The sequence below is a fragment of the Pithys albifrons genome, chromosome 21 (genome assembly GCF_047495875.1).
Source record: "Pithys albifrons albifrons isolate INPA30051 chromosome 21, PitAlb_v1, whole genome shotgun sequence".
Taxonomy (NCBI): domain Eukaryota; kingdom Metazoa; phylum Chordata; class Aves; order Passeriformes; family Thamnophilidae; genus Pithys; species Pithys albifrons.
In genome coordinates this window covers 7,151,938-7,283,290 of record NC_092478.1, presented here as the reverse complement: position 1 = coordinate 7,283,290, position 131,353 = coordinate 7,151,938, and the positions used below count along the sequence as shown (strand labels likewise).

General features: G+C 47.9%; 8 protein-coding genes across 14 annotated transcripts; 6 read left to right on the top strand and 2 right to left on the bottom strand.

Moving 5' to 3' along the window:
- Positions 1–10,928: 10,928 nt before the first annotated feature.
- CA4 (carbonic anhydrase 4) lies at positions 10,929–27,478 on the bottom strand. The gene is made up of 8 exons (XM_071575018.1): positions 27,319–27,478; positions 17,463–17,516; positions 16,909–17,079; positions 14,729–14,907; positions 13,692–13,784; positions 13,385–13,448; positions 13,099–13,262; positions 10,929–11,957 (listed from the first exon to the last, which is right to left on the bottom strand). Exons 1-8 carry the CDS (start codon positions 27,374–27,376, stop codon positions 11,769–11,771), a joined length of 972 nt encoding a protein of 323 aa, XP_071431119.1. The 5' UTR covers positions 27,377–27,478; the 3' UTR covers positions 10,929–11,768.
- Positions 27,479–34,220: 6,742 nt separating this feature from the next.
- LOC139681616 (lysophosphatidic acid receptor 1-B-like) lies at positions 34,221–35,719 on the top strand. The gene has a single exon (XM_071575120.1). The coding sequence runs from the start codon at positions 34,301–34,303 to the stop codon at positions 35,267–35,269; it is 969 nt and encodes a 322-aa protein (XP_071431221.1). The 5' UTR covers positions 34,221–34,300; the 3' UTR covers positions 35,270–35,719.
- Positions 35,720–37,635: 1,916 nt separating this feature from the next.
- ZNHIT3 (zinc finger HIT-type containing 3) lies at positions 37,636–39,273 on the top strand. The gene is made up of 4 exons (XM_071574782.1): positions 37,636–37,726; positions 38,188–38,219; positions 38,390–38,551; positions 38,787–39,273. Exons 1-4 carry the CDS (start codon positions 37,647–37,649, stop codon positions 38,975–38,977), a joined length of 465 nt encoding a protein of 154 aa, XP_071430883.1. The 5' UTR covers positions 37,636–37,646; the 3' UTR covers positions 38,978–39,273.
- Positions 39,274–39,312: 39 nt separating this feature from the next.
- On the bottom strand, positions 39,313–58,012 carry MYO19 (myosin XIX). Of its 2 annotated transcripts, XM_071574777.1 has the most exons (25): positions 57,942–58,012; positions 56,755–56,844; positions 55,218–55,362; positions 54,390–54,538; positions 54,045–54,158; positions 53,158–53,290; positions 52,880–52,949; positions 52,422–52,524; positions 52,110–52,206; positions 51,599–51,675; positions 51,189–51,279; positions 50,049–50,220; positions 49,692–49,765; positions 49,483–49,604; positions 47,709–47,822; positions 47,213–47,389; positions 46,220–46,366; positions 45,643–45,750; positions 44,908–44,978; positions 44,166–44,275; positions 42,224–42,387; positions 41,446–41,575; positions 41,205–41,290; positions 40,550–40,855; positions 39,313–40,100 (listed from the first exon to the last, which is right to left on the bottom strand). In XM_071574777.1, exons 2-25 carry the CDS (start codon positions 56,764–56,766, stop codon positions 39,972–39,974), a joined length of 2,901 nt encoding a protein of 966 aa, XP_071430878.1. In that variant the 5' UTR covers positions 56,767–56,844; positions 57,942–58,012; the 3' UTR covers positions 39,313–39,971. The 2 variants fall into 2 exon arrangements, with proteins under 2 accessions (XP_071430878.1, XP_071430879.1); XM_071574778.1 differs by lacking the exons at positions 39,313–40,100; positions 40,550–40,855; positions 41,205–41,290; ... (6 more) ...; positions 47,213–47,389; positions 47,709–47,822 and adding an exon at positions 47,830–48,734.
- PIGW (phosphatidylinositol glycan anchor biosynthesis class W) lies at positions 51,413–60,407 on the top strand. 2 transcript variants are annotated; one of them, XM_071574781.1, is made up of 2 exons: positions 51,413–52,224; positions 58,868–60,407. In XM_071574781.1, the coding sequence occupies exon 2, from the start codon at positions 58,882–58,884 to the stop codon at positions 60,394–60,396; it is 1,515 nt and encodes a 504-aa protein (XP_071430882.1). In that variant the 5' UTR covers positions 51,413–52,224; positions 58,868–58,881; the 3' UTR covers positions 60,397–60,407. The 2 variants fall into 2 exon arrangements, with proteins under 2 accessions (XP_071430882.1, XP_071430880.1); XM_071574779.1 differs by lacking the exon at positions 51,413–52,224 and adding an exon at positions 58,043–58,246.
- A 4,744-nt stretch (positions 60,408–65,151) lies between these two features.
- On the top strand, positions 65,152–83,863 carry GGNBP2 (gametogenetin binding protein 2). Of its 3 annotated transcripts, none has more exons than XM_071575009.1 (14): positions 65,152–65,245; positions 66,149–66,279; positions 70,012–70,092; positions 71,830–72,083; positions 72,737–72,835; positions 75,386–75,499; positions 77,452–77,661; positions 78,688–78,862; positions 80,338–80,532; positions 81,064–81,214; positions 81,494–81,619; positions 81,700–81,851; positions 82,236–82,484; positions 83,210–83,863. In XM_071575009.1, the coding sequence occupies exons 2-14, from the start codon at positions 66,187–66,189 to the stop codon at positions 83,411–83,413; spliced, it is 2,103 nt and encodes a 700-aa protein (XP_071431110.1). In that variant the 5' UTR covers positions 65,152–65,245; positions 66,149–66,186; the 3' UTR covers positions 83,414–83,863. The 3 variants fall into 3 exon arrangements, with proteins under 3 accessions (XP_071431110.1, XP_071431109.1, XP_071431108.1); XM_071575008.1 differs by having other exon boundaries at positions 65,163–65,245; positions 77,452–77,655; XM_071575007.1 differs by having other exon boundaries at positions 65,187–65,245; positions 66,155–66,279.
- Positions 83,864–84,972: 1,109 nt separating this feature from the next.
- Positions 84,973–109,015, top strand: DHRS11 (dehydrogenase/reductase 11). 2 transcript variants are annotated; one of them, XM_071574886.1, is made up of 7 exons: positions 84,973–85,172; positions 96,568–96,777; positions 102,628–102,722; positions 103,153–103,282; positions 103,876–103,968; positions 104,608–104,673; positions 106,327–109,015. In XM_071574886.1, exons 1-7 carry the CDS (start codon positions 85,041–85,043, stop codon positions 106,366–106,368), a joined length of 768 nt encoding a protein of 255 aa, XP_071430987.1. In that variant the 5' UTR covers positions 84,973–85,040; the 3' UTR covers positions 106,369–109,015. The 2 variants fall into 2 exon arrangements, with proteins under 2 accessions (XP_071430987.1, XP_071430989.1); XM_071574888.1 differs by lacking the exon at positions 84,973–85,172 and adding an exon at positions 91,121–91,557.
- Positions 109,016–110,139: 1,124 nt separating this feature from the next.
- MRM1 (mitochondrial rRNA methyltransferase 1) lies at positions 110,140–118,264 on the top strand. 2 transcript variants are annotated; one of them, XM_071574864.1, is made up of 6 exons: positions 110,144–110,169; positions 110,348–111,216; positions 111,627–111,720; positions 113,421–113,541; positions 117,354–117,473; positions 117,613–118,264. In XM_071574864.1, the coding sequence occupies exons 2-6, from the start codon at positions 110,510–110,512 to the stop codon at positions 117,660–117,662; spliced, it is 1,092 nt and encodes a 363-aa protein (XP_071430965.1). In that variant the 5' UTR covers positions 110,144–110,169; positions 110,348–110,509; the 3' UTR covers positions 117,663–118,264. The 2 variants fall into 2 exon arrangements, with proteins under 2 accessions (XP_071430964.1, XP_071430965.1); XM_071574863.1 differs by having other exon boundaries at positions 110,140–111,216.
- Positions 118,265–131,353: the final 13,089 nt, after the last annotated feature.

The window sequence follows — 131,353 nt, the reverse complement described above, 5'->3', positions numbered from 1 at the left end:
TCTTAGACTTTCTGTCTGGGATAAAAAGCCTGGCAGGGTCTGAGGAGGGAGGACTGAGCAGGACATGGGGGGTCCTGCAGTTGTGGGAAATCAAGTCCAATCCTTTATTTAGATTGCATGGAAAGTGACCTGAAGACTGAAAATGACGAATATTTCTGTTAATCTGTTAAATTTCAGTTGTTCAGCCAGTGGTGGTTGGAAGCTTTGGGATGTGATGTGGTGGTGATGCTCCTGGGAAAGGCATGGGAATATGAGCCCAGGCTGCATTCCTGTGTTATTTCAGCTTGGGACAAGTGCAGAGGCACCAAAGCAGGTATGGATGCTCATTTTAACACTAAACCAAGATAAATAACCCCGTAGGAATAGAACATGCATTTGTACAAAAGCCCATCCAGCAGCCTCTCCCTGCTAATCATGAGAATAGAAAAGAATTGAAGAAAAATAGTGGCAAAATGCAGCTTTTATTTTGATTTAGGATCATTCCAGACAGATCTTGAAGAGTTACCTGATGGCTGAACCTCCCCTTTTAACTCTGAACTGCATTTTAAAATCCTGCTGAGAGCACAGATGTGCCCAGGTGGGTCACGAGCTGCTTGGGGGGATCAGAGTTCGTGCACTTCCATCCCCTGCAAGGAAAATAAACAGAGCAGCAGATGCTGGGGAGCCTTTGTTCCAGTGTTTGTGTGATGGGACAGTACAGGACTCCCTGTGCCTGTGTGTTATTCATCCCAGTGCTGCTGGAAGGGGTTTTTCAGCAGCAGATTTTTATTGAGTGCAAAGTCCAAATGAATTGGGTGAGAGAGCTCTGGTGTGCAACGACTGGCTTGTGGGTTTGGGAAATGTTGTCTCCAAACTGCTCTCAGCCTTTCTCAGTCTGTTGTTTCTCAGGTCTGTGTAAAATCCCAGGGTTTTCCCTGATCCAGGACATGGGAAGCACAGGGAGCTCGAGGGTTCTTACCAAGGCAGATTCCACTTTGCACTCGTGATGGAACAGCCACATTTCCCTTTCACTCACCCCGAGGGGATTGGGGTGGGTTTATACCTTCTATGACACAGATTTTAAAGAAATGAAACCACAGCACAGTGTATTATTTTGCATAGAACTATTGAATCATAAAATAATTTGTGTTGGAAGGAACTTCAAGAGGTGATCCAGTCCAGCCTGTGCTCAGAGCAGTGTCCTCACTGAATGAGGACATGTCCTAATGCTGTGGGTACAGGGGATTAAAAAAGCCCATAAATTTTGTAAATTAGAAAAAAAAGATGTTTTCTGATATACTTTTTACTTTGGTTTGTCAGTATTCTGTCACAGTCAGGCCATCTCAGACTTTCAGGTCTTGCCTGCAAATGCACAACTGTGATTTCCAACTTCTTGCTGACTCTTCTCTCATTTCTTACTCCCTCAAAGTATCTTCCAACTTACATTGTCTTTATACCATTAATTTAAGGTGTTTTGGTCAAACTGAGGTAGTAGAAAGGATCTAAATTGACAAGTAAAATAGAAAAGTTGTGGATTGTGTGCTGGCTGTGTTTGGAGTCAATGAAATAGTTTGAGGCAACAGGTTTAGCTCAGTCTTAAAACCAGAGGGAAGTTTGGGCAGATATTGCTGCTCCTCTGGGCAATATGGGTTAAAATTGGCTGAGATAGGGTATAGAAATCACAGTATTAACCTAAATCTTTGCAGCTTAAAAATTGTGCCTTCACCTAATGCAGCATTTTGGTGGAGAAAATATTTATGTCTCTTAGGAATAACCCTTGGGCTCCCAGTGAGAGGCTGTGGGAAGGCTGGAGGGTGCCCGTGGGTTGGGAGCTGGACAACACCACTGGGAAGCTGCTGCTGCAGAGCCAGGAACGGGATCCAGCACCACCAGTGGCAAATTAAAAAGCCTTCCAAGTGGTGTTTGTGGGATGGTGGTTGGAGGAGGGAGACAATGCAAGGAACAGGGTGATTACAGGTCCCTCCTTGAGGCAGTCCAGTGACAGCAGGACAATTGTCCCTGTGGTCACTCAAGACCAGAGGGGGCCCTGTGGAGAGCAGAGGACATGGGGTTTGACTGTGCAAGGCTTGTCCAGGTGGCTGCCCCATCCCTGGAAATTTCCAAGGCCAGGTTGGACTAGGCTTGGAGCAACCTGGGCAATGGAAGGTGTCCCTGCCTGTGAGCTGTGAGGTCCCTTCCAACCCAAACTGATCTGTGATTCAAAGGGAGGGAGGATGAATAGGGAGGAAGGACTCATTTCCAAACTGAAGGATTGAACTCTGCATGTTTGAGTCTGCAGTTCAGATGTTCTCTCGGCAGTTCCAATTCCAGCTCAACGTTGGGGCGCTGGAGGTTTGTGCTGTGAGCCCCCAGAGGCAGAGCAGAAAGCTGGATGAATTCTTGTTCCGTGATATTTTCCTTTTGATATGGCATAAAACCCCTTTGGAGCCCTTTCAATCCAACCCCTTCTCTTTGTAGCAGAGCCCCTGTTGAAGGGGCAGGAAAGGATTCCACTCAGGAAGGCGCGGACTCGTCAGCGCGTGCTCCTGTTTATGCCCTCGCTCGATGCCGGGCGTTTGTTTGCCGTGTGGTCCTGCCTTTTCATCTGCACTTTTGATTACAGAAATGTTCCTGTTTAAAAGACACACGCCAGGGAATAAATCTCTGGGCCCACAGCCCCTTTGAGCACAGGCAGCCCCAGCATTTAAGTTGTAACAAAGAGAGTTTCAGTGGAAGCTTTTTGATAAAAAGTTGGCAGCATATCAGAGGAGCAGTTTGGCCATGAGATGTGAACAAGGATGTCACACTGGGTGTTTAAACTTCTTGCCTTTCCTTGCAACGATTTTTTTAAATGAGTATGAATGAATTTTAAGTTGGAAGATGATTGCTTTCAGTGTGGATGCCTCAATTAAAGAAGACATTATGTTTTGCTTTTAACATAATGCGGAGATTTGGCTGCTCGATGAGACACGAGGCAAAGCAGCAGCAGTTTAAAGGAGGAAGAATTCAGAATGACCTGAAGAATAATTAGCTTTTAGCACAAAATCTGTCAGGATAAGGAGTTTGGACTGTTGTTTGACTTATTTCATGTAAGTGGGACCAAAGCACTGGCTGTTTTTGATGTTGCTTTCTCAGTGAGTGGTGGGTGGTGCAACACAAAAGACCAGTCGAGTGTGAAGAAGGGTAGAGTTCAAACAAATAAATAAAACATATTAAGAGCCGATTAAAGGAAGATGAGGGATAGGACACAGATGTGAATATCCCCTCTGAACAGACACCACTCTAAGCTGGGTTTGCTGCTGCTCCTTCAGCTTTTTCAGGGCTCAGAGCAGACACTCCTGCCCCCCAGCACCAACCCTGGGAGCTCAGGTGGGTTCGAAACCTGTCACGTTGCGCTTCCCCCTTTGCCTCTTGTTTGATGACCTTTTAAAACTAAAAGCAGGGTGGTCAAAGGGAGCCGCGGAAAGGCTGACAGGGCTGCAACCTGAGCTCTGATCGCTGCGATTGCTCCGGGCTGGGAAACAAACCCGCTGCTGCTTTGTGGTTAAAATCGAGAGGGACCAGGGGGGCAGGAAAGGGGGTTCTTACCTGGGCTCTCTGTCCTCAATGCAGCTGGAAAAGGCAGTTCCCTGCCTGCAGGATGAGGCAGCTCTCACCCAGTGTGAAAACAGACTTGTTACCTGCTATTAAATTCTCAGAAGCCTGTGGAAAGCTGCTCTCTTAAGGGCCTCTTGCAGGACCTTTGGAAGTGTCATCCTTCATTTCTTTTATATAAAAATGATAATTTCAAGTTCTTATCAGGCTCTTTTTCTGCTTCCCACACTGCTAAATTTAATACACACAGGCTTGATATAAAAATATATGATAACTTTTATGTGAGTCCATTAAAATGTGTATTATCCCCAAGGAATGTTTCACTATAAAATGCTCTCCACTTGAGTGAAAGAAAAACTGAAGTTTCCCACCATTTCAAACCGGGACAATGATTTATTTTGGTGATGATTATAATGGGTATTTTGGATACATGTGCACAATGCTAAAACTGACACTATTTTCTTTGGTTTATTTCTTTTGCTTAAAATAAAAGATGACTCCAAAGGAAGGTATTTGAGGGGGAATGGCTGCAGGGAGGCCCCGTTTATTTTGGCTGGCTGTGCTGTCCTGCCAGCTGGACACCAACCTGCACAGCTCAGGGATCCTGAGCCTCTGCCACAGGAACTTCTGCTGCAGAATCCCTCCCCTCGCCCAGCTGGCCTGTGCTCACAGTCCCTTGCAGGCTCCACCAAATGCTTTCCAGTAATTTCACTGCTTAACATTCCCCAAATAATCAGAATACCAAAGACTGAGCGTGTTGTGGGCAGGTCACTTGTTGTGTTTGTAGTTTCTGCATGGCCACAGTTGTGCCTTGCCCTGTCTGTGACTGTTTCCTTTGGTAGGGCCCGAATTCAATCTTTATTTCAGAATATTGCTGGTTTCACCTGGTCTTTGCAGTGACCTTCAGGGCAGCTCCTCATGGGGCAGGTGATTCCCTGGCTGTGCATTCCAGTCTCTCAGCTTTGGATCTCTGGCCTTACAGAGCTGACCCTGCCTGAGTCACAGACTGAGACCACGAATCACTTGGGTTTAGTTTGTGAAAAACATCCAGTTTAACCAACAGTGTTTCAGGTGGGTTTGATTAAAGTGGTGCTGATGCCTTGAGGCAACAGAGCTTTGTTGGGACCTGCAGTTTGGATTCCTTGGGCAGAGGCATTAGGAGCCCACCCTGGGCAGTCCAGCATATGGTGCTCCATCCTGGGAAAACAGTCCAAATCCATCCCAGCCACGAGTCTCACTGGCTGGGTTTGCATTCCCTGCCCTCTGCCCTGGAGGAGATTGACACTGAAATATGAACTGAAATAATTTCTGATAGAAATTGTCACAGATCAGATAAAAAAGAAATCCAGTTATTCTAATGGTTTGTGTAAAGGACAAGTAATTCTGTCAGGAGTGTCAGGATTCTCAGAGCCAAAGGCTGTGTTGTATCACTGGTTTGCTCACATGGACAACTGGGAAAGCTGCATTTGCTCCATGTCATTGGTGTTTGGTTTTAATGAAAGGGGGGAAAAGGAGCAAGGAGTGGGAGATTGGAAATAACCACCCTTTTGGCATTAGAAATACTGTTTCTCATGGCAGAGGACTCAGAGAAGTCTTTAGTGATGATCAAATTCCTCTTGGTAAGAACAAACAGTGCTGTCAATGGAGAAGATGCTGCAAGGAGCTCCTTGTGACAATTCCACATCCAGAGTGTCCCCCCGGAGTGCAAGGAGCCCTGGCACAGCAGCACTGCCCGGCTGGGGTCCCTGCCGGGCAGTGTAAGAACCAGCCGAGCAGGGAGCGGGATGGGGAGCAGCCCCGCAGCCTCGGGCTGTGCCCGAACACTCTGTTTGCCGCGGCGTGTCCTGGGGTAATTGGCTGCTCGCTAATGAGGGCGCGGGATGTGTTAATCACGGCACCTCGGCGTTCCTGGCAGGAGGTTGGCAGGAGGTTCCAGCTACCCGGGCAGCGGGGCCGGAGCTTTCCTTGCAGCAGATGGGATTGCTGGGCTGTGCCTCCTCCTGCCCTCCAGGAGCAGCTCACGCTGTCCCTGCGGGGGCTCTGCTGGGGCAGCTGCTTTGCAATGCACTCTTGGATTTTCTCATGTGGTGAGGGTGTTTTTACCCTTATCTCAGTCTTTATTCTTATTTTTAAAGCCTCTATTTAGCGTCTTGAGGCAGCAAGTTGAAAACTTCAGGCAGCTCTGTGTTTTGCACAAGACTTGCTTAGCCATTCCTGTCCTAGTCCAAGGAGGGCACTGAGCTCTTGGAAGAGTTAATTCCATCTTGTACAGCCTACTGGGTGTGCTCTTGTCCTTTAGTCCATTGATTGAACTGTCCAAGGTGGTTCTGCACATCCCTGTGTCCCACAGCCCTTCTGTGGGCACATGTTGCCAAACCCAGCTGCTGGTTCCACCAAAGTGGTGCCTCTTCCTTGAGGCTGAATCTTTCCTGGGGTCATTTGGTACTCACTGAGGAATTGGCAGGCAGGATTTGGCTCTTTAATAGGCTTTACAAGAGGCATTTATAAATCATGAACTGGGGTTCCCACCAGGTCTTCCCTGGCACAGCCTCAGAACTGCCCTAGGGCTGCAGTAGAAATTGCATGGGCTTTTTAAATGGATGTTTGTGTTTTATGAGCTTTAATGGTTGTTTCTGCCATGAATCATTCTGGTTCCATCACGTGCCTGTTCCTATCTGTGGGATCATAAAGCCCAACTTCCCGTTTATGCCCTGGCACTGCAGCAACAACAAAGGGACAATAGAAACCCATGGCAGGGCTTTTCTGTGAGTGACACCAGAGTCCTTTTGGCAGTGCTTGATAAGACACCGTGTTCCTGCCCATCAAACTGTTGGAAAGCCATTGGAGTAAATGGAGTTTTGGCAATTTTGGGGCTCCCAGTGGGGACACTCCTGAGACTGTGAGTGTCCCAACACCCAGTTCCTACAATATTTGAGCTGTGCCCACAATTTGGGTCACTGGGATTCTCTGAGGAGGTGGAAATGAGTGGTGAACCCTCTCTTTTCTTAGGTGGGCTTGGCAGGAGGGGCTGCACAGAGAGAGGGGTCATCAGTCGTGGTTGGTCTCAGCTGATGGGGCTGGAGCTCCTCCAGCCCCTCCGTGGTTGGATCTGTGACTTTGTCCTGCTGTTCCAAGATTTAAATTCCTGTTTTTGTTCACCTCAGGGAGGTCACTGCTGTCCTCCCAGGAGTGCTCCCAGGTCCAGCACATAAACCATTTTGTTTCACTGCTTATGAGAAAGCACTTTGTGTAACGCTGAGAGCTTTATGTGTGACAAACTCAGATGACTGTAGGTTCAACAAAGATACTGCGTTCTTGATAGGAAATGTCTATGATTTATTCAGAGTTTAATCTCAACATCAGCACAATCAGCAAAATGTAAAACTTCTGCCTTTCTTTCTCTCTCATAAATTCTTCATAACTTCCCATATCTGCAGACTAATCCATCAAGATCTTTCTCTTACGTGCTGGGAACAACGAGCAGTCTCGGTAATGTGGGAAGGGAATGGGTGTTGACATTATGAAGGTAATTTCAGTCAATGAAAAACAATATATTTTTGAGAGGTAATAAAAAGGAAGGGCATGCAAAAGTTTAGCCAGATAGCTGGGAGATGGATTATGGGAAAACAAACCCATGGTTGTTAAAACAGTATCAGCTGTCTGGAGATTTTTTTTTTTACATCCAAACAGTGTCTGACTCCTGGATGTCTAAATCACTTCAGGAGATATTAACAGGTAAAAGATAAAATAATAACCCACATTGATTATGATCTTATACCGTTTATGATGTAACTTTAAATGCAAATTGCGTTCAACTGCGAGAAGGGAAATAATGTCCCAAAGGCATTTCAATTAATTGCTGTAGTTAATTACACTCATAATTTTACTTGTGTGACTAATTATAATCAGGTTTTATCGGTGTATACAGATTTATTTCTGTCACTAAAAGCCCCAAACAGCAGGTTATTTGGGGGGACTGCATTTAAACTTCCCAATGAAAACTGCATGTTCCCATTCCCAGCAGTTACCTGGGATGAGCTGTGTCCAGGAGGAGCTTGGAGAGTGGGAAGTGCTGGGAGGGCTCTGAGGAGGTCCCTGGCCCTGCTGATGATGCTGATGCTGTTCCTTTGCTCACTCTCCTAATTTCTTTGATTGCTTTTTATCCTGTGTTGGGCACCAGAGCCCTTGATGGTGACCCCAAGCACCCAGCCAGTCCCAGAGGGTGGGAATGCACTGGAATTGTCACCACTATGCCAGGGGGACTCCTTGAGCAGCCCCACCAGTGCTGCTTTTGCAAGGGGTTGGTGACTTTTTGAGGTGCAAAATTGCCACTGTGTCTGTGCCACCTGAACCCAGGGCAGTGCCCCCATCTCTGACTCAGAGGTGGTTGATGTTATTCTTGGTGTTAACACACCAGTTAAACTCTAAAACCAGCCTGGGAAGTTCATTGGGCTTCTCCACTTTTTTTTTTTCTGACTACAGATGGATGGATGGAGATGTAACACAGATTTGCTGGATGACACCTTCTTAACTGGAGGGCTGCTGGCTGTGCTGGCAAGTGCTGTTTTCCCTGTGGAATCTCCTTCTGGATGGGCCATGAAGGAAAGGACAAAGCCAAAAGCTTTATCCTCTTCTCCCAGCAGCCAAGGAGAGTTAATTTTGTCTAGAGCAGTGCATTCTGAGCCCGTGTTTGTCACAGGAGGAGCTGACTGCACAATGGAGCCGCCAAGTTTGGCAGAATTCTTTGTGGATAATGTAAATAGATTTCTTGTGAGTAATGGTTTGGTTTCCTTGTCTCTTTCTGCTTCCTGAGAAAATGTTTTGCTGAAAACATTGTGTATTAACAACTTTTTTTGTGCCTGCCCCTCCTGTCACCCCCTGCCCCTGATGGCCATGAAGGAGCAACTGTGGGACCTGTTCATGTGGCAGATCTGCTGCTCCACCTCTCTCACCTCCAGAGGGTCACCTCAACTCAAGGTGTGATCTGGGAAGCAGCTTTCTGGAAGTGTCCTACAAGCCCAGGTAGTCTCAGCTCAGTGTGTTTTCAGGCACAGAGGGAGGATCTACTGGTCTGGTGAGTCCCCAGTGCTGTTCACACATCAAGGGGCTCTCCCATGGCACAAGTGACAACCCTAAACCAAAGTCCAAGCTGCTTCCAAAGGGCAGAGCTCTCGTAATCAAAGCTGCATCTACACTTTGATAACCTCCCAAAGGTGTTGGTCTTTGCACCATCACTTGGTACCTCTGGTTCTCTGCCACCCAAATGCTGCTCCACCTCCCACTTGGTTCAGACCCGCAAAGCCCCTGCTTGTCTCTTTTGTTTTAAATCCCAAACTTGCATCTCCAGTGAATTTTCCTTCCCAGTATAGTTTCAGTTTCTCTTGTTCTCCAGTTTTCAGCCTCAGAAGACAACAGTCATCAGCTCTGGCTCAGCATATGTGAAAGGTATTAGTGAAGTTCTGTGCTAACCTTTTTCTACACAGGAAAATAACGTTCTTTCTGGATCCTTCTAAATAGTTTTGTTGCCTCCCCCAGCCTTTCCTGTATTGTCATGGCTTGGCTACTTGTCCTTCAGGAGTTACTGTCATTTCCCAGTGTCCTCACAATATGAGGAGTTTCATGCCAAACACAGCATGGACAGAATTCCTGACAATCAGCACCTGAAGTTACCTGTGGAACAGCAAATTGCTTTTCCACAACCAGCCTCTCAAAATCCAATCCAATGTCCCACTCGAAGCCTTCCTGTCTTTCACTGCCTTTTTGAATGCAGTGGCTTTTGCTGGAGATTTGTCCTTATGAAGTGCAGTAACGGTGGTGCTGTCACTGCCCTGCCCTGCCCCAGAACAGGAGGTGTCACCTGAGTGTCACCCTGGCAGGGGCAGGCTGAGCTCTGTCACTGCCTTTCCCTTTTCTTCATTGCCACCACACTGAGTTACTGAGGAAAACACAGACCTGTCTGATCAGGTGTGATTCATGATGAAGCTGGGGCAGGAGAGGACTTAGAGAGGACTAACCCTCTTCTCAGCAGGTTTTTTCTTTCCCTTAATTTTGTTTTAATATAGTTCATAGTAAATTAATGGCTGTAAATGCTCCTCTCCATCTACATGATAAAATGAGGCACAGCCTGATGAAAACTCCCCCCTGCTTTATAATTTATCACCAACAATAAATGACAGCTGCCCCACATCCTCCATGGCTTATTCCAGTCATCCCTGAGAGCTGCCTGTGAGAGGGGAATTGCTTGGAGAATTCAGTAAATAGAGAGGGATGGTGGGCTCTTACACATGTTTATTAATACAAAAGGCAGTTCTCAGTGAGGAATGTCCCACTGCTGCCCTTTGGAACAGGAGCTCCTTGTCCTCCAGCACGTGTGTGTGTCACTGGGCCTTGTACCACGTTGCTTGTAAGTCTTGAAACAGCAACAAGACCTGAGCTTTTCAGAATTCCCCATTTATTGTGGCTTGTACAACAGCAGGAAAACAAAGCTGCAATTTGCTGTGTGCAGAGAACACCCAGATGATGTGACAGAAATCTCCAGAAAGCTGCTGATTTCAGAAACATCCCCAGGCACTGCAAGTCCCTGCCCCAGAAATGCAAACCCAACCTTAAACTTAACCCTAAACCCAACCCCAAATATTGTGAAGAAAACAGGGTGAAACAAAAGCCACATTCCTGTTCTGAAAGGGTGTTTGTAGATTCCCCTTCAGCAAGGACAAGAGAAATAAAAACTCCAGACAATTAAAATACAGGTCTCTTTCAACTTTAATATTTTGTCTATGTTTGCTCCTCAAAAGTTCTTCAGTTACATAAAAATACAGTTAAAGTATTAATCATTCCTTTAAACTTAAATAAGTGGATTTGCTTTCCCATGTGTGTTTTTACAGCTTATATTATTGATTGATAAATATGAAAATAGTTCCCCCCCTGTTTTTATTCCTTTGGTGAGCTGTGGTTACTCTCCCTGCCAGGGTGACCCTGAAAATGGCCCAATAACTGCAGTATAAAGTCATCTCTGCAAACATTGCCCTAAAGGAAGAAACAATACAAGTCTGCTAATATGAAATCCTATTTTGGTGTGGCCAGAATCTAAAATTCTAAAAGCTGTAATATATTATAATACAAGGAAACCCTATTCACCAGTGCATTTTCTGTAACTAATTGGGTCAGATCTGAAAGTATCAGTTCAAATCACAATTTTCTTGGAAACACTTTAGTGAGTCTTTGCCATGTGTGAATATTTCAGGTATGTTATTTATATATATATATATATATATATATATATATATATATATATATATATATATTTATATTTATATATATATATATATATATCTGACAGAAATATATATGTATAAGAGCCATTTCTTGAGCTGTTCCATTTTATCAGGAAAAAAACCTGTATAAAGGATCCTCAGAGTGTCATGTTTCAAATGCAGCCTCCAAAGAGAGGAATTCCCACAGATGTGCCACTGCTCCCTGTTCTCTCTGGCACATCACAGTGGCCTTGGCATCCCAGAGAAGGATGAATAAATAACAGAGAAACCTGATAGCCAGAGTGAGGGGAGCAGGGGAAAGGATTCCAATATCCTTCTCTGGAATTAATTTGGACACTCTGAAGGAGCAGGGGGATTTTTGTGTTAACTGGGGTCTGTCACAGACCCCTCCTTGCAGAGGATCACCCAGATGGTGCTCCATTGCATGGGGGTGTTTTCCCTTTGCTCTGTGTTGTACCTTCAGGTGGGACAATGTGGGATTACAGGAATTACTGCAGTGTTACTGCCAAAATTGCAGTGTGGAGTGTAAACATACCCCAAACAAACCCCTTCATAGGCACTTAGGAACAGATTCCTGTGGAGAGCCCTCTGTGCTGCTGGGTGAGTGTCCTCCCAGGGGCTGTTAAACCACAGCCTGGCAGATAAGCCATCCTAACGTTTTCTTTGGTTTATTTTCAAATTGAGTCTCCATAGCTTGATGTTACAGTTCCTTTGAACTCTGGGGCTTTAGTGCAGTGGGTTTCATGTCCTACAGGAGCAGCACAGTCCTTGGTCAAAGCTGAGGAGGACGAGGGTACACTCAGTGCTGAGCCACCATCCTTGAGCTGGGAGTTAGAGAGGCTGCTTGATACAAAGACCCACCAACAGCAACGATAACAACAACAAAAAAAAGCCCCAGAGGTTGGATGAGGTGAGGAATGTTCATTGGGAAGCAGAGCTCAGGATGTAGGTGAGCGCCAGGAATGCCAGGAGGAGCTTGGCCGTGGGCAGGAGGGCGCTGGCACCGGACCAGGACACCCTGCGCCCGTTCAGGGGCTGAGCAGGGCGGAAATTCTCCGTCATGGGAGTGGAGTTCTTGCCATCAAAGTGCAGCGCTGCAAACTGGGCAAGCTGAGGGCAGGGAAGGAAAGAACAGGTCGTTAAATCCTTGTCCCGTAAGAGCCGGGAACTGGGGAGGGACAAACGCGTGGGTTTGAACCACGTGGAGGCAGCAAACCTTGCAGGAAACACTTTGCCAGAGGTCACCAGCAGATGACTTCTGTCAGCCCTGGGAATCAGGGGGACTTCCCTTCTGGGTGAGCCAAAGGCTCTGCTCACCTCAGGAACCTGGTGACCCCCGTCCTGGTGACGCACACGGTCCTGTCCTTGCCCACCAGGGCGCAGGGAGACGAGGTGGGAGCACAAGGGTGTCTGTCTGCTCCAAAGCTGTGACTGCACTGGGGGATGCTGAGCTGGGCCTGAGTGAGCCCTGTCTGTGACTTAGGGGGCTGGAGGGACACTGGGGGCACACTGGGGGGACACTGGGGGCACACTGGGGGCACACTGGGGGGACACTGGGAGCACAAAGGGAGCACACTGGGGGCACACTGGGGGCACACTGGGGGCACGCTCGGGGGACACTGGGAGTACACTGTGAGTACACTGGGGCCACACTAGGGGCACACTGGGGGCACACTGTGGGCACACTTGGGGGACACTGGGAGCACACTGTGAGTACACTGGGGGCACACTGGGAGCACACTGGGAGCACACTGGGAGCAAGGAGCTGACACACAGGCTGGCTCTCAGCCGGGCTGGGCAGTCTTGGGACAATCTGTGTTTTCGAGGCACTCATGATTCAACCTCCTGTTCCTCTCCACAGGTCAAAAAGGGGCTGCTTAAAGCTGGTGCTGACAGGCTCAACGCTTGGATTTGGAATTCTGCTCTGGTCTGCTGCCAATGGGAGGAGAGCCCTGCAGTTTGGGAGTGAGCAGGTGACAGCAGTGGAAGTGGCGCTGACGAAGTGCTGAGCTGGGCCATTACCTGTGGGGTTTTCTTGGCTTTCTTTTCCCATCGTCATTTCCCCTTCCTTCCCCCTTTCCTGCCATTTTCTGAGGGCTGATTTAACAGGGTCAATCAGCTGGCACTGGGGACTGTGTTCAGGCTGATGCCAAGTGGGTGTGTGTTCAGGGTAAGGCAGTGGAGCAGCTGGTTGGGGGTGTCACACCAAGTGGGCACAGCAGACCCTCCAGGCCACCCCTCTGTGGCTCACCTGGGGAAGGCTGAGCTCCACTGGCTTCTCAAAGATTGTCCAGATGACCCCCTCGTGGCAGTCAGGGGTGGTGAGGGAGCCCTCATAGCGATAGAACCTCCCAAGGTCCTCCTCAGGTGGGAGAAGGGAGCTCAGCGGCAGAGGCTCAATCTGTGCTGTTTGCCCTAAACAAGTCACAGGGAAATGCTGTTTGTAACACTTGTGGCTGCAGGTTTTGTTCACGCTGATCCCCACACGTGCCTTCCACCCCACACAGCTTATGAGCCCCCTGGCACAAGTGTCTTACCTTTGTATTGAATGTTCTCTAACTCATTTAGTAGAGGTGCATAATTTTTGTTTTCTTCGTCGACCTGAAACGGAAATACTTTGATTCCAAATCACGTCTTTCTCAACAACTGGGTGCTTTAAATTAATTGTGAATTAAACAGAGAAGAACCACAAGGGCAAAAATCACCAGCCAGCAGGATGTAGGAAAGGCTAGAGGAATTAGGTGCTGGCACAATGCCTGCAGAAGACATAATATTGACATAAACAGTCACTCAGCCAAAATTCTGGTGGATTTGAGAGGGACAATTAAAAATGTGACTGCCTACCTTTATAAAGAAGGCTAACACAGCCAAACCATCCTTGTATTTCTTGGCTTCTGTTACATCTGAGACATCTTCTCTTATGTGGACAAGGTGCAGCTGTAACACAAAGTCAAGGCCAATTACTGGCTTATTTTCCTCCTTGTGGAGATGTTTTCTCTGCCCCTGCACTGCCAGGGGGGCAGAGCTGCTGGTGGGGACAGGCAGCTCCTGAGCCCTGACCTGGGGCAGGAACTGTGCAATTAGTTAATTTGGAGCTTCCCCAGCAGCAATGGAATCATGGCAGGCCCCTCCCCAAGAGCTGAAGTGCTCTGTGTTCCCCTGCCCTCTGTTCCCTGTGTGTGGAACTGGCAGATCATTCCATGGTGAGAAGGGAGGGTGGTTTCCTCCCACCACTCCTGGTGGCTCTGCACTGGTGCCTTGTCTTGCTTTAAAGAGAATCTGGGGGTTGGTTGCACAGGTTGCAATCCCAGAAATGAAGCTGAACAAGCAGTGGGAAAACAATTCACCACTGAGCTTCCAAACAGATAAATTATGTTTAACATGTCTCTTCTCCCAGGCACTCAGCAATAGGACAAGGGGGCACGATGGGCTCAAGCTCTGCCAGGGGAAATTGAAGTTGGAGAGCAGAAAAAAATTCTTTGGAGAGAGAGTGCTCAGGCACTGGAATGGGCTGCCCAGAGAGGGGGTGGATTCCCCATCCCTGGAGGTTTTTAACCTGAGCTTGGCCGTGGCACTGAGTGCCATGATCTGGTAAAGGGACTGGAGTTGGACCAAGGGTTGGACTTTATGATCTCAGAGGTCTTTTCCAACCCAATCCATTCTAAGAGGGCAATTAGACAATCCCAAATGCAGCTTTGGAGGTTGCTCTGTGCCTTTGCCCTGCACAACCAGCGTGTTTCCCTGTGTGTTCTGCTCACTTGGCCTCACTCCTACATTCCCACAGACTTCCCTGGGAGATCTGGCCAATGGCTTTTGGGAAGAGTGTCTTTAAAAGGCAGAGTTGTGGGGTGCAGTCCATGTTCCCGAGCAGCACCACCCACCTCCATGGCATATTTCTCCCCATCTATGCTGTGCTCGGAGCCAGGGATGAATTGCTGCCCCCCTGGGGGGCTTGGCTGCACACTTGGCACTCCCCAGTGCAAATGGAATTCCACTGCCTTGTATCTTCTTGCCAGGCCTCCTCCTCCAACTTTAGGGGATGAGTCCAGCGTTACTTTAACTGGGGAAAACACAACAGTTGTTTTAAGGAAAAAAATCAGATCATACATTGATAGTATGTGAGAGCAGAGATTCAAATTTGTTCAAAGTTCTGGCTTGGTTTTTCATACCAAATGTCGCAGAAATTCAGCTCTGCAGAAACTGAACTCTTGAAAATTATAGCTGAGTTTAATTGGAAAGAATTATAACTATTGTGCCCTCAGGAGTCAGAGCTTCTTAGACCTTTCAGAATACCCTCTATTCCCTCATTTTTTGTCTAGGAAAACACCCTCTATCAAAGTATTTTTGGAAGTGTATTTGATCACAGTTTATCTGGGTTTTAGCCATTGTTTTAATCTCTTGTTATCTGAACTGTAAGATTTCTTTTAGGCAGGATCTGAAGATATTCTGTTATAATTTAGAGTAGTTCTGCAATTTAAGCCTGAGCATCTGAGCCATTATATCTGTTTAATGTGATGTTTGTTCTGCTGTTGGCAGCAAAACAAAACGTTCTCAGGAGATGCTCTCCCAGGCAGACACCATCACTCCCTCGCTGTCTTTGAGGTGTATTTTTAAATGTTACTTATTGAGATCTCCACATTAAACACAGCACTTCTCTTTGCACAGGAGAACTCCGGATTGCAGCCCCGGAGAGTTCGTTTCTGCCCTGAATTCCAAATGAACTTGGAGCTTGGGTGAGTCACCGAGTTCCGCTGCTTCTTTATCTGTAAATGGGTGAGTCACAAATCTCTGAGCTTTGTTTGTTTGGCTTGTGAGGCCTTTGAGACGCTGCCCTTTGCTATCTGCCCATCACCGAGCACAAGGACAGCCTAATCTCACCTGGAGCTCCTAATTGCAGCTGTAATTTAGGCAATCACTGTCCGGGTGCCGTCCCCATTTAGCTCAGCAATTGGTTGCCCTCAGAAGGAAGAACTTAAAACCCTAATCCTGCAGGGCTGGGGAGGAGGAGAGTTCTGAGCAATCCTTATAAATACAAATTTTGGTGTAAAAGGGGCTGTAATGTGGACATTGTGGAATATCACTCTGCAATGGGAGAGTCATCAATCCAAATTTCAGTGAAAAGTCGAAACATGCCTTTTCCTTCTGCTCTGTCACTACCAATGTTTCAAACCAGAACCTCTGGCTGTTAAAATCTCCCCAGCAGCCTCCCTGCCTTTCTGCTTGAAGTCAAGGAATATTTGCCACTTGTTGCTTTCTGCTTCAAGAATTTGGCTGTCAAAATAACCCAGGGTAGGATTTTAAGAACGCCTCGAGACGATTTAAAAATAGACAGACCACAGATTTATTTTTCAAGCTGAAGTAATTGAAGATAATTTTGTTGAAGCATCATCATTATCTTCGTGAAGCATCTTAGGAGGAAGTGCAACAGTTCTAAATGACTTTGCACTGATTCACTGTTTACTGAATCAATAAGTAGCTGATCAACACACTCAGATTACTTCTGTGTGCAGAGGAAACAGGTTTAAAGCAGAGAAGATTTGAGCTCATTATTTAAAGGGCTGGTAAGACACACGCACTGGGAGCCACCGCTGGAATGACCATCCTAGATTATGTTTTCCTTCAGCACAATTCTTTGTGCAGAAGCAGAGTTGGAAAGGGCAAAGCCAGAAATGAAGGATTTCAGAGCATTCAGGAGGGAATGATATAACTCTGCCCAAAGGGTTGTCCTGAACCCCTCAATCCACTCACAGCCCAGTCCTGGAGGTTGTTTGGGTTGGAAGTTCCCTGGACATCTTTGTTTCTACACATGTATGGAAACAACTTCTGCTGAGACACTCTAGAGTACAGAATCTTGTAATTCCCACAAATCCCCCAGGGGGTCTTAGCTCGGGCAGTGTCCTGAAAGTTTCCCTTCTGAGATCCAGGGGTGGTATCTGATTTGTGCCTCTGTGCTGCTGCCCAGCAGCAGGGACACCCCACCCCCTGCCCAGGACACGCCAAAGTGAGGGGCTGCCTCCAAGGGAAGGCACAAATAAATCCCAGAATATTGGGCAGTACTTGCCTGTGTGTCCATTGTTTTCCACCTGCCACTTTGAAGACCCTTTCCTATCATATCCCTCAAAGGTCAGAGGCTTCAGGCTCTTGTCATAGACGACATTTCTGGTGAGGATGTTGATGGGGGACTGTCTGTCCCCCTTGCAGGTGACATCTGTCAGGTGCCATTGAGGAGGGTCTGGCTCAGAATGAAGAAAACAATTTTTCCTGTAGACAGCAAGTCCTTCATAAAGCCAACGCCCCCCAGCCAATGTATTCTTGCTTGGGAAATTGGAGACATCACCCCAAAGCACAGGGGTGACTTTTCCCTGGAGCACACTTGGAGTTATTTTTGTATTTGTAGCATTTCCCTTGGTTGAAACAAACCCCTCACCACAACCCCTGGTGTCTTCAAAATACCCTCCCTCAGGCATCCTGTTTAGCATTTATGTGGACATAAAACATGGCCATGCAGCACTAAATGCTGAGTTGTGTGAAGTTTTGCATTATTTCTCTCAAGAGCCCCTTTGCAAAGCAGGAGACTCGTTAAGGGCATTGGAGGAACAGCTTGGTTGGCAATACCTTCACACTCTGGGTGCTCACACTTCTGGGACCGGTAACACCAGTGGCTTCCCACTGAAAAAAACCAAAGAAATAAAATGTTCAGAATTAGGTAAATGACAAGCTGTGCAAAATGTGCCCCCAAAAGCAGCAGGGACGTGGGTTGGCAGCTTGGGAGACTTGGAGAGTGATGGCTGGGTACAGGTTTTTGAGAACTTTTTGGATTTTCCTGCCCAGTTTTCTTAGGGTGGGATATTTCATTTCTTAAATAATAAACAGTGAAGGCTGGCAGAGGGGAGGGCTTGAGCTGTAAGGAACTCTTTAGTTGCTGAGGCTCCTCAGCAGCGAGTCCAGTTGTGTTCTGATGTCCAGTAACTCAGAGATCCTGAAACCCTGCAGGGAACAGCTCTGCCCTCTGAAGGTTTTCTGGGCTTCATTGAACCAGTTCACATCTGTTGATATTCCCCCCAAACCAGCACTAGCAGGAGTCATTGGGACTCTGGGTGGGTTCTGAATTATTGGGTTTTCAAACTTTGGCTTCCACACCTTCTTGAGGCAAAAGTTCTGCATTGAATACACATAATGTTAAACTGAATTTCCTTTATCAGTTCTGCACTTGCCAACCTTCCTTAGACTTGTAAATTCATTTATGCAAGAGGGCTGATTTCATTTTCTTCCAGGAACTATTTTAAAGGTTACTTGGTGCAATAAGGAATTTTAAGAAATTAAGGATCTTCCTGTAAAACCTGAAGGGTCTTTAGTCTGACTCAGGTGGGATCCATCCCATGTAGGTGGCTGCAGAAATTTTCAACAGGACACCTGAATTTTGCTGTTCCATTGTCAGAAGAAATGCAAAATTCAGAGGGGAAGAGCTGATTTCACTGAAGTAAGTGTTGATCCAGCCAGGAAAGGAGGGAATGTTTTGATTGTCACACGTTGCTTTGGTGGCTCTTTGTGACAGTTCTAGACTTGAAAAGGACTTGGACGGGAATAGTTCTCTTACATTACTGAATTTTAACCCATAACAATTCAAAGCCTCTTGTAATCATGATTAATACCACAGCTCCTCTTTTCTTATGATTAGTAAATTACAGACATTTCAGGCAAATCGATTTTAAGGATTGTTGTGGAGGAGTCCTGTCATTAGATTGTTAATTAACATAATTTGTAATTCATGATGCACTTGCTGGAAGGCTCCTGGTGGCTTTTAACACCTTTATCTTGGTATCAGTAGCAAAGAAATCCATCCATTAAGGATGGAAAAGTTATAACCAAAGCCTGGATATAAAACGTGGGTCACCACAGCCCAGAGGGGACAAGGTGTGACAGTCAATGGAGCCTTGAAAACATGGAGAGTTTCAGTTTTTCTTTCACAGAAACTAAATTTATGCTGAAAACTACAAATAATGTTGACTCACTTTGTAGTTTAGTAATACTGAGAGGGAAAGTAAACAACATTGTCAGTTTGTGTTGGAAGAACCGCAGGGATTTCTCTGTTGTTGTTCCACTAACATTTTTTAATTATCCAAAAGTCGGTCTTGAAAAGGTTTTGGTTTTTTTGACAGACTTTTAAACACACTCAAAACTTCACTTTTTGGAACTGATTGTTGCATTTCTCCAGCAGGGCTGAGCTTTCCCATCCCCCTGGGACACAGCAGAGCACAGAACGTCACCAAGGGCCTTAATTGATATTTTAATCAATAAATGCCTAAAGAATACCAGGTAAGGAGATCTTCACATGCCTGGTTATGTTCCCTGTCAGTGTTTGCACAGATAAATAACTTCAGGCATATTTTTGGCTACTCAGTGGTCAGCTTGTGCTGTAACAATTCCACACCAGCACTCTGGGATTGGGAATTTCATGGTAATTTATCCATGAAACAAACCTTTAGGATAAAAACAAACTGCACAGCAGGAATAACCTGGACAGGAGAGGACAGTCCCCCTGCAAAGATTTGCACCACTGTTGTGCCAATCCAATTTTCCAGTCAACAGGATTTACAATTAGGAGTAAGTGAGGCAAGTTCGTTGAGGACGAGGTTGTGGAGCTTTGAAACTGTGACTGTGGAGCCACAAAACCCAAAGACAGGCACAGGAGACACTGAGGGAACGTAAAGATGAGCAGATCATGTTGTCAGGGGTCCCGAGTTGGTGTTTATAGCAGGGGAGTGAATGGAAATGGGTTGTGGAGCCTTTTCCTGCCGAGTCCACATCCCACCCTTCTCAAACAAAGCAGGCACTGACTTTTCACCACCCCAACAAGTATTTGGCAGGTTCTCCCAAAGAAACTGGGGGTTTCAACCCCTTCTTAGCAGTCTGACACTATGAGCACACTGAAAATCTTTCAGCCATGGCATCGAGATGAAGGGGAGAAAAAGATCTTAAAAATAAAATTTTCAAAATCCAGCCCTCAGTGGCTGCAGCTGCCCCACATCCAGCACTCAGCAATATTCACCCTTCTGTTGAATCCTGACTAATGGGTAGTGTCTGATTTTTGCAAGGTTTCCACCGAATTCCTGACGTCTGTGAGCAAACAATGTGTGATTTCCATCACGTCCTTATCTCATGGAGGTGGATGGTATCAGTGAAGAACAGGATATAAACTCAGCATTTCATTAAAAGGGGACCCTAAGGCTGTTAAACCTCAAACAATGAGCTAATTAAACATTACAGAATACCTGAGCAAACACTGGATTAATGTTTCTTGTGAATTAGATATTTTTTTTGGTTGCCAGTAATGGAACATTGGAGAACAAGATCTTTTGTGTAGTTACTTCTCAGAAGGAACTTCACTGCCTTCCCCTGAGTCACTTTTACAAGGAAAATTTGCCTTTGGATTTTGTCTGAGTCAGGTGTGATTCCTCCTTCCCTTGCACCACAATGGTTCTTTTTTCCCCTGAGCTTTATGGCTTTATTTCTGCAGTCAGGAGGAAAGGTCCTTGTCCCAGGCAGTCAGTTGTCTGTGTCTCAGGCATGATTAGCTCCCAGGGTGCGTTGGCTGCTCTGGTTTAATTGCCGGAGCGGCTCCTGCCGCTTCCCTGGGGACGCTGCTCTGCACTCTATGAGCCTTCACTGTCAGGAAATGTTTCCTGTGGAATAGCTTACATTTTCCACTTGCTTATCTGCATCCCATCACTCCTAGAAATATCACTGGACCACCCTAAACAATTCTTTTCCCTCCCTGCTGTTTACAGCATTCAAATAGTTCTCCTACAATCTGTAATTCCTGTTCTTGCTTCACCCATCCTTTGTCCCATCTCTTGACAACTTCGCCTTCCCCTTCCCACCGTTTCCACTTCCAAGTCTGTCATCCCTCTTTCTCTGACCTCCCTTTCTGTCCCAACCCACCCTGCTCTGCCCTCCCCTGATGCTCCTTCAGCCAAACCTCAGCTCCCCCATTCTCGTTCCTGTTATTTGTTTCATTGCAGCAAAAAGCAGGTTTTTCAATGTTTTAGGGTGAGGCTTTTGTTTGGTTTTTGTAGCTGAGGTGCTGAAATCATTGCAGTGAGAGATAGATAGATAGATAGATAGATAGATAGATAGATAGATAGATAGATAGATAGATAGATACAGATGGATGGATGGATGGATGAATGGATAGACAGATAGAGAGAGATGATAGACAGAGGCAGACAGACAGATGATAGATAGATAGATAGATAGATAGATAGATAGATAGATAGATAGATAGATAGATAGGCTTGCTATAACACCAACTGTATCTCACTCTTACATTGGATTAAGGATCCCTGATTTAAGCAGAGCTGTACTACACCACAGGTGTCAGATTGACTTTACTGACTTTAATTTAGGACTGAGCTGGGCTGGAGGCTCCTCTCCCTCCCCAAAGTTCAGGACAGTCAGATTTAGGGAGTCTCTCTTGGCAAGTGAGCAATCCTACTTATCTCTGTTTCTTCCTTGTCAAACTTACAACTGGTTTCCTGACCAAAGCTGTTTCTTGGCACCGGCACCAGCTGGAAAACAATACAATTACGTATTGTTTTCATTTCATTGTAAACGTTTCCAATTGTTTTAGCTATCAAGGCAGGTCTGGAAGCTTGAGGGAGACAATTCCTGCAGTTGAGAACTCCCTCTCCTGCTCACCAGCAGCGGATGGACAGCGCTGGGGCAGGGCAGGGAGCCAGCCCGGAGCAGCTGCCAGGGCGCTATTGTGCGATCGAGGAAAAGACCCTTCAGCTCTTTGGACCATGCTCAGACTGCCTGAATTCCATAAAAGTTCTGAAATGTGCCTTGTCCTACTTGTTGCCTGTTTGCTGCCCTACTTGGACCTGCAGAGGCTCCTCTGAGCCAGTGCCTGGGACAGCAGTGCTCAGGATGGCTGAAAACACTTGTTCTTATTTACAAAAAAGTCACCAAAACAGGTTTTATCCTTCTGCCAGAGTGGCTGAAAATCACTAATTTTACGTTTGACATTAACTGTATTTAATATCTTGAAGTGTGAATGACCTTTATGCCACGAGCAGCCTGAAGTGCTGGGTCAGTAAAAATATCCTGGGCTGCTCTTTAGTTCAAATCCCATCTCCCTTTCACTGACTGACTCCTTTGTTTGCCCCTTCAGCCTCTTGTCCTGGCTGGCCATTCCGTGTTCCCTGGGACACAGGGATTGGTGCTCCTGCTGCCCTCAGTGCCAGAGCTCTCCTTCCTGCTCCATCATCCTCAGTTTGCACATCCATCCCCCAAATCCACCTTCAGCCTTGCAGCGTTTCCCGTGAAAATGGCAAAAGTGGCTCTGCACGTGATGTGGTTTTATCTTTGCCTTGTGTTGGGCTCACCCTATTTTTAGCTGGCTTTGTGAAACTTACTATTTTTAGCACAAAAGACCAAACAACTTAAGAGCAATTGTTATCTATGTTTCTAATTAATGAGATTGCTGAGCACAAACTGAGCATCTATACATAAGTCTATTTATACATTCTTAAGTATTGCACATCCTCAGGAAGCCCCAGTCAGGCCCTTTGACAGACAAAATCAGTTCCAAATGTTCACTCCTCGGTTTTTGTATCCCAACCATGTTAAAACAAGTGTTTGTGATCATCCACTGCTCTCCCCCTCACTTTCACCTCTAATTTTGTTTTTCAGAGTGATATACCTCTCTTTGCATGTACATTCCGAGCTATTTCAAGGGGAGTTACCCTTGAAAATGAGCTTTGTTGTAGTAGCATTACAAGTCACCACATCTGATCTGAGCACAGTGTTTATAACATGCACACATAAATCAGTGGCTCAGAGAAATCCTTGTCTGTACCACATCTAAACCAAAGGAAAACCCAGAGACTGAAGGACTTTAGCTCTGCCTTTTTAACATCTGCAAACTGCTTCCCTTGTGCCTGAGCCAGGAGAGTGTTTTTAGTGTGACCTGTGATCCTGGTGCAGCCTCTGCCAGAGATCTGTGTCCTCAGAAATGCTCTGCACAAAGACAGAAGTTGGGCTTTAACAAAAAAAAAAAAGAGTATCCAGGGCCAAGGTGATTTGGTTCTGTGAGGGATGTTGCCTTGCTTTGTTTAATAAAGATACAATTCAGAATATTTTAAAAGTATTTTTAAGGTTTTATTCACACAAATCACGTTGAGGCTTTACTGCCCTTTTGCAGACTTTTATGCTGAGTTTATAATGACTGATCTAATGGCTAAAAACGTGACTAAAAATCTAATAAGAGGCCACTAAATATATTCTGCAGCATAACAAGGCACCTCCTGCAGAGTCACAGACAGGGAAAGGAGTTTGTTCCTGTGGGGACAGACACTGAACTTTGCAACATGTCTTGAGCACCCAAGAGAGCTCAAGAGACAGCTGAGAGAAAGGTGTCTCACAGCAGCACCTGACCCTGAAAATGCCTTTCTGCTTCCAGCCTTGACCATCTCAGTGTAAGAGCCAGGAGGGCCCACAGGGCCAGTTTTCTTCAGGCTCGCAGGGCACGTGGGGCACCATGGAAGGGATATCCCAATTCTCACACTGACCCTTTTGCTCCAGGAGAAAGGAGAGTGTTTCTTAAGCTGAGCTGATGTCACTTGTCACCTGCATAAGGCTGCTGTGTGTGGCTTCTGCCACACTCCTGTCCTTCCCCCAGAGCTGAAGGGCAGCAGGAGGCAGCCCTGGAATCTTGGATGCAGCTGAAAGATGAGGTGATGCAGCACATTGCAGTTCTGCCCCGGGTCAGCTCCAGCGTGTTCAATCAAATTGATGACTCTGGAGTGTTCTGCTGGCCAGGCTGATCCCTAAATGCAGCATCAGGAATGTGATTGGGGCCACTGTGTCCCTGGAGAGCTGCCCACTCCTTGTGTGTCCCCAGCACCGAGGCAGGGAACAGGGAGGGCTGGACAGGAGCTGGGATGCCCTTGGGTGCATCAGCTGAGTAAAAATCCTGCCTGCTGAAGGACATTGATGGCATCTCACAGGCATGGGCTGCCTTAGGCACAGTATGGATAAAACAGAGCAGGATTCAACCCCATCCATAAGGGAGGGGGCAGCTGTGGGATTCATGTGTGATGGAGACAGCAGAGGTGGCCTTAGAACAGAACCCTTCCATGGGGAATTCTTTGAGGGGAAGTCAGGATGTGTGATGAATGTGGATGACAGCAAGACGTGCCTGCACAGCACACACCCTTTCTAAGCTCCTGCAGACTGCTGGGAAGAGGTTCAAGGCAATCCTGGCCTGACACAAAGTCATCCAGTTGTGCAACATGGATATGTCTTTGTGTCACACCTGGCAGGCTGCAGGAATGTGAGAAATCCCACACAGGACCCTCACACTGCCTTGTAACTGCTGCCTGTGATACACAGTGTTATCCTCTGCCTGCTGGGCTTGGTTCTCTGTGCCCCAGAAGGAAACAGTGGGAATCTCTTGCTCTCAGTGCACACTCAGCATCCTGACAAATGTGAGCACTCATCTCTTGTGCTCAGTGGATCTGTGGGGATGGCAGTCCTGGGTCTGTGTGGGTCATGGTAGGCAGACTCAGGTCAACCTTTCCACCTCTTTTGGCAGCTTGAACAGTTGCAAGGGAGGAAGAGGAGGAAGCCCTAAGCAACAAATCTTCATAAAGATTTGGGAAAAAAAATCTGTTTGCACTGAGAGAGTCGAGGAACCCCTTTGGGATAACTTCAGTGGTAACTTGTCAGCTGTATTTACCCATGTGTTGGGTTAGAGGGGTGGAGAGTGGGAGATTCAGGCACTTCAGACCTCCTAAAGCACCTGTGGATCACTGCCTAAAGCAGCTGTGACTTCATGCCTTTTCTCTCTGTTCTAGGTCTTGCACTGCTGTTATTATTCTTCTCTCTGAATGACCTGAAACCACAACTTCTCATCCCACAGTGTGTCTGAGGGCACCAACATCCCAACTTTGCCAAGCCTCACATGGACTTGGAACACAACCACAAACGTGTGTGTGCAATCCACACTATTGGAAGTGGAAATGGCAGAAGTTGCAGCACTTCTTTTCATGCTGCTTACAGAGGTATCTTTTGTAGGAGAATGGCCCTGAGGAAGGCCCAGAGTGAGAACTGGCTGACGTCAATGTCCGCATGGTTATGTAAATTTTATGTTCCTCAAAGTATGTGAGCAGAAATATAGAAAATTAGAAGAATCATGTTCTATCATGCATCAATCTTGTGGAGCACCAGAGCATGGAGTGTGGGAGATTGTCTCCTCATGGCTGAGTCCTGGTCTGTGATAAAGTAAAAGGTTAAAACGTGCTGGGGTTCATTCCATTCCTCTTGAAGAAAATTAGATCTCAGTAACACATGGAGCTTGCTCTAACCCCACCCCAAAGCTGCTGGATGGATGTGTATTCCTGTTTTTGTGAATGGCCCTGGGCTGAATCTACCATTAACAAAACCTCTCTCAAAAGATTTGGGATATTTCTGCAGGAATTTGCAGACCTTTTGCCTCTTCTGCCCAACACCAGCCCCAGAGGATCACTGGGCTCTCAAAGGACCCAAACAAGCCCTCTGAGGTGCATCAGTGCAGCTGTAAAAGGCATGGGAATACCCTTAGACCTGTGTGAGTCAGTGGATGAGGGGCTGGACAGGGGTTTGAGGCAGGTGGTCTCTCTGTCTGGTGCAGGTGGGTGCACCAAAGCACCCCCTCTCCCCTCTGGGAGAACAGGGAGAATGAACCCTCCTTTCCTACACAGCACTGCAAGGACTATTAGTAAATTCAAAACACAGGTGCTTTGATATTAGGGCAGGTCAAAGCTGAAAGCAATGGGCAAGATTAGCAATCAGTCATTTGCCTACTTAAGTGTGGGGAGTTCTGAGCTGCCCAGATTGGAACAGCCCAGGTGGAGGTGGGTTAAATGAGCTGAGCAGTGACTCTCACTCGAGCTGGTTCTGAAAAGGGGCATGACAGAAAAGAAATGCTTATTTTTTAAAAAAGATCCCTTCTGAATATAACAAGAAATAATTTCAGCTGATTCTCAAAAGTGGAGGTTTCTTGAGATGTGCAGCCTTTAACTTAGTATAATGTATCCTGTGAAGGTTCTGCCTCAGGAAAGGTTTGGAGAAGAAGGTGGAGAGAGCAGGTTTCTTTTGTGTTAGTAACTGTAGTTTGGCTCTGCATTCAGGGGGAAAAGTGGAAATAATCAGGACAGGGGGACAAAACCCACCAACAAAATGTTACGTGCATCCCTGATACTGCTTTCATCAGCTAATTATTACCACTAATCTAATAAAGTCCTAGAGGTTTTCTAGATAGCCATTCAAGTTTCCATAATACATTCCTTAATAGAACAGCAAATTTAGCAAAGTGTTAACCAGTCAGTAATCAATACTAAGCAAATACTCATTGCAGACTTTGGAACAGCAAAGACTCTTTGTGTTTCTGTTTACCTGACCCACGTGTGGGAAGCCTCTGGGCACAGAAGACCTATGAAATGGGGACTAAAGGAGAGGGGAGGCATCAGGACTGTCAGGTGAGAATCTGGAAAAGCCAAGCTACTGAGTCACTGAGAGTTAATTAAGAACAGAGAAATAAAACAGGGGAACCCCGTCAGTTACCCCAGTGCTCAGCCTGGGCTCCTTAAGGCGCTCTGTGAGCACCTCTGTTGTCTGAGATCTGGCAGCTGAACCTTGGTCTGCTTTAAAACCATCTCCCTTTAAGGGACTTTGGTGCAGAGCTTCCCTCTGATACCTCTGATAATATTGTATCTCCCTTTTCCTTATTGCACTCTGGTCTAGTTTAGTGCAAACAATAGACCCTTCATCCCTTTGAAGAACTGCAGTGTTTGATTGTGAGGCTGTGTGCCTGGCTTTGCATGGGAAAGGGGATTTGTTCAGTGTTGCTGCATTGCTGATTCAATAGAAGCATAAAAAACCTTCTGCATTTTTCAATACTAATTATAGGTGGCTGTTTAATCGAGCCATGGAGTAAGTGCACACTGTACTTATAGTGCCCAGGGAGCAAAAATAGATGGGGCTGCTGGGCTGATGCAGCAAAGACATATTGCTCATTCTCTCTCAGCAGGATTTCACCTTATACCATAAACAGCAAAGCAATAGGAGAGGAAAACTCAAGCAAGCTATTTGGTGTAAGTTTTAACAAGTTTTACAGGCAAAGAAATTATGTTTCGAGATAAATGCACATGTATAATTAGCTGTAGATATCAAGTCAAACCTCATTGATTTTTCTTGGAGGAGGGATGCAGATAGAATCTCTAAAGGTGAAAAAAAACACCCAAAAGCACTCATTCATTCATAAAAAAGTCTATACTTGACATTTTACCACAAATAATAAAAGAGAGAGAAATAAATAAATCCTTATTCATTTACCATATGGAAGAATCAGAGCCTGTACTGTATGTTCTGATAGTCAGAAATAAGAGTAACCTTAACAGGGGGTTATAAAGAGCAGGCAAGGACTTACCTACTGCCTCTGTCTTGAGAATGTGCAGAGAGAACAGAGCAAGGAACAGCAATTCCATTCTCTATTTTAAACGGGCTCGGTGTTGAAACCAGAATTGATTAGACTGCTCAGGATGTGATCATATTTCTGCTCTCAGTTTTATACTGGAGTAAGTACTCCAGGACAGACCTGAAAGCCATAGCAGGAAGGTGAACTCCTCCCCTTTGTAATTTCTCCAGATTGACCCTGCTCCTGATTTGCCTAAATTTATTCATTCTCTAAAATGAATGGCACAGGGAATGAGGCTCTCTGGCACTAAGCCTTGAGTGAATAACTGAGACTTTGCAACCTGTGCAAGTTTAGGAACCTACTACTAAAATGTTAGAGTTTTATTTAGTGGGAGCTTTTTCCTGACAGCCCACAGGACATTTGAATAATACATGTGTTAGGGTTGCTGTTTTCTTACCCAAGTGCCCCCCATCCCTACCCCACAACCCTCCAAACAAGTCCTCAGGATTGCAATAGATTTGTGGGACTGGAAAATGGATATTCTGTGTGATTCTCTGAAATGTTTAGTAGGTGACAAAACACCTTAATTACATAATTAAGTAATGATGTTATTTTTTAAGAAACCTTTTCCTTAACTTTCTGCTTCTGCTACTATGGTATAGCACATGCAGATTAGTTTTTGTGTCCCCTTTCCTATGTAAATGTTTTAATTCCATGTGCCCGATTCAGCGGCAGCTCCGACTCTTTGCTCAGCAAACAGAGAAGCGACACAACTGCTTTCTGCTCTCTTGTAGACACTGAATCACTTTTAATTTGGGGATGGATTTTGATACAGCTGAAGAAAACAAATGAGGGAGTAAAACAACTTCTTCTCCTTCCCCAAATGCTTCTCTGTCCGCGCCAGGTTGGGTGGAAGAAGAGCAGGATGCCCGACCCGGCGCTCCTCCGTGGAGGGGCGGGTGGAGTGAAGCGATGCTGTTCCAGCTGATCTGAGCATGCAGAGTCATCCAGCAAGGGCTGAATTAGAAAATAAGGAGCCAAGAAAGCTCTTTCTGCCTTCCCCAAGAGCTGCAGCTCCCGGGGCAAGGCCGTGGTGCCAGCAGCGGGGTGGAACGGCTCAGGACCTGCGGCGACACCGGGACCGCTGACTCACGAGCAGCTCTTTTATTCATAAAAACGAGGGCTATAAATAACCCCCAACAATGAAGATCTGCTGGGTAGTGTTTTTCCATCCTGCACTAGGCAGTTAAAGCCTGCACAGAGGATGATTTGCCTAGCACATGGTGATAAGATAAATAGTTGCTGCAGTGACGGGAACAATAAGGGAATTAGTGGCATTTTTTAACTTCCTAGCGCGGTCCCGGCGGAGCTCCCGGGGCAAGGTGCGCTCCGAGCACGTAGAGCCGCAGGGAGGGGTCAGGAGCTGTCAAACCTTCCAGGCTGTCCTTGAGACACTTCACTCTTGGCTTTTCTCTTTCCTGGGGATGGTCCTCACTGGGGATCCGAACCAATATTGATGGACTTTTCCCACTCTATTTCCGTTTAATTCTCTGAAAGCTAAAAACCTGCTCAGGACTGAGGGTTAGAAATCTTGATCTTGAAGATCAAGATTCTTGGTTTGTTCTTTTTTCTTCTTCTTTCTTTTTTCTCCCTCTCCTCTCCCTCTCCTCTCCCTCTCCTCTCCCTCTCCTCTCCCTCTCCTCTCCCTCTCCTCTCCCTCTCCTCTCCCTCTCCTCTCCCTCTCCTCTCCCTCTCCTCTCCCTCTCCTCTCCCTCTCCTCTCCCTCTCCTCTCCCTCTCCTCTCCCTCTCCTCTCCCTCTCCTCTCCCTCTCCTCTCCCTCTCCTCTCCCTCTCCTCTCCCTCTCCTCTCCCTCTCCTCTCCCTCTCCTCTCCCTCTCCTCTCCCTCTCCTCTCCCTCTCCTCTCCCTCTCCTCTCCCTCTCCTCTCCCTCTCCTCTCCCTCTCCTCTCCCTCTCCTCTCCCTCTCCTCTCCCTCTCCTCTCCCTCTCCTCTCCCTCTCCTCTCCCTCTCCTCTCCCTCTCCTCTCCCTCTCCTCTCCCTCTCCTCTCCCTCTCCTCTCCCTCTCCTCTCCCTCTCCTCTCCCTCTCCTTCCTTAATTTTGTCCTTTCTAAACCTTCCAGCCTGTCACTATTAAAGTTATAATAAATTGCACTGCAGCCTTGCTAACTAAGCTTTTAATTGTGCTAGAAAGTGAAGGCACACTCAGGGAAAGATGTCCCCTTTCCTTATAAAGCCTGTAATCTAAATCAGCAGGGCAGACAACATTTGATCCCCTTATCTTTTTCCTAAAGAAACTCACCTGGCAGGTGCTTGGTTGTCACTTCTCCATGGCATTGTTTCACCTTGGGATGGGTTCAAAAGGAGTTGCACTGTGGGTGGGTTTTACATAAATGCCTTTGGACATTGAACCCAAAGACATGTGAGGATCTTGGTCAGGGGAGGTGAGAGACAAAGTTAAGCAGGGAGGGGACAGCACATCACTGAACTCCAGGCTGGGTTTTCCTGCTGGAATAACTGCACTGTGTCCACAGCTACAGGGTAGGTAAGGACAGGTGGGAACATCAAAACCAGTGAAAACTCCACGTATTTTGTGGCTTGAGAGCCAAAGCAACAAAGATTGTGGAAATGTCTGACATTATCCTGCTGCCATCAAGGACTTCATGGGAAGTTCAGGGGTGATGTGATGGCTAATGAGGCTTTCATGTGTCTGAGCCAAGTGATCCTGTCTGTGCTGGGGGAAGGGAGGTCAGAGCTGTCCCAAACCTTTAGATGTGGGTCCTGATGTGGCTGCATCCCCTGTGTCCCAGCAGAAGGGGTGAGGGCTGGATCCCTGGCACAAAGGCATCAGAGTCCAAAAGTCCAGCTCTTTTGGGCTGGAGGCTGAGCTGTTGCTCTTAGAAGGAAGATCTAAGGGTTGTGAGGGTCAGACTGGCTTGGGTCCAAACCCTGGTCATAACTGACCCAGGAGGAATTGCCTCTGCAATGGGAGAGGGAAATACTTCCAAGAGAGTTAAAACACAGATGAGATTCATGGATAGCAATGGTGGTTGGGAACCACACCCTCCAGCATGAGAAAACACACGGAGTGCTCTTCATTTACTTGTGTGTTGTCATTTTTTTCATTAGAGTTCCCACATCACTGAACAGGAAATCTGGAATTTCAGAGCTCTTGGTGAGTAAGAAACATCAAAGTCTTCATCTACCACGTGAAAGGTGGGCTGGCTCCGATTCCCCCTGAGCCTGCTCTGTTGGGAACAAGCACAAGGTCGTTTCCATGGAATGCTCAGGAGCAGGGATAAGAGGTTTTCTGGCTTCTTCACGTCTCAGTTATCAGTGGAAGGTTTTGTTTGCCATACACCTGGTTTTAGGTATTTATTGCTGGGTTTTTTTCCTTTTAGACAGCACAATTCAAGTTCCCCAAAGGTGAAAACACCAGTTCTGTGATCTCAGAGGGTTATTCTGGCTCTGCATAACCAAGGAAAGGGTCTGGTTTGGGGGGGTTGTCCTTGCAACAACCCATCCTTGCCAATATTTTGTGGCTTGTGGGTAACATGATGCTGAACAGCACTGGGGGACTTCAAGTCTGATGATCATCTTCACTTTCTGTGCTGGGATCTTGGATAACTTCAAATCTGTGAGGCAAAAATTCCTCAAAGAGAGTGGGTGGGGGAGGACTAGAGCTCTCTTTTCAAAACATCCCAGCAGAATCTTGGATGGAGATCATACATCCCATTTGTGTCTTCCTCTCCAAAAAGGAAGACTTTAATCTGCATTAATTGAAACATAAATTGGATAAATAGGCTCCTTACTTGTACTACTCCCTTTCGTGACTGTTTCTTCTTTGCAGGCATCATGATGTCCTTTGAGAGAGAGCGCAGGTGGATGTTCTGGCATCCCTGAAGGTCATGGCAGCGAGCCCTGGGTTCATGGAATGACTGCCCTGGTGCCCAGCTGGGCTGTGTGGCACTGGCTGGTTTGTGGCTGAGGTGGGGCAAGCACAGAGCTGGAGTGCAGGGACAACTGGGAGAAAGCTGAACCACTGCATTTCCCACCCAGCAAGGTCTGGTGTGTCAGGAGTGTGAGTAGGACTGTGAGTTCAGGGAGAATGTGCCAGGAAAGAAAGCAGGACAGTAAAATCCCTCATCCCTTCAGTGCCTGGTTTTTCCCGTGGGTATAATGTGGGAAGGGGACTGTGCAGGTGACACCAAACCACCTGCAGCTTGTGCTCCAACTCTCCTACTCCCTGTGCTGTGGGATTCTTATCTCCATCACGTGGACGCAGCTTCTTCTCCTGTAGGTTCAGGCATATCTCCAGTTCCTCAGTGTATTGTCAGCACAAAGGCACCAGAGCTGCTCTCCCCACCCTAAGGCAGAATGTGGGATGTCCAAGGGTTACTGAGCAGAGCTGGGACTCGGCTCCTGGGCTGAATTCCCTGGTTTGGAATCAAATTGGGAATATCCCAGCTGGGGGCTGCTGCCCTGAGCCCTTGTGAATCCCACTGAGGGCTGAGAGCTCCAGCTGGGGCTCAGGTGGGTAAAGATGGATTTGCCACAACAGCCACTTGAATCACCATTAAACATTCAGCCTGAAGCTTCTCCTGCCTCTCCCTCAGTCTCTTCGTGTTCAGTGATTATTTTCTTCTCCACAGGCACAATCATCAGGTAATTGTTATTGAACTTTGAGATTCTCTACAAAATAAGGCCATTTCTCACACATGACATATATCAGAACAATACCGATTTGGATATTTGGATAAATAAACATAAAACCAATCATAGAACTAAAATAAAAACAATTCTAGAACTAAAATGTTGTAGAAGGTGAACTCCAGATAAATATAAATCAAAGGCTGCCAACAGCAAGGTACAACCAGTGTTTGAGGTGCCAGCCTGAGACACTGGAGATTAGATTAAGTTCCCTGGACTTCTGCATGATCTTAAACAAATAATATGATTGTTCTTTTCCCATTTATAGGGGGTAGATAACACTGTTTCCTCACAGCTGTATAGTGAGGGTGAGTCCAAAGCAAAATCACACAGTTCCTGGAATGTTGGAGTAGAAAAATACCCTTGAGTTGGGGTTGTGACACGCAGAGGTTTGGCTGTGGAGCAGCTCTGGCTCTGTGTTTTCCATTCAAAGTAGTTTTCATCTGGATTTGAGAGCTCCAACTACATCACAGAGGGTTGGAGCACCCAAATCTGAGGGTTTCTATGTATTAAAGCCCACTAAAGAAGCAGCTTCCACACTAATATTGTCTCCTTTAATCTAGCAACATTATGCTAATTTTTATGTAATTCCATTAGGGAAACAAGATTACAAAGGTTTTGAGAAGAGCTGTTTATACTACTTGATATTATTTCAATTACACTCCCATCTCATTTTGTTGAGCGCTCGGTGCTTGAACACCAAATTTCCAAATTAGCCCAATTTCAAGTAGCATTTTCAGGAATATCTCGAGCGTTTCAGATCATTAAAAGGATTTGCTGACTCGAGGTGTTGGCACTGAGGAGGTGACAGAAATAGTGGAGCCCTTGTTCGGCAGCAACCTCACACCAGAGGTGTGGCTGTCAGGGCTGCTGAGTGGGCACAAAGGGGGGTTTATCTGGGACAGCAGGAGAAGAATATTTTGCAGCATGTGAAGACACCCTGAAGAATCAATTCTCAGCCCTTGTGTCTTTATTCTTTGCATTTCTATGGGACCCCCCCTGAAATACCCATTACTGCATAAAGTATTTCTAGCACATAATAATTGTGTACCACTAATTGCACACTAAACTGGCCACACTTTCATGCACTTCCACAGGAAAGAAAGAAAGAAGCTCCAGGATTTTCCTTTTTAAGCTCAACATTTTAGCTGGAATTTCTCATGTTGTGGATTTGGCAGAGCTTTCCGAGCTCACAGATTCCCAGCTCTGGAGCTGGAGTTGCTGCTGCCATGATCAGATGTCAGTGCTGAATGTGGAAAGCCCATAAATTCAGCTCAGCAACTTGGTAATACCATGGTATAAAATGGTTGCTAATGGAAATGAATCCTTTGTTATGATAACAGAGAAAAGTGAATTAAATCAGAATAAATTCGGACATAGCATGGCTTTCCCGGGTCTGTTGTCCTGCCCACCTGATTTGCTCTGCTGTTTGAAATCTCCCTGTTCCCACTGAACTCTGTATTTTGTTCCAGCACTGCCCTCTGCTGAGAGCATGGCGTGTGTGTCCCGAGAGTTTTATCCCCAAACCTAATTCTCAAAAATAATTTGCCTTTAAAAACATAGAGAAAGAAAAGATATAATGATACTGATGTTGGTTTATTAATGTGAGAGTCACACATTAAATAAATACAAAATATCCTCTAACATAGGCATGATTACTGATGTCTGTTGTTTAGCTACATTCTCATCAAAAAATTCAGGTGGAAAAATGGCATTTTCCAAACTGCTTGGGCAAGAGTTGGGGTCCAGGTTGGTGACACAACACTGATGTTCTTATTTCAGCTCCATCAGTCACACACCTGACCCTCCAAGCCCACAGAATTCTGTTTCCTGATTCTCTAACCCTTTTTGTTCTAATTTATTTGTGAGTTAAAGCAGAATTCACATTCATTCCATTTTAGAATACCCTTAAAACATTTAAAGCTACTGACATGATCATTCATCTTCTCAAGCTCTGGCCAGGTCCTGACAAAGGTTGTTCTCAGCACCTCATCTGTGTGGTAGCAAATGTGTTTTCCAGGTTTGGCTGTCCTGGCAACTCCACGGTAATTGGTGATGCCAATTGAGTAACCCAAATATTTAAAAACACACGTGGTTAAAGTTTAATCCACTGTCACGATGATGACGTGGCAACAGAAGCTGCGAGTCGGGATTCATTCTGCACCTGGAGAACGAGGTGGCAGCAGCTCCTGTGTGGTGTGGTCTCTGAAGGAGCATGGGATGAGTAAAGTCCACCTCCTTAAAGGCTGAAAGAAGGATTTTCCACAATGAGTGGATTCCCAAACTGCTCAGCTAATCACACAAACATCTGGAGTCGTTATTTGGTCCTTGCCCTGGGCATCCCTCAGCTGACCATCAACGTGGCATCCGTGATCTTCAACTGCACCGTCATCTTCACCCGCCTGGCCACGAAGGACCTGCACAAGCCCATCTCCATTCTCTTCTGCAATTTGGCTGTTTCTGATCTCTTCACCAGCTTCTCTGGCTTTTGGATTTCCATGCTGTTCATCACCAACCCTGACATCACGATCTTTGGATCCAAGGACATGCTGGCACCGTACGCCTTGTACACAACGTCCATTCTATCCACCATCTACAACCTGGTGAGCATCGGCGTCGAACGGTACCTGGCTGTGGCCGAGAGCATGAGGACAAGGTTCAGGGTGGCCAGAAACCATTCCATAGCTGTGGTTTTCATCAACTGGGTCCTTGCTTTCTTTCTGGGCTGCTTGCCATTGATGGGGTGGAACTGCTTGCACACAGAGAAGAGTGTCTCAGTCCTCTACAGCCCGTTCTGTGTCCACTACCTCATCTTCATCGCCATCCCCAACTTCGTGGTGGCCTTCATCATACCTCTGTTCACTTACCTTAGAATCATCATCATCCTGAGGAAGAGGAAGCTGAGGATGAAGGCGTGTGGACAAGCCACCGGCACCTACAAATCAGCTGAAATCCAAGTGGCCAGAACCAGCATCTTCATTTGGCTGCTGGCACTGATCTCCTACGCCCCTTTCTTTGCCGGGGTCATATTCGATGCCACCAACCAGCGGTGCCACATCGACCTCTACCCGGGCGTCTACATTTTCCGGAACTGCACGGCCATGCTGATCACCATCAACTGCCTGGGAAACCCCATCATCTACACCCTCAAACTCAAAACTCTGGGGGCCAAGCTCAAGGCTCTGAAATGCCTCTCCATCAACCGTGTCCGAGCCTGCACCATCGAGAACATCTAGGTGGGACTGGCCTTGTTGGGGTGCCTGACATGGCCAGTGGGGCCAAGGAGGGCTCTGGAATTGCACCAGATTCGGAGGGAGTCAAAAAAACGTGTGGATGTGGCACTTTGGGGATGTGGCTTAGTGGTGGTGCTGTGTTGATGGTTGGACATGAATGATCTTAGAGGTCTACCTGGGGATGTGGCTTAGTGGTGGTGCTGTGTTGATGGTTGGACAGGATAATCTTAGAGGTCTTTTCCAACCTTAGTGATCCTGTGGTTCCATTCCTGCCTGTGCTTGGGTGCTCCAGCACCCAGTGAGGGAGGTGCTGGGGTGCAGAAACCAGCCTGGGCAGCTGGGAATGTAGAACTGGAGCTTTGTGGCCCTCAGAGCCTTCAGCAGTAACTGCTGCTCTGCAGCTCTCCTGGGGAAGCAGTGCCGTGTGTGCCCCTGGCTTGGCTTGCCCTCACATGGGAACAGGGGAGCTGTTTTCCTTGGAGATAAAAATAGCTCCATTAGCCCTGTTTACTTTGTGCTTGGGAATTGGCTGCTGCTGCCCTGGCTTTGCTGCTGAGACTCACAGCCCTGTCGTGTGGTTTGTAGGGCTTTGGAGGCAGGGAAATGGCTGGAAAATTCTCAGTAGTTTGGGGGAAATTGGCATTTTACTTTGTCATTTACAGTCAGTCAAATTGGCTCTTTGATTATTGGATGGATCTGTATTAACGTGGCACTCAGCCCTGTTTTCCTGCTGTGATTTTAACAGTGGATTCCACGTTTTTGTGAGACATTTGTGGCTACACCTCTCATATTTCTGCTTATAGAGGCACAGTCCATGGCTTGTGAAATTTGTGCAGTTCTGGGGGAAAACCTCAGCTGGATTCTTCAGGATCAGAACTGTACAAAACAAAATAAAAATGTCAAGACTGAGTATTTTGTAAAAGAAAAAGGTCTTAACCCCTCTCTCTCTCAAAAAAAGTTGGCTACTGAATATTTATTTAGTACATATAGTTTTATCAGGACCCATTGGACAGGGATGTTTATTTGTAGTTACACAGGGATATTTTCTAGAAGAATCTTAGTGTTTAAATTTCTGATCTCTTGCCTGAACTAAGCCAGTTTTTTTTAATCTTGCCTGAACCACAAGCCTGGTTTTAACAGATGTGGTGACAACAGCTCATCTTGCTGCTTGCAAAGTGTGCTCAGCTGCTGCCCTTTGGCATTTCATCAATGTACATCAATAAATTGTACCAAGAATCCACAGGGTGATGATGTTCTCACATTCATCACAGGCACAACCGACCCAAGTCAGCCTTTCCTGCACTGGTTGGACTTTTGGGGGATTTATTTCCAGTTTCTTGACTTTGTTGTTGTTCTTTCCCCACTTCAAAAGGTTTAACTGAACTAAGGGAAAATCTCTGACGCTGAGCAGGTGTGAGAAAAGCCACACTTTGGGTAAGAAAGGGGTTCACCCACTAATGTGAGAGACAGGACGTGCCATCCCATTAACAAACCTGGTGCTCAGTGGTTTCCTTTGCTGCTGTCAAGCCCCTCTCCTGTGCTGCTTCACTTTGAAGAACTCTGGGGGAATTTCTTTTGTCTGAACTAAAATCAGACATTTAAGGAAATGGATGGCACTAAGTGACACAGAATTAAAATGAATTATTTAAAGGGATAATGTAACTCAGGCAAGGTAAGTTTTTGTCTCCATTTTTTCCGTTCAGGCTACATCTCTCTATATATTTGTAGATACATTTCTCTGTATATCCATAAATATATCTCTAAATATATCTATGACCTCTCTAATATAGATCTATAGGTATCTCTCTCTAGATCTCTATGTCTCTATATACCTGTATCATCTATTTCTATGTATTGATATCTCTATATATCTATATAATATATATATTTATATAATTTATATATCTATATATCATATATCTACGTATTTATATAATCTATATATCTATCGATGATGATTACAATCTATATCTATAATATCATCTATATACTCTATATATCTATAATATATATTCCTATAATATATATTTATATATATAATCTATATATATACCTATATAATCTATGTATCATCTGTATCTATGTATTTATATCATCTATATGTCTATATAATCTATATCTATATATAATGTATATATATCTATATATTTATACCATCTATGCCTCTCTCTCTCTGTCTCATCTATATCTATATATCTATACCTCTATAATCTATATCTATATATCTATGTAACCTATACCTATATAATCTATACCTATATAATCTATATCTGTATATCAATAGCTCTCTCTCCGGTGCCCGCTCGGCCCCGCGCGCCGCTCGGCGCTGGATTAGCGATCCTGGTTGGAGGCGCTCGGCGGCGCGTGCGCGTGCGCGGCCATGCGGGCACCGGCGGCGTGTGGGGAGTGCGGGGAGCAGGAGCGGGCCCGGTACCGCTGTCCGGGCTGTTCTGCCGCATAGTGAGCCTTGGAGCGGGGCTGCGGGAGTGCGGGGAGCGGGGGACAGGGCTGTGGGAGTGCGGGGAGCGGGGCAGGGCTGTGGGAGTGCGGGGAGCGGGGCCAGGGCTGTGGGAGAGCGGGGAGCGGGGCAGGGCTGTGGGAGTGCGGGGAGCGGGGCCAGGGCTGTGGGAGAGCGGGGAGTGCGGGAGCGTGGCAGGGTCCGGTTCCGCTCTCCGGGCTGTTCTGCCGCATAGTGAGCCTTGGGACCGGCTGTGGGAGTGCGAGGAGCGTGGCAGGGTCCGGTACCGCTGTCCGGGCTGTCCTGCCGCACAGTGACCCCAGGACAGGGATGGGGACCGGGACCGGGCCCGCTGTCCGGGCTGTCCTGCCCCATAGTGAGCCCCGGGCCCGGTTTGGGGCTGCGGTCGGTGGAGGCCTCGGTGCGGGGCCGCCCCGCCCGTGTGACTCGTATCTCTCCGCAGCTGCTCCGTGCGGTGCTGCCGGACCCACCGCGGTGAGTACGGGGCCGGGGGGCCCGGGGGGAGGTGGGCCGGGGCCGGGGGGAGGTGGGTCGGGGCCGGGCCGGAGGGGCCGGGGGAGGCGGGTCGGGGCCCGGCGCTGACGCGGGTGGGTCTGACGCGGGTGGGTCTGACGCGGGTGGGTCTGACGCGGGTGTGCCCGCAGAGCGCTGCGCGCCGCGATCCAGCCGGGAGCGGGCCCAGGAGCGGGAGCAGGGCCCGCCCGCAGCCCCGCCGGGTCCCGCACATGGCCCCTGGTCCGTGGACGACATCCTGGGAGAGGAGGACGAGCAGGACCGCGTCCCGCTGCAGAAACTCAAGCTTTTAGGTGAGTTTTGGAACACGGGTTTAAGGGTGGAGGGGCTGCAACACGGCGGGCGGAGACACGGCCAGTTCCCAGAGTTCTGTGTGGAGCTGCTCAGTGCAGGGCCTCAAAGGGTTAAATACCAGATACTTGGTCTTTGGCCAGTCTCTTTGAAAGTGTATTTGCAAAATAATGGAGGTCTTCAGTTCATTTGTAACTGCATGAGATCAGAACTGCATATCTTTTTTTCTTCATAAAGGAGAGTCAGAAGAACTGAGGGATTTGCTGCTGAACCCACACCTCCGGCAGCTGCTCCTCACCATCGACCAGGCCGAAGACAAAAGCTCCCTCATGAGAAAGTTCATGCAGGAGCCCTTGTTTGTGGAGTTTGCAGATTGCTGCCTGAGGATTGTTGAGCCTCCCGAGAAGGAGAACATTCTCCCCGAATGAGCTGCTTCGGGAAGGTTTTTATTTCATTGGGACTGGGGAGCAGCCTGTGCTGCAGAGCTGCTCCATTCTGTGTCTCCCCTCGGGGTCTGGTCACTTTGCCCATGGAGGTCAGTGCTCTAATTTCAGTTTGGAGTTGACAGACTGACCCATTTCCAGACACTGGGGGTTGAAGTTGGCACCCTGTGGACTTGCTTTGTGTTGGTACAGAAGTACTGCCAACCATGGGAAATGTTTCACAATGACAATATTAAATATAGTTGCATTTATTTTAATCCACAAACATTCTGAAATGTTTTTGTTCACTAAATGTTGTTGGGGATGGCCAGACACCTTAACAAGGCATTGAGCAGTTTATTTAAAATGACATACACAGAGGAGCTGAACATTTTTAAGACCCATGAGCAACAAAAGGACAGCACAGAGCACCTCTGATGAGACCCTTGGCAGGTTAGTGCCATTTGGGGAGCTCAGAGAGCTGGGCAGCTGTGAGAGTTCATTTATTTTGGTCATATCGATAAAAAAGCGAGAGCCAAGTCTTGCTTTTCCCTGAGACATCTGCCCTTAGTGTTACAGTGGCTGCTCCTCACTCCCTGGGGCAGTCAGAAGTGTTCCAGTGTTAGGGAACACTGGTCGTCAGTCAGGAGGGCTGTCCCTCTGAGAATCCAGCAGGAATCAGGAATATTTGCATTATTTGCTCTCTCACGACCAGCCTCTTGCTTCTCCAGGTAGTGCCAGCAGTGTTCAGTTCAAGTATTGCTTAAAGCACCTGATCTGGTTTGATTGATTGTTCTCTTAGTGCTGATCTCTCCTGTAACACGTGCAGGTGTGGAGGAACAGCCTCCACACCTAAATCTGGTGTATATTACATTGCATTGTATTATCTGTGCAAGGCATCGAGGTGAAAGCTCTGAGGTAGCAGCAGATCCAGACACTGAGTGATTGGAAAGCAGCAGGTTGCAGAGAGCCCTTCCCTGAGGTGTGCAGGGCCCAGGGCCTATGTTGGCAGGAGTTCCTTTCTGTCCAGCAAAATCTGGTTAAATCCTGTGATGGAACAGGCATCCCTGTGGGGGCTGATGTTGGCATAATGCAGGGGGGACTTCCTGCAGTGGAACTTCACAGAGCCCTGCAAGGAGAAGAGGTGGAGAGGTCAGCTGGGGGTTTGCCAGGTCTTGAGCTGATTTTGTTATTTGTGCTTAGTGCTTATGAGCAACCAGTGACTGTGAGGGAAGAGGAGAACCTTCAGAGGAGTCCTGGGACATGTGGCTTTAAGAGAAGTGAGTGCCACTACTGGAACTTGAACTGAAATTAGCTTAAACTCTGGAGATTGGAGTATTTAGCACTGAACTTGCCACTGCTCCTACCTGCCTGCAGCAACTGTGACCAGTTCTTGCACACATTTTATGCAGCCTCAGAAAAGTTCCCAACAAAAGCCCCAAAGTGATTTGTGACAATGTGCAGTCTCTGAGGGCAGCCAGAGACTGTGGCTCCTTGGTAGGAAATGGTATCCAAGACTATTCCTGAACTCATGGCACCCTCCCCGTGCTGCTGAGTGGGGCCTGTGGGGTTGGTTACCTGTGGGAGAGCTCTGACAGAGGTGATGCCACAGCCCAGGGAATTGCTGTCCAGCCTGGAGCAGCCGCTCTCCTGGAGCCCCCTGAGGCAGCCCAGCAGGGCCAGGTCCCTGCGGGGCCCCGTGACAGTGACAGGGGCAGCAGCCAGGACAAGGCCCAGGGGCCAGAACTGGACAACTGCCTGCAGAGGCCACGTTGTGTCCAAAGAATAAGGCAGTTTGGCCGGGATCACCGTAGCTCCAGGAGCTGAGAATTCCTTTCCTTCCCCCTCATCCAGTTCGGCTGCTGCCAATGCGGCCATTTTTGCCTGGTGAAGAGACGCAGAACAACAGTCAGCAAGAGCAAGGTTCTCAGACAGCCTGAACAGAATTGAAAACTGCAGAACTAAGAGTCCTTAGGAGGCAATCTGAAAGGATAGCAGACCCTTTGGGGCATTCCCATGAAGGTAAGGGATGGGTTTGTTCTGCAGAATAAACTAGAAGCAGAGGGCCAGGACTGGTATCCATCCTGTGGTTTTCAGCTGGAGAATTGTTTAATGGAGCACTGACACTGATGGTTTTGTAGTTACTTGAGGCAGAGTAGCAACTGCTGAGAGGGAGATTTTCTCAAAAGAAAAGCCTCAGTGACTCAGTGCTTTCCTGTCCCAACACACTCACCTTCCATTCCCTCCAGCTGTGCTTGATGACATTGGCAGCCCTGCGCATCCTTCGGAAGCGATTCTTGGCCAACCAGGAACGAACAGCTGAGGATGCAATGGAAAGAAAGCTGAGTACAATCTCAGGAGCTCTTGCACACAGTGTAAGAGGTGGCACTTAACCACTCCTGCCACTTTGATCACCCAGTGTAACTGGAAGTGTTACTTGTTCTGTTATTTTAGCCACACCCTTATCGCGTTACCTGCTTGGATGACAGTTGCAGACCGTTTCTCCTTTGCTGATTTCTTCTGTTTAAATCTTCTCCAGCAACACTGAATGCAGAATGCTTTCTCATTTAACACCTCTGCTCTCCTGGCTTCCAGTAGCTCCAGCTGCATTGGGGACAGGAGGTTGGAGTTAGTACTTGGGGACCAAGTTGTGCTCACAGCTCTTCCCTTTTCTACAGCTTCTTGGTGTTTGTCAGAGACCCACATCCTCATTTCAGTGTCCTACAACTGCTGGATTAGGTTTTTGAAGTGACAGCACTTCATTAGTGCTTATTAGATAACATGTAAACAAAAATGTAAGTAGCTGGGGGTTGGAAACTGGAGCCTCCCAAAGTCACAGTAGCACATGGCTTAAAACCAGCCCCTCTGAAGGGGGTTCTTCTATGGCTGCATCCTGCAAGTTTGGAAAAAGTGCCTTTGTCTCCTTTATCTTTCCCCGGGGAAGCTGTGTAGGGCAGTTGGAGTAGCCAAATCTGTCAGCTGAAGGTAAGGAAAGCTGTAATCTTTCCTGGAACAGGGAGCATACTGACAGTTCCAGACAAGTGCAGCTCTTTGTTGGCAATAAAGAGGCCATTAAACAAAGTGCTTCTGAGAGCTGGGTTCTGATGGATGCTTGATATGGCTGAGTGATTTGAAGGAAAAGACCCAATTCTGGTCACACCGGCTTGGCAGGAGCATTTCCCCCACCATGGTGATCATCTGTGCCAGAATCCCCATTGGGCAGGTGAGCTCCAGAACTGTCAGCCAACTTACCACAGAACTGGCCAGGAATACTTTGGTTTTGCCACAGTACACTGAGGGGCTTTCTGCTCCATTCCCTGTTTGCTCAGCAGTGGTTTGTCCCTTAACAACGTTCTGAAGGATCTCAAGAACAGCAGAACGTGACGCTTTGTCTTCATCCGTCACCAGAGTCTCGCCTGGAAATGAAGCATTGAGGAGGAGGTGACACTAAACTTGGAAATCAGAACCAAAGAACTGTCTTTACACTGAGATTTCTTGGCCATTTAGCAGGGAAAACCTCCAGCAGAAGGGAGGGGGTGATGGCTGAGAGCACTCAGTCTCACTGTGTTTAAGGATAGAAGGTGCCAGCAACCAGCAAACCAGCCTGGGGTGCTTTAACTGGGGGGTAGTTGGGTGCTGTCTCATCACCTCTGTTATAACCTCCACTATCCATAGGTACCAAATGTCATTTTGGGTAGATCAAGGCTGAAACAGATGTAGGGAGGGCTCAGATGCTCTCCCACTGTTATAAGTATTCTGTGTGGCCAACAGCAGTGCAATTAAGAACAGATTGAGCAGCTCAGTCCCAAGAAACTGATGAAATAATGCTGTGGAAACAACAAAAAGCAAAGAACTGAACTCATAGCCTTAATGTACTGAAAGATGCAGGAGGGAAAATCAACTCCTACACAATCCTACAGCTTTTCCAGGGCATCAGAAGCAGCTCTGGGGTCATGTAATAAACAGGGATTTATTGCAGCAATTAGAGGTTATTAAAACCATTTCTGGGACACAGTGCACAACTTTTCACATTATGAGACAAACAGGTAAGCCAGATGAATCTAACTGGAAATAGACTTAAATCAGGCTTGTCCTTGGAAGAGATTGTGTTGTTCAAGGCAGTGCTGCAGGAGTTCCTGCAATGGGCTTTGTGTGGTTCCATCCTGGATACTGTTTGCTTTTCTGCTATAAATATTTCTAAGGAGATGAGAGCATTTTAAGGTACTGAAAACAAATAGGAGCAATTCTTTCTCACAGGAAGACATCTGGTGACTATGATGCTGTTCATGGGGCTGGGCTGATAAGGGAACCAAAAGCTTATCCCTGTGTTTGGGAAATTGTTTTGCTTTGTTTGCAGCTTATTACCCCCTAAAGATAAAAAGGACTAAAAACCTATCACAAAGAGGCTTTGCAGCTAATGGGTTTGTAATTGAGGGGGAAAGATACAGCATGTAAGTAATTTTCCAGCCTGTGCTTCCTTCCTTCACTCCATTTCCACCTGGTGAATGGATTTCCAGCCATTCTACTTATCTGAATGGGCTGGTACTTACTGGTCCTGCTTTCCACAACTACTGGTTATTGAGCAGACACACTGGGTGAAGATGGGATTAATTTGGGAGAGAGAAGGGGGTTGCAGGAACCTTCAATTTGAAATGTAACCACCAGGTGAGCTCCTCCTTCCAGGGGTTCATAGCAAAGGCATTACCTTGTAGACAGGATTGTGTTTTTTAAAGTCCATCCTCACTCTTGCTTAGAAAAAGAAGTTTACAAAGGTGGAAGAAGCAGCAGAATCCAGGAAAGCTGGAAGGTCAGTAATTCAACAGGAAAACAAGGTGGGGGAAAAAAGAAAGGAAGGAGAAGGAATATAAGCCAAAAGGTTAATTTTTCAAGTCTGCTAAAGAACCAACTCTAAATCAAATGATACTGGGTGGGGGGAACCCCAGACACCATCATAGCTGTAATTGTTCCACTCAAGAGGAACACAGAAAACCAGCAGTAAGAGGAAAGAGTTTAAAAAGAGCCTGCTGTAAGCATTAGGCAAATTAGAAACTCCAGCTGGTGACAGATTAGAGAAGTATTTTGAGAACAGTGGTGTCCCTCATGCTGAATACAGTAATCATCTGATCTGTGCAACACCAGATTGGTGCAGGGATAATTCTAGTTGCTGGCAGAGGGATTACCTGCAGAAACATACCTTTTTTCTCAGCAGTGTGAGAGTTGCTTTCATCACACACTCTCTTTTTACTGGACCCACAGGACTTCCTGAGTATTTCATAGCGCTCAGTGAAACTTTGGAAAGGAATCCTGACAGACAAACATACAGTTAATGCCAGGTAAGTGTCACTGCTTGGCAAATACCTTATCCTTTGGGGGTAAAAACTGCAGAATGGCTTCACAGATCCAGTGGAATGCAAACAGACTGATGCCTCAACAGTCACCAACAGGCAAGAAAGACTTGAGTAACAGACAGTGACTTTTGCCTGTAGCAAAGACTGGGCAGGAGTTGTGCTGGGATGTGACAATGATGAACTTCCCCCGCCAATGCTGAGCTGTCAGAAACGTGACTATCTCAGGCATCCTCTAAAGGTGGTCAGGAAAAGTCAGCAAGGTGAGTGGCTGTGTAGAGATGCTCAACCCTGAGATGACTACACTTAGATAAATGCCATTTATAATCTAATGCTATTTGCTAAAGATGTTACTGTGAAGCCACATTCAGTTAGAAAAGTTTTAGTCCATAATGGTCCACATCAAAACATCTCCTCCCCAGCTTCTCAGACTGGCAATGCAGAGTGACCTCTCAGACAGCTTTGAAAGGGTCAGTAGTTTTAAGGTCTAAAACAAACTGCAAAATACTTGGGTTTCTTGCTTATAAGCTCTTCTGAATAACTAATATGCCACTAATTGCTATGGATTATGCTCCAGAGGTTTGGACTCACCTGACAGGGAATCCTGCTGCACTGATGGTGATGGCTTCAACTATTCCACATGCCTGAAGCTGGCTGAGAACCTGAGGCATAATTGAGATGGTTTAGGTGACCCTGTTTGTGGGAGCTGCTCCTTTCTTGTGGCATCCACACCCTGAATCCACTGACTGAATGCAGGAGCATGTGAAAGGCCAAGGTGGTATTTTAATACTATTTGCTCATTATTATTTTAATACTACTGTGCACTCAGCAAATATTGTGAGTGTTTAAAGTTAAGGCAGCAACCGTCCAGCTGCTTGTTTTCCCATCACATGAGGATCTCTGGTTGCAGCTGGAGCATCTGCTGCTCTGCTCCCAGAGCTCCTCAGCTGATCTCATCTGACTTGTCCTGCCTTCCAGGAGCAAGCACAGTTTTGTTGGGAAGATTCCTGTGTGCTTGGGGCTGCTCTTACAGGAGCACTCAGGGAGGGCAGCACCACAAATAGCCCAGGAGTGCTCTGGTAAGAGAACTTCTCATCCAGCAACACACCTGGAAGAGCTGCTGTGCTTACAAACTTGGTTTTGGGCAAGCACCATCAGTGATTCTGAAGGGATGTTTATCTCTGAAGCCTCAAAGGAGAAGCAGCTATTTCAAAATGTGCTGTGAAAGGAGCTTTGCAAGTGACTCAAGATCATGAGAGACCCAGTGCAAAGCCCCACAATGCCTCTAGGAAGCTTCTCAGTGAGGACAGACTTTAGAAAAGTTACCTCTTCTCTTTTAAAAGTCATTGCCTTGCAGTCAGCATTGGGCTTGATGCAGCGGATGTAATGTGGTGTGGTTCTGTTCAGAATCTGCATGAGATGTTCAAGGGAGCTCTGCACAAAACAAGCACAGGGTTCATCAGGGGCTGCCCCTCCACAGGGAGTTCAGCTGGTCAGGGCTCTTCCAGCAAACCCAGAAAGCTGGTTTTTGCAAGGGTGGCCTTGCTGACTCAGTGTTAGAGCATTTCTGTAAGGACAACTTGAGCAAAACCACCCACTCTATGGATGCTTTTATCAAATTGTTGATGGTAAATTCAGAAAGTTTCCAAAATTTGTAGCAGAGCCATCTGTGGACGTGAACCCCTCAAGGGGAACAGGTAAGAAGAAGCCTCAAAAAGGCAGAGGCCCAGCTGTTAAAGGTACAATCAGAGTGAGTTAAGGCCCAGAAAATTATCAGGAGTCTGAAGCTGTTTCTGTTTTAGTTGTTTCATTTTTACATAATTTACTGATCCTCATCCAACTCCTGTTTTCTCATCTAGTCACAAAGGCAGCAGTAGAAAGCAGAAACCTGGATAGGATGTACCTTGAATTTGGACACCACTGTAACAACAGGTGCTCTGTTCTGGCTTTTGATGTTATTTTGGTTCTTTTCTGTCACAGGAAATAATTTTTGAAGCAAAGGGTCCTTAGAGTTCTGCAAAACGTGGACCAGCTCTGGTGGAACAGCGTCCTGCAAACACAGACATGGCATTAGTGTCTGGATTTAGGCAGAAATCTGTCACCCTGAAAAGGACTAAAAATCCCACATAAATAGATGGAACAGTATTTCTGATGCCAACTTGGATTTAACCACAGCTGCAGTTTCAGGTCTGACTATGTACATTCATTCATAGTTGAATTGGGAACAGAAAACAATGGCTGAATATTTAGCAAATCTAGTTAAATGCACAGCTGCTCCCAACACTGTTCTTGTTAGACAGCTTGAGTGAGCCAGAAGCCTCAGGACTGGTTTAATCCCTGAAGGACAGTCATTAGAATATGTCAGAAATATTCCTTTTCATTAAGAGATGGTGTTTTACTGCATCACCTAATAGCACTTGCCATAATTGTGGGGATGTCAGAGCTAAGGAGGGACCCTCCTATCTTCAGATTATTGCACTTACTCCCTGATGGCACAATGAGGCCAAAAATTGAGTACTTCCAGAATTTTCAGTAGTGAAGTCCATGTTCTTGTTTCTCATAAACTTACCTGAATTTCTGGGGGTAAATGAAGCACTATATGGTTATAGAAATGCCCTGATGCCATTAACAGTTCTGCATCTCCCAGGAATGAAAGAAGCCCCGATTTGGTGATGGTCCATTTAATCCTCAGCTGAAAGGTCTAACAAAGCAATTGCTTGTGCCAGTGAGGGTTCATTGAAAACCAGACCATTGGCCAGTTTTCGTGGCCTGAAGGATTTGTCTTGTGCAAGGTATGTACATTCAGTGCACATCCCTGAATAGACTCGTTAGTGGTGCTTTGATTTAAATCACTTTTGGTCTGGGAGACTTAACGGCTCTTTCTCAAAACACCTACCTTATTTTTCTCCACCATTGCTGCCAGCTGGTAGCAGACTTTGCCAGCATAATGTGAAATAATGAAGTTGGGCTTCTTACTAAACTTGTCTCGACTTAAACACTGATTAGTAGATAAGGCTTTCTCCACCCGGGTTTGGAACAGGTCAGTGTTGGAGGGTCTGTTCAGGCGACACTCCTGCAAAAGAGACAGAATTGCAGCACCTCTTATTTTAAAAGCTTCAACACTTTAAAATCATAGCCATTTTGCTTTTAAAGTATTCAAGCCCTAAAATATGGAGGGAGGAGGGGAATGTGACTGAGGCTTCACATCTGAATCACAACATCCAGGATCAGAGGAAAGGAGATATTCAGAGAGGAAGAAGCAGTGTCATGATTATTTTGGAAAAGAAGCTCTGCAGAAACTTTATAGCTGACAAGTTTTCTGCTAATGCATGTTCACATTTTCTTTGGCAGGAAACTAGGCAAAAAAAATAAAAGGTTTAGCTCACACTTACCTCATTCAGCAAGGAAAAAATGCTGATAGGATTTCCCTCTATCAGATCAAGGCAGTTCTGGTTATCCTGGTAGTTTATGAATGACCACTGCAGGCCCTCAGCTGCATATTCTTCCTGAAGGAAGAGGGAAAGGATTATCCTGCAGCAGAGGGCACCAGAGCCTGGAACTGTGTCTTGTGCAGTTGATGCACTTAGTATTTAATAAGTTAATCCCAGCTCAGCTGCTCATCCAAGGCTCAGCTTAAATTCAACAGCAAGTTGAAAAAAAAAAAAACACAAACGAGGATATTCTTGTCCCGGTAGCTTTTGAGTGGGGATCAGATCCTGCTGGAACAATTGGTCTGAGTATTTGGGAACCTCACTGATTTATCAGAGGGAGCTGCAAGGCTGATTTAGAGAGTAAACAGAGGCTACAGTCACATAAAGCCTGTCCTGGCTGCACTGAGATTTGCCCTGAAGGGCAAGGAACATGCAGAACTCCTTCCTCAGACTGGGACACAGCCCTAAACCAACCACTGTGTGCCAGGCTTTACTGTCTGGGTTCCATTTAAAGCCTGATCTAAGAGGAAGTACAGAAAGATACTGGTTGAAATAATCTGTACAACATTTATGCTGCATTACGGGACAAACTGTCAGGAGTGTTTAACAAGCACAAGCTCTGGGCAGTTATTTTAGAAGTCTCCTGCCAAAAGCTTGCTCAGCACAGCCACTAATGGCATTTAAGTGGTTTGGGACACAGCCAGATGCAGGGAGGTGAGAGGGCAGGCAGTGATGGGAGGGGAGCTGCAAACACAGGTCACGGATCAGTTTCAAGGCAAGTAATTGTGTGCTTGAACTTGGTTTCTGTCTTCACTGACCATTAACCCCTGGCACCCTGACGAGGGCAGGCATTAAAAAAAAGCCTGGGAATGTGAAAGTACAAACTGTAGTCAAAGAAATACTTATCTCCTGGACAAACTGACAAAGCCACGCCGTGAGACAGGAGGTGCCAGCACGCTGGTGCCATAAAGCAGATAATGTCCCAGCCTGCAGTTAATGGCAGAGAGCACTGTGGTAATGTGGCTGCACTGTGGAGGAATTGGAGCAGCCCTGGCAGGGACTCTGTGCCTACCAGAGCACTCCTGAGGACCGGAATTAGGCTGGAGTTAGGCAAGGAACTGCAGTGTCTTCAGCATGGTGCAAACACCTCCTCTGCTGTGGAGCAGCTCCATTTGTGCACCCCTTTAGTAAAACCCCAAAGCTGCTCCTACTGAGGTTTTGTTGTACAGGTACCAACACCACAGCTGGTTCCTGGAGCTGCTCCCCTGCAGCAGGAACCTCCCAGACACCACTGCTGTGGGGGTTAGAGGGTTCTGTTGGGCTCAGCCCAGAAGCTCCCCACCCATTTAGGGGCTTAATGCTTGATTAAGAGAATTGATATGGTAATAAAGCAGCAGCTTCCAAGAGAATCTTAATTTAGGCTGCACTTACCTGAAGAATTTAGTTTGAAGTGTTCAGCTCTTTGAGGAAAAGCAAACAGTTTAAGAGGCACAGAGCCAGTGGAGCTGGATAACAGGGAACAGATTTGCAGTCCCCAAGACAGAAAGCTGGGCCATTTCACCCACTGCCCCACACTCTCCTCTTTAAAAAGCCAGTTACATCCCACTGGTTTCTATGGCATTCCTTACTGACTGAGGGTTGCAGTCTGACCAGAGGCACAGAAATACAATTAAAGAGACAAAAGATGCTGTTTTAAACTTAGATTTTTAAGATTTCTCTCTTAGTGGGGCCTTACCTGTTGTGCCTTCAGGTAGTGTGCTACAAAGTGCTGCTGCAGTTTCTCGTTGGCATAGTTAATACAAAGCTGTTCCAAGTTGTTTTCAGGGAAGGCTTCAAAACCATAAACATCCAACAGACCTAGAAGGAACACGGGAAGACAGTTTAGTTTAGGAGCAGCTTGAAGGACTTTCAGTTAAACCAGGGTGGAATATGGGACATTCATACCTATGAAGCTGGTCCACACTGATGGATCTGCATAGATGCTCTCGTTGATGACCAAAACAAGCCATTCAAACAACCTGCAATGACAATGGGATGAGTTGGAAGCTGCTTGCTTACAACAACCAGAGCTGTGTTCTGCTGCTGCTGTTTCTGTCAGTGTCCCTTGGAAGGAACAGAAATTTCTCTTCTGACATGAAACAGCAGCACTCTGAAGGATCTCTCTGTTAGATACAACAGAATCAAGGGCTGTGGAGAGGGGAAGGGAGGGCTACAGTTACTGAACCCAAGCAGAAAGCCAAGGGAAGTAAATCCCTCTGTCCTTTTCCCTCACAGGAGTGCCATGGATTTGCAGATCCATACCTGGCATAGATGACCTTGGCCAGGCAGTCCCTCCTGGTCTCACACTCAGCTCTGGAGCAAGGCTTCTTGAACACTTGCTGCTGTTTCCCAGCAGTTATTGTCCGGATCCTTAATGACTCCAGTAGTTCCTCGACAGGAATGTCCAGCAGATCTCCAGTGGTCTTCACAAAACCTTGGTCAGGAGAACAAACACTGCAAGGTCACTTGGCATGGCAAAGGAATGCAGCCCCTTTAAATGAGGGAAGGTCTAGAGATAGTGCAGGAAAGTGACACTTCCATGAGCTCACCAATGTGGATTTTGGATCTTTTTACTCAAACCTGGGAGCAAGTTTTGCAAGATCAGACTCTTTAATTTGGATGTAGAGTACCCCTAGAATTTCAGGTACTCCATTTAAAATGAAACAATACAAAAAAGTTCTGAAATTTGCCACACTGAGTTTGGCATTTTATAGTCTTTAGTCTTTGTTACTTGTTCAGCTTTTTTGAGCAGAGACCTTGAAATCTAGATAGACAAATCAGTCATGGCCATTAAAAAACAGGGATTTGGGGGACAGTAAGGAAATGCAGAAGAATGAATATTTGCTAACAAAGCACTTAAGATCTTGCTAAGCTTAACTGTATGAAAAACTAATTGAATATTAAGTGGTGTGAATTCAGAGCATGTGAAATCATAGGAGGAAACTTCATTATTGAAGACAGTTTTTGGTTCTGAAGGAAAACTAGACCTACAAGCCTCCTGAAATACAACCTATATTTATGCTGCAATTTAACAGATTTGCTGTTACTAAGGTTAAGTCTTTATCATGAAAACTTCAAAGCTTTTATGTTAAAAGCCCTGCTCTCCACTCTGGGTCAGATTTCTGCAAGTCTTGTGATGTCAGAGTCCCAGTTCTGCCAATAATCCTGCTGGAATGACTGTCTAATGGTGCAGTTGCCTTGACCTGTCGTGGGAGGGAGGATATTATCTCTCAGAGCAGGGGAGCATTAGAGTTTTGTTTGGTCACAAAAACAAGCTTAAATTCTGATTTGCTCATGACCTGGACAGTCTCCTCTCAGCAGAAGAGCACAGTAATCCTTTCCATCAGGCATCTGCTCTGAGATAACAGGACTCTCTGGAGCATGGCATGGTTGTTGCCTCACCTTTGGTTTTGTCTTCTAGTTCACAAGGCTGAGATTCATCCACTGGATTAGAGAATTGGACGTTCCCAAGGTGGAGAAGGCCTGATAATACCTGAAATACAATCAGGAATTGAGGTTTTTAAAACAGCTCCCCTCCAGAGCAGTGTCCTCTGAGCCAACATTTTTCTGCACAAAAAGAAGCAAACAGATTCCAAGCTCCTGTGTGAATCCCTAATGCTGCAATTCCTGAAGGAAACTGCAGTTCACAGCTGGAGGCTCTTAGTGAAGATCTAATATTTGGCTGTGCCATCTAAAGGAGCACCAACCAGCACATGCTGTACACTGAGACAGATTTACTTCTGCAGCAATCCCACACTAAGACATTCCAAACACCCTCAGGAGCCTCGAGGTGTCCCTGCTTTGTACCTGACCTTGAAAATATTGCTCTGCGTGGAGCGGTCGATGCCCAAGTGGAACATGGCAGCTCTGGTCACCTCGAAGCAGTCCTCTGAAAAGACAAACAAGTGCTCTTTAAAAGAAAGCCATGCAAGCAGGACACTGCAGCAAGGCCAGGTCAGCTGGAACTCTGCCAGGAGACCAAGCAAGCCAGATGCTGTTTGGGTAAATCCCACAGCACAAGCTGGAGAACTGAGTCATTGGCTTAGTGCTGCCTCTGTGGCTCTCAGGGGAGGCAGCTGAAGCACATCCAAAGACAAGAGTGTTTCCAAACACAGTCCTAGAGATGCAAATTCACCAGCCAGAAGCAGCTGTTTTAAGCCAGGTGACTGATTGAGTTTTAAGACTTAATAGTGCAAACTGAAACTTCAAAAGAATCCCATTAGTGCAGGTGGCCCTGGGTCATGGCAGGGAATAGCACATATTTCTGCCTGCCTTCCTTTAAAGTCCCAGTTGTTATTAATGGACAGTGAAACTACTCTTTACCATCTAAGTTTCTTTCAGAATTGGGCAGCCAGCGGTACTCAGCCCCTTCTGGAAGGTTCCACTCTAGCCTCTCCTCTGCAGTAGCACCTTTTGTGATCTGGAGACAGAAAATAAGGTAAAGAATAAATTGTGCCTTTAGTATTTGCAGCTCACAGACAATGAAGAATAATTCTATAAAGGGAAGGTGGTTTAATTTGAAAGCCTGGCAGACAGAGAAGCTGTTAATTATGAGAAGTTGCAACTGTGCTAAATCTGGTGATTTCATGCCCACTGTTTGTCAGAAATATCCAGCAAAATCAACTGAAGGCAAACCTGATAAAAAATATGGAAGTTTCTTTCATTGGGGGCTTGATAGGCAACTCTGGTCTTCTCCAAAAGGAAGGTCTGAATGGAAGCACTACTCAGATGGTGGAATCTGGAGGGGGAAAAAGAGCAAAGATTTCAACAAAACCTCTTCACAGAATCCCATAGGTGCTGGTGTTTTATACCAGCTGACTGTGAATGCTTTGCAGTTCACTTTCACTTTTGAGCAAGCCTAATTTCATATTTTATTCAGAGTTCTTAACTGCATCTCTGTTCTCCCACTGCTGTTTTAGAGATCAGGGTGAGAGTTTGCAGAAAGAAAAGGGGAAATAATAACAGTGTGAGCTGCCAGCAAACCAAAATACACTCGAGACAGATAAAATATTCTGTGGCAGACTTCAACAACAGGCTTGTACAGATTTAAAGGAACAAGACAGTGGCCAGGGGGGTTACAGAGTCATTGTTACCTGTCTAGCTGGAGCTGGATGTACTTCCCAAAGCGGCTGCTGTTGTTATTCCGCAGGGTACACGCGTTGCCTGTGAAATTGCCAGTGGCAGGTACACAATAAGCAAGTGGTTCCACTCTCCCATGTGGGACATACAGATACTAAGGGTGAACTGATCCTGTATTTTGAGAGTTTGTTTTTAAGGAAAGGACCAAGAGATAGCTCAGATTTGTGTACTAACAAAGAAAATTTCCACAGTGGCCATTACTTCTTTTTACTGTTAAAAACACCTCATTTACCAAATGCTTCCATGACAGGGTTGGAATCCAACACTCTCTTCTCTATCCTTTCCACAGTTTCACTGCCTTTTGGGGAGATAACTGAAGCAGCAACAGAGGCATAGAATTTCATAAGGCAGCGAGAGGTCCAGGTCTGCAAGAGAGAGGCTTGACAATAGGTCCTTGTTTTTACCACGTTATTAGTTATGTCAGTCAGTGAACAGTGCTGGAAACACAGTGTGCAGCTGCTGCTGAGACTGCAGAGAGGAGCTGTGTCAGGCTTATAGCCCTGGTTCAGTGGAAACTCTGTGCCACAGACACACATTTCAATGCTGTTGCAGTGGGAGTGCTGTGCTGAATGGCAGTTTCATTGAGATGTCACCATCTGGAAGCTCAGCCAGAATTAACAGCCAGTGTCTTAAGATGAAGAGAATATAAATGGATTTTGAGTCATTAATACCCAGCAAATCATTTTGTTCTCAGGTTTAAAAATACCCTCAGTATTGTCCTGAGCAGGGAAGGGCCATCACAGGAGGGCCCAGGACAGGATCTGAACTCTGCTCCATCCAAGTCTCTGCACAGAGTTTGGTGAGACCCACACGAGCCCCTGACAGACCAGGCTGAGGCATCACCTCAGGTGCTGCTGCTGTTGAATGATTCAAACCCAGCCCTCCCAGCAATGACAGATGTCACCTGAAGAGCAGCTATATTAAGCAGAGTGTGTTTAACTGCAGCAATCACTTAATGCTTCACACATATTTCAAGAGAGTCACACTGGAGCAGACTGGCTACGTGCCCCATCAGAGGGGTTGTAATTCATCTGTGCTCCTTCACTGCAAGACTCTGCACTACAAAGCACTGGCAAATCTCAAAACTTAGAGCAATGTCATAAAAAGAAATTTTCTTACCTTCCCAGCACCACTTTCTCCACTCACAATGATAGACTGGTTCACAGGGTCCATCTGGTTTTGGACATTTCTGTAGGTTTGCTCAGCCACTGCAAAGATGTGAGGTTTTAAATCCTGGCAGTGAAAGAGAATATTCATAATTAAGAGAACAGTAATTACACAGTCCAACAGCAATGTATAGCAAAGGTTATCTCACATTTACCTGAAAACTGTACTGCTCTTTTAACAGAACTAATACTTCACTAGAAATGGGTTTTAGCCTTTAGGAGTATTTTGTTTATAGATTTGGAAGAACTTGACATCTGGGTTCTGCAGAAGGACAGTTATTTCAAATACAAGCATTACCTGAGGATGAAGTGCAACATGGTACTCTCTCATAAGCTCAGGTGAGTAGAGGCAGGAGAAAGGCTGGAATGGATTTAAAGCCACCAGGCTGCAGCCAGCATTTGTATAAAACAAGTTGACTCTGTATCTTGCTTGAAGACATTTCAGAACTGAAAAACACACCTTCTGTTAGCAGCTTTTGCAAAGTGTATTTGATTCATGCTGTGCCTGTTTAGAACACAAACCTTAAGGTGTGTTACCTGTTAGGTTTAGTAGAGAATGAGATGATCAAGAGAGAGAGATGGGTCCAATATACATGACAATGTCTTTAAGAGATGCCCTTATTTTTTAAAATCTTAAGGGATTTGCTATTCCATTCAATAAATCCTGGGGTTTTTTAACCCACACAGTCCTAGAAGGCAAATCTGTTCCCTTGCAGAGCAAACAGGCAAGAACTCCCCATCTCTGCAAAGAACAGGCACTAACTTCCCTTAACAGCATCATCTTTAAAAGTTGAGGAATTTAGTTTTGAAGCCCAATTTCATGGATAAACTTGGAATCTAAGTTAGAGCTCATTTTCTGGTATGTTCAGATAAAACCAAACTGCAATGCCAAGGTCCTGCAGGAGTCCTGCAATAGCTTCACTCCCAGCCCCTCTTGAACCAACACCACCCATGGGAGCTCTGCATGCAGAGCTTGGCAAGTGACTTTCAGAGGCTCAGAACAGGCTTTAATAGGCTTTGCATCTTTAACTCCTGGCAGTGTTAATGCAATGAGAGCAGAAGCAACCACAGATCAGCAGCAGGGAAAGTGATTCCTCAGGAGAGCCTCCCCTGGGCTGGCTCTTACCTGTCGTAGTTGTCACTGGATTTACTTTTGTGAGGTCATCAAAAAGATGCAGTTTCTCTTCATCACTGAGGAAGGCTCTGACTTCTTCTTCAAATGATTCACTGAGGTCATTCTGGATGAGAGAGTCTCGGTTTTGGCCATTTTCCTGGAGGGAATGTCAGATCAGCACCAGTCAAAGGCTGAATACAGCTGGACCTTCACCTCATCCACTATTCCAGCTCTTCCACTGCTCCCATGCCCAACTGTGGACCAACCCAACCACAGTTTTCCAGCAGAGACTTTCATTTTCAGAGCAGAGACTGAGGGCCCCAAGAGTGAAGCTGCAGAGTGCACACACCACAGCCAGGGGAGAGGAATGGTGGTGGTGGAAGAGCTGGCCTGCATCAGCTGAAGGTTTGTCCCCTTTGAATCACTGGAAGTATTTAAATCTTTGCCTCTGGGCTCCTGTGTCCTTGACAGTATTGGTTGGAAGGACCCATTTGTTGTACAAACATAATGGAAGTCTAAAAGAGAGATTCCAGGTCTCCTTTGTCATTTCTGGGGAAAAGAGAGGTTAGAAAATGAAGACGGGAAAAGATGCCAATCCTGATTTTTGCATTCTAGATATTCCTTTTCTATTCTTCTCCTTGATAGAAAGTCCTCCAAGCTAACCCTGCTCATCTATATTACAAGTTAACCAAGTCAATGAACAGTATCATGTTGTTTGTACAGAAAATGCTAAATTTAGTTAGCAGCATTCCCACTACATGAGCTGAGCTTATTAATAAAGGGGAAAATATACTGCAAACCCCCATTAACACATTTCTATTTTAAAAAAGCTACAATAATGTACTCATTTGGGAGCATTATTACCTTTTGCAGACAGCATAAGTAGTTCATTTCCAGTAACACAGAATTTTACACAGTGAGAGGAAAAAACCCCATAACAACACAGTTAAGCATTGCCATCCGAGTGATTTCTGTTATTCTCCTCTGAATGAACATTAAGCAGTTTGCTGCTTTCAGAGCAGACATACAAAGTTAGGAAACACTCCCTGGACCTGAGGAGTTGCTGCCAGTTTCCCACTGTGCCCGTGCCCCTCACGTGTTCCTGTGTTACATTGGCACCAGCCACGTTCAGTCCACTGAGAGCTGATACTGCAAGACTTGAGGAAGGGCTTATTTTTGGTCCCCTGCTCAGCATCACTTCAGCTGAGGAGAGATGGTGATTGCTTAGCCAAAAGTAAAACAATATTCGAAAATATAATCACTTCAGATACCTGCTCTGCACAGCTCTTGTGTCCATTCATTTCCTGAATAAATACCCTTGGCACAAGCATTAGCACCTGCCCTCTTCAAGGCCAAGGGCACAGCAAAGATCCCTGCCTGGTGTTGGTTACACAGCTCCAAACCACAGTAAATAGGTCCAGTCAATTCATGAAGTCAGGGTGAATATTTATTAGTAGTTACCTAATCTTGACTGCATGGAAATAAGCCAAGAATTCTTTCCTGGCAGTAAAATTTAATTAGCACACACAATTCCTGGTTTTCTCTTTACCTGCGTTGGCATCTTGTCCAGGCCTGTGGATGGGAACACTGGAGAGGACCTTTACTTTAGTGTCCTTCATTCAAATCAGACTGAAGAATTCTTAAATAAAAGAAAATAAAAAGGCATTTAAAACCAAATGTCATTCTCCAGTGGATTCCACAAGCAAAGCCCAAAGGCTTCAGACAGAATTACTGATCCCAGGGGGGCCCAAGCAACACTGGAAGCTTATCCAGACTGTTGGAGTGATAGTTGTGTGTTCTGCTGCCCCTGCAAATAAAGCTTATTTGGAGGGAACAATGTATCTTTCCTACATCAGCAATAAAATGCTTTCTTTCTCTTGAATTAATAAGGCAAGGTTTCTGGGCAAGAAATTACACCTTTTTCTTAAATTTCTCCTGTTTGGACAAATAGGAAAGATTTGTGTGTCTGAATAGCCAGTGCTTTTGGAAAGGCAGTGACTCAGAGAAGTTTGTATTGTAGCAGAAACCAGATAGGCTGCTGTCCCCTTCCTGCTTCCTCTGAAAAACTGTGGGAGCCAACCCAAGGTGACTCAAGCCCTTTGGATTTCTGTGGTCACAAAGCCAGGACGAATTATGTCCTTCCAGCAGCTGAAACTGCCATTGCTTCCACTCTATTTCTATTTCCAATCACACTGTGATTTCTATTCTATTCTATTCTATTCTATTCTATTCTATTCTATTCTATTCTATTCTATTCTATTCTATTCTAGTGTTCTATTGTGTTCAGTTTTCTGTTCTCTGTTCTGTTCCGTTCCACTCTGTTGCATTCCGTTCCAATCCAATTCCTTTTCAATTCTTTATTTCGTTCTTCCCTGGCATGAGAACACCACTCGGAGTCAGGTTGGATCCCCGGGCTGATGCTCGCAGAGCTCGCGGCACCCTCCGCCCTGCCTCCCAAGCCCCCCCGGTCCATCCATCCCTCCTTCCCGCGGGCAGCGGCGGCCTTTGTGCCGCGGGATGCCGAGGGACGGGGGCCGCGGCCGCTCCCCGCGGGTGTCGGGAGCCCAAGGTCGCTCCAGGGCCGCGTGTTGCCGGGACAGCCCCGCGGTGAGAGCGGAGGGGTTGTGGGCAGCGCCCAGCGGGATGGGATGGGACGGGCGGGAGGGGATAGAATGGAATGGAATGGGATGGGATGGGACGGGCGGGATGGGACGGGCGGCCCGGTGCGGGACTTACCGCGGGCGGCGGCGGGGCCGGGGCGCGGAGCGCGGAGCGGGGCAGCGGCGGGCGGAGGAGGCGGAGAATCGGGCGGGGAGGCGGGCGGGGAACCGCGAGCTGCGGAAGCGGCTCCGTTGGCGAAAGTGCGGGCGGCGAGCGCGGCCGGGCTTTACCTGCGTGCCGGGGCGGACCGGGGCGATGCTGCCCGCAGAGCCGGCCCCGGCTCCGGCCCCGCCGCGCACTGTCCCCCGCGACATCCGGCGCCCCCCGCGACATCCAGTGCCCCCCGACACCCGGCGCCCCCCGGGCTGGCCCCGCTCCCGGTAAGCTCCCGCTCCGCCCGCGGGCGGAACGAAACCCGCCGGGGCTGACCTGCTCATTGATGCTTTGGAGGTTCCCCGGGGGTTCTCCCCGAGCAGGGCCCGCGGGCGGAGGAGCCGGGCTTGGGCTGGGGCTGCCTCAAGGAGGCACTGGAGGTGCCGTGGGGATCTCACCTGCCGGGTTTAGTGCGCTGACCTGGCAACGCAAAGTTCCTTAAGAGCCCCTTTTGACATACCTCCTTCAGTTACACTATGTAGAGAATATGACAAAGTATGTTCTATGGAGCGGGACGTGCAGTGAGATTATTCACAATGTGGGTTTTCAGTGGAGTATTTGATATTTAGGGATCTTAAGAACAAATATGTGAAAATCTTGTTGGAACTCAGCAGGACGGATAATGCTGGAGCTTGCTCAACTCTTCCATGTGCCGGTGCCTCTGCTTGGCTTCCCAGGCCAGTGTTGGTGTGTCCTGCTCCGGGGCTGCTGTTCTGTGTTCTTCAAATTGAAAAGTAACTCAATAAATCCATGTCATTTTAATGAACTGGTTCCTAAGATTCCTTTTTAAGAAGTTCTGAACTGCCTGTTCTACAAAACTAACTCAAAGTTCACGTTTGTGTTTTCAGAGGAAGAAAGGAGGATGTCCCAAAAACAGCTGAAAGAAGCCTTTGTCAGCAACCTGAACGGAACTAGTTTGCTGGAAATTTCTGTGGGCTTGTCCCTGGCTCCACTGTGCCTGCTCTGCAGAGGGCTCCTCCTCATTCTGTACTACCTGCACTATGGAAAACCTGTGAGTTCCAGGAAATACAGCCTGCTGCTAGACTTCCTGGTGCTGGTATCTCCTCTCGTGTTCTCCTGCACACTCTTGTCTCCAATCATCTTTTTCGTACCAGTTATTCTTGCTGCCTTCTGTGCTGGAATATTTTCCAAAATATACAGCCAAAGAAAACAGGAGACCAGAGTGCCCTTTGGGCAAATTGTAAAAGAGTTCCAGCAGACATACTTGGACCCTGAATACATTCCAGCAATAACCGTGTTCCGTGTCTATGTCAATGTGCTGACATCCATCAGCATTTTAGCCGTGGATTTCCCGCAGTATCCCAGGCGCTACGCCAAGGCTGAGACCTACGGCACAGGAGTTATGGATTTGGGGGTTGGAGCTTTTATCTTTGGCAATGCTCTGGTTTGTCCTGAGGTTCGGCAGAAGTCTTCTGTGGCACAACCAAAGTTTTCCAGCCTGGCCAGGCAGTTGTTTTCCGTGTGGCCGTTGATCTCCCTGGGCATTGGACGGCTGATGAGCATTAAATCCATAGAGTACCATGAACACACGTCGGAATATGGAGTGCACTGGAATTTCTTCTTTACCTTGGCATTTGTGAGACTTGCAGCATCTCTGCTTTTAGCCATGTTTCCAAGAAATAAATCTTGGATCTTGGCCCTAACTGTAGCTGTACTTTATCAGCTCATTCTTAACACTACTTCCCTGAAGACGTTTCTTCTGCACGGGAGCAGCGGCAGAGGCAGCAGGGCTGGATTCCTGGATGCCAACAGAGAAGGGCTGTTCTCTCTTTGGGGCTATCTGGCCATTTACCTGGCGAGTGTGCAGGTGGGGCTGTGGCTGCAGAGGTGCAGGAGTTCAGTGCAGGACTGGCTCGGGGCACTGTGGGGTTTGACCTGGGCAGTTGTGGTGCTGTTGCTGTCCCTTCACGTGTCACAGGCACACACGGACCGCGTGTCCCGCCGCATGGCCAACCTCTCCTACTGCCTGTGGGTCATTGCCCACTGCCTGCTGCTCTTGGGCCTTTTTGTGGGCACTGATCTCATGCTGGTGTTCACAAAGCTGCTGGTGCAGGGGTCCAGTGTGCCCTGTTGCTGGAATGTTGTGCAGCCCCCTGATTCCAATAAAAAGCACGGAATGGAGGCCATGGGAAGGGAAGACAAGGTGCCACACCTTTGCCTGGTCAGTGCTATTAACAAAAATCAACTGCTGTTTTTCCTGCTAGCAAATATTATGACTGGTGCTGTGAATATCCTGGTAGATACAATCCACAGCAAGGCTGCCTTTGCACTATGCATATTGCACTTGTATATGTTTTTGAACTGTTTAATGATGTATATATTGCATGCCAAAAATATAGTATTAAAGTTTTGGTGATTCCACTCTGAGTGGACTAGTTGGACTTTGTGTGCTGTAGTTGAATGATGGTATTTAATAGAAAAATTAGTATTTTTCCTGTATGTGTTGCAATAATTTATAATTTAGTGTAGCTTTTTATTATTTAGTATTGATTATTTTTAATGGTCCATTTTACCAGATTATACAGTCAGTGCTGTTACCTGTTGGGAATTGTTACACATTTTCCTGAAAACTTAGAGATTGGTGAATTTGCCTGCTGGTCCTAAGAATACATTGTATTTACAGTTCTGTGCTCATACCCAAGGGCTGGTGGAATTAGAAAACGATGTATGGAGGAAAAGCCAGATGTGAAGTAAGAAAATGAATAATTATATATAGAGAGGCTTAACCGTGTCAAGATTTCCCTAGTTAAGGCCCTTGAATAAATAATAGGTAAGAATAATTCTTTATACAAAATGTATTGAATAAGTGGATACTTAAAAATGTTTTTGGCCCCAGTCCTGCAAAGATTTATGCATATGCTTGACTTTGATGGTAGTAATTGTATGTGGAATGTTAATCACATACTGAAATCTAAATTAGCCTTTGAATTAAAGCTAAATTTTATTTCCATCCTCACTGATGAATACAAATGAAGACCCTGGATAAAGTGTGATGCTCTGAAGGATAAACTCTACTGCAGATGAATTCCTAAAGCAGTTGCTGGAAGTTGTGGTGCAGATAAAAAGAGCAGAACAGCCTTTTCTAAGAAAATACAAAGATCCCAAACTAATTCACCCCCAACCTGCAGGACCAGCACGTTGTGCAACTCATCTTTAGAAATGCTGTAAAAGGGATTTCAGCTCTACTTTGAAAGTACTCAAGGTCCATCTACTTGTCTGTAAAATTATTGTAAACAGCAGCTCATTGAACACTGTATTTTGACAGCTGAGGTGTCTCCAAGGGAATATTTGGTATTAATTTTTATTAGCAAACAAACAGGGTGCAGATGGAAAGAAGCAGAATTTTGACAAGGGATGTGCTCAGCTTCTTTCTCACAGTTTTGCTGCAAGGTCAGAGCAGAACACCCTCTTTGTTCCCTTTCCTACCTGTGACAGTTCTTTGTGAACCTCATAAAGTTGTTGAGAAGAGAAATACATTTAAAGACTGTGAGGAATTCAATAATGGGATATAAATACTTTAGAATACAAATGGTAGTTGATGATAGATGGCTAATGACAGTCCTGTTACAGCAGTGCACAAGGGCCATATTTCATATTTCTACTGTCTATCAAATGTGATGAATCATAAAACCTTTGGAGATTAAGCCTCTAAATCAGACTCTTTAAGGCAGCCATGCTGTGGAAGATTCTGGAATTTATGAGGTTCTCTTAGCCCCTGGGCAATGGAAAGGTGAGGTCTGAGGATTACAGGCTGTGGCCATGCTGAGCTCATGCTTGTTTGCTTCCAAATTAAAGCCATGTAGTCTTCAGAATTAAAGAAATGCAGGCTGTATTATCCTGGGGACAAACACAATCATTGGCAACAGTGTCTTAGAAACAATTGTCACAGTTTATAGCAGACTCTTCTGGTAATTGGTGGATGTATTTATTTTAAAACACTTCCTAGCCTTGCCTAGGGAGGAAAAGCCTCTCTTGTGAACCAAATGGCACTACCCATTTATGCAAAATTAAACATGGATATTAATTTCTGAAATATTTAAAGCCTGAGCTCTGCAATGAGTTCTGCCTGTGAGCACAAGCCTATCGGTGTGATTCAGAACCCAGGCATTAACTGGGTGTGACAAGCAGAGTTGTGTCTGGACAAGCACAAACTCTCCAGGTGCCAACTCCACTTGGTGAAGCAGAAATGATGTGGGAGGTCTGGAGTGGCTGTGCAGAGCCCTGTGAGCCCTGTGAGTGCCACTGCCAGGGCTGGAGCCAGCAAACCAAGGGGATCTGTTTACACCAGGGAAGGGTCAGGTTGGACATCAGGAGGAATTTCTTCATGGAAGGGGCTGCCCAGGGAGGTGATGAAGTCCCCACCCCTGGAGGTGTCCAGGAAAGGGCTGGACATGGCACTCAGTGCTCTGGGCTGGGGGACAAGGTGGGGGTGGAGCAGAGGTTGGACTCGATGATCTTGGAGGTCTTTTACAGCTTAAATGATTCTGTGATTCTGCAAGTTGTTTGCCACTGAATTAATGAGGGACAATTAATTCTCATTGCTCATTGTGGATAACAAATGCAGCAAGCTCTGCCCTGAAGCAGCCGGCGTGGCTGTTAATGCTGAATGTTCAGCCCCTGAATACAGATAATTACCCAGGCCCCTGAAAGAGCCCAGAAATGCAAGGGAGCATTCTTTGATCACAGCCTGTACAAGCAAACAGCACTGGAGTGGGGCTGAAAAGATGGGGGCAATGAACAGTCTGACCCTGCTTTCTCCACACACCTCCAGAGCTGGGTGCTTGGAAGGAACTGGAACACTACATTTCACTAACTCTGGGCTGTGTATAGACAAGTAACCTTGTACAGACCAAAGAAATATTTAAAAAAATATGAAACTTTTATTTAGTTGTTACATAATTAACAAAATCTAAGGTATTTCAACTATAAACATTAGAATGGTTCAACCATAGTGTGCTGCTGACTTCAATAAGGGTAAATCAGAGGACTGGGAAAAAGAATTGTTTTGCCTTTGCTGCCATAATTCCACCAAATAACCTTTTGGTAGGGCTGTAAGATAGAAAAAGTGTGATGAGGGGGCAGAGCTGGTTACATATATCCTTAATCTTTTGTTAAACATTAGTAGCTTCTTAACAAACCTCATTATTTTTAAGGATCAGCTCCTTAGCATGCCTTCCCCTTCAACCCAGGACTGTCTCTTTTGAAGTCAAACGTTACAATAAAGATTGCAGGCAGTATCCTATTTCAAAGCCATCATGTCCTAGAGAACAGGTATTTCTTCCAGGCATGCAAATGAAAGCAGGAAGGGGCAGGCTGCCTTGCACTGTGTTGTAGATAACAAACAAGTGTTCCAGCAACTTAAAAAAAATAATAAATCCATGGGTAAAAATGGTATGAAATGTAATGGTGCTTTTCATACACAGTCCATCAATGGGCACTCCAAGAATACAAGATGTGGACACTGCTCTTTGTTGGTGTGATCTAACCACAAAGTGACACAGGAACTCCCATCCTTGCAAACACAGCATAAGTTCACCTCAGTTCAGACTCGCTTACAGGGCTCTGGAGTGAGGAAATATCCCTCATCACAAAACTCCAGCTGTCCTGCTGTAGAGAAAGATGCAAACACACCGCCTGCAAACTGTGCAGTGCCACATTCCTGCTAGAGATGCCACACGAATCAATTCACTCCTCCACTGTAGATGGGTTTTATGCAGACACAAGGGGGAAAAAAAAGAAAATCCCACTCCTTAATTACCTCCCTTGTGTTTTCCTGGGAGGACTTCAGTGTCTATATACACACACCCAACAAGAACGAACACATCAGCTGGGTTATTTAATGGTTCAAGAAAGGCTCTGGGTTTGCTTTTTGGTTTTGGGGGGTGGGTTTTTTGCTGTTTAATTGAGGCAGCCACAGGATTTCTCACTGGCTGCACTGGGGTGCTGCAGGCAGAACATCTCTCTGCCAGGACATCTCATGAGCAGAGCACCCCCCAGACAGAGCATCCCCACGGGCAGAGTATCCCCGGACAGAGCATCCCCCCAGGCAGAGCATCCCCCGGGCAGAGCATCCCCCCGGACAGAGCATCCCCCGGGCAGAGCATCCTCCGGGCAGAGCATCCCCCCGGGCAGAGCATCCCCCCAGGCAGAGCATCCCCCGGGCAGAGCATCCCCCCGGGCAGAGCATCCCCCCGGGCAGAGCATCCCCTGGGCAGAGCATCCCCCGGGCAGAGCATCCCCTGGGCAGAGCATCCCCCCGGGCAGAGCATCCCCCGGGCAGAATATCCCTCGGACAGAGCATCCCCCCGGGCAGAGCATCCCCCGGGCAGAGCATCCTCCGGGCAGAATATCCCTCGGACAGAGCATCCCCATCCCACCCTGCCTGGCCTGGCCCCAGCACAGGGAGCACCAAGGCAAGTTTGGGGTGAATTCACAGAACATCCCAGCTTGGAAGGAGCCCACAGGGACGGAGAATTCAGCACACCCCAAAGCCCTGCCGTGTGCCCGACAAAGCTGAATTGAGCGCTTTATTTTTTTAGGAAGAAGTTCTTTACAGAGAGAACGATCAGACATCAGAATGGGCTGCGCAGGGAGGAGGTGGATTCTCCATCCGTGGGGGTTTTTTAGACTGGATGTGGCACTCAGAGCCATCATTTGATAATCACAGTGCTGTTGGATCAAGGGTTGGCCTTGATGATCCCAGAGGACTTTTCCAACCCGGCTGATTCTGTAATTCTATGACTCTGATTTTTACCGCTGCGCGCTCTCAGCGGGGCCGCGCCGGGGCAGGGCAGGGCCGGGCAGGGCAGGGCCGGGCCCTCCCGGGGCTGTTCGCGCCCGCGGTAACGCTCCGGCGCTCGAGACGGCGGGTTTTAAACCGGCGGATTTTACCCAGCGTTGGGTCGTACCCTGCGTTGGGTTTAACCCCCGGGCCCCCCCCGCACCCTTCGCGGCCCAACCGCCCGCCCCGCCCGGGCGCGGCCCCGAGCGCAGCCCCGAGCGCCGCCCGCGCCGCCGGCCGAGCCCAGCCCAGCCCAGCCCGGCCCGGCCGAGCCGCTGCCCGGGGCGGTACCGGGCGGTGCCCGCGGCTCTCGCGAGAGCGGGGCGGGGCGGCCCGGGGCGGGCGGGGAGGAGGAGGAGGCTCCGGAGCCCGCGGTGCCGCCCGCCTGTCACAGCAACCGGGCCCCGAGCGCCGCCAGCACCCGGTGAGCGCCCGCGGGCCGCGGGGCAGTGCCACGGGGCGGGCCGGGGCACGGGGAAGGGCGAGGGCGGCACGGGAAGGCTCCCGCTGCGCGGGGCCGCTCCGTTCCGCCGGGGCAGCCGGGCGAGGCCAGGCAGCGGCGGGAGGAAGGGGTGGGTCTGCGGGGGCACCGCGGGCTGCGGGAAGCGGCGGGGAGGGGCAGCGCAGGGCGGGCGGCGGCTGCCCCGGAGGAGCCGCAGAGCCGCGCCGGGCTGGGCTGGGCCGGGTCGGGCTGGGCTGGGCTGGGCGGGTCCCGCCGGCCGCGCTGGGCCGGTGGCGGGCGGGGGGCGGCGGCTGTTCCATCCCCTTCCTCCCTCCCCCGCGTGGCTCCGTGTCCCCCGAAGGCTCCATCACCACGCCCCGGGGCTCCCTCTCCCAGTCTCCATCTGCCCCCACCGGGCTCCATCTCCCCACCACTGGTCTCCATCCCCCCGCCTGGGCTCCATCTCCCTCACTGGGTTTCCATCTCCTCTAACCGGGCTCTATGCACCCCCCAAGCCGGTTTCCATGCCCCCCTCGGGCTCCCATCCCCCCGTCTGGGCTCCATCCTCCCCAGGCCGGGTTTCCGTGCCCCCCAAGCCGGATTTTCATGCCCCCTAAGCCGGGTATCCATGCCCCTTCGGGCTGCATCCCCCCCAGGTTGCCATCCCCGCCCATCCCCTCCATGCCCTGCCCGTGTCCGTGTCCCTCCGGCTCCATCCCCATCCCGCCGCTGCCGGAGCCGCCCGGCGGGCCGAGCCGAGCCCGAGCCGAGCCGAGCCCGGCGTGGTGAATCAGGCGATGCGGATCGCGGGCTGTGTTGTGTGCGTGGTGAAAGTGTGTTGGCGAAGCGGGGCGGGTGTTTACTCCGGGGCTGGGCCGCTCGCAGGAGCAGCAGGAGCGGCAGCGGCAGCAGCGATAGCAGCGATGGCGCGGCTGGTGGCGGTGTGCCGGGACGGCGAGGAGGAGTTCCCGTTCGAGAAGAGGCAGATCCCGCTGTACATCGATGACACGCTCACGGTGGGTGCCCCGCGGCCGCCCCGGCCCTCCCGAGCCCGCGGCGTGTTGCAATGGCCGGGCCGGGCCTGCCCTCGGGCCGGGCCGCGCCGCGCTGGCTCCTCCTCGGCCCCGCCGCTGGTCGCGGGGACTCGGCCGGGGTTAAACTGCGCAGCGCGGGGCAACTTTTTTTATCTGATCTGCGGCTCCTGCAGCGAACAGGCCGCGAGAGGGGCGAGGGATCGCCGCGCTGGGCCCGGCACAACTCGTGCTCCAGGCCCCGGCGTGCAGCACCAGAGGTGGAGCAAAGCCATTTTCCAGCGCAGAAGGAAGGGAGCCATGTTAACACTAAAGCCCGGCTTAAAACCGGGTGATTATTCGGCAAGAAAAGGCTAAAGGTGTTTTTGAAAGCTTTGGTTTAAAGTCGGGGTTACTGAGGCTGCCATAGCGTGCAGTGGCTGAGTTTCCATTTCAGTGTTTTTCTGAATTGAAAAACGTGGTGTTTTTTGCCATTTCCAGAATATTCAGTGGAAAAACCCAACTAAATACAGATTGGAGGTTTTTTGATCCTCCTTCTGTGTTTAGAGGAAGGCTCAGAAATTGCATCGTAGGTGAACACAGAGCAAAATGAAAAAAATTCTGTAACTAGCCAGTCATTGTTTGAATTCTTAAGGCATGAAAATGTTGAGTTGAAAATAATACTGCACTTAGATGGTGTGATTTGGTACTTCAATTATTTGTATTTGATTTCTTTTGCTGTCGTTGTGGCAGTACTGCTGTTACTTTAAATGGTGTAAAATGTGGGTGCTTTAAATTCCTAATCTCATGTTTAGTGTAGAAGAATCCCTGAGTTTTATATCAGCCAACTTGGTCAACTCTGCAATATAATTTCCAGTGGAAGGTGGCCCTGCTGGTGGCAGGAGGTTGGGACTGGGTAATCTCTAAGGTCCTTCCAACCCAAAGAATTTTGGGATTCTTCCATCTTCAGAATAAAACAATTGAATATCTTCAGACACACCCTTACCCTCCCTTCCACTTTTAAAAATTATTTACTTTGACCCCATCTGGTTTTGCTGCATCTGAAAGAAGGGTCTTTGCTTTATTTTAGTTTTGATCATTTGAATGGTGGCATATTAGTAATTACCAAATATCATCACTGTTTTTGGCAAAGTTTCCCCTAAAGTTGTTCAAAACAGTATCTCTCTCTCCTAGAGGGGTTGCTCACCTGGAAAACCCAGCACTGTGCAGGAATAGTGTAAATTTGGATTTTTGGGTGTCTTGGCCACACCTTTAAATTATTTTGCCTGTCCATTCCCCATGGAGTTTTAAGCTTTTGGATTTCTTTCTCTTTATGTTGTTTTCCTTGGGCTCCCTGGTAACAATCACACATTAGCTTGTGTCCTGTAGATTTGCCATGTCCTTTTTTATGTATGTAATAGGTTGAGAAAGAGAGAAAATACAGCTCTGCCAGGCACAGGTAGATGTATTTCAGCAGGCCTAAAATTCCATTTGTGGTCTGGTCCTGGAATTTTTTTAACACCAGGCCCAAACTTTGTGTAATTGCTCCGTGGTGTTGCTGCCCATCTGCTTTTTACACCATTCTCGTGGCTGAAGGGCTTCTCTGGCTGTAAATCAGGTTTGTATCCATCTGGAGGAAAGGCATTTATGCAAGTGCAAGTCATCCTTACCCCGAAGAAATCTTATCTTGGGTCCGTTTTTTTCTCATTCTTGTTCCCATTATTGTTGTTACAAAGTACTCAGATATCTACATGGTTTCTGGAAGCTTTTGTTAAATAAATCTGCAGAAGCAAGTGAATGAACTTTCAGCTTTCTTGTCTGTCATCTATAATTTATTTTTTTAAATCCTTTGTGAGAACAAGACATGGAGCTGTCTTTGAAACAGAATTTTACATCTGCAGCACTAGCTGTAAAAAAATAGTGGTTATTGGCAGTAGCTGGTTGCTGTTGGACCTCATTTAAATCACAGATGTTAAAAATAATGGGACTGAAGTGTTGTTAGTCAGCTGGAAGATTCAGTCTGTGCCTTAAATCTAGAATTAGTGACTGTAAATTAGGAATGAATGGCCATAGTGCTCTTAAGCTTTGTAGTAGCACAGAAGGCAGTTGAGGTGCAGTAAGACACTGAATGGCTCGTTCCCTTCCACACTTCTCTGCTCCTTCTGGCTCAGCTAGAAATTAAAGGAGGTTTAAATATTGAACCCTTTTCATTTCTTAAGCAGCTTTTATGATTTCTAGAAGGCATTCCATTTGATGTGGTATTAGGGGATTTTTTTTCCTTTCCAGTTCAGGGTGTGATGGTGGTTGATGTTTAACCACTTAATAAAATCTCAGCAGACACTTGAATTAATTTGGCCTTTGATTCTTTCTCTCTGTTGCACAAAATACCTGAGGGTGTTGTCTGATAGTGGGAGATGAAGGTGAGAGGGGGGAAAATAGGCAGATTTATCTCTTGCCTCTGTTATTAGCAGATAGATCTTTTACTTTTGCTTGTAGCTCATGCCCCACAGAAACACCAAATTAAGAGTGTAGGAAACCTGTAATTTTGCATCAAAACCAGGTGCTGCTGCTTAGTGTGGATGGATCAGGGGCAAGGGAGGCTGGAGGAGAAGTGCATGAGGGGTTGGAATTGGCACTGGCTGCTCTGCACAAAGATAAGGCAGCTGTGCTGATGCTCAGATTGTGGCACATGGGAGATCAAAATCAAAAATGCCTTCTCTCTGGCCTCAGAGAATAGGTGTTTATTTTGGAGCACCTTGAGAGCTTGTAAGAGCCAGTGTGAGTTCTCTGGAGGTGGTGTTGGCAATGAGGCAGCCAGCAGGGAATTCTGCCTCTGCCAGACACAGCTGAGGGAGGAGAAAGGATTTCATTTGGTGTTGATTAGTATTAGCTATTCACCAAACTTGTTATTTTGTCTTTCAGGTTTTAAAGTGAACTTTCAGGTTTATATTGATAAATTCTCTATTTCTGAGTTTGAACAAGAACATAACTAAGCCAGGCTTTACATGTTTGTCTAGTTCCTTTCATTTTACTCCACAGTTGCACAGTTGGATATTTGCCTGAAAATTATTTTACTGATTTCTGACACTCCCTCTCCCCTCAAGAAAGTGCCCTCTTTGTTTCTCAGTAATTTGATAAGAAGTATTATTAATTACTTACAAGTAATCACATTGTTCTGCAGGCTTAACATTTTACTTTGAGCCTCTTGAGAGTTGCAGCTGCAATCACACAAAGCAAACTGTGCCTTGGAGTACCTTGTTGCATTAATATGGTTTTAAATTAGCCTTTGGAGGAGTTGACTCTGTCATTAAATTGTTGTGACTGTTTCTTCAGAGCTCTGTTAAATTGAGTTTGGCTGTTGGATCCATTTGAATCTCAGTGTGTTGAAGTATATTTTTTTTAAAAACTGAAACAGGGTCTCAAGCCATGTAGATAATAATATAAATTCTGATGGTCCATTTAGCAACCTTTCTTAGTGACAGCTATTTAAGAGTTGCCATTTATAAACTCCCTCTAGAACATTATATCAATTAAATATTTATTACTTTACTGAAACATTCACTACCTTTAAACAGTTACTTTTATCCTTTCCCAAGCTTCAATAATTATGTGAAAAGAGAGAGCAATTTACCATAATTTCTGTCTTATTTGCCCCAAGAAAGTAAAAAAAAAATGCTCTGTGTTTGGCTTTTTTCTTCTGAAAGCTCTTTTTGAAATTTTGTGTCCTCTCTTGTATAGATGGTGATGGAATTTCCTGATAATGTGCTGAACCTCGATGGACATCAGAATAACAGTGCACAATTAAAACAGTTCATTCAGGTAAAGAAATACCTGCTCCTGTTTTTTAAGAAGAGGTATTTTTGCTTTCCTTGGGTTTGTGACTCCTGGAATGACTTGAGACACGTCAGCACCTGTGGGCAATCCCACCCTAGTGCCAAAGTGCCCTCCCTGGGTTCTTTGTTCCTGGGATTTCACAGCGTTTGTTACACATTGTCCTGGCAGGAGGCAATTGTTGCATGTCTGGTTAGAGTTGGAAACTTACCATGGAAACTACAGTTTCTAAATACATTTTGATTTTTATTTTTCTAAGTAGTTTGGAACTGCTTTTTCAAGTGGAAATGGGCATTGCTGAAGGTTGAGTTCCTGTGATTGGTGTCATGCCAGGATAGAATTCACGTGCCAGTTTATACATTATATATAGTTGAGTAGTGAGAGGTGGGTTTTGTGATGCCCCTGGAACTTTAATAATAGAAACTGATCTTCCAACATTGTGGCAAACAACTGTGGCACTGTAACACCTTTAGCAGCTGCAGGATTGTGCCAGTTATGTGCAAGGAACAGGCCAGTTGCTGCTCTGCAGTTGCACGTCCTCACTGTGGTTTGACAGCAGCAGTGCAGGCACGTGCTGCATGTAAAACATAGTTGTGTCGTGAAAATGGCTCATTCCTGCTTTGCTGTGACTGGTGCAATTAATTACAGGAAAGGGGATTATTGCAGAGTGATGTTCGTTGTCAGATGATTTAATGGGCCTGCCTGTAGCAGCACAAACCTTAAATGTTACCTGGTGATAGCTCTATTTTCATAACGTGTCTTACATAAAAAGGGTTGAAAATATTTTCTCAGTTGATGTATTGACACGTTCCATGGGTTTGATGAGTTCTCTTATGTTCTGTGGCCTTTGCTTTCTTTCCCCAGAAGTTGTGACAAGTCATTTCTGCATTAGCAATGTTTGAGTGGTGTGATGTGACAATAATGCAGAAAATATTATGGTGCCAATACATTCCCCGTGCAGAGACAACCATGCTTTGTGCAACCAGGGAAAAGTGACCCTCAGTCAGTAAATACACTGACAGGATTCTGCTCCTCACAGATATTGTTGGAAAGTGCCAGTGGTGCTGATACCCCAGGTGTAAATGTGTGTGTTGGTGTGTGGGGAAGGGATTCTCTCCTCTCAGAGCTGTGCTAGTGGCAGTTCAGTGTTGATGCAATAGCAGGGAGAAGAACTAGAAGGGTATGTGCTTTTTTTATGTGTGCCTGGATGTGTTTGACAGAGGGACCAGGAGACACATCTATAATTTTTTATTGATGTCAGCAATATTAGAAGGTGTTCTCTTTAATGTTCTATGAATAGCACACGTTGAGTGTTCACTACTAAAGTAAAATGTTTCACCCCCAGTGAATTCTTTAATTTCAGCTATTAGAATTGTAAAGGGAAATGGTGTTTAGTCTTCCAGGAAAAATATTGTGAAATTGTCTTGGTCTGAGCAGATTGTGAGTGAGATTTCCATAACTGCCAATTAATTAATGAATTTCCTTTCTATGTGCCAAAGATGAGTGTGAGAGTAGATGATGAAAACTTGCAGTTTGTATGTGAGACCCTTTCCTAAAACATCTTTGCTGAGGTGGAGAAAAAGAGTTTCCTGATCAGAATGGGAGATGTGACATTTGTTCTGAAGCCACATTTGCTGATTTGAGTGGTGAAAAGAGGAAACAAAGGGGAGAAAAGTGCTATTTTCCTTCCTTATTTTGATGCTTGTATTTCTGGCTGTGTTTCAGAGGCACAGCATGCTGAAGCAGCAGGATCTGAACATTGCCATGATGGTGACGTCGCGGGAGGTGCTGAGCGCCCTGTCCCAGCTGGTGCCGTGCGTGGGGTGTCGGCGCAGCGTGGAAAGGCTCTTCTCCCAGCTCGTGGAGTCTGGGAATCCAGCCCTGGAGCCCCTCACAGTAGGGCCAAAGGGGGTTCTCTCTGTGACTCGCAGCTGTATGACTGATGCAAAGAAGCTTTATACACTCTTTTATGTGCATGGGTGAGTGTTGTGGGACTGCCCAGGTCATTCCTGCCCCGGGGAAAGGAAAGCTGCTGGCTGTGCTTTTGTCTTGGGGACACTAAAGTGTCACAAGCTTGAATCTTGTAGTGTCTTGTCTTTTGCAGTCATTAAACAACTAGTTACAACAAGTTGTTGCCTAAACTGGGAAAAAGCAAACCTAAAGCTTAATGTTTCATATCATCAGTTGCAGTGCCATGACTGCATTGAAAGATACCAGTATTTAAGTGTTCAGTCATTAATCTGACACAGACACTGTGAGGTTTTCATCATCTCTAGAAGAGTGTTTGTTTGCCTCACTACCTGGCATGTAAAAAATAAATTAATTAACACCTGTCCACCAAAAATTTCTATTCTTGAGTGGAAAGGTAGCCCTGAGAAAGTGAAAGCTTCTGGGTTTGTGAGCACAATAAACAGCCCCAGCTCCATTAGTTCCTCAGCTGTCAGCAGAGCAAACAGTGAGTGCTCAGCATGATGTGCCTTGGCCTTCCAGTTGGCTTCAGCTCCTTGCTCCAGTGAGCAGGAAAAGTAGGGAGGGTTAGTGCAGAGTTGAACAGATTGAGATTTGGAAAGTGAGGGAGTGTAGCTTGAAGTGCTTTCCAGGATACCAAGTTGCTTGTGTTTGTTTTCCATAGGTCCAAACTGAATGATATGATTGATGCAATTCCCAAAAGTAAGAAGAACAAGAGATGTCAGTTACACTCCCTGGACACTCACAAGCCAAAACCTTTGGGGTAAGTTTGTGTTCAAGATGCACAATTCAATCTCAAATATTTTAAGGAACCAAAGTATTTATGCTAATTTATTTTTAAGCATTGAGCTCAATTTTTACCCTTGTGATTTGTTTGCCAGACCTAGCTGGATTATAGCAGACTCAAAGAGTTGTGGGAGAGAGGAAGAGAAGCACCAGGAGTTTTGGGCATGCTCAGGGCATGGATGGCTTCTGCACTGTGATACAAACAATGCTCTGCAAAGACAAACTGGTTTTTATGCTCTAGACCAAAATGATTGATCAGCAAATTCTCTCACATGGATGTGAAACTACACATGCTAAACAAATACACATAATTTTGCTTGGGATTATTAAAAATGCCTTGCACAACTGTTAATCAAGGGCTTTATTGTGGTTGAGTGCAGGGTTAAAACTGGAACTCAATAAAATGTGTTCTCTCAAAATGTGACAGCATGTTTTGAATACACCACTGAAAAATATGCATATATGTCTCTGTCTTGAAGTTGAAATGGTTTATTCCAGCTGGTTAAACAGAAAAACACTCCCTGTAAATCTGTTGTGGATTTTGGAGGTGGTGTTTTGTTGGATTTTTTTTTTTTTGTTTGAGTGCTTTTTAACATAAGCAATAAATGAGACTCTTGTGCTTAGTTGGAGTGTCTGGACCTTTTTTAGTCAGTCGTGTTCTGTTTCTGGTGAAGTGCACAACCTGTGGAAGCTTGCTTGTGGTTTCCAGTTGCAGGACATGTATTTTTCTATGCAGATTTGAGTTTCTTTTGGTTTAATTAAATCCCCTGGGATACCAGGCATGTGGAATTTGACACTCAGTTTTTGCTTGTGCTGCTTGAGGATAGTGGTAACTAAATAATTATTACCTCCTATTATATTTTGGTTACAGGCCTTTCATATAATTAAAGGCTTACATTGTCCAAGATCATGAGAGTATAGGGGTATATATATTTTTAGAATAAAGGAAATTCATAGCATTATGAGAGTGGGTTTGGGTTTTTTCTTATCTTTAGTAAGTTTAATCTTTTCTGGGTGAGAACATACATTGTGGAACCTGCAGTTAGCATTTTGACAAGGCAGAGCAATTCTCAAACTAAATGAATAGAGAGGAAAACACTGCCTTTATTTCCTCACTTCATGCTGGAATAATTCCCCTTAGTGTTTTGGATGCTGGCAGATGAATAGGGAATATGTGGAAGAGCAGTATTTTAATGTACTGCAGGCAGGACTTTGGGCTTTATCAGATAACGTGGCTCGTGGGCTATCAGGGTAGTTTGCTAAAGGAACACGACTTGCCCTCCACTCCTCAGTCAGACCCCTTTGTTCTGTGCAGAAGTGCCCAGGGTGTGTCAGCACTGATACTCCCCAAACAAACCTGCTGCCTGCAGTGGGCACAGACTCGCCCCAGCCCAGCCGTGCAGGCGGCCAAGGGAATTGTCTGGCGGAACAAACTCTATTTAACGCAGAGCTGCTGCTCCACTTCTTTACAAGAAACTGCTTCAGATGAGTTGCATCTGTTGGGCATTTCAGCCACACAAAAAGGGCTTTGAGTTGTAATTGTGTGTTTAATTAGACGGGTTACATAACCAGCTAATACCACTTGAGGGTTACTCGGAGTCCTCGGTTCCAGTGTCCAGGGTCATGGCTACTCAGTTCCATCTGGGGCTCAGGAGCACTTCAGGCTCTCTGAAATGCAAGCCCTATGGTCTGGCAAATATATAAATACTCCAATTATGAAATAAAGGTGCTTCCTCCCATTTTCCTGCTGTGTTGTATCCATACATGAGCTTACACAGAAATCAGTGTTCTGATAAAGTGTTAAGTGTAGACAAGCCTATGAGTAAACATGACTTGCCATTTAAAGTTTGTTCTTTGCTGTACAATGTACTTTTAGCTTACTCAATTTTTTTGTAAATTATTTTGATATTTTTCTAGCATTTTTTTGAAATTTTACGTTGGGGATTTTATGGGGATTTTTATGGTGGTAGATGTGTGGAAGTTGCATTTTTTTGTTTTGCTTTTTTCTGTTGTTTGCCTTACAAAATTTAATCTGACAAGTTTTAAAACTTGTGTGCTTAATATTCTGAAAAATTACTACTGGTTTTCATCTGTAACTTTAAAAAGTCGTGATAAATCTTCATTATAAACATGGATAGCAAAATTTGCATCTCATGTCTTACCCAAACCTCCCTAGAAGTTAAGGCTCAAGCTATAAAGAATTCAAAGCAAATCAAGGAACAGCAGCATTTGCATGGGATTTGTTTGGGAAAAATAACTAGCTCATAATATATATGTTATAGGTCGGACAAATGTTTGGTAATACTTTGTGACAGTGAAGGGAGCAGTAACAGACTCAGTACAAAGAAATTAAGAGCAGTTAAAAGTAGAGAAGACAGGAGGAGGAAAGAGAGCAAGTGTAGCATCATTTTCTGCTATGGACCTTCCCAGGGAGCAGTCAGGTAAACCAAAGAGGCTTTGCTTTGCTTCTTCTCTAACCCCCACCAGGATAATGTGCAGCCTTTTGTTTCCTGTGATTGTTTTGCAGGGGTTGTTGGATGGATGTGTGGGAGCTCATGTCCCAGGAATGCAGGGATGAAGTAGTTCTAATTGACTCTAGTTGTCTTCTAGAAACATTAGAAACCTACCTACGAAAACACAGGTATGTGAAAGGAACAAATGGTTCATTTTGAGCAATACATCTGCATTTTGTTATGATCAGAATGTTCACACAATGTTTAAATGTGGAGAGGATTCTTATGATACCCTTTTAAAGCTGTAGATCTGAGCTTTGTGATGACACAAGGCCCTGCAAGTTGCATTGGGACAGTTGATGAGAGAAAGATGGTGAAATATTCTTTGTGTTTTACCTGTTGCTCCAGGATATGGGACAGGGGAAATGTGGAGACCTCAGCTGAAGTCATAGCTGCATTTTTTTTTGTTAGGATGAATTTATGATGTGCAGTTTAATGTATTAAAACTGTGTATATTCATTCACTCTTTCACAAGTAGCCTTCTCTTGGACTGTGCTTTTAGGCTTTCAGGGAATATGTGCCATTTCAATATAATGTGAACTAAACAGAAGCAGATTTTTAGGCTTGGTGTTGCCTGTAAATCACTGTTTTAAATCAGCTGTTTATGACTTGCAGTGCTGGTGCTGTGAAATCTCCCTTGCAGGGCAAAAATAAGTCTCTTAAGTTAGAGTTGCATGTGTGCAGTAGCTGTCCTGCTGATTAAAAAGTTTTCATTTCCAGCAGTCTCAAGGTTCTGATAGGAACTGTGGGGCACAGATGGGTGTGGGGGTGGCAGTGCTTTGGCAATAACCCTTTGGAAACAAAATAATCTCCTGTGACATTAAACACAGCGCTGGCCGCCTTCCTGCTGCCAACCTGCAACAATATTGCTGTTTTCTTGCCTTTCACCACAGAAACTGGCCAGGGATCGTAGTTTATCAAACAGCAAAATGTGTTTGACTTGGTGATGTCAAGCTGGACACACCAGAAAGGGAAAACCACCATGCAGGGCTGGCATGGAGAGCCAGTTTTTCGAGCTGAAATGTGAGCAGTGTGCCTGACTTGCATTTTTAGAGTAATGCAGCAAGAGGTTTTGTAGCTTCTTGAAGGTTACTCCTGTCATAACATAGAATGAGCTTAATTTGGTTGTATTTTAATTTTAACAGACTTCATGACCATGCTCTGCTCACACATGAGCTGTCACATGTTTAAAATGAATATGTAGTGTTAGAAATAAACCTTGTTTGGCTATCAGCACAGTAATCTAATAATTCAAAATATGCTTAAAGGTGTTTGTAATGGAAACAAACATAACTCTTATACAGCAAAGGCAACAGAGGGAACTACTTATTTCTTATCACTGGAGTACACTTTAAATAACTGTTGTAAGGTATCTTGAAGTGTCTTACTTGAGAGGGATTTTGTCCTGGCTTGTAGTAATGATTATTCTTGTTCTCTGTTACTTATCTGATCTTTGAGCAAAGGTGGAATTCCATATCCATGTAGGAATTTCTCCATATAACAATCAGCTTGACTTTTGCTTCAGAGTGTGAAAGTCTTGATACCCAGGCACTTATATATAAGAGATGGAATAATTGATATAGACGGTTGATTACAGAATCACAGAATATGCTGAGTTGGAAGGGACCCACAAGGATCATGGAGCCCAGCTCCTGGCCTTGCACAGGATCATCCCCAGTGTGTCTGAGAGTATCATCCAAATGCTTCTTGAGCTCTGGCAGCCTTGGTGCTGTGCCCACTGCCCTGGGGAGCCTGTTCAGTGCCTGACCACCCTCTGGGGGAAGAACCTTTTCCCGAGATTCAACCTAACCCTGCCCTGACACAACTTCCCAGGCCATTTCCTCAGGTCCTGTACCTGGTCCCCACAGAGCAGAGATCAGTGCCTGCCCCTCCTCTTCCCCTCACGAGGAAGTTGCAGACTGTGATTACAGCCCAAATCTAACTGGTTTGCATTCTAAAGTGACACACAGAGCTCCCGTGCCCCATCCAGGCGCAGCATCGCGCGCAGCTGGCGCGGTTGGGCCGGGCAGGTCCGATCCCTGCTCGGGTGAGAACTCAGCTGTGCTGTGCTTCCCCCCAGGTTTTGCACTGACTGCAAGAACAAGGTGCTGCGTGCCTACAACATCCTGATCGGGGAGCTGGACTGCAGCAAGGAGAAGGGTTACTGTGCCGCCCTGTACGAGGGGCTGCGCTGCTGCCCCCACGAGCGCCACATCCACGTGTGCTGCGAGACCGACTTCATCGCCCACCTCCTGGGGAGGGCCGAGCCCGAGTTCGCAGGAGGGTATGAGTATGTAATTGGCTAGAGTGGGCTATCTAGCGCTTTGCTTCTTTATTTTATTCTTCAATGTCTTTTGCCAAAGTGATGTTTTGCCTCCTCGCTGCGTGATAAACTTGTGACTGTGAATATTTGAAGCAGGTTTTTGAGATGGCGCTTCGAAAGAGCTGAGGTTTCACCAGTGCTTTTGACTTGAAAGTGCTTTGAAAGAAGGGAATTGCCAAATGTCTCCTGGATGATTGTTCGCTCCCTAGAGCTGCCTGCTTGTCCATCGAGGTGTTCAAATATGCGAAATAGAAAGACAACCTTGGTTGACAATTCTGCCAATGCCAAGTGTTCAGTTTAATTGCCATTTATGTATTATAGTACTTTCTGAACCTGTTTTAGCATCATAAAATCTCCCAACGAAAAGTAAAATTCTAAGCTCAATATCATAGAATGGTTTGGGTTGGAAGGGACATTAAAGACCTTCTAGTTCCAACCCCAATAGATTTAAAGCTCAATCACAACTGTTTGATTAGGAGGGTAAATCATGATGATTTCCCCTGAATAGATTGAACAGAGTGAGAGATAATGGATTGATAATGAACAGATTAATACTGAAATGTTTTTATTTTGTACGGTAAGTAATGTATAAACCTCTCAGTGTGTTTATTCAACTTCAGTTAACTGATGGTGAAATATTTGCTGTAAACTCAATGCAAATTTTAGGAAACAAAAGAAAGCATTAAAACTGGCATTAAAAGTGCTGACCCCTCTTAGTAAGAGCAGGGACTGATGGGGTGAGCCCTGAAGCCAGAGGTGGGAAGGCACAAAGCTGTGTAACAGCACAGCCAGCACATCAGGAGCTCAGTGGTGGCTTTGACCTGGTCCTTTCTATTTTGCATCCGCATGCAGCACAGCAGAACCTGAGCGAGAGGCTGCTCATGCAAACATACCTGCAGCTGTACAGAAAGAAAACGTCAGGCACTGCTTTGATCTCTTGGCTGACTTCCAGCTGCTATAACAGTGCTGTGCTTTGGTTCAACCCTTGTGCAGGCGGAGAGAAAGGCACGCCAAGACAATAGACATAGCCCAGGAGGAGGTGCTGACCTGCCTGGGCATTCACCTCTACGAGAGGTTGCACCGGATCTGGCAGAAGCTGCGGGCGGAGGAGCAGACGTGGCAGATGCTCTTCTACCTGGGGGTCGATGCTTTACGCAAAAGCTTTGAGGTAAAATCAGGGTCTGTCTAACTTTATCAAACTCCATTTTCACTACTTTTCTTTTTCTGCTTTCTACTCATGTTATGCTGGAAGGCGCTTCAAGGATGTAGTGGTGACTCCCTTGGTCAGTTGTGTGACATCCATGCACAGCACAGCTGAGCATGTTCTAATGTGCAGTCTCCTGGAATATAAAAGATTCAGGCTTGCTTTTTACTTTCAAGCTGCATGTTATAGTACATTGAGCCTTCTGTGTTTTTAATTCACAGTTATTTCTGTGTTTTTCTACTTGATGGCATTTAAAGTAGGTCAGGCTACAGCAGTTTTTATTTGGTTTATGAGTAAAAAATGGAAGATGTGCCTTTGAATTACAAACATGTTTGGTAACTCTTGCATTCCATGTGTTCCAAGTGCACTCTGCAATCCTGTGGGATCTTGAGTTTTAGACAGAACTCCATGTGGTTCCTGTAACATATACCAATATTACTAAATAGTTGGTATGACAGAGATCTTTTTTGTTACATTTATCTTCCATCCATAATAACTGTTCTCTCTCAAAACTTCTAAAACATCAGACAAGAAGGAAGAAGATCATTTTGGGAGTGATCATAGTGGAACCCTAAACCAGTTAGTTCTTGGAGCTTTTTTACAAGTAACTTGTTTTTAAAGACTAAACATGTTATGGAAGTGGCCTTGGACTGAGAATGCTTCAGCATTTGTGTCAGGTTTTGTCCTGTTGGGTTTTTAAACTAGTAAAGTATGGAGTTGAAAATCTATTGACATTGTAAAACTCAGGGAATTTTACTGGTATGAAAGGATGGCTGTGAATTTGAAATACAGAACTTACGTGGGATTCTTTTCTAAGCTGAGTAGGGATGGTGGGGTCTCATTTTGGCTTAAGGAGTTCCCAGAGTGATCGGGGAAAAAAGCAAAGCAAAACCCTTGAATTTATTTTTACCTCTGTAAGAGCATCAATCCAGAATAGTTGAGTAACTATATTCTCCTAACTTTATATGTAGATGTGGCATTACATTTTTCTAAATTTAGTATTAAGGAACTTTATTAGATGCTTGCTGTATTCTGAGATACATCTGTACTTCAGGTTGGACTGCCTAGGAAATGAGTAGGTTTTTCACTGCTTACCCTGGATAAAGAACTGCAGGAATTCTGTACCAGTAGTTCTAATGTGGGGCTTTTTGTGCTGCTGTGTTAAATAATCAGAGTAAACAGATCCAAAATGCACTAAAATCTGCAGCTTTTCACTGAAAAGTGTGAATCTGGGCCATAAGTGAAACACAGAGATACTCTATACAAATATCTTCAGCAATCCAAACTCAGTGAATAAATCAGGATGTGCATTTTTCTTCTGTAGTCAAGAATTGTGTTGCTGGGACTTCATTACTGTCTGTTTTCCTCCTCCATTTTTATAAATGTAAAAGCTTGAATTGTGGTAACTTCTATAAATAAATCTAACTTCTTATGGACAGATGGCTGTGGAAAAAGTGCAGGGTATTAGTCGATTGGAACAGCTCTGTGAAGAATTTTCAGAAGAAGAAAGAGTGAGAGAGCTTAAACAGGAGAAGAAACGCCAGAAACGGAAGAACAGACGGAAAAATAAGTGTGTGTGTGAGATCCCTGCTCCTTTGCAGGCAGCAGAGGAGAAGGAAATCAATCAGGCAAAGGTAAACTGGGCTTTCAGGTGCTTCATTCTTCAGCTCACTGTCATGGTAGGATTATGGAGAGGTTTTTTGGGAACTAGTTTTGGTCACTGGTGGAATTTCATACTTTTTCAGATTAGTACAGTCTTTGTAAAGGAGTTACCTGGAACTCCTCAGCTTTTGGGGGCTTGGGGTTCCTTTTTTTTAAATCCTAAATCCAGGGTTTAGGTTATGCCAGAATATTTTTCACCTATAACTTCAAAATCACTTAATATATGAAATCAAATGCTGTTCGCAGACAATTACCATTGAAATTTTGGAGAGGAGGGAGCTTTAATTGACTGAGCAAGTGCAATTATTATTCAGGATATGTTGCCTGAATGTGGCTGACTGTAGGTCAGGTTATTGTAGGGAAAGTGTTTGGGATTTGTTTAGTTGCATTGGTGAATAATTCTGTGTTACCAGTCAGTGCCAGCTGGTTTTCCTTGGGGAAGGAGCATCCTTTGCAAAGCTGCTTTGAGTGCCTGCATGTATTTTTTTTCTCTGTGTTTTCAGGAAAACTCAAACTTCACGGAAAGCAGTTGCAAAGCCTGTGGTAGCACCGAAGAAGCCAACAACTGTGTAGAAGTAATTGTTACTAATGAAAGCAGCTCTTGCACTTGTCCTAGTAGTGGTACCCTATTAGGTTCACCTAAAATCAAGAAAGGTACGTTAAATTTTACTATTTTTCATTCTAAAAAATGTTTGCTTTTCAGGGGTAAACAGGGCTGAGCTATTTTTAAAAATAATTGGGATTTTGGAGAAATGGTCCCTTTGTTTAGAGGAAGGTGTCCCTGCCCACAGCAGGAGGGTGGAATGAGATGATTTTTAAGGTGCCTTCCAACATGTACCAGTCTGGGATTCTGTGAATTCTTTTTTGTAGAGGTACAGCTAAAGGGTAGGCAGCAATTCCTGCAGATAACAGCAGTTTCTGACTTTGCCTCAGGTTTATCTCCACACTGTACTGGCAGTGACTGTGGCTATTCATCGAGCATGGAGGGCAGCGAAACAGGGTCTCGGGAGGGGTCAGATGTGGCCTGCACTGAAGGCATCTGCAACCACGATGAAAATGGTAGGTTTGGGAAGAACATCGTAATGTTTAGTATCCCCAGAAGTGCAGTATGTTACAATAAACCTCCCTGCCTTTTGCAGGAGACGATCCCTGTGTCCATCGCTGCGACGACAAGGAGGAGGATGGAGACAGCTGTGTGGAATGCTGGGCTAATGCAGAAGAGAGCAACACAAAAGGCAAAAACAAAAAGAAGAAAAAGAAAAGTAAAGCCTTGAAGTGTGAGAATGACCATGTAAGGAACATGGCTCTGCCAGATGCTTCTCTAAATGCTTACATTTGAAAGAAGTTACAGTAGGATTTCAAATCTCAATTGTGACCAATGCTGAAAATGGGGTAACAGGGATCTCCTGTCTCCTCTCCAACCAGGTTTTGCAATTGAGGTCCTTCCTGGAGTAGGTTGTGGTGGAAGGAGCCTCTTCTATGTTTCTAAGCATGTGAACTTTTGTTCACTGTCAGTACTTAATGTGCCATCCCTACCCATCCCAGGCACACATTGAAAAATACCCCTCCTTACTCTCCTTGGAACTTCCCTATTTTCCCTCTGCTTCCATCTGAAACTCGAATGTTCCACGTTAAACACTGCCCATAGTTCATTCCAGGCTGTTTGCAATTCTAGATCCAGAAACTTGGAAGCTGTCTGGCAGACGCAGGAAGCAGAGAGACCTCAGGAAATCTCACGCACACAGAGTTCCATCGCGACAAGACCAAAGACACACACGCTGAGAGCTGCTGTAGCGCAGAAAAAAGTGGCCAGCAGTTGCCTTGGTTTGAGCATATGAAAAATGTGTCACAGTTTGCAGAACCTACAGAAATGTCACTTGTTCCCGATACTGGAAAAGGTGCCAAAAGCTTAGTGGAACTCCTTGTAAGTAACCACTCCCTTGGAATTTTAGGCTGTAGCATCCTGCTTTAATCCTTGGGCTGAGGGTGGGGCTCTGAACTCACATCCCACTGAGGAACTGTTGAATTTAAGTCTCCCGGTGTTTAGTTTGCCTTGTGCATGTTCTCTGGGAAGTTTATAACTGAAATGCTTTGCAGAGGAGGAGAAATTGTCACTGGAATGCAATGGCAGAACTTGTGTTGTAAGTGTTCATTGTCAAGGATTGCATTTTTCCATAACATGAAGGGGGCATTATTGCTGCCTTCAGGCTTCAAATGTTATTTCCCACTGTAGGCTCCTTGGACAGCTTTCTTCTGCCTCCCTTTCATTTTGTTCTCCTTCTCCCTATTTAGTCCTTTCCTCTTTCCCCCTTTTTCCTCCTTTTCTTTCCTTTTCCTCTTGCTCCTTTTTTTTTCCATCCTTCTTTCTATCCCCTCCTCTTCCCCCAAAAACCTCTAACAAAAATCATGCTCTTTCCATGGACATGTGCTAAGACTGAAGTTTATTCAGACCGATTTTATGGCTGTATTGGCTGCCTCTCACCCCAGAACCAGCAGAGCCCTGTGTGTGAGTTGGGTGGCTGGATCAGCTGTGTTGGACTTGGGCTGTGTCTGCCCTCAGAGCACCTGCAGCCAGGTGTGCACCTGCAGCCAGGTGTGCAGCACCAGAAGGGGATGCTGGAGCTCTGAAATGCCTGTTCTCCTTTGCAGGATGAGTCCGAGTGCACTTCTGATGAGGAACTGTTCATCTCCCAGGATGAAATCCAGTCCTTCATGGCAAACAACAAGTCTTTCTACAGCAACCGGGAGCAGTACCGGCAGCACCTGAAGGAGAAGTTCAACAAGTACTGTCGGCTCAACGATCACAAGGGGCCCGTCTGCAACAGCTGGCTGGCAACAGCTGGAGCCAACTGAGCCCGGTGCAGCCGCTGTGTCTGTCACTGAAACTCGAGATGACTACTGCGCCTTCTCCTTCCATACTTAATTTAGTGACTTATGGCAAAATTTTATCTTAAATTAATGTGATTCTTTTTTCTTGTTCTTTTTTTTTTTGCGGGGGGGGAGGCTGGTGGAGGTGATTTCCTTAATTTTGTTTAATCTCCAGGCTTGTATCTTTAGTTGAGTAGCTGTGCAAGCCTCTCTTCTAATTTAAGCCATCTCTTTTCATTCAATGTTTCTCTTCCTGTGAGACTTACAAAAGGCAAACTAGTGGCAAAGTAATGTTGTACCTATAATTCTGTACAGAATGACAAGGAGCTGAATATAAGATTTTACAAAGTAGACATCCATTTGCAAAATGTTTTGGATGTAATATGTTAAAGCGCAATGTGCAAAATTTAAATAAAGAATATTTATTAATATGCATAGTAAAAGTGGGTGTCTATATTTGTACTTTGAGCACTCCTTCCCAGCAGGCTGATTTCCCCTGGGTCAGGTGGAGGGGGTGTCAGGTGAGGAAACCTGGCCTGGGAAAGGACAGATCCTTGCAGACCTGTCTGCCAGGCTCTGTGCTTCTCCCCTGCCGTGGTTTGCAGATTGTGGGGTCACTGCCAAACCAGCAGGGTCTGTGACAGCCTGGCACTGTTGGTGGCACTGTGCCAGCCTGGCACAGGCTCTCGGCAGCCGGTGCCTGTTCTGCTTCCAGGATCTGGGATAAGGTGTTGGTGGCAGAGGTGGTGCTGGTGGATGTGCTTTGTGAGTCCTGGGGTGACAGCTGGGCCCAAGGTCAGCACACTGGGGTGTGTGTGAGGGGTTTGGATTTGTGTGGAGGGTAAGGCAGCCTGTGTCTTTTTGGGAGCTCACTGCCCCGTTTTGAACAAAGAGAATCTTTAAATTCCAGCCTTTTTTTCTTTCATAAGTCAAATACCTGTACCTCTGACTTTTGCTTCAAGTAATGTTTCTTCACAAATTTTCTGGGAATTACTCACCCATCCCTGATCCTGATGACAGCACCTTCCCAGAGCTGCTCTGTCCTGACCTCTCCACAGCCGTTTTCTCCTTCCCCAATCCCCCACTCACCTGCCTCGGTGGTTTTTTGCAGAGTCCCTGCAGCGCTCACCCATCCCGGCACGCCCAGCTCCTCTTTTTGGGATGCGGGGTGTCGGAACGCGATGCCCTTTGAGACCTCCCCCAGATCTTTCCACGATAACTCTCCCTACGGAGACAGAATGAGAGAGGAAAAGCCCAACCCCACCCATTCCAGGCGGGCGTGACCGATCCCGTGTGCACCGCGCACCCTCGGGCTGAGCCCCCGCAACCTCGGCGCACGCAGCGGCGGTCCGTGTCCGTGGGGCGTGTCCAGAGGCGTGTCCCATGGTATGTCCACGGCCGTGTCCGTGGGGCGTGTCCATAGGCGTGTCCTATGGCATGTCCATGGGCGTGTTCATGGGCGTGTCCGTTCCCGAGGGGCGTGTCCATAGGCGTGTCCCATGGTATGTCCATGGGGCGTGTCCGTGCCCGTGGGGCGTGTCGCCGGCGCGGGCGGTGCATTGTGCGCTCCGGCGGGGCCGTGCCGGGGCCGTGCTGGGGCCGTGCCGGGGCCATGGAGCGCTGGACCGGCCGCGTCGCGCTGGTCACCGGCGCCTCCGTGGGCATCGGCGCGGCCGTGGCGCGGGCGCTGGTGCAGCACGGCATGAAGGTGGTGGGATGCGCCCGCAGCGTCGACAAGATCGAGGTACCGGCACCGGGGCGGGGGTGCCCCCGCTGGCGGGCGGGGCTCGGGGCCGCCTCCCCCCGAAGCCGCTGGCTGGGTCACCCCGGCGGTGACACGGCACTGGGGGATGCCGGAGCACTCCCGGCCGGCTCCTCCTCCGTCCATCCCCGCCTGCCCCCGGTGGCTCTGCGGTACCTCCGGGTGCGGGGGCACTGCCCGGCCGCTCCCCCCCGGCTGTTCCCGGCCCCCACGGGCCGGTGGGAGCGGCCCGAGCGGGCAGTGGGGTCAATTTTGGGGTTTTTTTTGAGCCACTTCTTACTGTGGTTAAAAATAGCACCTGCCCGGCCGGCCCCGGGGAACGAGAACAGGCTGCGGGGCTTTGGGGGCCCTTCTAGCCCCTCGGCTCTTTGGGACACAGGATATTTTTATGGCTTAATGATAAAGTAGGATAAAGCTCGTCCCTATGAGGAGCATATCTGGAGCCACATAAAAAACCTCATGGTGTTGGCTTGAAAATAAAGATGCTTAAAAGAAGCGTTTTCTGTTTTGTAGCTGGATGCATTTGTGGGCTCTGCCTTGCAATGGCATGAGGTAAAGCTTATTTGCTATTTAAGAAGTTTCCTCTGAGGTAGGAAATAAGTTAGTCAGCTTAAATATTGCCATCCTGGTTCTTGGGTGCCTATGGATGCAAAGGAGATCTGTACAACATCCAGGGTTTGTGTTTCCTTAGCCAAGGTGATAGGGATTCACTCTGACTGTGCCAAGAATAAATTGTCAAAAATTCCTGGAAACCAAGGCTGGGCATTTGTGGTGTTGCTGAGTGAGGTTCAGCAAAGAAATCCTTGGAAGAAACTGGACTTCCCCCCTTTTTCACTCTGTATCAGAGAGATGCCACTTGCAGAGAGGAGAAAATGCACCAACATGACTTATTGAACTGTCCTTTGGGGCTTGCTTCTAATTTTGGACTTCCCAGCGTTTTGATACTGTGGTTTGCAGGGCAAGCTGAGCTCTCCAAAGGCTTTCCCACGTGCAGCTGATGGTGTTTAACGTGCTCTTGGAGCCCCACGGTGCCTGGCAAAGGATGCTGGAAAGGATGTTGTTGTTTCCCGTTCCCCTCCAAAAAGGACAAAAAAGTTATTTCCAATATTGCTGCTTCCAGCAGGGCCTGTTCCTTGGATTTTGTTTTGGAATCTTTTCACTTGGTAAAGAAATCAGTGAAATTTGTGTTTTCCTTTGGGGCTGCAGAAGAGTTTCCTTCCTTTCTGAACATTTTCTGGCCAAAATACAGCATGGCTTTAAAAATGAGCATTCCTGTGAAGGCTTTGCCTTTCTATCTGAACCTGCCCCAGGTGCAGTCAGGTTTGGGTGGGTGATTTCTTGGGCTGCATGGGGTGCACATGTGCTGAGAGGAGCTGGCTGCTCACATCTCCCAAATCTCTGTCGTGTTTCAGAGACACGTGCTCGCAGGGCAGCTGATGTTTGTCCCTGTTTCCTCCCTCTTCCCGTCCTCCCAGGGACCCAAGTGTGTCTGCAGTGTGCTGTCAGTTGTTTTGGTGGGTGTCTGGACTGTGTCTTGCTCCCTTGCTATTCTGGGTTTATTTATTTTGAAGCATGTTTCCTTAATGAGGAAGAAAATCCCAGAAGCGCTGCCTGCTGGGGAGAGGGAAGGTGGTGGAGGGTGAGGTGACCCGGGGTCACTGCGGGAACAGGTCCATCACCTCGTCCTGGCTGCCAGGGCTGCTGTGCTGGCACAGATGGGGCTTTGTACCAACTCTGTGCTTCAAATGAGCACTGAGCTTTCCTCCAGGAGCCTCACCTTGAGGCTTTTCCTTTTAAAGAAGAAAGAGGAAGGTATTCAAGCTTGGGACTGTTGAGCTGTATGGAGGGTTGGGATTTTGGACGTGGCTCTAAGAAGGCACATGGAGGAGCAGGAGTTGGTGTTGGGTGTGGGATGACTGTGCTGTGGCTGGCACCCAGGGTGATGCCAGACCCTGTCCCTGGGGCTGCTGCAGGGCTTCTGCCCGTTGGAGGGGTGTTGATGCTCCATGCAGGAGGAAGGAGATGGGAAGGTCGGTGCCCTCAGCACCTTGTGAGCACGTTGTTACCTTGGTTAGTTATTGTATAACCAGGGCCATCCACAGCGTACACTCCTCCGTTCTCTCTGGCAGCTGCTTTCCCAAGTCACTGTTGGTCAGGAGCAGGAGGATGCCGTCCCTGCAGGAATCCTTGGTGGGGATTTGAGGGATGTTCTCATTTGGGGAGCATGGCTCAGGTGTCAGGGGCAGGATGAGGAAGCAGTGCTGGCATCTGGGGGTGGAATGTGGTGATGGAGGGACAAGGAGGGGGCTGTGGAGGATGAGCAGGGGACTGTGAAGGAGCTAAAGGGTTGGTGTTGCCAGAGCATCCTGACCACAGTTCATAGAATCACAGGATGGCTTGGGTTGGAAGGGACCTTAAAACTCATCCCATTCCATCCCCTGCCATGGGCAGGGACACCTTCCCTTATCCCAGGTTGCTCCAAGTCCCATCCAACCTGGCCTTGGACACTTCCAGGGATGGGGCAGCCACAGCTTCTCTGGGCAGCAAAGTTGCTGCAGGACAAATCTTGTTGTTGTATTAAAATGGAATGATTTGTTAAATACTATCATGGATGATGTTGAACATGATGATGTTCAGAGGAGCAAACCCAGAAAAATGCATTAAGGCAGCTTGAAATGGAAAGGGGGCAAACAGTAGGGCTTAAAAGCAGGAATGCAGTACTGCCTTTGCAGCACAAAAGCATCTGTTTTCATCAGTGTTCTGCACGAGTCACCAGTTCTAAGGTGAAGTGGCTGGAGCCCCTCTGTGTTGTGGTTTTATAACCTCCAGTAAACTGGTGACTGAAAGAGCAGGTTGTCTCGTGGGGATTTAGCTCGGGCAATAAACACTATGTCGAGATTTCTTAATCTCTTGGAAAATCAGATAAGGGCTTGAGGCAAGATAACAAAGGAATTGCAAAGTTGCGCCTTTGGCATTAAACCTCTGTCGAGACTCCAGTGCTCTTTATTTGACTTTTGAAATAAAAATGTTAATGGTTACAAAAATAGCAGAAGTATCTCTTTTCCTTCTAGTGGCTCCATTTGCCATGCTGTCCCTCCTTGCTCCCAAGCAGCCCCATGTTCCCCACTCACACAGCTTTTTCAAGTAGGGACTCCTAGTGTGGGTCATCCAGCGGTAACTTTAATAGTCGGACATCGAGGAATGAAATATAATTAAAATGACTTTATTTTACTTTTGCATGCCAGGAGGTAATTCAAGTTGAAGGCTTGTTTTAAATGTGAAGCCTGGAGGTACTAACAGCTGTCAAGGACTTTTTGGCGTGTGCTGGCTGAGTGTTTTCTGCTCTTCAGACACCGCCACGCGTTCCAAGTCAGGAGCTTTAATGAGGCAGCCAAGCATTTTTAGCAGCCTGTAAGACCAGACTTTGGGGGAAGCTGCTCCTCGGTAGCTGATCACCATCACAGGGACCCCGTGCTGGTCACTGGGGTCTCCAGTGTTCAGGGAGACTCGTTGGGAATTACAGCCACTCCATCCTGCAGACAAAAGGCAGAGGATCACTCTGATGGCTTCACTTCAAAGCTCTTCAACTTTCTTCCTCCTGATGTTTTTCAGAAAATTTGTATTTAGTGTCTGACTTTTTGGAGCAGCACAAAAAAGGGAAGAGTTTCCACATGCATGGGACAAAATGTGCCTCCTACCCCAGGCTGGCAACCCCTTCTCTGGTGTTTTATTCAGTATGATGTGTAAGTTTTCTTTTGCAGGGTCTTCCCTGGGGTGGGGGAAGATTTGGGAGGGTTTGTGGTAAAAGCAGGGTCTGGCTCAGTGCTGTGGTAAAAGCATTGAGGTACTCCATGTTATTTTTTAATTGGAGTGCAGGGAGGTACAAGACTGGGAGCTGTTTGCAAAGAGTTTGCAGTTGATGCTGGTATTCCACTTCTTAAAATTAATATTTATATTTGTAGAGAATGGCAGAAGTGCTGGCAGGAGCTCTCCCTCCAGCACCAGTGTCAGAGCTCCGGATCCATGGTGTGACCAGGGCTGTCACTGATGCGAGATGCTCCAGGTGGGACAGTCCCACCTGCTGCAGGTCAGGAAACACCTGATGGTGCCACAGTTGAAATCTCCCAGCAGCTCCTTCCTTCCTTGGATACCTTGCTGTAGTGTGGGCAGGGACATCATGGATGTCATGTTTGAAAAGAAACACCTTTTTTCTTTCTTTGTTGGAGTGTTCAGAGCGAGCTGGGCAGGAAGCAATAAATGTGTTTAAAATACAAGGTGTAACCAATTAATTCCAATGCATTTGTGACAGGTATTGATCAAAGGTAACATTTATAACCAGGGACGGCTTTGTCAAGGTTAGATCTTGCTCAGGAAACAGCCTTTGATAAGCTGAGCTATTGATTGCAGGTTCGAGCAGTCCAATCTCTGAAGAGGTCAGTGCTCTCTTCCCTAAGCACTGGGGCCGTGTGGGAGGAGGAAGAAGGAGCCAAGTCGTCCTCGTGGGATCTGAGCATCCTGAGCAGCCATTTGTGGGCTCTCCAGCCACTTCCACCCATCACTGCCCAGGCTAAAGGTGCAAGGGAGGCTCCTGACCCCTTGGATGCTCCAAGGAGGTTAATTAACAGCTAATTGTTTCTTAATATGTGAATGTGGATTTATTTACCTTCACTGCACATCCCTCCATACCCCAGGTGTCTGTCCCTGGGGTTGAGCTGTGGATGTCCCTGCAGTGCCAGGTGTCCCTCATGGGGTCTGTCTCTCTACCCCACAGGCAGGGATTGGCCTCATGGGTTGTCCCCAAAAACACCCCCCTTAAGGCAGGAGGAGCAGCTTCAGGCAGGGTAATCCCAAGGCATGGTCCCTGTGTAATGAGTGACCTTCAGAATCTCCTTGGCCTCTGGAAGGGCTTATTTTGTGTTTGCAAGGCCTTCCTCAGGGATGGTGGGTACTCAAGGCCTCTCAGGTGATTTTATTGCCACTTGTCCCTGAGCAGATCCTTTTCTGATAAACAGGAGAGATCCCATAATTGCTGTCCTGAGTGGTAGTTTTCCATGGTTTTCCTCAGCCTTGATGCTTGGGAGGCATGTGGGAAAAGGGCTGGTTTTTCACCAGGTTCAAACATCCCCTTTCTCCCCCAAAATGTGTTTTGAGAAGGTGTTTTTCAGCAGCCCCCTCTCCTCAGCTCCTCTGTTCCCCTGGGCTTGCAATAGAGCAGCAATATCGTGCTCACAGCCCTAAAAATAAATAACTGAGGCTTTCCTGGGATTTTGGAGATGGGATGGGGTGGAATGCCTGTTCTGCCTGTGCCTTGCTGAGTAACAAGGCAGATCCAGGAGCTGTCCCGTGCCTCGTTTTCCTCATGCAAAGCCTGGCAGCTGCCCTGGGAAGGTGGGAGGGTTGTGCAGGAGCAGCACTGGACATGGAGGGGCCTTCTGGCTGTGATTTGGTTCTATGGAGAGTATCCTGGAGCAGGGAGGTCTGAAAGGAGCTGGCAGGTGCTGGAGAGAAAATATGATGATGGTTTTCCTGAGACCTGTTAATAGCTTAAAGCTGTGCAGAAAGCAGTGACTGTGCTAAAGTCGAGCTGTAACCCTCATCCTGCCAGTGTCCATGTGGGGAGTGTTACTGGTGATTTCCTGGCTGACAATATCATTATTTGCCCTGGTCAGCCCGGGGTGGGTTTGTGCCCACCCTGGTTCTGTGAAATGGGAGCAGAGGACCTGTGGTTTTGCTCCTTCAGCCAGGCTTTTCTCCCCGTTAGGCTCAGGCAGATCAGCTGCCACTGTGCCCGGCTTAGCTGGGGATTAGGATGGCGTGGCTCGAGCGGCGTTGGCGTTGACGGGGATGTTTAATCACAGCCCTGCAGCTGGGTGGCCAGGGCAGGGCTAATCCTGCTGCCTCTGCCCCCAGCACCACAGTCAGGGCACGCAGGAGCCCTCCTGGCACCTGCCTGTGGGTCGTAAGTCTGGGGTGGATTAAAAATTCAGGACCTGCCATATGAATTTTGGTGCTGGGGCACTCAGAGGGGAAGGCTCACTCCCCTCCTGGTGTGCATTGATCTGCCCTTCGAGAGAGGATTCCTTGGGATTACATGGAGCTGATGGGACACAGTGATGCTCCTGCGAGGATGCCACTGGGCAGAGCAGGAAAACACCCGGCTCTGCCAGCTCTGGAGAAGGGCCAGGGCCACACTGAAGGGTGTTGAGAGGACAAGAGGCCGATCTTGTGTTCTGACGTCGGGGACCTGCTGTTCTGGTACTTCTGGTACAGCTCTGGGGGTGACAGCGACGGTCACGCCAAGATGAGGGCTCGGTCCAGCTCTGCTGCTGTGTGGATGTTCCTGGGACCCCCAGCTTGGAGCTCAGTGGTGGGTTGTCATCTGCTGCTGCTTTGTCAGGATGCTGGAGGTGGGAAGGGATGAGTCCCCCAGTGAGCTGGTAATGAGTCTGGGCTACCTCAGGAGCACTCCTGTGTCTTCCTCACCCTGTGAGGTGACGTACTCGATTGTAGGTGGTACTTAGTGTGAGTATGGGCTGGTTTCCTGATGTACCCCATTATAGATGATATTTAGGGTGGATATGAGGTGGTTTCCTGATATACTCCTTTATAGAGGTTAATTGGGGTGGGTATGGGCTGGTTTCCTGATATACTCAGTTACAGGTGTTATTCGGGGTGAATATGGGCTGGTCACACCTTAGATCTTCACACCTTAGATCTTCAGGGTCTCGCTGGTTTCCATGGACCTCTGATCCCACCTTAGATCTTCAGGGTCTCACTGGTTTCCATGGACCTCTGATCCCACCTTAGATCTTCAGGGTCTCACTGGTTTCCATGGACCTCTGATCACACCTTAGATCTTCAGGGTCTCACTGGTTTCCATGGACCTCTGATCACACCTTAGATCTTCAGGGTCTCACTGGTTTCCATGGACCTCTGATCACACCTTAGATCTTCACTCCATTGCTGGGCATCTCAGACCTTCCCCACTGCAAGATTAAGTGGAGTTTGGCTTGATTTAGTAAAAATAAACAATTTTTCCCTACTCCCTGAGCAGAGTGGAGGTGGGGATGACACACCAGGCATGTGCCGTGATCTGAGGGTGTCAGGCTGAGGCTCAGGCTCAGCTCTGCCCTCGGAGCTGCGTGTTTGGAGGTTGCCTTGGCAATCGGTTGGCGCAGTGGGCGCCGATCCAGGTGCTGGCGCTCGGACTGTTGGCCCCGCTGTGCGCAGGCACTGGGGAGTGTTGGAACCACTCTGGGCACTGCCAAGGGCTGCTGGAGCACCAGGGGTGGCTGCTCTGGCCTTAATCAGAGGGCTGTTTGAGGATGGAAGGGGAGCTGGGGCTGGGGAGCAGCCAGGCTGGTTCTAGGACAGTGGTACCTCAGAGCAAGGCAGAGAGATTGCTCTAATGAGCTGTCATCGGGCAGCGGCGTCTCCTCCTCCCCCACGCCAGCCTGTAGCAATGTGATCTGAGCAAGAAGGGAAAAAATAAAAGTGCCTTCAGCCTTGACGTAAGGAGAGGTTGTGTGAGTGCCTTAAGGTAGCTGGGACCTCCAGGGCAGCGTCAGCAGCGAGGTTTGGCTCGTGTGTGACTCTGGAAATTGAAAATTAAGTGAGCGAGGGAAAACAATAATCTTGGCTGTTTAACTACTGAGAAAGTGCAGGGAGCAGAGAGGGCTTGGAAAAGAGCAGTCTGGGAGGACAGTTAGCAGCTCTGGGAATAAGTACCTGCTCAACTGGACCCCATTGGGGCTGGCTGCAGTACCTGGATGAGATATGTAATATTTAAGCTTGGATCACATGTGGACCAAAAGCCCCAGGTACCCACAGCTCTAGGAGGGGGCTCAGTGGGATTTTCTCCATTTTACAGTGGGCACACAGCTCTGCATCTTGCCCATGGTCACAAAGCACTGTGGAAATAAACCCCAGTCTAGTGCTTTATTCATTGTACATCTCTCCCTCTACTATGCTGTTGTGCTGTTATTAAATCTTAATTAAAAGGAGCTTCAAACTTGCCAATCAGTGAAATGAAAGGGTTTGTAAGCCCCCAGTTTTTTTTCACAGCTGTGAGCTCTTCATTAGGATTTTTCTCCTTTATTTCCTATGGATAGCAAAAGTAATTGGGTGACTACAGTGCTTTTCCAGTTGGTTTCTTGGTGCAGGTTCTGTATTTAAGCACAAGCTCGATCAGTAGGACCCAAGTACCTGTGATGAATGGCAGGTTAGATTAAAAATTACCTAATGGTTTCTCCTGGCTTTAATCTCTCTGAATTAAATGTGCCTGAAGTTAATGGAATGGTTTGCCAAATAAAGCCTGATGTGACTCGTGTCTTTTTTTCCCCTCCCCTTAAGAGTCCCTTTACATTTTTATATCAATTAGTTTTGTAAAACCATTTTACCAAGTCTGAATGTAAACTCAGAGCACTGTGCCTGTTCCAAGTGTCATATGCACAAAGAGCATTAACCCCTTCTGGGGAGAACTGATGGAGTCTTAACATATCAAAACTATCCCATAAATACAAATCGTCATTTCAGACTGGGCAGCACATCAGAATTGCAGGGGTGAGGGGTGGCATCCATGGCAATGGATGGCTCCAGGTTGTTTTATTATCTATTTCTATTATGTATTTCTTCTTCTTGATGTTGCATTATCCCAGCTTGTACCAGCAGCAGTAGAGCCTGGCTGTCCCTTTCCAAGCACCCATGGTGTGGTACAGACATGCTGGGAATGTTCAAGGCCAGGTTGGACAGGGCTGGTGGGAAGTGTCCTTGCCTATGGCAGGGGTTTGGAATTGGTCTTTAAGGTCCCTTCCCACCCCACCCATTCTGTGATTCTGTGCTTAGGTTTTATTTCAGATTTTCATCCACAGCTGCTGGGGTCTTGCTGGCCTTCTCTCTGTTGGTGTTGCTTTACATGGTCACTCTCAAATTGATAAAATCTGCAAAAACAGCTTCTTTTCTCCCTCCTTGTGCATGGTGTGCTCAAAGTAAAATGAGAATTAATTGAATGTCTCTGAAAAAAATACTGCAAGCTCTGTGACTCCGAGAGCTGCTTTTCATGAGTCTCTTGCAAACTTGCCCGCAGTTGATGTTTCTTTGAAGAGCCTGTGATGACTCTTTATCTGTAGATGGTTGAAGCACGTTCAGCTCCCCTGGATGTCAGTGGTGTTCAGCACTTCGTTTTCAAAGAGAATTTGTTAACACAAGTGTAGCTTGAGAGATGAAAGGATCCGTGTTGAGCCTCGTTTGAGGCAGCGAGACACCAGACAGGAAAAGAAGGATCTTGAGAGATACTTGATTTCCCTGGTCAGTGTTGGCAGAAGAGGCTTTCTCTGAGGGAGAAGGACCTTTCTCCTGGTGTATATGGATTGGGAAAACAGGCTGGGCAGCTCCAGCACCACAGCCAGCGCTGTCCAGAGCACACAGAGTTGCAGAGTGGGGCAGGTTGGAAGGGACCACAGTGGTCACCTGGTACAACCTCCCTGCTCAGGCAGGGCCATTCTAGAGCTCATGGCACCCCTTGTTTCATCTGTCCCTTCCCTTCATCTGTGCTGCAGCCTGTGGGCAGTGGAGTGGAGAGAGCCCACTTCATTAGCATTACAGTGGTTCTTCCCATAACCTCGGTGCCAGGGCAATGGCTGAGGGACCCTTTGCCCACTTTTCCCTCTGATCTTTCCAGGAACAAGGCCCCACCCCTGAAGTGGTTTAGCACCTTCCAGCAACCCTTCAGAGTGCTTTTAATTCTCTAACTGCTGCTTTTGCAGATTTTTCCCCAGCTGTTTTTTTTCAAACGTGTACTCTTGATCTTCGAAAGGAATATATTTTTCTACTATTATCAGCACAAAGTCAACAAGATTGCATGTACAGCAAAATGCAGCCATCCCCAGGAGGGCACAGAGAGGTAGGATTCAGTCCCAGGGGCACCTTTGTTTGGGCAGAGATACTGTCTAGCTCAGCCTGAGCAGAGCTCTCCAGGGATCCTGATGCTGCTGGGATGGATCGATCTCCAGCTGAACTCGACATGTCCATCCCCTTCTCGCTTGGTGCTGTGAGAGCAATAATAATCATTCTTGTGTTACTACAATGCTTCCCCTGATCTGCTAACCAGAGAGGAGAGCAGGGTCTGGACAACAGCTGTAGACCTGGGGTGGTTTTCGGCTTGTGGTCCATGAAAAAGTGTGAGTTGCTGGGAAAGACAAAGCAGAAAAGCTTAAAGTCACTGCTCAGGACCTTGGCCCAGCTCTGTGGTGGGCTCAGCTATTGGGAAACACTGAAAATCATTTCCCAAACAGAGCTGCTTCCCCCAGAGTAATTAAAATGAACGTGCTTGGGGCGTTTGGAGATCCTGGAGTGTCTGTCCCTGTCTGAAGCAGGCACTGCTCAGAGCCCGGAGCTGCTCCACAGCCACCTTCATGTGCAATCACTGTCTGGTGTCCTCTGCTTCCAGCCAGGAGATTCCTGTACAGAGCCTCACTCCGCTCCTCCTTTTTATGAAAGGCTGTGAATTGCAGTCCTTGGAATGCAGGGAGGAGCTGGGAGGAGTGGGAAAGCTGCCTGTGGCAGGAGCAGAGTTTTATTGCACCCGCTGAAATGTCACGTCGGTGCCACCGCCGTGGGCGACGGCGTTCGAGTGATTTGGTGGACGTTTGTAGCCAGAGTCCATCTCTCCGCAGGAGCCAGACATCATGTGGCCCTCGCTGGCGCTGGGAGCTGTCACTGTGGCTAATGTGACACATCAGAGATGAGATGCTGCTTCTCATTAGCATCAGGGGGTAAAGGGCATCCTCCGGAGGATGTGGCGTGGTGGCTGCGGCATGGTGAACACAGGCAGGCAAAAGCAGCTCTTGCCTTGCCTTTGCCTTGTATCACCCAGTCTGATAAAAGAGGGGATGTTTGGAGTCATTCTTGGGAATGGCTAATGAGGAATTGTCAGGCAGGTGATTGCCACGTCCTTTGTCTGTGCAGCAGCCTGGCAGACTTGCAGCCTGGTACCAGGGCAGGATTTATTTGTGTTTTGCCAGCACTGCTCACCTTGAGCTCCACTGCCTGGGGTGATGGATGAGCTCTGAGGGTGTCCTCAAGTTCCATAACATGAAGGCTGAAGCGCTCAGCCCCTGGTGGATATGGATATTTCCTTTTCCTTAATTAGCATTGCAGTGATTCTTCCCTAGTGCCTTTTAAGCCTGGCATGGTCTGTCAGCCCTGAGGTGTGTTTTTAAATAAATGGCTGGATAAGCTGCTCCAGGAGAGAGGAGGCTGATGGCTGTTCTGGACGAGCTGCTCCTCGAGAAGAGGAGTCTGATGGCTGTTCTGGCTGAGCTGCTCCACCAGCAGAGGAGGCTGATGGCTGTTTTCTCCCTTCCTTTCTCTTCCCTAGAAATTAGCAGCGGAGTGCCAGAGCGCCGGCTACCCGGGGACCCTCATCCCATACAAGTGTGATCTGTCCAACGAAGAGGAGATCCTGTCCATGTTCTCGGCCATCAAGACCCTGCACCAAGGGGTTGATGTTTGCATCAACAACGCAGGGCTGGCGCGCCCCGAGCCACTGCTCTCGGGGAAGACGGAGGGCTGGCGGACCATGATAGACGTGAGTAGTGCCACTGAGGGAGGGGCAACTGGGCCACATGTATGTTTGTTCTGGTTACCAACAGCATTGTCCCATCTACTCATTTTATGTGTGCAGAGCTGAGCATCTGCTTCCCAACCTGCGCTGGCGTGGCCTGGGTTTGCTGCTCGGGAAGTGGAAGGATATCCTGCCCTGCTGAGCCATGTGCCTTCACCCCAGAGTACAGAAATACCCAGTACCTTCAGTACCTTTTCCTTCAGCTCACTGGCTTTTTAAAGGATGATGAGCCTCACTTTTTTTCCTTCAATAAGACAGGAAATCAAATGCCAAATGCTGGCTTCTGTAGCTAATCCTGTTAGTTGTAGCAGTGAGTTGTAAAATGGGCAGATTCTTTTTGGTTTAAAAATGTGTAATGCTTTTTGTCTTTAAAGCTTAATTTTCTGCTTATAATCTGGTTAGAGCTGGATGTGAATGAGGCCATTTCATGTGCCAAAGTGGGAATTGTGCAAATGGTCCATCCCATTTACAAGCAGCACCTGCCCCTGAGTCTTTCTGTCCTGAGGTGCTGCTGTGCATCTTTTTGGGACTTTACCATTTTTGTCATTATGTGATGTCCCTTTTCTGCACATACCAGTGGCAGCCACAGCTGTGGGGCCCTGGGGCAGTTTATGTGTCCTTGCAATGGTCCTGCGTGCACTTCTGGCCAGTGAGGTGCTGAACCAGTTTTTCACAGAGGTGCTTTCCCCTCCTGTACCACCTCCTCTGGTGCCTGAAGGCTTTATTCTCATGGGAGCAGGAGTGGAACTCATGGCTCTGAGTAATCCTTGTGGCACCTCCAGCAGCTGGGAGAGCTTGTCCTAGTGAAGGGAAGGCCATGTCTGTCTGAAAAGTTGCTCAAAGCTGTAGGCTCAAGGCCATTCTGTCTGACATTGGAGCCAGCCGGGATCTGTTCATCCAACAGCAGTTTCAGGGGCTGTGCAAAGCAGAACAGAGAGGCACATTGAGGCCTCACACTCCTGCTGCCAGGGCAGGAGCTGCCATATCCTGGCTAATTAAGTTCTTGTTAGGATTTTGGCTGGACTGCTGGCTGCTGTGACTGCAGCCAAAGCAAGCTCAGCTTAGCTTTGTCTGCCCAGCCAGGCTTTTGTGGTCAGCCCAGCCTGGGTCACTGCACAGCCGCATCTCCCCGGCCCCTGTTGCCATGGAGCCTTTAAAGAAAATTAAGTGAAGTGTAGCTGAGTCTGAGCTGGAGTTTAGAAGGGCACTGCCTGGTGCTGTCTCACTGCCAGCCTGGGGGCTGCCTATGCCATGTGAGCTCCTTGTCCTGGTTGCTGTGACTGTGTGGTACTTGGATGTCTCTGTGGGTGCTGTGTGTCCCCCCGTGCTCCTTTGTCTTTGTTCTTCTCACCTTTTGTTCTTTGTCAGGTGGCCAGGCTGGGGGGACATGTGGCTTTTCCCAGCTGAAGGCCCATCCCCTTTCTGTGCTCCTTTCCCTGGCTGCTCAGGTGGGAAGTGCTCCTTTTATCCCACCTTCTACCTCTCTTAGGGAGGGAGATTTTGGAATAGGGATTGTTCTGTACAAGACTGTTCAGTGTTGGTGTTTGTAGTGGCTCAAAGTTTGGGAGCCTGGGGGATGCCCCTTCTTGTGGGTGCTGCTTGGGAGTGGTGGATGGGTTGTGAGGAGAGGCCCCTGTTTTGTGGCTGCAACCTCCCTGCTTGCAAATCTCTCTCTCCTGGCTGTGCAGGCACTGGTGTGGCAGCAATTTGGGAAGGGATGTGCAGTGACAGTGGGGTTTGGGAAGGGATGTGCAGTGACAGTGGGGTTTGGGAAGGGATGTGCAGTGACAGTGGGGTTTGGGGAGGGATGTGCAGTGACAGTGGGGTTTGGGGAGGGATGTGCAGTGACAGTGGGGTTTGGGAAGGGATGTGCAGTGACAGTGGGGTTTGGGGAGGGATGTGCAGTGACAGTGGGGTTTGGGGAGGGATGTGCAGTGACAGTGGGGTTTGGGGAGGGATGTGCAGTGACAGTGGGGTTTGGGGAGGGATGTGCAGTGACAGTGGGGTTTGGGGTGGGATGGTCAGTGGGTTTGGGGAGGGATGGTCAGTGGGTTTGGGGTGGGATGTGCAGTGGGTTTGGGGAGGGATATGCAGTGGGTTTGGGGTGGGATGTGCAGTGGGTTTGGGGAGGGATATGCAGTGGGTTTGGGGTGGGATGTGCAGTGGGTTTGGGGTGGGATGTGCAGTGGCAGTGTGGTTTGGGGATCGATGGTCAGTGGGGTTTGGGGAGGGATGGTCAGAGGGTTTGGGGAGGGATGTGCAGTGACAGCTCTCCCTGCTGTGCAATGCCAGCCCCAGGGAAGCTCTTACCAGCCCATTCCTCTCAGAGGGTTAGGGTGAGGGAAGGCTGCCAGCACCTTTCACGGGCCACTGGGCTTTGCAGAGCTCTGTGGGAGCAGGGAGGCGTCTTCCAAAGGTTCCTTGGAGAAAGGTGCTAGAGAGCAGCATGGTTTGAGATGCTGTTGGAGAGTTTCCAGTGTACTTCTGGGCTACAAGATGGAAAAAGTTTCTAAACAGCCATCGATCTATTGAGTTAGGAGGCATTAGGACCTTAAAGGCATTTTTTTTCATTTTGGTAAATTGATTTTTGTTTCCATGCATTTTTTATGAACTTTGAGGCTCTGTCTCTTTCCAGACTCCCCTCTCAGTATCCCTCTTCTTGCTATACACCTAACAGTCAAAGTCATATTATAATTTGCTTATTCCTTTTCCTTTGTAATGTTCCAATTCCTTATTTCCCCTAGTATTTATTCCCAAGGGAGAACTGTTTATCCCCAGGCTGCAAGAATCTGATGTTAGGAATTGAGAATGCTTTGCTCTACAGCAGCACAAAGCCCAGAATTGCCAGCCAGGAATTCAGTGTGGGAGCAGGAGAGAACGTGTCACCTCAGGCAGGTCTGAGCCCATCGTCTCTTGGTTCACATCTTCCCCCATTTTCTCACTTATTTGTGAGCTTGTGCTTGACATGGGGCTGGAGCAAAGTCCTCCAGCCATCCCTGATCTGCACAGCAGGAGCTGGGGTTGGGTGCTGTGCACACACTGACTCCAGGCTTGGGATTTCAACAGCTCCTTCACATTCTACCTACTGACCTTTACAGCCAGGAACTCGAGCTGAACTTTCCATTTGCACTGTCAGGGCACAGAGCACTGCAGCACATCCTCTCGCTCCTCTAGGCTCTAAATGGGTTTGATTCTTCTTGGCATTATTCATTGACCAGCCAGGCTCTGTTCTTCTGGCTTTTATAAACCATCTGTGCAGAGAGATGTTTTCTGTAACCTGTGTTTCCATATGTGCTTTGGAGCTGAAATATTCACTTTGATGCCTGAGAAAAGGCTGATTCTGGGAAGTGGAATGCTCAGCACTTCTAGGAATGAGGTCTTTTATGTTCTTATAACCTGGCAATTGGAACTCATTAATTACTAGAAAATGTGGTGTTGTTAATTGCTACAAAATGAGCACATGGGGCAGTCCCAGCCCTGCTGTCTGTGCAGCTGTGTTGGCCATCCTTGCTAAGGCACTTTTGAATCTTTCCTTCTTAAATTTTCCTTCTTAAAATAGGAAGGAGGCAGGAAAATGTCTTGTGTGGATGTTGGTAACAGCCCTAAGAATTGCTCATTTTTCAGGTGTCTTTTTAGTTTCCTGAGTGCTTGTTCCATGTTTGGAAACGAGATTTCAGCCCAAAATCCAGTGGGAAAGGCAGGGAGGCAATCCCAGCTCAGCTGCTTTGCAGCCAGTTGTTTTGTTGTACCGTGGTGTTCTATCATAGGCACTCTGGACTTTCCCTTTGGCTGTTGATGAGTGTCCTGCTTTGCCAGTAGCTGTCAGAGTGTTGTAACTCTGCCCACGCCAGGAATCGCTGCTCGGTGAGTCATGGTGGGTCCGGCTTTGGGCTGATGTTACCCTCTAGTGGCCTGTGGAGATGGAATCGGGGAGCCACTGCACCAAAAACGTGGTGCCTGGCAGGGTCCTGGGGCAGGGAGTGGAGCAGGGATGTTGCTTGTCACAGAGGGGTTTTACACCAGCAGTTGCCCAGATCCACGTCCAAAGGGATTGGCTCCTCACTGGTTCGTATGTGGGGCTGGAGTGGGTTCCTCCCCATTCCCTGACCCTCTTACTGTGAAATCCCAAAGCCTGCACATGGCCTGCCTGCTCTGGGCTTTGCCCCAGTGCCAAGGGGCCCCTTCTGCTGCCATGTCTGCCCATCTTCTTCCTTACACAGCCCTGGTGAACTCCCTGCCCCCGGGTTAATTTGTCTCTGCAGTTCCAGGTGTGGTGGCTGAGGTGTCTGGCAGTGACTGTGCTTGAGCAAAGTGCACTTGGATGAGGGTGATAACTCTCCTGGTGTTGCCTGGGTACTCCCACGAACAGATAAACACGCTCTTTATGTGTGGCCAGGACAAAACCCACTGGCATGGCCTCTTGTAATGAATAGGAAATAAAGACCGAGACAAAAGCAGTGACCGGACGGCTGACCCCGCTCCTCTTTGTGTGCTGCTCAGTAATTGCATCTCTCCCCCCCATCCCTTTCTGCCTCTCACTTGCTGGTTTCCAAACCAGTGTTCCTCTCCTGCCTGTCCTTTTGTTCTAGCAAGTCTTGGTTACTCTGCCCCATTCTTGTTTATAAATTTCCCAGCAATGATCTCCAGCCCTCTCCCATTATCTGTCCCTTGCTGTCTCCATGGCCTTGTTCCTGCTGCTCCACCCATTTATAGTTGTACCTGCCCTCTGATTCATCAGAACTCGAGTTCTTCTTGGATGTTTCATTCACAGCAGTGTGTTTTGACCTGTCTGGCAAAGTTGGCAAAGTGACACACCATCAGGTAGGACCTGCCAGGGTGTCCTGCCTTGGGATGGTCACATCCTTTCTAGAGGCCTTCAGCAAACACTTTCTGCCACTCTTCCATATCTAAACCACTATGAACTTGAGCACTCAGCCCTGCTGCTGAGATTCTTGCTCATCAGTCTTGCATGTACCTCTGGGCCCTTTGTATTCCAGCTGGAAGAATTTCCTTATCTGTGTCTTCCTGGGAGCTTTGACTGTGTTTTATGGTCAGGGAATGCTCAAGGCAGCTGTGCATCAATGGTGGCACGTTATGGAGGAGATGTGACTGATTTAACTGAGCCACAGTGTGCTGGGAACTGCTGGGCCAGAGAACAAGAGCCTGGAAAGCCCTGGATCCTGTGCTGAAGGACTGGATAAATTGCCATGGCCTGTCTTCCTTGGCTTACCCAGCTAGGGCTGAGGAAGGTGCCAGCAGTGTGACAGATTGGTGGCTTTAACATCCGCAGGGTGACTTGCCCACTCTGGCTTTCCCTGTGGCACAATGTGATCTTTGGCTTTGTTTGTGCCTGGCGCTCTGACAGCCAAGATCTGGGGATTTCCTCATTAACTAACTGACCTAATTACCTGCTGGTAGTGCCCTGCCAGCTGCCCAAACACCCGTGTGCTCAGTGCTGGACAGAACAACCGGCTTTATCTCCTGGACAGGGCTGGCTGTGGGGAGGGGGATTTGCTCTCCCTTAATTTGGCCTCCACCCTCACATTTACCCCTGAAATGATCAAGTCCATTTATTTCTGGCAGAGGCTGGAGCTGTCTCCCAAAGCAGGGTATCTGTGCCCCCCTGCCCCCTGTACTGCAGCCCCAGCTCAGGTGTGGGGTGTGCACACTGCATCTCTCTTGGTGTTCCTGGTGGGAATTGTCATGAGAGAGGGACTGGAACCTGCTCACCTGGCCTCAGGCATGCAGGGGCATGACAAGAGGTGCCAGGCAGGGCTGCTGGGCTCAATTTCTTCTTGTTTTCTCACTCCTCAGGTCAATGTGATGGCTGTAAGCATCTGCACCCGAGAGGCCTACCAGTCCATGAAAGAGAGAAACATTGATGATGGGCATATAATTAACATTAACAGGTAAGTACAGCGGGGTGTGGGACCTGCCATGGGGGCTTCCTCCTCTTCCCTGCATCATAGAGAGGATTTAAGCACTGAAGCTTCAACCTTGGGGTGGGCTGATGGTGCCCAAGGAGGTGTTTTCCAACCATTGGATGGCTGATTTTTCAAACTGCTCTTTTAATCTTTGCTGGTCTAAAGCAAGAAAGACCAAAGCAGGGAGAAAAGGATAATGTCAACCCCTTCAAGACTGAAACTTCTTGATCAACTCCAGAAATCAGCCATGCTGGGAGGAGCCTGCTATGTTCCCCATGGGAGGGGAATTCCTCATGTGGCCACCATGTCACCCTTTCTTTGTGTCCATGGCAGTGGTTTGAGTGTCCCGTTGGTTCCTCTCAGGACTCTGCTTTCCTCCCACCTCCCAGCACTTTGCTTTCTGCTCTGTCCTCAGCATGAATGGCCACAGTGTTGTGCCCCAGTCCGTGGTGCATTTCTACAGTGCCACCAAGTACGCGGTGACAGCGCTGACGGAGGGGCTGCGGCAGGAGCTGCGCGAGGCCAAGACTCACATCCGAGCCACAGTGAGTGCTCTGGGCACGTCCTGGGGGACCTCAGGAAACCCTCTGTTCTCCCTTTGCAAAGAGGCAAGGGAATGCAAGAGCTGTGCTCAGCACACTGGGAATGTTCAAGAAGTGCCGTGGCCAACTGTCCCTGGCCACCTCTCCTTCCCAGGCAGAGAGTTTGGGGCACAAAAGGCATGGCAGGAGTGAGCTGTGTCCGGGAAGGCATTTTTTTGGGTGCACAAAGGGGTCAGCTGAAGTTTTTTGGGTACTTGTTGTGGAGTGATGGGGGGCCATGTCAACAGAGGGAGGCAGTCAGGCTGGGCTTTTGCTCTCAGTCAGAGCTTTTCCATGTTTTTCTTTGCTTCTCTGTCCCTCTGGGGTGTGAAGAGGGAAACACCACACACCCCCAGAGGTACCTTCCACAGCAATCATTAAGGCAAAGTCTGCTCACTTCAACTATTCCCCTAAAAAATGAGTAGGAAAGGAGAATAACAGAAAAAGGGATGGATTTTTTTCGCTTTTTCAGTGCTAAAAAGTTTTCTCTCATGTTTTTATTCTTTTACTGAAGGGGAATCACAAATCCTATTAGGATGTGCTCTGCTTTTTTCTAGTGTATATCTCCAGGACTGGTGGAAACAGGATTTGCTTTTAAACTCCATGATAATGACCCTGAGAGAGCTGCTGCAACCTATGAGAGCATTCGGGTAGGACTTGGAGAAGTGGACACAGAGGGAAGTGGCTCTGATTGTAGTTGAACAGTCTCTCTCCTGACAAATGGTTCCACAGAGTGCCCAGTTCTTTCCAGGATGCCCTCAGCACTCCCAAAGTTTCAGCCCTCAACCCTCAGATTTTGCACTGGTGTTTACACACTGTGTAGGTTTTCATTTGGGTTCAGTTTCCAACTCCTTGTATTTTTCCTTTTATTTTGACATTTCTGTAAATAAGTATCAGTCAGCTTTGACATTTTGCAGGCCATGACTTCTTATTGCAGAGAAGATGTAACAAACATTCCTGCACAAGGAGAAATGGGAGAGCATGTTGTCTTGCAGGTGGCACAGGATTTCTTGTGCTTCTCTGGGAATTTTTGATAAGGATGGCAATACCTGACCTGGCAGAATTACCATGCCAGTAGTAAAATTATTCACAGCAATTGAAGAATTATCAGCACCAGACACATCCTTTGTTAAATTTTGAATGGATTATTTTTCCCTGCTTGCTTGCATCTTTTTGACATGCCCCAGTGACTCTGTCGAAAGTCATTATTGATGGTCAGGAGATGGGTGATCTTGTGGTTAACTTTCTGTGGTGCCCTTTGACTGAGAATCCCTTTCCTGTCTTTCCAGTGTCTCAAAGCTGAAGATATGGCTAATGCTGTCATATATGTCCTCAGTGCCCCCCCTCATGTACAGGTAGGCTGGGGCTGGGCTGGAGGAATGGCTGAGGGTGGAGGGGGTGAGGGCTGCTCTGACATGTGCTGATCAGCCAATGTAGCAGCTCTGAGCTTAGTGAGCCTGGCTGGGGATTAGTGGGGATCACGTTTGTTTACACTTCCCTTATGGCAGTTCTGGGACTGCGGTGCTCAGGGGGTGTGTGGGATTGCAGTGCTCAGGGGGTGGGATTGCAGTGCTCAGGGAGTGGGATTGCAGTGCTCAGGGAGTGGGATTGCAGTGCTCAGGGACTGGGATTGCAGTGCTCAGGGACTGGGATTGCAGTGCTCAGGGACTGGGATTGCAGTGCTCAGGGTGGGACTGCAGTGCTCAGAGGGTGGGATTGCAGGGATCAGGGTGTGTGTGGGATTGCAGTGCTCAGGAGGTGTGTGGGATTGCAGTGCTCAGGGTGTGTGTGGGATTGCAGTGCTCAGGGACTGGGATTGCAGTGCTCAGGGTGTGTGTGGGATTGCAGTGCTCAGGGGGTGGGATTGCAGTGCTCAGGGGGTGTGTGGGATTGCAGTGCTCAGGGTGGGACTGCAGTGCTCAGGGGGTGGGACTGCAGTGCTCAGGGGGTGTGTGGGACTGCAGTGCTCAGGGGGTGTGTGGGATTGCAGTGCTCAGGGGGTGTGTGGGATTGCAGTGCTCAGGGGGTGTGTGGGATTGCAGTGCTCAGGGGGTGGGATTGCAGTGCTCAGGGGGTGTGTGGGATTGCAGTGCTCAGGGGGTGGGTGGGATTGCAGTGCTCAGGCTGGTCACAGCCCTCCAATCCAGCAAAGGCTGAGCTGATTGGGTTTTTCCGCAGAGGGTGGTGGGCACTGAACAGGCTTCGCAGGGCAGTGGGCACAGTCCCAGATCTGCCAGAGCTCAAGGAGCATTTGTACAATGCTCTGAGGGACAGGGTGGGATTGTTGGAGGTGTCTCTGCAGGGCTGGACGTTGGATTGCATGATCCTTGTGGGTCCCTTCCAGCTCAGGACATCCTGTGACTCTGTGACTGCAGAGGACTGTGCAAGGCAGAGGGAACGTGGGGGATATGGGCACATTCTACCCATGGTGCCAGCTGAGATTTGCTGGCTCAGGTTCTGCCAGTTGCCAGATGATGTGTTGTGTCTGATCCTGCTGAGTGCTGAGCACCTCCCTGAGGGTGTGTGATGCTTGTGCTGCCTGAGGGACTTCCCTCCTGTGGAACAAGAAATAGGTGACCATCTTTGAGCTGAAGCCAGGAGAAGGCAGGAGCAGTGTCAGTGCTTACTACGTGCAACATGACAGTCCTGTTGTGAAAGCAGACTTTGATCCTGAGAGGTTTAACAGCCCCTTGTGTGAACTCTGCTCCTTGGAGCGAGATGTGGCTGTCTTGACACTGGATCCGTGGGGATAACTGGCTTTCTTGTCCTGAAGAGATAAAAGCCCAGCCTGTGGCTGCTGGAGCAGAGCTGCTGCTTGGCCTTCTGGGCAGGACCTTACAAACTCAAACCAGGACAGTTTGTGACCAGTAATTTTGCCCCTTTTCTGTGCGTGTTTGAGCTTTTATCCCTTCTGCTAAAGGCAGAGCAGGCACATTGACCTGTGTTACTTTCTGTCCTGTGCAGCATTTCAAAGGGGCTTCAGTCAACCCTTGTGTTGCCTCTTGCAGATCGGAGATATCCAGATGAGGCCCACGGAGCAGATCTCGTAGCAGGTGCAGGGACCTCGAGCAGCACATCCACTCCCCTCCGGACCCTCTGGCTCCCGGGGTGTCGCCGGCTGGCTGGCAACGTTTTAATCAAGTACCAAGGATCATGTTTGAAGAATTGTTTTTCTCTCCCTCTCTCTGAGCTGGTGCTGGTGCTGAGCTGGTTGGAAAACAAACAAACAAAACTCGTAGTGGGTTTCTTTCTCCCCCACTCCTTTGTGAAACTGCTTAAGAGTAAAATGTATTTGAAAATAATGCAGGGAAGTGGTTTGTGGAAGATTGTTGTCTCCAGGCTGGTTTATTCTTCCTTTTGCTTTCTTTTCAAGGTTTGTTTGATCTTAGTTGCTGATGCTGCGTCTGGACCCAGGTGAAGTGGCACAAGAGGTTTGCCAGCTTCAGTGTGCTTAGGGTTTGAGATTTTCTATGGATGTCATACATAAATCCATCTAATGCTTGGGTTTATTTTCATCAGGTTGATTACTGATGGTGATGATGCATGTGGTATTTTCTATTTCTTTTGTATTCCACTGCCCTAAACCCAGCATACAACCTCCCCCATCCCTCCTTTCCCTTTCACATGGATCACACCTGCCAAGTTTGAGGAAGTATAAATGTGTGTGCTTGATATTTCTCTTTTTTTCTAGGTAGGTAAATAGTTGGAGGAAAAATACCTGCACTTTTGCAGGTTAGAATGATAATCTCAGTGGCATAGTTACAGTAAGAGTGAGTTGTTTGGTATTTTTAATAAAAAATAAACGTGTGCTGTCTTGTGATCACCTCTACCCTTGGTATCATCTCCCAGCACTCTCGATGTTCTGTATGTGGTATTTGCATGCATTGACACTTTTCTGGAAACGTGGATCAGACTTAGAAAGATGTCTGGTGCTGTTGAAATGCTGGTGCTGAGGAGCTGGAACTGTTGGGAGTTTGTTTATATGGAGAGATACAAACTCGGAGAGAGAGAGAGTGAAATGAACCATGTGAAGGTGTCTGAAATGAGAAGAGATTTGTAGGGTGTTTGCCTACAAAGCAGCAGGTGGAAGGGCTGGGTCAGATCTCGTGTTAGTGCTACTCTGGTGCAGCCCCAGTGTTCTGTTCTGGGTTTACTCTGCTTGAGGGAGAGGAGAATGGGCCTCAAGGCAGAGCTGGAGGCCACTGGAGTTGTCTTGAGCCTCTTTGCAGTGTGGTCTCTGTGTGTCCAACTTGCTGCAGAGCTGTGGAGCTGTTGGACATGTTGCCTTAAGATTTCAGATCCCCTCCTGCTGGACTCTGTGCAGTGTTTCTGGAGGCAAGCATTGGTTACGTGGAGCTGGGATGGTCGGTTGGAGCAGAGGACTGAGAGCCTGAGGAATTCAGGTTGGATGGTTTGGCTTACACCAGAAGAGCTCTGGGAGTTCATCTGTGTTACCCCACCACAGGGAGACCAGAATTGGGCCTCTATGACCTGAGTTCCACTCCCTGTACAGCCTTGGGCAAGTCACTTTTACCTCTCTGCCTCAGTTTCCCCATCTGTAAAATGGGGATAATAATACTTACCTACCTCACAGGGGTGTTGTGAGGACTCACAAGCTTTTGTAAAGCACTTTGACCACAAGAAGCGCTATGTAAGTGCTGAGTGTTGATATGAAGTATTATTATTGATGAAAACTTGTGATACCTTGTGCCAAAAGGGAGCAACTGTAGAAGGATACAAGGAGAAAACTGGCAAAATGTTCCTTCATAATGGCAAAATAAAGGCAATTTGCCCCTTTTTTTTGCTGTTTATCAACACATGCCCGTGGGGTCTTGTGCCCATTCCTCATCTGTCACCACTTTCTACTGACAAGTGCACAGAGCCTTGTCTCTGGGTTTGGCTTTTTAATTTACTGTGAGTGAAATTCTTGCATGACTTTAATGCCCTGCCCTCCTCCAGCTTGTTGAGGTCGTGGCTTTGTGTGGATTCTCTGCTCAGAGCAAACCCAGCAGGTGCTCTGTGCAGTGCGTGCCATCTTTTTAAGAGAAAGGAGTTAAACTGGGAGTTAGAGGCCAAAAAAAAAAAATTTGAGAAATTAGGAACTTCTGAGCAGCAAAAAAAACCGAGCAGAGATGTGATAAAACGTTGCATTGGTGGCAGCAACGATGAGCAAAGTTCAGCAGATGTTGAAATGAGTGGCTGAAGAGGTACCTAACTTATCTCTCTGCTCTGTATAAGGAGGATTTGGAGAGAATTGCTTAAGGTTGCAGAACCTTGAAAAAGGGCCAGTTTGGGTAGTTGCTCCCTGCAAACACAACCTGGCTGCCCTGCAGCCCTGGAAGTTGTGGGTTTTTTGGTTTTGGGTTCCCCCCCCAAGAACATTTGTAACATTTGCAAGTCTATAAAGTAACCTCGAAAATGTGTCCAGTATATTTTTCCATTTCAGAAGTGTTTCTAGGGGGTAATTCTTGCTGCCTGTAACCCTCCCACATGAAGCACAGCCCTTGGAGGGGTTTGGTGCAGGATGTTTGGCCTCATGGAACCTGGTTGGTGGCACCTGGAGCCACCTTCCTGGGATGAGATGGGACACGACTCTGAGACATTTGAAACTCCCAAACAGGAGGATCAACTGTGTAATTTATCAGTAGGTTTCTAATTGTGAACTGTAAAATAAATAAAAAAGAGAGGCACACTGTGGCTCATTGCGTTTTGTCGTTTTTATGTTGAAACATGACAGCCTTTTTACTGTTCCCACCTAAACCTTTGTTTTGTGAAGAATTCAAACAGAAACATTTTGGGTCTTTATGAGGAAAAAAGTGTAATTGCTTTCTAGAGCAGAACAGCATCCAGTGGTCTCATGGATAACCTGCAGAGCTTGGACTCACCTGTCCGTGTTCAAATGGAGCTGAACTCCCCAGGTGGGCTGGGTTTGGCTGAACTCTGCAAGGAATGAGCCCGGGATCAGGAATGGGGAAAACCCAGAATGGATCAGGGCTGGAATATGGAATGGGGGGGAAATCTCGGACTGGATTAAAACTGGAATATGGAGTAGGGGGAAACCTGCACTAGATTAGGGCCAGAATACAGAATGGGAGAAAACATAGACTGGATTAGAGCTGGACTATGGAATGGAATAAAATATGGACTGGATTACAACTGGAGTATGGAATGGGATAAAATACTGACTGGATTAGAGCTGGAATATGGAATGGGATAAAATATGGACTGGTTTACAGCTGGAATATGGAATGGGGTAAAATACTGACTGGATTAGAGCACAAATCCTGTGAGGAGCGGCTGATGGGGCTGGGGTTGTTCAGCCTGGAGAGTAGGAGGCTCAAAGAGACCCTCTCGCTCTCTGCAATCCCTGACAGGAGGTTGCAGCCAAGTGGGGGTTGGTCTCTTCTCCCTGGCAACCAGCAGAACAAGAGGGCAGTTTTAAGCTGCTCCAGGGTAGGTTTAGGTTGGGCATTAGGAAGAAGTTCTTTACAGAGTGAGTGACTGGGCATTGGAATGGGCTGCCCAGGCAGGTGGGGGAGTCACTGTCCCTGCAGGTGTCTGCACTGCCACTGTATGTGGCACCAGCGCCATGGTCTGGTAGACGAGGTGGTATTGGACTCGATGACCTCAGAGGTATTTCCAACCTAAATGATTCTGTGATTCAGTCCTTTCCCTGCTTTCCCAGCGTTTAGTTTGGAATTGGCTAAAGCTGTTTTGTGGTTAATTAAGAGCCTGCCTGTTAATTAGCGCGGTGCCGTTCCCCTCCCCGCCGCCAGACGGCGCTGCCGCCGGAATTGGAGCGGGCGGAGCGGCGGCCACGTGTGTCCCGTGCGGGCCCCCACGTGTGTCCTGTACGGGACCCCCACGCGTGTCCCGTGCGGGGCTCGGCGCTCCACGCCCTGCCGGGGAGCCCCTCCAGCCCCTGCCCGGCTGTGCGGCGGAGCAGAGCGTTTCCCCCGCCACCGCTAGTTGTGCGGGGCCGCTTCCCGCCACCTCGGCCACCGCTGATCCGTCATCCTCCGTGGGCAGGATCCGTCACCCTCCATGGACTGAATTCACGGCTTCCTGTGGACAGGACCCGGCCCGCTCCCGTGCAGGATCCGTGACCCTCCGTGGGCAGGACCCCGCACCCTCCGTGGGCAGAATTCACGGCTTCCCGTGGGCAGGCTCCGCGGCTCCCCGTGGTCGCCCATGCAGCGGGCACTGGTGCGGGCCGTGTGCGGGGCCGCGGGGCTGCGGCGCTGGCGCTGCGGGGTCCGGCTCCGCTCCACGCGCGAGCGGCCGCCCCGCGGTGCCCCCGCATCCCTCCCGCAGGTCCCCACGGCCGTGCCCGGCCCCAGCGGCTCCCGAGGGACCGCGCGGGGACAGCCCCAGCCGGGACGGGCGTCGGCGGCCGCCCGGGAGCTGTGGCTGTCGCAGCGGGATGAATTCCCACGGGCGAGGAGGGGGCTGGAGCGAAAGCCGCTGTGCGTGGAGAGGACCAAGGGCTCGGAGATCCTGTTCGGGGTCGCGCCGTGCTCGCTGGCCCTCACCCAGGAGCGCAGGAACCTGTTCAGGCTGTTCCTCAAGCAGAGCAGCGGCTCCCGGCGAGCCGTGATGGGCGAGCTGGTCCTGCAGGCCACGGCCCGCGGGGTCCCCGTGTGCCACATCCCGCGCAGGGAGCTGGACCAGCTCTGCCGGGGACAGCTGCACCAGGGCGTGTGCCTGGAGGCCACTCCGCTCCCGTTCAAGAGCTTGGAGGACGCCGAAGCGCCCAGTTTGGGGCACGAAGAGGGGCGGAAGGCACAGCTGATGTGGCTGGTGCTGGAGCAGATCCAGGACCCCATGAACCTGGGGGCACTGCTGCGCTCCGCGTACTTCCTGGGGGTGGACAGAGTGGTGACAAGCCGCAGGAATAGGTACGGGGGGTGTAGCTGCTCCTGCAGCTCTGCTTTCCTTCCCTGCTGGCTCCCAAGGAGCTTTCCAGCCTGCATCACTCAGCAGCTGTTCGAAGAGCTTTCTGGGGCTGAGCTGGAGAGCAGGATTGGGGTGGCTGTGGGGTGTGGGATTCCAGCTTGGTGAGGAACCTCCCTGGGCACTTCTCGTTTTAACTTATTTTGTGTTTCACTTGTGCCATCTGCACAAAACTGCTGTGACCTGTTTCCTGGGCTAATTCCGAGCCCTCCCGCTCTTCAGAGGAAAATACAGCCCTGTAGTGAGTGGACTTCTTGGAGTAGGGTTGCAGAGGCAAGAGAAGGAATTACAAAACAAAAATCCACCTGGATTTCCTATTTTGCTCTCTTGTGACACTTTTCTTTTTCCCCTGCAGCTGCCCCCTGACTCCAACAGTGAGCAAAGCCAGCGCTGGAGCAGTGGAGGTCTTTGATGTCTACAGCACTGATGATCTCCAGAGCTTTTTGAAGGTAGAACGATTCATTTTTCCCCACTTTCCTTTCAAGAAAACTCAAATATTGGCCAGAGAGGAGGCACAGGTTATTTGCAGTGTCCATTTGCTCCTGCTGTGCACTCCTGTGTGCTGCCAGTGGTCTGTGCTGTGGGACCACCAGTGGCAGGTACAGACCTCAGCCCAATTCCATCGCCTGGGGATAGGGATGGGTGTTTTTTCTGGAAGCTGCTGGGAGCAGGATAACACTGTGGCTCTCCCACACTTGGGCTGTGAGCTTGGTACGTCTCCCTTCTCTCCCTGGGGAGCAAGAGCTGGGCCTGGAGTGTGGCAGGACCCAGGCACATGATGGCAGCATTGGGCAGCCTTTGGAGCAGGGAATAGAAGCCAGGACTGGTGGGAGCTGCTGGGAATTCTTTTACACTGTACCTGTGCAGCGAGGTGAGATAGTCCCCTTTGCAGGAGGTTACTGCAAAAGGAAAGGGAGTGCACGTGGAAAAATAGGATTTAAACTGAAACAAACCCAGGGATGTGGCTGTGAATTGGCACAGTGTGTCCATGCCCCGTGATGGCACCTGTGACTGCCCTGGCCCCTCATGGGGGTTACCTGTGCCCTGGCTGGGCTGGGGACCAAGTGGACATTGTGTGTATGCAGGTCCTGTGGGATGCCCCAGATTTGGGGGGCAGTGGGGCTGGGGGGTGGGCAGAGGCTGCAGATCCTCAGGGGAACAAGGACACCTGGTCTGTGCCCCAAGGGTCGCTGTGGGCCTGTGTCCCTGTGAGGGTGAGCATGGCACAGTCTGGTGTGGCTTGAGGAGAGGAAAGCCTGGACGCTGCCCACTTGGTGCTAGAAATAGATCTGTGGTAGCTGGAGCCCTGGGTGATGGTGAAATGAAAGATACATAAAATACATTGATACTTAACTGAAAAGCTGGAAGAATCACTTTGTTACTGAAAAGCTTGAATTATTAACAATTTGAGCCCATTGCAGCAGTTCATTTAATTGGACTGAACTCAGTGGCCTCACCCTTGGCATTGCCTGGCTGGAGTAAATTTGATACAACATCATGTAAAGAGCTCCAGTTTCCCAGGAAATGAAGCTGGCAAGAAGCAGCAGCTCTTTTAGTGTTAAAATAGCTTTCCAACACAAATAATTAAGGTTCTTTTTACCTGGGTGCAGGAGGGAGGTCTGGTTCTCTGGTTATGTGAGTGTTGAGTGCCTTGCCTTTTGTGTGAGCTGGATTTTGGCATGTGAGTTTGCAAATCTCACTGTGGGCTTCTGGTGGCTGAGCCTGCACTTGAGAACTTGCACTGCACTGCTCTGTGCATTAGCCTTATGCTAATTTGTTTAACTCTGCTCTTTTTGTATGCTTTCCTGGCAAAAAACCTTCCTAGAACTGTTGCATGGGCAAAAAAAAAAGCTTTTCAGTTGCTATTTGTTTGCTTACTGGACTGGAATAAATGCCAGAAGGAAAATTACTTTTTAAAAAGTGTTTTTTATTCTTCTTTTTATTGTTGATTTGAATCAAGGTTTGTGTGCTGATAGTGAGAGGACTTTGGTGGTAAAAATTCAAGGGATGCAAAAAAAAATATAGAAAAACCAGTCAGCTTAACTGAGAATGTAAAAAAAAATCCAGTGTCTTTTCATACATGAGTTATTTTCTTTTTAAGCTTGAAAAGCTGGCAATTCTTTAATATTTGTTTCCTTTCCCTTTCTAGGCTAAAACTGCAGAGGGCTGGGAAGTGGTGGGAACAGTGAGCAAACCTGAGGATGTGGAAGATGTTCCTGTCATCAGTTGCTTGGAATTTCGGTGGGATAAACCCATTATTCTAGTAATAGGTATTTCAATTTCCAGAGCTGGGGGCTGGCTGGGACTGCAGGTGTGAGGGAACAGTCAAGGGAATGTTTCACTCCAAGTCTGCAGGAGTGTTATGTTACATCACACTTTGGCTGGAAAAGAAAAGCTGAGCAAGAATCATGGAATGAAACAGGGACCTGGAGGAGCAGGGGAAGCTGAGAATCCTCCAGTAGGACCTGCAGGAGTAAACAGCCTGTGTGGGGGCACAGGGAGCTGAGCAGCTGGGTGGCAGTTTCAGTGCCAGGATGGCTCTGGGGCAGCCACAGTTGGTGTTTTGACTTGTGCTCTGTGCTGTTTTTGATCCTGTCCTGGAGCCCCAACCTTTATTTTTGGTGTTGGTGAACCCCAAGGGTGAGGGAGAGCCCCAAAAGTGCCTGTTTGCCCTTGCTGGGATGGGGAATGGTGCCATGTCCTGGCTCTGGCATGTTTCCTCTTAGAAAACAGGAATGTATCGTGCCCAGGGCTGGAAAGAGCTGTGAGGAGCTCCTGTTTGGCATGGTCTGAATGCAGAGTTGGGCTTTGTGGCACAGAGACCACCACAGAGAACAGTCAGTGGCTCTCTTTGTACAGGCAGGAGGTGTTGGCTGCAGGAACTGGTGGAACCTCCTCCTCATTGGAGCAGTGGGTGCCCCTCCCCTGACCCTCTGAACTGGGTAATTCCTACAGGGCTTCTGCTGCCTCAGTGCAGAGGATGCTGGCAAGGGATGCTGCTTTTGTAGGCAGAGTTTGAGGCTGTGCAGCCTCCCAGAAGCTGAAAGGAAGGGCAGTAATGGCTTTGTGGCAGTCAGAGAAAGAAATTCCCTTAGCAGTGCTGCTCCAGGCCCCTGTGTGTGGCTGGGCTGTGTCCCCTCACTTTGTGTCACCTGGCACAGGAGCTGGTTGGAGCTTTTACACTTGGAAGTCGTGCTGGCAACGAGCCATGAAGGGGCTGTAATCCTGCCCCGTGCTGTGGTTAGCTTGGCTCAGAGACATTCCTTTAATTAAAATGTTTATTGAACTCCTGGAAATACTGACAAGACAACGCTGCAAATCTGGCATCTCTACAAGATGTGTGGAGCTGTATCACAAAGGGAGCAGGCAGGCTGGCAGCACTGCTGATGGACCACAAGGAAATGCATCCCAGAAACGGTGACAACACCCGGCGAAAGGAAGGGAGTGAAAGTGGCAGTGGTGTCATTACCTTGAGTTATGAGAGATTTCTCCAGGAAAAAGTCCAAATATCCTTTTGTCAGGGGAGATTGGAGGCTGATTGGTAGATGCATGAGGAGAGCTCCTGGACCTTGCAGCAGTAATGATTTCAACTCTCTGCTGAGCACTAACTCTTCGCTGGAAAGAAAATTGAACATTACAGTCGTGTGATGCTGAGGTTGTTGGGAGAAACGTCCTAGATCTGAATATGTAGTGTCCCTGCAGCTGCAGAGAGCAGAGGAGATAATTCAGCCTGGGAGTGAGCTTCCTGGCACCACACAGATTGTCTTGTAAGTTAAGTGTTTGCAGAGTCCAATTGGCCCTCCTGGCATCCTGGCTGGCTTGGCAGAGAGCGAGTGGGACAGTCCAGCTTGATGTTGTCTGCTGGAGTCATTGCTGGAGGTGACAGACAGGCTGGCTGCCCTCAGGACTGGGAGCCTGGTGAGAACAGGAACAGATGGGGACCACTGATGGCTGAGTGAGAAGAGTTTCTGGGTAATTTGTTGGTCTTAGACCTTCAGTCTGTAGCTCGGGGTTTAAGGCTGTTCATGGAGTGGATGGTTTTATGGAGATGCTCGTTCTGCACATTTCTCTCTGCTGCCTGGGTTGGAATTTCCTGCACTGGGAACTGCACTTGTTAGTGGTGTTAATTTGTAACTGGGGCAGGAAACCTGTTTTATCCTTTCACCAAGCTCTTAACTGTGGGCTCTGAAGCCTGTCAGTGAGGAGCAAAGCTACGAGGTGGAAGTTAAAGATCTGAAGTGGGAAGTGTTTGGTTCACCATCTGATTCAGTCAATACTCCCTCCTTCGTGTCACACAGTGCAAGTCTTTTTGCCCTGAATTTATGGTTCCTAATTATTTTAAACAGCTAGATCCATAAAAATCTTTGTAAAAGCTGGAAGCAAAATTGGTACCTTTATTAAGAATCGTAAGACCCTTATCAGGGACAGGAGAGGATTGCTCCAGGAGCCACTGCACCTCTGGCAATTGCTGCTGTCCCAGTTGGAGAGTCCCAAGGGAGTGTGGTTTGAGAAGCTCAGGAGGCAAATACGACTGTAAGTTGTAAAACTTTTCTGTGTTGAATCAGGAGAAAGTAGGATACTATTTTTTGGGTTTTGTAAGCATCTCTGGAGAGCCACAGTGCAGTGATGAAGAGGCAGGTTGGGCCGTGGGAGGCCTGGCTGTGATTCCTGGTGTTACTCTGTGACCTTGGATAACTCCCCTGGGTGTTGTCTGCACTGCTGGCTTACAGCAGGAGGAAAGGAATGGCTAGGAAGGGATTTTGGTTTGATGAAGTTCATTCACCCCAGCCAAAGGATGCCTTTGTATGTGGCTTATTTCATCAGGGTGCAATGCAAGGTGCATTACCCAAAGCATCCTATTCCTTACCCAAAGTGCATCTTGCCTGTTAGGTCAGCCCAGCAGAACAGCAGACTGGGCCACAGCTTCCAGGCTAAAAATGGGGATAATGGCACTTTCCTTCACTGTGTGGTCAGAGGGATCACACTTTCCTTCACTGTGTAGAATGGACACCAGAGAAGGAACTTTGGGGCAACTTAGCCCAGTTTGCTGAGTTTGGAGGAGTGAGACTCCAGTGGCACAGAAAGTGCCTAAAGCATCCAGATGTGCTGTTAAAACTTCAGGAAAGTGTCTAAATTTAGGTGAGCTGAGTGAGGCCATGGGTACAGCCCTGGTCAGGCATGCAGAAGCCTCAGATGGGCACTGGGTGCCCCAGCAGTGCCATCCCAGGGCCAGTCTGGAGTTCACCCAGGTCAGGGTATGGCTGTTGAAGGGGAATGTTTGGCTCCCAGCATGCTGAGCCTGTTCTGCCAGAGGTCTTTGGAACAAGCTGGCAATTCCTGCAGCTGTGTAACTGTCTGTGTAGTTCTAAATAATGAATGTGGAAGAATTCTTTGGGGAGCCAGGCAGGCTGGGAGGTCCGTGGTCCTCTGCATTTTCACTTGTCTGCGCACAGGATTGTTTAAAGCCTCTCCCTTTCCATTTCCCTTTGTGACAGTGTGAGTCAAACAACTACTAATGACCTGGGATAGATTTCAACTCTGTTTCACCAGTGTATCAGCCCAAACATATCAGGGCTGTTGGATGGTTTAACAACTAATCAATTGAAGCCTCTGGTTAAACTGTCTGCATGCACAAGTTGCACCCAGCCGGTGGTGTGTGTGCTGGGAAGGCTGAACCCGTCACTATCAATAGGGATGTGGGATTTGCTGGACCAGAGCAGTTCTGTGGCCTCTTGCCTGCCTTGTCCCAGTGCCAGCAGCTCTCCGTTGTCACAGCACTGCTTGTGCAGGGGATCTTTATGCTCAGACAAGGCTCTGTGGCTTTTGCAGGTGTGTTGCACAGGTATTCCTCAAAAACACTTCAGACAGTGGAGAACAGATCCAGGGAGACAGGAAGGGAAGGTAATAAGGTGCCTGTCTGAGCTCTAGTAGCTCTTGGCTGGTGCTGCAGCAGGGCTGGTGAGGTTCCTGGTGAGCTGAGGATGAGGGTGTAGGTGTGACAGAGCAAGAACTGTACCGAGGAGGGGGGAAAGGGACGTGGCAGCAGCTGTGAGCTGACCTTAGGAGTGTCTCTCTCCTGCAGGCAGTGAAGGGGAGGGCCTTTCCTTGGAGACACAGCTGCTGTGCCATCGGATGCTGGCCATCCCCCCGGGCAGGGCGCTGCACCCCGGCATCGAGTCGCTCAACGTCTCTGTTGCCACTGGTAAGAGCAGTTCTGAGCACAAAGGCATCGAACTCCAAACCTCTGTGTTTAAAAATCAAACATCCAGGCCTACAGAAAGATCTTCTTGTGGTTTAAAAAAACAATTGAGTAATATTTATTTATTTTTATTTTCCTACAGGTATCCTGCTGCATTCCATCTGCAGCCAAAAACGGAGGCATGGAGATTGAAATCCTCTTTAATTGGTGGGGAAGCCGCTTGGTGTTCCATGGCTGTGCTCTGTGTGGATATGGGAATGCTCTTCCCAGGGCCTCCACCATCTCAGGCAGAGCCCCACTGACCTGAGCTGCACCTTGGCTTGTGCAGGATGCCACCAGATCCCTGGCTTAGTGCCCAAGGCAGACACTTGATGTCCTGGGGAACACCTGGGAGGAGCAGCTCTGGAGAAGGGAGGCCAAGCCAGGCCTGAAAGCAGCCAGCTGTGTCCTTCAGTTTTGGCATGAAAACAGTGATGACTGTGAGCTTTGTGCTCATTGCAACAGGGGACTTTGTGCATCACTTGAGCTATGGAGGGAATCTGGGCTGTAGGTGACAGTGCTTGGCTGGTGCTGCCACTGAGCCCAGCCCTGTGCCCACCCTGAGCCCAGCACCCCCTCTGCAGTGAGATGAAGCTGCTGAGAGCCAGCTGTGGTTTGGGACCCTCCACAGGGGCTTCTTCATGAGGAGGTGGTTTCTCTGTATTTGGTTGTAAACCAGGTGTGCAGCCCTTCCAGGGATGGACACGAGCTGCTGGAAAACAACTGGAGTGGGAAAAATGCAGCCCGTGGAAATAAAGCTGTAAAGTTTGGTTGTAGACTTGAATCAGTCCTTTTTGTGCCATGTATAAATCCAGTGTGTGATTAGTGGAACAGGGCACTTCCTTCAGGTGGGAAGAGGCATCAGGAGCTTCTTTTCCTCCAGGAAAGTTTCCTTTCCATGGTGGGCCTGATTCTGCTGGATGCTGAACTGCCCCAGCACCCCCATCCTGCAGATGGCATTGGGGTGTGGTGGCTTCATTTGCAAATACCAGACTGGCTAAATATTGAGAACCAAAAGAATGTAATCACTTAGCACCTTAATTATTTTATTTAGCTACTGTGGCCCTTTGCATAGGATTCTTCATTAACACTTAATTTACTGTGCCCTTTAGGGATAATTTCAAACAATTCTGCTTAGTCTGCCCCCTCCCCCATTGCCAAATGAACAAGTAAATCACTCTGAGTGACTAATTAGGACTTTCCTTTGAGCTAAATGATGTCTGTGGATGTGGAGGTTTTTCCCTGGGAGGGTCTGGCTGGTGGGTGCTGTGGGACTGGGGACACCCCAAGTGCTTGGGATGAGGGACAGGACCATGAGGGCTTGAAAGGTGTCCAGGACTGGCTGCTGTGGCTGTGATGGAGAGTGCCTGGTGTGGTGACAGGTGCCCCGAGCTGTGGGAAAGGACAAACCCCAGATCCCTCCAAAACAGCTCAGTTGTGCAAACAGGGCTGTGTTGCCTCACTCCAAGGGAGCTGAATAACCACGAGCTGCTGCATTGTGGGGTGACAGCTCATGCATTTTGGGGACTGAGAGTGCCCTTTTTTCTTTTTTAAAGCTGAAATGAAAAGGCTGCAGGCCTGGCAGCCTCAGCCAACCCCGTGGTGCTGCTTGCCAGCCATGGGAGCCCCAGCAGAGGGTGCCCGTGGCTCAGATTTGCTCATTTTTCCGAGGAAAGATTCAAAGATTCAGCACTTGGGTAACTGAATCCTTCCTCTGGAGCAGCAGGGACCAAGGCAGAGCCATTTCTTTATTCTTGACCCATAGGTAAGTACATTTATTTCCCATCTCACTGCTACTTCTCCTCTTTTATTTATTTCTTTTTTAAAATTTTATTTGAGCAGTACTGTAAGAGAGGAGGCACCTCGTGGCTTTGTGTGGTTGGCAAAGCAGGGTGCTGTCAGTCTGTGCTCAGCCATCTGCTCAGCCCCTCTAACGAGGAGGCAGGTGAGTAACCACAGAACAGCTACTTCACTTTTGGAAGGCTCCCAAAAAGCTTTGAAACCTCAGTGCCTGCAGCAGCTCTGCCAACAGAGTGAGAGGAACATTGAAGTTCCTGCTTGTCCATCACTCCAGGAGCAATCACCACTGCCCTGCAGATCTCCCAGTCCTGTATCCACAGAGCACCTTGATTTGGCTCTGGAGCATCAGACAAGGCTTATTGGGAGTTGCCTGAGGCTTGAATTTTCAGAGACAGGAATTTGAGCACATGCTGGGGCTGCAGCTCTGAGTTTTTTGCTTGAGAGCTGCAACCCAGGCACTTTTGGATGCATCCCCATCTGGCTGGCTCTGCCCATTTATCCCCAATTTACCACATTTCCCTCATGGTAAGTTTTAGCCCCACTTTCTTCCAATGAGATCCACCTCCACTGACTTTTGGATGTACCTGCCTTGTCCTCCTGCCCCAGCTCCATCCTGAGACCCGTGAGGAGCACAGGGACCTCTGCACTCTCCCACCTCTGGAGCTGGAGCTTTGTGCTGTGCAACTTGCCCCTGATCTAATAAATGCAATCCATTAATTGGATCATTGCCTGCTTCTCCAGCTAATTTCCTGGATATTTTTAAATGTTAAAATGTAGTTTTTATAGTCTTTCATTATTTTTAGCCTTAAGCTTGAGTATAATCGTCCCTGTAATATAACTGTAAAAAACTCCCAGCTTTATATCATAAAGGAGGACATTAATTGTCATTTTTTGTGTACATCAGCAAGATCAAACCATGTTTCCTGATTACTTCTGTTTGTACATAGAGCCTCTTTGATATTTAGATATGAATAAAGTGTGTGTGTGTAATTTGAAAGTCAATTCTTCCCTCCCCGCTGCTTGTCATGGATTCCTTTCAGAGGCTTATTTACCAAATTGATTTTAAAATTTACTAATTGCCCTTCCAGAATGATTTCTCAATAATCAAAGTGTCTCTAAGCACAGAGGCAAAATATTTGTCCTCCTTGGTTCAGAAGATGAGTTGTGCTGGTGCTGCCTTATCTTCAGCCAGAGGAGCACAGGAATCTTCTCATGTGCCCAGCCCCACCCCAGGGAGCTCTGGCTGTGAGAGCAGCTCAGCTCATGCCCCACATTTCACTTTAGAGCTCAGATTATCAACACAACTGAAAAAAATCCCAGTCCGTCAAATTTCTTCCCGTGTCCCAGCGTGGTCTGGGAGGGTGGAAGGGCTCAGGGACAGGGAACACCTTTCCCTTTGCCAGGCTGGAGCTGTGGGCACGGCTGATGGGAGCAGTGGGGGTGGTGCTGGGCTGGGGCAGGAGCTGGGAATGCTGCCCACGGGGCACCTCTGGAATTCTGCGCAGCGATCCCGGTTTGTAAATGTAATCAACCTTGAGGTCTTGTTACTTCCACAGGTGCAATTAACATTACCATCTGCTAATCCGTGATTAACGATGTTTACAAATATGCTACAACATGTTAAAATGTGCTGGCACGATTTGGTTGGGTTTTTTTTCCTTTTCCTTTCCTCCCCCCCTCCTTGTTCCAGCAGGGAGCTGAGCTGCCAGCACTGGCACGGGAGGGCTTTCCCCACTGAGGGATCCCCAGACCCCACTCTTAATTCACAGACATTTTATTTTCCTTATTTAAAAGTGCTGTTAAAACTCCAAACCAGCTGCGGGAATGACGAGTTCCAAGCAGAAGGTCAGTGCTGCTAAACAGGATTTAATTGCACGAGGGTTGAGGTACAAACTGATGAATCTGAATAATAAAACTTTGTGGGGAGCGACATATGGTGCAGTTTAAAGTAAATTTTTATCGATCATCCCACAACTGATGTGTTAATGGGATGGCAGTCGTTGCTTTGGGTTTGATATCGACGTGGAGTTTTAATAATGTCACACAGGAATATTGTGGAGGGGTTTATAATTCAAAAAAAAAAAGTGTTTTCTATTAAGTGCCTTTTTTCTTTTCCAGGAGAGAGGAATACATTACATGGCTGCTGTGTGTCCTCCAGATCTAGGTTACATGTAATTGCTCAGTAATTGGTAGAACCATGTAAAAGCCATGGTATTTGCCAGTAAACTCTCCTAAGTTACCATGAAATTGAAGTGTGATATTTATTCTCTACAAAACTTGCTGCCCCAGTGTGGAGTAGGATCAGGTCTGGTCACTGCAGAGGTGTTTCTGCAGTGGCTGTGCCACATGTGATGCCCACAGGGTTTGGCACCAGTGGCATCCCAGGGCTGGGGGGTTATTGTGCTCCAGGGGAAGGTGCTTTAACCTGCCATGGGCTTCACTCTCAGGATTATTCACAGAAATACAGAATGGTTTGGGTTGGGAGGGACATTGAAGCCCATCTTGTTCCATCCTCTGCCATGGGCAGGGACACCTTCCACTATCCCAGGTTGCTCCAAGCCCTGTCCAGCCTGGCCTTGGACACTCCCAGGGATGGGGCAGCCACAGCTTCTCTGGGCACCTGTGCCAGGGCCTGCCCACCCTCACAGGGAAGGATTTCTTCCTAATATCCCACCTAAATTACAGCTATTAATAATCTAATATATATAGATTAGAATTAATAATAATGTAATAATACTCTAATTATTACAGCTGTTTCAAGGTCCAGCTCAAAATGATGGAGGTTTGGAGGTAGCTGAAGATGTTCTCATGTTTTCAGTGGACAGGGAATAGCAATTACACTGATGATGCTTTTTGAAGCCTGTGAAGATGAAACATTTGTCAGTGCACCAGGGGGACATCCACAGGTCTCCTGTATTTTAGCTTCTAGTTAAGTGGGATGTCCAAATCTGTTCACAACTTGGCAATTTCTGTGATTTAACCACTACTCTGCTTTGGAGAACTCCAGCCCTGGAGGCATGTGTGACCTCACTCGGAGGTGCCTCCTCAGGAGTTTTTCCCTCTGAATGAGGGAATGGAAACTGTGGGTGGGTCACTGATGACTCCTTATCACTTCCACGTGGTTTTAAACACAGGCAGCAGTAATTGCCTTGCTTCTGATCAATAGTTTTATACACTTAAAAACTGTAACAGTACGCTGAGAATTGATGCAAAGTTAAACCTGCCAATTTTAAATTTTATTTTTTTTTAGCTGGCCTGTTTTAGAAGCTGCAAACTCAGCAGTGTGTGCCCTGCACCTGGGAAGTGGCAGCTCAGCTGTTTTCTTGGAAGATCTCCACATCACATCCTGCTCATCCAATGGATCCATCCCTGACTCCACAACGGGCTCTTGCACAGGGTGGAAGCTGCAGTGCCTGAACTTGGGTATAAACCTCCTTTCTTAACATTTTTAAAGCTGCCTTTGAAAGGTTTGTGCAGAAGATGAGAGTCCACCCAATCCTGTGGGTTCAGGGTCCTGGCAGGGTGCCATGGATACTGCCAGGAGTGGGCAGAAGGGATGGCTCAGCCCCTCAGCACCCCCCATGCCCCCTCACCCTCCCTCCAGTGCCAGTACTTTGGGAAACACCCCCTTTCTCTGCTCTGCAGCACGAGGGTGGGTGGGTACTGTGAGGCTGGGACAGGGGCAGCTGGAGGTGGGGACAGGAGCAGGGGGACCCCAAGGTGAGAACAAGCAGCAGATGGTGGAGTGATGCTGCAGGATGGAGGTTGTCCCAGCAGTGCTGCAGCCAAGAGCACACATATCAAGGTATGGGTTCGAATCATACATTAAATACAGCTGGAAGAGTTACCCCTTTTCCTTCTGGGCTCACTCCTGGCACACAAGCTCCATCCCAGTCAGCACTTCTGGGGGAGTTGGGTGGCTTCCCATCCCTGCTGGGACAGCTTCATCACTGTCCACTGAGCATGGAGCAAATTGGTGCCAGAAAACCCCCTCGAGCCAAGCCTGGGTGAGCCCCCCCACTCCCCAGTGGTTCCACAGGGGGGTCAGGAAGTCGGGGAATAGTTAAAAATAAGGGGGATGCAAGAGTAGTTGGCATTCCCTGGCAGAATAAATGAGGTGGTGGCAGCTTTGCCAACCCTCATTAGCACCTTCCAGCAAGGCACAGCTTATTCCAACTGTATCCCAAGTCTTCTGCTGGAGATTGCATCTCTGCCTAATATGCATTTTTATATAAACAAGGGTACTAAATGGCCTTTCATTTCCCTCTGTAATGTCTTTTTTAATGGAAGGTCCTGAATTAAGAACATATATATATGACTCTAAGAATTTTCTAAGTGATATTGAAAACCTATTGTAAAGTAGGATTTCTCCTTGCAAAATTATTTTAATGAGGTTCCAGTTTATTTTCTGGCTATATTTTACTTATTTAATCCTCCAGAGGGGCTTTTCAGAGGCAGCATCTCATTTTCAATGCAACTATTCTTAACATTAGGGAAAACTACCTTTCTGAAATGCATGAAGGGAAAAAAATAACCCGAACCAGAGGAAGATGTACGAGATAAGAATAAACTTGAAAAGCTTTGAGGTGGTTTATGGCTTCTCTGGAAAGAATAACAGTTCATGTATTTTTGTTATGGTGTGGTTTAATGATGCTTGCAGAAAAAAGATAAGGTAGAAATGGAAATATAAAATTAAACCAGCAAAGTGAATGTGATTATTTTAGTTACCAGTATTACCTGGGGAAAACGCTCTCGGGGTTTTTTATCTAGACTAAATATTTGCTTTTCTAAAAGGGAAGGCCCTCTGCATCTCCCAGTATGAGGGTGGCCGGGGGGGGAATATTCCTGTGGTCCAGCAGCCGTGGAAGGATGGAGGAGACTGAGCCACCCCTGTCCTGGGGATGCTCTTGGCACGGGGCTGGTGCGGCCAGGACTGTGCCCATGCCAGTGATGAGGATGAAGAGGAGATGACCCCAAAAGGGTCTTCACAGCCTTCCCCTGTGTCTGTGCTGCTGTGTCACTGCAGGTCATTGTGTCACTGTGTCACTGCTGTGTCACTGTGAGTGCCCCAAGCAGGATGGGCCATGACGGGGAGGCACAGGGGGACCAGTTCCCAGTGAGGTGTGTGCTCAGGGCATTGGTCTGATCTGGGGGATCCTGGTTTTTTCACTGGGATCTGGGCATGGCTAATTCCCTGGGAGGCATGGCCTTGTCCCATCCTACCCCATCACATCCCTCCCCTCTCTTTTCCCCCCTGCCCATCCCTGGCTGTGGGTGCAGACCTGGAGCCCCTGTGGCAAAGTGCTCAAAGGCTGTAACACCGCCCCAATCCAAGAGCTCTTGACCTCCCTGGGCAGCTCCACAGGTTCCCAGCCCGAGCTGAGTGTGTGTGGGATCCTGCTGGTTGTGCAGTTGAATGAGGCTCAACAGGATCAGCCAAACCCAACTCAGCTCTGGCACAGCAGGCATGGCCCTGGCTGAGTGTGGCCATCCTGAGCATCCCCCTCCAGTCACCAGGTCACGAGAGGTAAAGTTGAATTGAGCCTGGTGTGTGGCCTTGAGCCTCGCTGGGTAGTTAATGTTTCAATTTCTTCCATGGATCTAGAAGAGCAAAAAGTTTGTTTATAATTAAAATACTTGGAGATTTATACTTTAATTCAAATAGCTGAAAAGAAGCAGTTTCTGTGTAGGTTTCTTCACTATCAGAATCTAAAACAGATTATTATGTAAATTTTTTCGATCCTAAATTCATTATAATATTCAATTTCAGGAAATGCTCTTGACCATCTGCTGCTGCTCTAAAAAATGAGTCTTGGAGGTTGTTTACTACCAGAAGCATTGTAGGTATGTAGGTTTGATCAGTGTGTAAGGGCAATGCACTGATTTCTGAGGCTGGTTATGTAAAGCCGGAGCGTTGAGGCCACAAGCTGAGCGAGTTGGAAGGTGCATCCACAGGTTCACTGGCAGCAGGTTCTGCTCTGCCAGTGTCCCAGCTCATCTCAGCTTGGCCTGGCTTGTCGTGATGTCACCCCATCTGTGAGCAGAGGGTTCTGGTCCTTCTCTGTCTCCTAGGCAGGCAGTAGGGATTACTTCCTGCTCTCAGTAGAAGTGGTTTGAGATCCCTGGGATGAAAAGTACTGGGAAAATATAATTTGTTGTTTATTGTAACTTCCAGAGTAGCCCAGGGAAGGACATACTGACCCCCAACTTACACTCTTGATGACTAGAGTGAGTGGGACAAAGCCCTTGTCCCCCATGGCACAGGGCCAGGACGCCAGTGGTGCCACTGAGTTCAGCTGAGCTTTCACCTGGTTTTCCCTGTGTGTTTTACCACCAAACCTCATACATTAACAGTGTCAGGTGCAGCATCTGAAGCCCTAGGGTGGTGACAGGGATGTGCTGCCAGTCAGGCTGCCATCCAAGGGCACTGCTCTTCCCAGCTCCCAGCACTGGCTTTTGCTGCCCTTATTCAGTCCCTGCAGGACACTAAAAGATGTTGCTGCCCTCCTGCTCACTCCTGCGCCTTTAGGGTTGGCTTCAGATGGAGGAGCAATGTATTAAATGTGGTTTCTTCTTCTTCCACTGTGGCCTTGCTCAACAAGTGCAGCACCCACGGGGCCGGCGGCGGCTGCCGATCAATCGGGGCCGAGGCCATTCCTGCCCTTCCCAGCCACCGCGCCCGATATTGACGGATCGAGCGGGGCCGAGGCTGGGAAGCAACGGCTGCTGGCAGGGAACGGAGGGGGCCACTGCAGGGGCATTCCCAGGGCTCTGCTCCTGCGGGACCAACAGCAGAGCATCACCCCAGCATCCTCCCAGCACGGGGTTGAGCTGGGCGCGGTGCTGCTGGGGGAATATTGGGTTCTCTGCAGTATTTGGGAAGGTGAGCTGGTAACGTGGTGGAAGAGACTTTGGAAGGGCACTGGTGTGCTCAGGGGATGCCTGTGAGTGGCAGCAGGGATGTGATGTGTGGGTCTAGCAGTTTCTATAGGAGCAGATGCAAAGGGCTCATGGCACTACTCCCAGAGCAGCCAGTGGAGTGATTTCCATGCATTGCCTGAGGTCAGAGTTTTAGCAAACCCAGTTTCACTGTGAGGCTTGTCTGTACTGTCGGCAGCATGTAGGAAGGCAGGAATTAGTGTGTGGCCTGGAGCTATGTCAGGAGAGGGTTAGATTGAGCATCAGGAAAAGGTTCTTCCCCAGAGGGTGGTGGGCACTGAACAGGCTCCCCAGGACAGTGGGCACAGCCCCAAGGCTACCAGAGCTCCAGGAGCATTTGGACAACGGGACAGGGATAGAATGGGATTGTTGGGCTGTCCTGTTCAGGGTCAGGAGTTGGACTTGATGATTCTTGTGAGTCTCTTCAGGATATTCTGTGATTCTGTGTGGATCTATGGGATGGGGCTGTTCAGCAGTGCTTGGATGAATATTGGAATGTAGAGTATGACAGAGAGATGGTTTTTGCTCCTGTTGTTGTTCATTCATGAACAAACTCTGAAACTGGTGTTTTCTTATCTGGAGCTGTCCCAAGCTTCAGCATTCAAACCCTGGTGATCACTAATCGCCTTATTTCCCCTCCTTCAGGGAAATTTTAACTCTTGTCCTCTGCTGCTGAGTAGATCCTTAAGCCGGTAATAACGTGAGACAGAGGGAAATGACTGGCCTTGTCCTGCTCCCTGGCTGAAAACCACTGAAGTATTACAGCAAAGTATTAAAAAGGTATAAATTTGCATACAAATGATATTCCTGCTGATGAGGTGTTTGGTTTCAACAGGGTTCAAGGGAAGGTGTAGGCACCTCATGCACTCTCCCTTCCCTTTTCCCCTGCTCTCCAAGCCCCCAGCAGCTGGGACACCTCTACCTGCTCATATCCCTGGGATTGACCAGGATGGAATCCCTGCAGCCATCAGCCAACTCTGGTGGCTCATTCCCCTTTGAATATCCTAATCCCCAGTGGTGAGGGGATGATGAGGGTGGGGGACCTTCCTCTGCTGCCCAGAGATGCTGCTGTGGCACCGTGTGGGTGCTGTGTTGGGGTGTAACTCCAGGGGGGACACAGGGGGATCAGGGCCACTGTGGCCTTTGTCTGCCTGTGCCAAACAGATGTGAAAAAACCCAAGTTCGATTTCCAAGACCGCCTGGGGAATATCACTAACTAATTATAGAAAACAGAAGATGCGCTCCCCTCCTCTTGCATTTTTTGATAAACATTGTCTCCTCTCAACAGCTGAGTATTTAATTAGTGTTGATTGTTGTTCGCGTGTTCGATAACCACTCATCAGGAGGGGGGTGTCCGCTGGGGCAGCGTGGCCTGGAGCACAGCGGAGCAGAGGGTGTTCATAATTAAGGATGCAATTTATTTGAGTAAGTCATGTGTACAGCACCCTGTGTTTTAGGTTAATTTTCAAGGTTAAAGGGTAAAAAAAAGAGACAGCTCAGAACTTCGGAGGATGAGGAGCAATGGTTGGAAAATCAACACTGAAAACTGTGCAGAGGGATATATAGAGATATATACATACATATGAGTGTATTCACACATATGCATGATACATCCCAGCCTCTGTGTGTGTGTATGTGTGGCTGTGTGAATGCTCCCACAGGGCTGTACATCCTCTTTCCCACTGGACTGTGCCCATTTCCCAAGTTTTGTCTGGAAAATACTGGATGCAGTTGGACTCTCCAGCTGTGGAAAGGTTCCTTAGGAAGCAGGTTGAATGAAAAAGGAAAATCAGCTCTTTCTCGGTGCTTCTGAGTGTGGAAAGAGCTGAGGTTCACCATCAGTTAGGATCTATCAAATCCTGCCTCACGTTTGCCTGTATTTGCCTAAGGAATAATGATAAGCACCAACATCCCTGTGTGTATCCTGTACTACGGCAGGCAGGCATTTGGCTTTGCTGTCCAAGCACCACATGGATCGCTCCCATGGGAGGAGAACTAAACCCTGTGTTTTTAAAGGCTGTCTGGACATGTGGAATGAACTGGGACAAATGGTCTCTCTTCTCTTTTCCCAGTGATGATGTGCCTGTGTCAGGTTTGTGCTGATGTCCAGAGCCAGGCAGTGAAGGTTTAGGGGGTGTAGGAGCATCCCTACTGCAGGGACATGAAAGTCCCTTCTTGTAGTTTCAGGGACATCACTACTTTTGTGTGTGACCCTCTGAACTGGGCAGGACTCATCCAGGTCCTCCACAGCACTGGAAGGGCTCCAGCCCAGGGGGAGGGGGACAGGCCTTGGGGACAATCCCATCCCCTGCACTGCCCCTTCCCTGCTGACACTGGGAGGGGGAGCAGCAGCTAAACTAGTAAATAAGCAAATGCCTGTCTCCTCCCTGTGTGGTTACCCCTTTATTTATTCCCATGTTTATCCTGCTGTCCCCCTGACAGCCGTGATGGAGCTGTCATGCTTTGGTGGCCACCAGCTTGTGAGCTGGCACCTGTTCTCTGTGCTCATGCAGGGCCTCCACACGTAACCCCCAGCCAAACAAAACAGGAAGAAAAATCAAATCTAATTACATGCCATTGATTTCTTTCCAAATTTGCTTCTAATACACTTTTTGACTACTCCTTGATTTTTTTTATTTTTTTTCCCCACTTTTCCTTTCTCCTCTCTTTCCCCTGTCCGCTCACATGGAGCAGTCTCCTCCTGGGAAGCGAGTGCTGCAGTCCCTGCGCTGGGCACGCCGAGCCCCACAGCGGTTTAGGAGATCACAGACCGGGCTCTTTCTCCTGATAGGTGGTAGGGATGATCCGTGAGCTGAGCCTCTTCCTAAAGGACAGGTAGGACTGTGCAGCTTCTTCTTTGCTTTTTCCCTTCCCTCCTCTTCTCCTTTGTAAGCCTGATGATTGTCTTCAGTGCCAGCATTGCTGTGGGCAGAACTGTTGGCCAGAAGCATTCTGGGTGCTCAGGAGGTGGCAGTGGGTGCCCATGGGCTGAATCCAATGTCCTGGTGTGCCCTGAGGTTTGGGTGGGCACTGGGGGGCTTGTGCTGGTCCCAGCCTCTGGCAATGGTCAGTGTGAGCAGAGAGCTGGCTGTGGAGCAGCTCCCGTGTGCCTGTGCATGGCCAGTGGCTGTCCTGGTACACTGAGATCACTCAGGGTGAGTGTGAAACCCCTGGAGCATCAGCAGCGTGGGGCAGCCCCCCATTCTGGCTTGTCCGACATGTTATTGCCCCAGAGCTCTGTTTGCAGCCCTGGGGCACTGGGCCATCACATTGGTTTCATTCCCTTGCAGTGGTGGCTCGGCACAGGTCTGGCCCCGACTGGGCTGGGGGCTTAAGGGGGACACAGCAGGGCTGGGCTGGGGCTGGGGAGCATCAGTTATGTCAGGAGAGAGAATCCAGGCTCACGCAGGGATTTGAACTGTGCAGTGATGGTGGGGAATGGCTCATGATCAACCACTCCCCAGGTCTGCAGGAAGCCTGGGCTGAGACCCCAAGTTAGCTGTTGGACACACATCCAGGCACAGAGGGACAGTGAGTGGGTGTTCCCAGCTCTAAGGACAGCTCTGCTGGCAGCAGGAGAGGCTGGAGGCAGAGAGTCCTGCTGGTGAGCTCTGGGAAGCAGCTGAAGGGTTAAAGGCGTTGGGATGCAGAGCTTTCTCTTGTCCATCAATATATTGAATATCCTCAAATCTGGCTCTGTGGGATCTGGGTGAGACTCATATAAAGTCACAGACTCCTTGTCCTAACGGTGATGAGGGACAGGAGGGCTGAGAGCGATGCCCAGGGCAGGTCTGGCAGCAGGATAGAGGGAGGTGGGACAGTCTCCTCAGCTTCATAATTTCCCTGGGTACAACCTGACCCACTGCTTGCAAATCAGACTCCTAAAAATGTTATCAGCTATGAAAATTAAGAAAAGAAATCCAAAAGAGAGAAAACCCCAAGGATTGCTCCATCCCTTCCCTCTGTGGGGCATCCTGACCATGGTCACCACTGTCAGTGTCACCATTGCCAGAGGGAAGCATCCCACACCCATGTCACCTCTGGAAATATCCACTTCCAAGAAAGCAGCCAGATTTATAGCACAAGGAGATGTATTTAGGCCGGAGACAGTTCAGTTGTGTTAATTATGAAAATCTAAAGATAATCTATATTTAATGTCAAATTTTTCTCAAATTTACTAAAGAAGGAGGAGAATATATGCACATGATGACATTTAAATGAAGTACAAGGTGCAATTAAACTCCAAAATGTACAGTAGACTAATTGGGAGAGGATGACAAATATAGTTATCATCAGCAACTAATTAGGGCCCTGCTTTAGCTTTCCCCGCTTGATTAATCTTGACTAGGTGTTAATAAGTTACTTGGGCCGGCCGAGAGTTGCGAACAGGCTGTTTGTTGCTCCGTCTGGCATGGCAGGGAGGTGGCTGGTGCCGGAGGGATGTCGGAGTGTCAGGGATGTTGGTGTTAAGGGGGTTTAATTTACTGGGGGGGATAATGAGGACAAGTGCTGGTGGTGGAATCGTCCCCATTGTGGTCACCAGGCTGGGCACAGTCCCCTGGTGAGCCGAGCCTCGGAGCACGGAGGGAGGAGGAGGAAGAGGAGGAGGATGAGCATCCGTGCCCGGCGCTGTGTGCCCAGAGCGCCGGCTCAGCGCTGTTGACACATCCCTTGTCTCCCAGATTTACACTCTTATCTTTTTGCATTGAAAGGTAAGAATAATAGTAAAATGTTAATGCCATACTCTACATATAATACTGTACGTAAACGGATGACATGACATGGGAGACAGATAAATCACCGCCACCTTCAGACAATAATCTGCGGCAGACAGAATAACACATGAGTGCTCCGAGCGTAGGAATGTGCTTGGGAAAACGGGGCTTTACGGCCCAAATCCTCTCTGATTTTCACTAGTGCGTTTGCTAGACTTTGGTTTTATAAAATATGTTTTTAAATATGCAGCTCCCTGCTCATATTGGACACTTGGCACTGTAGAAGCTTGGGAGTGCTTGTAGGTGAGTGACTCGTGAATCGGGGTGCCCATGAGGATGACAAACACGGTCACTGGGGCTAAAATGGAGAGAAAAACGTACTTCTGGCTA

What these genes read in the sequence shown, in the direction of transcription:
- CA4 (XM_071575018.1), bottom strand. Translation starts at nt 27,376, where the DNA reads ATGGAATTGCTGTTCCTTGCTCTGTTCTCTCTGCACATTCTCAAGACA. An exon ending in GGAAAACAATGGACACACAG is followed by an intron (nt 14,908 to 16,908) that starts GCAAGTACTGCC and finishes TGTTTTCCCCAG; the next exon opens with TTAAAGTAACGCTGGACTCA. An exon ending in TGTTAGCCTTCTTTATAAAG is followed by an intron (nt 13,449 to 13,691) that starts GTAGGCAGTCAC and finishes TTTCCGTTTCAG; the next exon opens with GTCGACGAAGAAAACAAAAA.
- LOC139681616 (XM_071575120.1), top strand. Translation starts at nt 34,301, where the DNA reads ATGAGTGGATTCCCAAACTGCTCAGCTAATCACACAAACATCTGGAGT.
- ZNHIT3 (XM_071574782.1), top strand. Translation starts at nt 37,647, where the DNA reads ATGCGGGCACCGGCGGCGTGTGGGGAGTGCGGGGAGCAGGAGCGGGCC. An exon ending in GTGCTGCCGGACCCACCGCG is followed by an intron (nt 38,220 to 38,389) that starts GTGAGTACGGGG and finishes GTGTGCCCGCAG; the next exon opens with AGCGCTGCGCGCCGCGATCC. An exon ending in GCAGAAACTCAAGCTTTTAG is followed by an intron (nt 38,552 to 38,786) that starts GTGAGTTTTGGA and finishes TTCTTCATAAAG; the next exon opens with GAGAGTCAGAAGAACTGAGG.
- MYO19 (XM_071574777.1), bottom strand. An exon ending in GAGAAAGTGGTGCTGGGAAG is followed by an intron (nt 53,291 to 54,044) that starts GTAAGAAAATTT and finishes TCTCTCTTGCAG; the next exon opens with ACCTGGACCTCTCGCTGCCT. An exon ending in ACAGCTGGAGGGAATGGAAG is followed by an intron (nt 40,856 to 41,204) that starts GTGAGTGTGTTG and finishes TCTCTTCACCAG; the next exon opens with GCAAAAATGGCCGCATTGGC.
- PIGW (XM_071574781.1), top strand. Translation starts at nt 58,882, where the DNA reads ATGTCCCAAAAACAGCTGAAAGAAGCCTTTGTCAGCAACCTGAACGGA.
- GGNBP2 (XM_071575009.1), top strand. Translation starts at nt 66,187, where the DNA reads ATGGCGCGGCTGGTGGCGGTGTGCCGGGACGGCGAGGAGGAGTTCCCG. An exon ending in CTTTACGCAAAAGCTTTGAG is followed by an intron (nt 78,863 to 80,337) that starts GTAAAATCAGGG and finishes TCTTATGGACAG; the next exon opens with ATGGCTGTGGAAAAAGTGCA. An exon ending in TTCACCTAAAATCAAGAAAG is followed by an intron (nt 81,215 to 81,493) that starts GTACGTTAAATT and finishes ACTTTGCCTCAG; the next exon opens with GTTTATCTCCACACTGTACT.
- DHRS11 (XM_071574886.1), top strand. Translation starts at nt 85,041, where the DNA reads ATGGAGCGCTGGACCGGCCGCGTCGCGCTGGTCACCGGCGCCTCCGTG. An exon ending in GCTGGCGGACCATGATAGAC is followed by an intron (nt 96,778 to 102,627) that starts GTGAGTAGTGCC and finishes CTCACTCCTCAG; the next exon opens with GTCAATGTGATGGCTGTAAG. An exon ending in AGACTCACATCCGAGCCACA is followed by an intron (nt 103,283 to 103,875) that starts GTGAGTGCTCTG and finishes GCTTTTTTCTAG; the next exon opens with TGTATATCTCCAGGACTGGT.
- MRM1 (XM_071574863.1), top strand. Translation starts at nt 110,510, where the DNA reads ATGCAGCGGGCACTGGTGCGGGCCGTGTGCGGGGCCGCGGGGCTGCGG. An exon ending in GTGACAAGCCGCAGGAATAG is followed by an intron (nt 111,217 to 111,626) that starts GTACGGGGGGTG and finishes TTTCCCCTGCAG; the next exon opens with CTGCCCCCTGACTCCAACAG. An exon ending in ATCTCCAGAGCTTTTTGAAG is followed by an intron (nt 111,721 to 113,420) that starts GTAGAACGATTC and finishes TTCCCTTTCTAG; the next exon opens with GCTAAAACTGCAGAGGGCTG.